The sequence below is a fragment of the Hordeum vulgare genome, chromosome 7H (assembly GCF_904849725.1).
Source record: "Hordeum vulgare subsp. vulgare chromosome 7H, MorexV3_pseudomolecules_assembly, whole genome shotgun sequence".
Taxonomy (NCBI): domain Eukaryota; kingdom Viridiplantae; phylum Streptophyta; class Magnoliopsida; order Poales; family Poaceae; genus Hordeum; species Hordeum vulgare.
In genome coordinates this window covers 210,965,416-211,109,594 of record NC_058524.1, presented here as the reverse complement: position 1 = coordinate 211,109,594, position 144,179 = coordinate 210,965,416, and positions in this window count along the sequence as shown.

Sequence of the window (144,179 nt, the reverse complement as noted above, 5' to 3'; positions counted from 1 at the left end):
TTAATTTCTATGAATTTTTGAAGTTTTAAACATTTCTGGAATTATTTCTATACTGGAAAATCCCTTTATTGCGTCAGCCTGACATCAGCAGTTCAACCGACCTGTTCAGGTCAAACCTGACAGGGGGGACCCACTGGTCAGCCTCTCAGGGGCTAATCCCGCGCCGACCAGCCCCTAACTGAGTTTGACTTGGCCTTGGGCCCACTATCAGCGAGAGATTAAGCATTTAAACTGCTGGATTAGGTTGGCCACGTCGGCCCTCGCCGGAGCCTGGCCAGCGGCGACCAGATCCGCGGCAGAACCTCGCCGGCGACACGCTAAAACGTGTTGTGGTGCTCAGAAAAGAAGGTTGAGAGCACTGGAGTGATCTGCATGCTCGACCACATCCATTGCTGGCCTCAGGGAGAGCTATAGGTGGCCGGAGTAAGCCGGCGACGAGCCGGGGCGGCTGCCGGGGTACGGGTTCGATGGTCCAGTGGCTAGGGGGCTCGGATCCGAGGGGAAAGAGAGGGGAAATGACCGCATGCTCACGGGGAGTGCAGAGCAGGGCTTAGACGGCTCGGGGAAGGGCTGTTGCCGACGTTTCACCGTCGATTTGCCGGCGACCGAAGGTTGAAGACGATGGCGTTGGGGGCGTTGCAGAGCTCGGGGAGACTTCGGCTTCTGCAGGGAGAACCAACTCGACGAGGCAAAGCTGCTGGACTACTCGGAGGGAGGTTCCTGTGGCTAGAGGCGCGGCGGCTCGAGCTCGAGCTCGTGGCAATGGCGGCAGAAGGAGGGAGGAGAGATCCGAGAGGAGGGGGAAACTGGAGCTGGGGAATGGATAGGGACGGCCTCGGGGGGATATCCCCGTTGTTGCGCTGTCCTGGGGGGCTCTGGAGCTCGCCACGGCAAAGCAGGAGGTGGAGGGGGCTGCCGTGGTCGATCTCCCGTGTGCCAGAAGGCAGAGGAAGAAGACGACCCTGCCCCTGGTGGGCTGGGCCTCCTCAGGCGACAGGTAAGTGTTTTCTCATTCTTTCTCTTTTGTTTTTTTTCTGATTTGTTTCTGTTTTGCTATTTCATTAACTTGCTATTTATTTCAGCTCCCAAATAGTTTGTAAAAGCTATTTTAAACACACCAGAATATTTGTTGGAATATATCCAACCATTCCCAAAGTTTTCAATATTTTTGGAAGTTTAAAGTTTCTAATTTCAAATTTAAAACTTGAAACCAGTAGCTTTTTGCATTTATTTCAAATGCTTAAAGTGTCAAGAAAAAGGTTTTCTTCATTGCTTATATACTTTCATGGTTTATGAGAAAGTTTGAACTTTTCTTGAGGCCATGTTAGGTTCATTGATTTTAACTAGTTTGAATTTTCCTTTATTTTGAGAAGAGGCTAGGGTTTTGAGTCTTCCTTCACCACTTACTTTATTCTTGTTGAGAATTTCCTAGATGCCATGCAAAGAAAACTTGAGCACAAAGCTAACTTGCTTAAAGTGTCAGGGATGTGACAACTCACCCCCAATCAAAAGAATCTCGTCCCGAGATTTAGAAGTCGTCGGGAATAACGCAGGATACTCAAGTCGGAGGCGATCCTCTCTTTCCCAAGTTGCCTCCTTTTCAAAATGATTTGACCATTGAACTTTAAGAAACTTAAGGTTTCGACGTCGAGTGGTACGCTCATCTTGATCAAGAATACGCACGGGGTATTCTCGGTATGAAAGGTTATCTTGGAGATCAAGCGTTTCGTGGTCCACTTCACGGATAGGATCCGAAAAGCAACGCCTGAGTTGCGAGACGTGGAAGACATCATGAACCTTGGAAAGATGCGGAGGAAGTTCCAACTAGTAGGCAACTTCTCCTCGTTTGGCAAGAATGCGAAAAGGACCAATGTAACGAGGAGCCAACTTGCCCTTGATACCGAATCGATGGGTACCCTTCAAAGGTGTAACCCGAAGGTAAGCCGTCTCGTCAACTTCAAAGGTCACAGCCTTACGATGACGATCATATTGGCTCTTTTGACGAGACTGGGCTGTTTTCAACTTTTCATGAATAATGCGAACCTGCTCGTCTGCATCCTGGATCATATCCAGGCCAAAGAGTTGCCTCTCTCTGGTTTCTGACCAATTAAGAGGTGTTCGACATCTTCGTCCACAGAGAACTTCAAAAACAGCTTTGCCCAAGCTTGATTGATAACTATTGTTATAAGCGAATTCAGCGAATGGAAGGCACTTCTCCCAATTCATACCAAACGATATAACACAAGCTCGGAGCATATCTTCTAGGATTTGATTCACTCTTTCTACTTGACCACTTGATTGGGGATGGAAAGCAGTGCTAAAAGATAAGTGAGTCCCCATGGCATTCTGAAAACTTCCCCAGAAGCGAGAGGTAAAGATACTCCCATGGTCCGAGTTAATCTCCAGAGGAACACCATGAAGAGACACTATTCGAGAGACATATAACTCTGCTAGCTGGCTAGCTGTTATACTCTCACGAACGGGAAGAAAATGAGCCAATTTGGAAAGACGGTCAATGACCACAAAGATAACATTATTTCCTTTCTTGGTCTTGGGAAATCCGATAATAAAATCCATACTAACTTTATCCCATTTCCATTCAGGAATAGCTAGAGGTTGAAGGGTGCCAGCAGGCCTTTGATGTTCTGCCTTATCTCGACGACAAACGTCGCAGTTAGCAACGAACTCTGCAATTTCTCTCTTCATCCTAGTCCACCAGAACCTCTGGCGTAGGTCCTGATACATCTTAGTACTACCGGGATGAATGGTGAGAGGGGAATCATGGGCCTCCTTAAGGATTAACTGCCTTAGATGTGGGTTCTTGGGAACCACTAGACAATTCTGGAAGAACACAACACCTTGATCGTTCATGGAAAATTCTTTAGCGTTTCCGCTAAAAATATTCTCCTTGATCCGTGATATACCCTTGTCACACTTTTGGCCAGCTATAATTTGATCCTTAAGGGTAGGCTTCGCCACCAGGGTAGAAAGGAATCCTTGAGGAACAATATGAAGATTCAACTTCTGAAAGTCCTGACAGAGATGTGGTTGACCTTGTTGTAGCATCAAATTGTTACAATAAGATTTACGACTTAGTGCATCAACCATAACATTGGCCTTCCCCGGGGTGTATGTTATCCCTAAGTCGTAATCCGAGATGAACTCAACCCACCGTCTTTGCCTGAGATTCAAATCAGGCTAGGTGAAGATATATTTCAGACTTTGGTGATCAGTGAATATTTCGCAACGATTACCCAAAAGGTAATGTCGCCAGGTTTTTAGTGCATGGACCACGGCTACAAGCTCAAGGTCATGTGCGGGATAATTATCCTCATGTGGACGCAACTGTCGAGATACGTATGCGATCACATGACGATCTTGCATGAGAATGCAACCTAATCCTTGTCGCGAGGCGTTGCAATAGATAACAAAGTCCTTCGAAAAATCTGGTGGTAGCAACACAGGTGCGGAAGTCAGGCGTCTTTTCAGTTCCTGAAAACTATGCTCACACTGTGGTGCCCACTCAAACTTTTTATCCTTCTTGAGGAGTTCAGTTAGAGGCTTTGCAACCTTGGAGAAATTCTCGACAAAGCGGCAACAATAGCTTGCTAGACCAAGAAAACTCCTAACTTGCTTAACCGATTCAGGTTGAGTCCAAGCAAGGACAGCTTGAACTCTCTCGGGATTGACAGCAATACCCTTACCAGAGATTACGTGACCTAGATAGGTCACTTCTGGTAACCAAAATTCACATTTTGAAAACTTGGCATAAAGGCGATGCTCTCGAAGTTTCATCAATACCAGCCTTAGATGCTCGGCATGTTCTTGTTCGTTCTTCGAGTAGATGAGAATATCATCGAGGTATACCACAACGAATTTATCCAAATACTCCATGAAGATTGAATTCATTAGACGAGAGAAGGTGGCTGGGGCATTGGTTAAACTGAAGGACATGATGGTGTACTCGTATTGGCCATAACGAGTAACAAAAGCCGTTTTTGGAATGTCCCCGTTCTTGAACTTGATTTGATGGTATCCCAACCTCAAATCCATTTTGGAGAAGACTGAGAATCCAGCGAGCTGATCGTATAGGTCGTTGATCCTGGGGAGCGGATACTTGTTCTTTATGGTGAACAGATTAACTGGTCGGTAATCTACAACCATCCGATCCGTTCCGTCTTTCTTCTTGACGAAGAGGACGAGGCAAGCCCAAGGAGAAGAGCTAGGACGAATGAAAACTTTATTCAAGGCCTCATCTAGTTGCTTCTTAAGTTCGGCTAGCTCCAGGGGTGCCATCTTATATGGTCTTCTGGCTATTGGGACAGTTCCCGGAACAAGACCTATCACAAACTCTACATCTTTGTCAGGTGGAATTCCTGGCAGTTCCTCTAGAAAAACATCCGGAAAGTCACGGACTACCGGAATGTCTTCAAGTTCCGGAAGACGGTTGGCATTTAAGGAATAGAGTTGGCATTTGGCAAGTCGAGTAGAGACATATACTATCTCACCCGAGGGATGGGTAAGCTGGACATTCCTAGAATGGGTATCAATCTTGGCATAGTGAGCTGACATCCAGTCCATGCCCAAGATGATATTAATATCCGAAGATTTCAAGGCTATCAATGAGGCTAGAAAAACTAGCCTGTCTACTAGAATTTCATTGTCATAGGTTATCCTAGAGGTTTGCCATTTACTACCAGGAGTTTGGACAACCAATGGAATTGGCATATCACAAAAATACATGTTATGCAACTGTGCATTACTTTTTAAAATGAAGGAATGAGAAGACCCAGTGTCAAAGAGAACAGACGCTGGGCGATGATTAACAAGAAGCGTACCCAACATGACGTCGGGATCCTCTGCAGCTTCTTCTGCTGAGACATAGTTCACACGGCCACGTGCAGGAGTAGGCTTCACATAGTAAGCTTTGACCGACTTGCCTTGCCCGACGGACTTTTCGGGTTGCTTGGCACCCATATTTTGAGGACACTCACGGGAATAGTGCCCCGGTTCTCCACACTTGTAGCATATCACTTGGTTGGCACGTGGTGCAGCATTGCTAGCTGGACCACCATAGGTTTTTGCTGGAGGGTTGGCTTGATTCGTCTGAGGTGCCACGTAGGATGGCCTCGGAGTGTATCTTGGCGGCAGAGAACTGTTCGGAACCCACAGCCTGTGTTTTGGAAACGCGCAACCAGAAGACGAGCCAAAGTCACGGGAGTGCTTCCTTGTGGCTTCGAAGTCAGTATGACCAGTCTCGGCACTAATCTCCTTCTTGACCAGGGCTTGAAAGCTTGCACACTCGTGGAGGCGTAGATCATGACGAAGCTCACGGCTCAGACCCTTACGGAATCTTGCTTGCTTCTTGGCGTCAGTAGACACCTCCTCTGTTGCATAGCGGGTGAGGTTACCAAACTCGCGGCTATAGGCATCCACAGTCAACTTGCCCTGAGTGAAGGCACAGAACTCCTCTCTCTTTCTGTCCATCAGGCCCTCTGGAATATGGTGCAGACTTAAAGCTGCACTGAAGTCTGCCCATGTGGCTGCTGGTTCAGCGGGACGCATGGCTTCAAAGTTCTCCCACCACAGATTGGCGGGTCCTTCCAGGAAATACATCGCAAAGGTCACCTTATCGGCCTCAGAAACATTCGCAGAGCGAATCTTGCGTGAGATGCTGCACAGCCAGTCATCACCGTCGAGGGGATCGACAGAATGCTGAAACTTTGGAGGATTCAGCTTCACAAAGTCGTTGAGGGACACTGCAGCATTCCTAGGATGACGAGCCGTATTCTGCTCAATACGCTCTAACAGTCGGTTGGTCTCCCTTTTGTTTCTCTCTGCCTCAAGCATAACTTCCGCCAGAGAGGGCGGGTGAGGCGGGTCTTCCTGCGACGCTTGACTACCCTCGCCTTGCTCATGACCAGGGGCACGGTTCAACCTGGTGAACACCATCCTGACAACCAAACTCACAGCTTAGACCAATATCATATCAATACTAGCTATGGATTAAGAATGTACTGAACACACGTAATGCGGAAATGAATATCCGAACAACATGGTAACAAGCAACTGCTATATATACACCATGGTTCATACACACCCTTACATAGTTCAGTACAAACTTACTCGAAGAGCAAACTACTAAAATTATGAAACTACTCATCAGAGGCTTACAAGCTTCCTATACATTATTTATCTAGGCCTCCGGAATTCATTTCACATCACAGGCATACTTCACAAGTCACGCAGGACTGTGAATGTACGGCTACTACCATACTATCCTTCCGCTCACAGCTCAGGCATCCGCATAGAACATCTCATAGAGATTACCTCCATGACCTGGAAGCTCAACCTGCGGATCAGGAAACACTCTAGCCTGAGATCCGTGGGATCCATAAGGACACGGATGTGGCCTTGGTCCCCTGACTGGTGGTAAGAGAGGTGACTCCTCCTATAGCTGGCCAGTCAACGTGGGCCGGAAGATGGGTCCTAACAGGGTTCAGCATCTCCATATCTCCGTACCCTGTCTGGACTACCGGTGCCAGCTGCGTCAAAGCCGTCCACAGACGGGCACGAGTAGCATAAAGCTCCATGCGGAGAGCACGAGCATCCCTGTCTCTGTTCTCTAGCATCTCAACAGTGGACTGCAGTAGTGGATTCTCCATAGAAGAATCAAAATAGACTCCCCTGAGGTATCCCTCTTCACCAGGCTAAGAGGCCGGAACATAGCAGAACTCTGAATTCTGCAGCAGTGCATGTCTCGCTCTCATAATGGTCAACATTGAATAGGCAGCATCTTGTACTGCCATGTCAACAGTGACTCCCAACCCATAGGACCAATGGATTGGCTCCTCAGCTCCACGGTAGTCTGGAAATACCATAACAGTGCAGATATACTGGCTCTGGTTGAAGTCTCAGTACTGTTCCTCCATTGTGTACTCGGGGTACCAGCGGTAACCGCACACCGACATCACCCTGACTAGCATGGCTGTATGACCCGGTACATCAATGCACCTGGTCAGACGTACCACCTGACAAGAAGGACGGCTAGGCATCTGTAAATAGAGAGTAATGCAAAAGCATTAGAGCTCTGAATGCAAAATTGGGGAGCATAAGGGCTGTAAATGCTCAAAAACAAATTTTGAGACAACCCAAAAATGGAATAGCGTAACCACTCAACTATCAAGTTCAACTCTCTGATCATCTAACTTACTTCCTTTTTTCTAGGAATGAAAGAAACCCAAATATCTCTTGACCCGTAGTCCTATAATCTACCGATCAGAAACACGAGCCTAGAAGAAGATGAGTAACCTAGTCCTTAATTCCCGCAAAAAAGACGAGGATGACCAGCATAGAATAACTTGCGAAGAGAACAAGAGTCTTACGTTCCCTTCCACAAACAATTCCCTTATATATAACTAAAGCAATTCTAGACTCAACTTCGACCAGTTTGGCTTAGTAATCCTACAGTCAGTCAGGCTCTGATACCAACGCTGTCGGGACCCCGATCCTAAGTCATAGGAATCCAGACTGTAACACATCGCATCCCTTTGCGGTCTCACGCACGGTTAACTCCACGGCTGCAGCCTTACCTTAGCCGGGACCATTTACGTTTTTTGACTCAGGTATGCAATAGTGTCGCTAGCATTCCAATTTCAAAGAACCCGGATCAACAAGTCTGGTCACAAACCAAAGTGGCAGTACCGCACAAGGACAGGCATACATGACCCAACGAAGCAGGTGTCGATCACCAGCGAGTGTAGATGAGTCATAGCAAGCTACAAGGACTCTATTACATCGCGTGACATTTCCCCAAAGGGGACAGGCACAGCAGCTAAGAAGGACACATGCCGGTCAACCAATGTGTCCGGAGCAGTAGCGAACTACCAAGGCTCGTTGGATCACAAAGGGGCATTTCCTTGTAAGGAGTGCTACTAAAGCTCACGACTAGGTAATCGAACCCCATACATATCAAGTACGACACACGTACGCATGGCATACCGATATGTATAGATACATCGATGGCATCACAACATAACCATAAACATACAAGCTTTATTTAAGAGGCTCGGAAGAGCCACACACATAATATTACACATTAAGGGTCTCACGACCCATAATAGCAGTCATTCAGTTACAAGCCAGCGGAAGAGTTTAAAACTATCTAAGTACAGACAGGTGCAACTAGAAGGCACATGGCCTGACTATACTACAGACCCAACGTAGGGCCAGATCGTAGCTGGGACACCAGCTACTCGTCGTCGTCGATGTCTACGACGAACCCTCCATTAGGGTCATTAGCAACCTCTGCAACATTTATTAAGCAAACATGAGTACGGAGGTACTCAACAAGACTTTAGGATAACTATCTACTCATGCAAAGTATCAATAAGGTATTGTGGGGTTTCATGCGGAAAGCCAACATTTGACTCGTGGCTAGACAACTTGCATTTTTAAATAATTCTTGACAACTTGATTTGTCGCACACGAGTCCACTAACACCACAACAATACACCATTGTGGAATCATTCCGTCTCCATACGGAAATGCCGTCCACGACACTCACGCTTATCTTGACAATTTTATGAGTAGCCATTGAAGTTGTCTATGAACAACATATGTCTCCAAGTAGTCCATATCCGCGGACAAGGCTATTCAAATAGATCATAACCCTGCAGGGGTGTACTTCACCACACGCGCTCTCGCCACTTATCGCCATGTGCACGTCATGCACCTCGGCAACCTTCAAGCGGAAGCCTAGAGAGGGAGTCGGCCACGACCGTTAACCACACTAGTACCTAGTCCAGGTTTTTCGCCTATCTGAGGGTAACCCGCATGGAAGTCCGGCCGAGGTTTCCGCCACGGCCCCAAACGATGTGTGCAGGGTTCCCAAGCCCACCATCCGGGTGCCACTTGGTACACCGTGCCACTGCCTACCGCATCACAGCCCACCTCTCAGGTCAGCACCATGCACGGCCTCCAGCATGACTATAAACACCAGAGACTACTTGCAACTCCTGGACCGAGTACTAAGCGATTAATAAGTCGAGCGGGGTCATATTTCAGGGCCCAGCATGTGGTAGTATCTCATCTTGGATAACATACACGGAACTCAGTTCCTAAGGATGGTTCCAATGAAACAACCCGCCATGTAGTCTTACACAGCCTTTCACCGGTAACTTTACCAAATCAGGTTCAACACACAACCTTTGCTTACCGAACACATTCTCACAATTCTGTTCATCTCCAAGATGACAGACCATACACAACTCTAAGCATAGCATGCATAGCAGGATAAGGCACATCATGGCTCAAGCAACTACCAGGTATGCTAGGTTGCAAGGTTCGGCTATTTACTGTGACAAGGCTAGGTCATGCAAAGGAAGTGGGTTCAACTAACGTGACAAAAGCAGTTGAAGCATTTGATCCTAATGCAATAAGTAAGTGCAGGAGCAAGAACATGGGATTTATCGGGATGATCAAAATGGTTGCTTGCCTTGTTGCTTAGAGGAGTGACAATATCCGTCAGACGGATGTTCGGTGGAATCCGGGGGAGCGGAGCCTACCGAATGGAATGACAACAATCAATAACAAACATATGGAATCAAGATGATGCATGAGCATGGCATGAGAATGCAAGGTGATATACTATTATAACTAACATGTATTAGGTTTGAAGTTGATTTGAATCACATTCAAATATCACTTCAAACGAGGTATTCTCGGATACCGTTTTAATTGATTCGACCTGATGCTCAGGTCAACTTGATGTTAACATGCATGGGATGACATGTTAAGTTGCTGGTTTGTAATTAGAACAGTGTTTGATCATGTCATTCACAAAGAAATTTAAATATTTTCCATATTTCATTTATAAAGTATTTATAAGAATTGACTTATTCATTAATCTACATGTTTGGGTTCTGTAACTTTTTCAAACATGATTGAAAATAGCATATTCAGATTACTTGAATTTTTCTGATACTTTTCCATATATAAATTATTTTCATTGGAGTTACAGATTAATTTCTATGAATTTTTGAAGTTTTAAACATTTCTCAAATTATTTCTATACTGGAAAATCCCTTTATTGCGTCAGCCTGACATCAGCAGGTCAACCGACCTGTTCAGGTCAAACCTGACAGGGGGGACCCACTGGTCAGCCTCTCAGGGGCTAATCCCGCGCCGACCAGCCCCTAACTGAGTTTGACTTGGCCTTGGGCCCACTGTCAGCGAGAGATTAAGCATTTAAACTGCTGGATTAGGTTGGCCACGTCGGCCCTCGCCGGAGCCTGGCCCGCGGCGACCAGATCCGCGGCAGAACCTCGCCGGCGACACGCTAAAACGTGTTGTGGTGCTCGGAAAAGAAGGCTGAGAGCACTGGAGTGATCTCCAGGCTCGACCACATCCATTGCTGGCCTTAGGGAGAGCTATAGGTGGCCGGAGTAAGCCGGCGACGAGACGGGGCGGCTGCCGGGGTACGGGTTCGATGGTCCAGTGGCTAGGGGGCTCGGATCCGAGGGGAAAGAGAGGGGAAATGATGTTGGAATTATGCCCTAGAGGCAATAATAAATATAGTTATTATTATAATTCCTGTATCAAGATAATCGTTTATTATCCATGCTATAATTGTATTGAATGAAGACTCCTTTACATGTGTGGATACATAGACAAAACACCGTCCCTAGCAAGCTTCTACTTGGCTAGCCAGTTGACCAAAGATAGTCAGTGTCTTCTGATTATGAACAAGGTGTTGTTGCTTGATAACTGGATCACGTCATTAGGAGAATCACGTGATGGACTAGACCCAAACTAATAGGCGTAGCATGTTGATCGTGTCATTTTGTTGCTACTGTTTTCTGCGTGTCAAGTATTTATTCCTATGACCATGAGATCATATAACTCACTGACATCGGAGGAATGCTTTGTGTGTATCAAACGTCGCAACGTAACTGGGTGACTATAAAGATGCTCTACAAGTATCTCCGAAGGTGTTAGTTGAGTTAGTATGGATCAAGACTGGGATTTGTCACTCCGTGTGACGGAGAGGTATCTCGGGGCCCACTCGGTAATACAACATCACACACAAGCCTTGCAAGCAATGTGACTTAGTGTAAGTTACGGGATCTTGAATTATAGAACGAGTAAAGAGACTTGCCGGTAAACGAGATTGAAATAGGTATGCGGATACTGACGATCGAATATCGGGCAAGTAACGTACCGAAGGACAAAGGGAATGACATACGGGATTATATGAATCCTTGGCACTGAGGTTCAAACGATAAGATCTTCGTAGAATATGTAGGATCCAATATGGGCATCCTGGTCCCGCTATTGGATATTGACCGAGGAGTCTCTCGGGTCATGTCTACATAGTTCTCGAACCCGTAGGGTCTGCACACTTAAGGTTCGACGTTGTTTTATGCGTATTTGAGTTATATGGTTGGTTACCGAATGTTGTTTGGAGTCCCGGATGAGATCACGGACGTCACGAGGGTTTCCGGAATGGTCCGGAAACGAAGATTGATATATAGGATGACCTCATTTGATTACCGGAAGGTTTTCGGAGTTACCGGGAATGTACCGGGAATGACGAATGGGTTCCGGGAGTTCACCGGGGAGGGGGGGGGGCAACCCACCCCGGGGAAGCCCATAGGCCTTGAGGGTGGCACACCAGCCCTTAGTGGGCTGGTGGGACAGCCCAAAAGGGCCCTATGCGCCTAGGAAAGAAAATCAAAGAGAAAAAAAAGGGGAGGTGGAAGGGAAGGAAGGACTCCCACCCACCAAACGAAGTCCAACTCGGTTTGGGGGGGGGAGCCTTCCCCCTTGGACTCGGCCGACCCCCTTGGGGCTCCTTGAGCCCCAAGGAAAGGTCCGCTCCCTCCCACCTATATATACGAAGGTTTTAGGGCTGATTTGAGACGACTTTTCCAAGGCAGCTCGACGACATACCTTCACGGTTTTTCCTCTAGATCGCGTTTCTGCGGAGCTCGGGCGGAGCCCTGCTGAGACAAGGTCATCACCAACCTCCGGAGCACCGTCACGCTGCCGGAGAACTCTTCTACCTCTCCGTCTCTCTTGCTGGATCAAGAAGGCCGAGATCATCGTCGAGCTGTACATGTGTTGAACGCGAAGGTGCCGTCCGTTCGGTACTAGATCGTGGGACTGATCGCGGGATTGTTCGCGGGGCGGATCGAGGGACGTGAGGACGTTCCACTACATCAACCGCGTTCACTAACACTTTTGTTGTACGGTCTACAAGGGTACGTAGATCACTCATCCCCTCTCGTAGATGGACATCACCATGATAGGTCTTCGTGCGCGTAGGAAATTTTTTGTTTCCCATGCGACGTTCCCCAACAGTGGCATCATGAGCTAGGTTCATGCCTAGATGTCTTCTCGAGTAGAACACAAAAGTTTTTGTGGGCGGTGATGTGCGTTTTGCTGCCCTCCTTAGTCTTTTCTTGATTCCGCGGTATTGTTGGATTGAAGCGGCTTGGACCGACATTACTCGTACGCTTACGAGAGACTGGTTTCATCGCTACGAGTAACCCCGTTGCTCAAAGATGACTGGCAAGTGTCGGTTTCTCCAAATTTAGTTGAATCGGATTTGACCGAGGAGGTCCTTGGATGAGGTTAAATAGCAACTCATATATCTCCGTTGTGGTGTTTGCGTAAGTAAGATGCGATCCTACTAGATACCCATGGTCACCACGTAAAACATGCAACAACAAAATTAGAGGACGTCTAACTTGTTTTTGCAGGGTATGCTTGTGATGTGATATGGCCAACGATGTGATGTGATATATTGGATGTATGACATGATCATGTTGTAATAGAAAATATCGACTTGCACGTCGATGGTACAGCAACCGGCAGGAGCCATAGGGTTGTCTTTATACTAACGTTTGTGCTTGCAGATGCGTTTACTATTTTGCTAGGATGTAGCTTTAGTAGTAATAGCATGAGTAGCACAAAAACCCCAATGGCAACGCGTTGATGGAGATCATGGTGTGGCGTCGGTGACTAGAAGGTCGTGCCGGTGCTTTGGTGATGGAGATCAAGAAGCACGTGATGATGGTCATATCATGTCACTTATGAATTGCATGTGATGTTAATCCTTTTATGCACCTTATTTTGCTTAGAACGATGGTAGCATTATGAGGTGATCTCTCACTAAAATTTCAAGACGAAATTGTGTTCTCCCCGACTGTGCGCCATTGCTACAGTTCATCGTTTCGAGACACCACGTGATGATCGGGTGTGATAGACTCAACGTTCACATACAACGGGTGCAAAACAGTTGCGCACGCAGAACACTCAGGTTAAGCTTGACGAGCCTAGCATGTGCGGACATGGCCTCGGAACACATGAGACCGAAAGGTCGATCATGAATCATATAGATGATATGATTAGCATAGGGATACTTACCACTGAAACTATACTCAACTCACGTGATGATCGGACTTGAGCTAGTGTAAGTGGATCATGAACCACTCAAATGACTAGAGAGATGAACCTTTTGAGTGGGAGTTTAGCGAATAATTTGATTAAGTTAAACTCTAATTATCTTGAACATAGTCTAAGTCCGCTTTGAATATATTTGTGTTGTAGATCATGGCTCACGCGACAGTCACCCTGAATTTTAATACGTTCCTAGAGAAAGCTAAGTTGAAATATGATGGAAGCAACTTTGTAGACTGGGCTCGTAATCTTAAGCTAATCTTACAAGCTGGGAAGAAGGATTATGTCCTTAATGCTGCGCTAGGAGATGAACCACCCGCTACGGCTGATCAGGATGTTAAGAACGCTTGGTTAGCACGTAAGGAGGACTACTAAGTAGTTCAATGTGCAGTCTTGTATGGCTTAGAACCGGGACTTCAACGTCGCTTTGAGCGTCATGGAGCATTTGAGATGTTCCAGGAGTTGAAGTTTATCTTTCAGAAGAACGCCCGGATCGAGAGGTATGAGACCTCCGATAAATTCTATGCTTGCAAGATGGAGGAGAACTCGTCTGTCAGTGAACATGTGCTCAAAATGTCTGGGTACTCAAACCGTCTAGCTGAGCTGGGGATTGAACTCCCGCAAGAGGCTATCACTGACAGAATCCTTCAATCACTGCCGCTAAGCTATAAAGGCTTTGTGTTGAACTACAACATGCAAGGGATGAACAAGTCACCCGGCGAGTTGTTTGCGATGCTGAAAGTCGTAGAGTCTGAACTCCGTTAAGAACATCAAGTGTTGATGGTGAATAAGACCACTAGTTTCAAGAGAAACGGCAAAGGCAAGAAGGGTAATTCAAAGAAGAGCGGCAAGCCTGTTGCCAATCCGACAAAGAAACCCAAAGCTGGACCTAAGCCTGAAACGGAGTGTTACTATTGCAAGGGTATGGGTCATTGGAAGCGCAATTGCCCCAAGTATCTGGCAGATAAGAAGGCGGCCAAAGAAAAATCAGGTATATTTGATATACATGTTATTGATGTGTACTTAACCGGCTCTCGTAGTAGTGCCTGGGTATTCGATACCGGTTCTGTTGCTCATATTTGCAACTCGAAACAGGAACTGCGGAATAGACGAAGGCTGGCGAAAGATGAAGTGACGATGCGCGTAGGAAATGGTTCCAAGGTTGATGCAATCGCCGTCGGCACAGTTTCACTTCAGTTACCATCGGGATTAGTGATGAACTTAAATCATTGTTATTTAGTGCCTGTGTTGAGCATGAACATTATATTTGGATCTTGTTTATTGTGAGACGGTTACTCTTTTAAGTCAGAGAATAATGGTTGTTCTATTTCTATGAGTAACATCTTTTATGGTCAAGCACCTAATGTGAGAGGATTGTTCATATTGAATCTTGATAGCGATACACATATACATAACATTGAGACCAAAAGAGTTAGAATTAACAATGATAGCGCCATATTTTTGTGGCACTGCCGCTTAGGTCAAATTGGTGTAAAGCGCATGAAGAAACTCCATGCTGATGGACTTTTGGAGTCACTTGACTTTGATTCACTTGACACGTGCGAACCATGCCTCATGGGCAAGATGACCAAGACTCCGTTCTCCGGAACAATGGAGCGTGCAAGTGACTTGTTGGAAATCATACATACCGATGTGTGTGGTCCGATGAGCGTGGAGGCACGCGACAGATGTCGTTATTTTCTCACCTTCACTGACGATTTGAGTAGATATGGTTATGTCTACTTGATGAAGCACAAGTCTGAAACATTCAAAAAGTTCAAGCAATTTCAGAGTGAAGTTGAAAATCATCGTAACAAGAAGATCAAGTTCCTACGGTCTGATCGTGGGGGTGAATATCTGAGTTTCGAGTTTGGTGCTCACTTAAGACAATGTGGAATTGTTTCACAGTTGACACCGCCTGGAACACCACAGCGTAATGGTGTGTCCGAACGTCGTAATCATACTTTATTAGAGATGGTGCGATCTATGATGTCTCTTACCGATTTGCCGTTATCGTTTTGGGTTAATGCATTAGAAACAGCTGCATTCGCTTTAAATAGGGCACCATCAAAATCTGTTGAGACGACATCATACGAACTGTGGTATGGTAAAAGGCCAAAGTTGTTGTTTCTTAATGTTTGGGGATGTGATGCTTATGTCAAAAAGCTTCAGCCTGAAAAGATGGAACCCAAAGCGGAAAAGTGCGTCTTCATAGGTTACCCAAAAGAGACAGTTGGGTACACCTTCTATCTCAAATCCGAGGGCAAAGTGTTTGTTGCTAAAAACGGAGCTTTTCTCGAGAAGGAGTTTCTCTCGAGAGAATTGAGTGGGAGGAAGATAGAACTTGACGAGGTTGTCGAACCTCTCATCCCTCTGGATGGTGGCGCAGGGCAAGGGGAAACCTCTGTCGTTGCGACGCCAGTTGAGGAGGAAGTTAATGATGATGATCATGAAACTCCGGTTCAAGTTTCTGTCAAACCACGCAGGTCGACGAGACCACGTGCTGCTCCAGAGTGGTACGGTAATCCCGTCTTGTCAATCATGTTGTTAGACAACAATGAACTTGCAAATTATGAAGAAGCAATGGTGGGCCCAGATTCCAACAAATGGCTAGAAGCCATGAAGTCCGAGATAGGATCCATGTATGAGAACAAAGTGTGGACTTTGGAGGTACTACCTGAAGGCCGCAAGGCTATTCAGAACAAATGGATCTTTAAGAGGAAGACGGACGCTGACGGCAATGTGACCGTTTATAAAGCTCGACTTGTGGCAAAGGGTTTTTCACAAGTTCAAGGAGTTGACTACGATGAGACTTTCTCACCCGTAGCAATGCTTAAGTCCGTCAGAATCATGTTAGCAATAGCTGCGTTTTTCGATTATGAAATCCGGCAGATCGATGTCAAAACGGCGTTCCTTAACGGTTTCCTTAAGGAAGAATTGTATATGTTGCAACCCGAAGGTTTTGTCAATCCTAAGAATGCTAACAAAGTGTGCAAGCTCCAGCGGTCCATTTATGGACTGGTGCAAGCATCTCGGAGTTGGAACAAACGCTTTGATGAAGTTATCAAAGCATTTGGGTTTATACAAGTGGTTGGCGAATCTTGTATTTGCAAGAAAGTGAGTGGCAGCTCTGTGGCGTTTCTAATATTATATGTGGATGACATATTGCTGATTGGAAACAACGTAGAGTTTTTGGATAGCATAAAGGATTACTTGAATAAAAGTTTCTCTATGAAGGACCTAGGAGAAGCTGCTTACATTCTAGGCATTAAGATCTATAGGGATAGATCAAAACGCCTGATAGGACTTTCACAAAGCACATACCTTGATAAAGTTTTGAAGAGGTTCAAAATGGAACAGTCCAAGAAAGGGTTCTTGCCAGTTTTACAAGGTACGAGATTGAGTAAGACTCAGTTGCCAGCAACTCATGAAGATAGAGAGCATATGCGCTCCGTCCCCTATGCTTCAGCCATAGGTTCTATCATGCATGCGATGTTGTGCACTAGACCGGATGTTAGCCTGGCCATAAGTATGGCAGGTAGGGTCCAGAGTAATCCAGGAGTGGATCACTGGACAGCGGTCAAGAATATCCTAAAGTACCTGAAAAGGACTAAGGAGATGTTTCTCGTGTATGGAGGTGACGAAGAGCTCGCTGTAAAAGGTTACGTCGATGCAAGCTTTGACACAGATCCGGACGACTCTAAGTCAAAAACCGGATACGTATTTATTCTTAATGGGGGTGCGGTAAGCTGGTGCAGTTCCAAGCAAAGCGTCGTAGCAGATTCTACATGTGAAGCGGAGTACATGGCTGCCTCGGAGGCGGCTAAGAAGGGTGTCTGGATGAAGCAGTTAATGACGGATCTTGGAGTGGTGCCAAGCGCACTGAATCCAATAACCTTGTTCTGTGACAACACGGGTGCCATTGCCTTAGCAAAGGAATCACGGTTTCACAAGAAGACCAGACACATTAAACGACGCTTCAACCTCATCCGCGACTACGTCGAGGGAGAGGACGTAAATATATGCAAAGTGCACACGGATCAGAATGTAGCAGACCCGCTGACTAAACCTCTTCCACGGCCAAAGCATGATCAACACCAGAACTGTATGGGTGTTAGATTTATTACAATGTAATTCGCATGATGATGTGAGGGCTAGATTATTGACTCTAGTGCAAGTGGGAGACTGTTGGAATTATGCCCTAGAGGCAATAATAAATATAGTTATTATTATAATTCCTGTATCAAGATAATCGTTTATTATCCATGCTATAATTGTATTGAATGAAGACTCATTTAACTGTGTGGATACATAGACAAAACACCGTCCCTAGCAAGCCTCTAGTTGGCTAGCTAGTTGATCACAGATAGTCAGTGTCTTCTGATTATGAACAAGGTGTTGTTGCTTGATAACTGGATCACGTCATTAGGAGAATCATGTGATGGACTAGACCCAAACTAATAGACGTAGCCTGTTGATCGTGCCATTTTGTTGCTACTGTTTTCTGCGTGTCAAGTATTTATTCCTATGACCATGAGATCATATAACTCACTGACACCGGAGGAATGCTTTGTGTGTATCAAACGTCGCAACGTAACTGGGTGACTATAAAGATGCTCTACAGGTATCTCCGAAGGTGTTAGTTGAGTTAGTATGTATCAAGACTGGGATTTGTCACTCCGTGTGACGGAGAGGTATCTCGGGGCCCACTCGGTAATACAACATCACACACAAGCCTTGCAAGCAATGTGACTTAGTGTAAGTTACAGGATCTTGTATTACAGAACGAGTAAAGAGACTTGCCGGTAAACGAGATTGAAATAGGTATGCGGATACTGACGATCGAATCTCGGGCAAGTAACATACCGAAGGACAAAGGGAATGCCATACGGGATTATATGAATCCCTGGCACTGAGGTTCAAACGATAAGATCTTCGTAGAATATGTAGGATCCAATATGGGCATCCAGGTCCCGCTATTGGATATTGACCTAGGAGTCTCTCGGGTCATGTCTACATAGTTCTCGAACCCGCAGGGTCTGCACACTTAAGGTTCGACGTTGTTTTATGCGTATTTGAGTTATATGGTTGGTTACCGAATGTTGTTCGGAGTCTCGGATGAGATCACGAACGTCACGAGGGTTTCCGGAATGGTCCGGAAACGAAGATTGATATATAGCATGACCTCATTTGATTACCGGAAGGTTTTCGGAGTTACCGGTAATGTACCGGGAATGACGAATGGGTTCCGGGAGTTCACCGGGGGGGCAACCCACCCCGGGGAAGCCCATAGGCCTTGAGGGTGGCAAACCAGCCCTTACTGGGCTGGTGGGACAGCCCAAAAGGGCCCTATGCACCTAGGAAAGAAAATCAAAGAGAAAAGAAAAAAAGGGGAGGTGGAAGGGAAGGAAGGACTCCCACCCACCAAACCAAGTCCAACTCGGTTTGGGGGGGGGAGCCTTCCCCCTTGGACTCGGCCGACCCCCTTGGGGCTCCTTGAGCCCCAAGGCAAGGTCCCCTCCCTCCCACCTATATATACGGAGGTTTTAGGGATGATTTGAGACGACTTTTCCACGGCAGCCCGACCACATACCTCCACGGTTTTTCCTCTAGATCGCGTTTCTGCGGAGCTCGGGCGGAGCCCTGCTGAGACAAGGTCATCACCAACCTCCGGAGCGCCGTCACGCTGCCGAAGAACTCTTCTACCTCTCCGTCTCTCTTGCTGGATCAAGAAGGCCGAGATCATCGTCGAGGTGTACGTGTGCTGAACGCGGAGGTGCCGTCCGTTCGGTACTAGATCGTGGGACTAATCACGAGATTGTTCGCGGGGTGGATCGAGGGACGTGAGGACGTTCCACTACATCAACCTCGTTCACTAACGGTTCTCCTCTACGGTCTACAAGGGTACGTAGATCACTCATCCCCTCTAGTAGATGGACATCACCATGATAGGTCTTCGTGCGCGTAGGAAATTTTTTGTTTCCCATGCGACGTAACCCAACAAATGACCGCATGCTCACGGGGAGTGCAGAGCAGGGCTTAGACGGCTCGGGGAAGGGCTGTTGCCAGCGTTTCACCGTCGATTTGCCGGCGACCAAAGGTTGAAGACGATGGCGTTGGGGGCGTTGCAGAGCCCGGCGAGACTTCGGCTTCTACAGGGAGAACCAGCTCGACGAGGCGAAGCTGCTGGACTACTCGGAGGGAGGTTCTTGTGGCTAGAGGCGCGGCGGCTCGAGCTCGAGCTCGTGGCAATGGCGGCAGAAGGAGGGAGGAGAGATCCAAGAGGAGGGGGAAACTGGAGCTGGGGAATGGATAGGGACGGCCTCGGGGGGGGGGGGGGGGGTATCCCCGTTGTCGCGTTGTCCTGGGGGGCTCTGGAGCTCACCACGGCGAAGCAGGAGGTGGAGGGGGCCACCGTGGTCGATCTCCCCTCTGCCAAAAGGCAGAGGAAGAAGACGACCCTGCCCCTGGTGGGCTAGGCCTCCTCAGGCGACAGGTAAGGGTTTTCTCATTCTTTTTCTTTTATTTTTTTTCTGATTTGTTTCTGTTTTGCTATTTCATTAACTTGCTATTTATTTCATCTCCCAAATAGTTTGTAAAAGCTATTTTAAATAGACCAGAATATTTGTTGGAATATATCCAGCCATTCCCAAAGTTTTCAATATTTTTAGAAGTTTAAAGTTTCTGATTTCAAATTTAAAACTTGAAACCAGTAGCTTTTTGCATTTATTTAAAATGCTTAAAGTGTCAAGAAAAAGGTTTTCTTCATTGCTTATATACTTTCATAATTTATCAGAAAGTTTGAACTTTTCTTGAGGCCATGTTGGGTTCATTGATTTTAACTAGTTTGAATTTTCCTTTATTTTGAGAAGTGGCTAGGGTTTTGAATTTTCCTTCACCACTTACTTTATTCTTGTTGAGATTTTCCTAGATGCAATGCAAAGAAAACATGAGCACAAAGCTAACTTGCTTAAAGTGTCACATATGTGACAGGATAATACGTTGTCCACTCACTCTCCCGGAGATCAAGGCGTGCCTGTCGAGATCCTATCCTGAGATAATGCCTCGTCCACGGTCAATCGATTTCGCCATCGAGGTTAGTTGTACGGACTCAGAAAACTTTCATCCATTTAATTGTGTGTATGGCCATCGATCATTACAGTGGTATCGAGGAATGGTGTTGCAGGATGCTCTTCAGAAAGAGAGAGCGGCAAACCAGGCTGCTCTTGAGAAAGAGAGTGTGGCAAACCAGGATGCTCTTCAGGCTTCTCTTGAGGAGAGGGACCGGACCACGGCTCGGTTGTTGGAGGAGGGGAGGGCCCGGAATGAGGCGGGTCACCTGGCCATGTACGAGCTTATGGTGGTAAGTTACTTTTTAAAATTAGCCAAATCATGCGTGTAATGTCTCTTTCATTACTAATTAATACGATCGACTATTCAAAACCAAATGTGCAGCTTATGTGCGAGAAGACCGGCAAGCCCCCTCCGGCGATGCCTGTCTTTTCTACGATTGGCACGGTGAGTTTCATTTCAATGGTCATTATAAACTAGTATGAAAATTTGAGTGTCATCATGCTAACGAGACATTGCAAAATATATTTTGTGCAGAATAACTCTCGAGCGGCATCGCACGACCCTTCCCCACGGCAACCGTTTCCAAACGCAACCGGCCCGAGCAACCCTGGTGCTTCTCCTAGATGACCACGACGGTAAGCTTTCTCTAGTTCATTTATGACATAATTAGCTAATTTAGCTCCAAAATGACGTAATTAGCTAATTTCTCCTCTTTATTCTCCTCTTTGTTCTTATCCTTAGCTAATTTCCCCAACAAAGACATTATCCTCCAAAATGACATAATTAGCTAATTTACCTCCAAAATGACATAATTAGCTACATTAGGTCCAAAATGACATAATTAGATTAGTTAGGTAAAAACATCACAAGAACCTTGTTTAGCTCATAACTTAGCGTATCTTCCTCCTAAATGATATAATAAGCTCAAAATAAGAAAAGTATTGTAATCACCCTCTTCATCTTCTCCTTCTTCTTCTTCTTCTTCTTCTTCTCCTCATCCTCCTTCTTCTCCTTCTTCTTCTTGTCCTTCTTATTCTCCTTCTCCTTCTTCTTCTTCTTCTTCTTCTTCTTCTTCTTCTCCTTCTTCTTCTTCTTCTTCTTCTTCTCCTTCTACTCTTTATTCTCCTCTTTCTTTTTCTCCTTTGCTTATTTTCCCAAGAAAGACATACTCAGCTAATTATCCTCCAAAATGACATAATTTTCTAATTTAGCTCCAAAATGACATCATTAACTACTTTAGCTCCAAAATGGCATAATTAGCTTAGATATGTAAAAAACATCACAAAAACCTTGGTTAGCTCATAACTTAGCGTATCTTCATCCTAATTGACATAATAAGCTCAAAATGGCATAAGAACCTTGGTAAGCTCATAAATGTTAGCTTTTTTCCCTCTAAACTAACATAATTAGCTTAGTTAGGTAAAAAATGGCATAAGAACATTTGTTACATCATAAATGTCTGATAGTTAGCTTATTTTCATCCAGAATGACATAATTAGCTTAGTTAGGTCAAAAATGGCATAGTACCCTTGGTTAGCTCAAAAAGGTCATATACTTTGCTTATTTTCCTCCAAAATGACATAATAAGCTCAAAAATGTCATATATTGTTCTTCTTCTTCTAACTTTCTTATTCCCATTTTGCAGATTAGATTTACTACATGGAAGCTGGCATTGATGGAGTGCTTTAGTTTTTGTTTTCATTTGAGTTGATGAACAATGTGGAACTATATGTATGTATATATGGATGAAGAGTGTAAAACTTTGTATGTTGGTTCTTTCGATGTATGTGCTATGATGGATGAACAAATGTCATTGATGAACTTTAAATGTATATCATATATGTGATGTGAACTATATATATGTGATGTGATGTATATATAATATATGAGCTGTGAAATATATGTATATCATACAAGTGTTGTGAAGTAACATATAAACAAAACAGTGACAATATGGGCTCTTTGTCGTCTGCCAGCTGATGGAAAAGGCCTTTGCCATCAGCTCGCAGACGACAAAGGAGCCACATGGCAGATAGCTGTGCAAACTGGGCAACCGGCGGCTGTCCCATATGGGTACTTTGTCGTCTGCTGCCCCGGAAAGCAGATGACAAAGGGTTTCGCAAAGGAGGCGTCAAAGGTTTTAAAGAGGCAGATGGAAGATAGATGTGCAAACTGGGTAGCACGCGGCTGGCCCATATGTGTACTTTGCTGTCTGCTACCCTGGAAAGCAGATGACAAAGGTTTTAACAAAGCAGACAACAAAGAGCTAAAGAATGCACACGACCAATGCTCCGTTAGACACTTAACAAATTAGTTGCCTGTCGGCTGCCGTCTACACACCTTTGCCATCTGCTTGCGCCTCTCACTGACGGCAAACCCCTTTGCCGTTTGCTTTGCCCACACAGACGACAAAGAAGGACATTTACCGATAATAGTAGTCGTTGAAGTTTTGCCAACAGGAGGCTGACGACAAAGGCCTTTGTCGACAGTTGAAAACCCCTTTGCCATCTACTTTGGCAAACGACAAAGAAGCTGGTTCCTGTAGTGTATGATATGAGTCTTTACTTTTTAGTTTGCCACAATCGTCCTTGATGCACACATCTTTTGAGAGAGGCATGCTGAACCATGAATTTATTAGAATAGTCAATGTGCTTCACTTATATATTTTAGAGCACGTCGGTATTTTATTTTATAGAAATTATTGAACTCTTGTACCTCATGTATATTATTTTGAGAGTCTTTTAAACAGCATGGTAATTGGTGTAGGTTACGAATTTACTCCTAATATAATGGGCAGCCAAGAGGGATATAATAAAAACTTTCATATTAAGTGCATTGAATATGATGAGATGTTTGATTCCTTGCATATAGTTTTGAGATATGAAGATGGTAATATGAGAGTCATACTAGTAAGTAATTGTGAATTGGAAGAAATACCTATGTTAAAGTTTGTGATTCCCGTAGCATGCACGTATGGTGAACCGTTATGTGATGAAGTCGGAGCATGATTTGTTTAATGATTGTCAATCTTTGTGTGGAGGTCGGGAATGCGCGATGGCTAACTCTTACCAACCCTTCCCCTAGGAGCATGCATCTAATACTTTGCTTAGATAACTAATAGGCATTTGCAATAAGTATGTGAGTTATTTATGAGTAATGTTGAGTTCAAGGATTATACGCACTCTCACCCTTCCACCTTTGCTAGCCTCTCTAGTACCGCACAACTTTGTCGGTACATTAAACCCACCTTCGTCAAAACAGCCACCATATACTTTCCTCAAAATAACCACCATATCTACGTATTGTGGCATTTTCATAGCCATTCCGAGATATATTGCCATGCAACACCACCGTCCCATTTTTCATGACATGCACCATCACTTCCATATTGCTTATAGAGTTATATTTTGTTCTAGATATCGAGTTCTAATCTTTGAGTTGTAAGTAAATAAAAGTGTGATTATTTGCATTATTAGAGCATTGTCCCGTGTGAGAAAAGGATGATGGAAGCTATGATTCCATCACAAGTTGGGACGAGTCTCTGGACTTTACAAAAAAAAGAGGCCAGCGAAGACCAAAAATGTAAAACAGGCCAAAGATGCCCACCAAAAAAAGGAAAAAAAATCAGAGAAAGAGAGAAGGGACATGTTGACACACGAACACGTCACATGTACCCTCGACGCCGGGGGTGATGCACCGCAACTCACGTCGAAGGAGACCCGACCGACAGCGTGATACACAAGAGAGCCGGGGGTGCTTTTCAAGACCTGAAACCCCACATGCCCGAGAGGGACCCTGTTAGGGAGCGTGGCGGCTATGGGCTACCCTAGATACATTCGCTCGCCCCTAGGGCCTCGGGATTCGCAGCTCTCAAACTTGAGGAATAGCGAAGAACGAGAGATAAAATACGAGGGAGAGATAAAACGTAGATGAAAAATTTAGTATATTGATGTTTCAATTGTGTGTTGTTCAATCAGCCGTCACCCCAACATATATAATAGGTGGCTAGACTTCCCGTATAAGCAAATGATTCATCTAGGCTTTTCTTACAACAAAACTAAAACAAATCACGTCTTAGAGTCCTACTTGTAGTCTAACTTGGATTGAGCCCAAATTTGGCCCAATCTTCTGTCTTGTTCCTTGTGTGGGCTATGAAATCTGCATAGGATCTCTGATTGAGATGATATATATATCAACATCGACCGTCTTGACGATACTAACAACTCTCATGTTGATCACTTTTCCAAATAAGGTCATATGGAATACTCCACGAAGTCATCTTCAACTTTGAATCAGCCTCGGTCATATAGCGGACTGGATCGTCCGAGTGTTGTAGCATCCATGCAGGCCGTGTCATACCTCAGATAATAATGACCTTAACAGCAAAGTCAACCATTTCAACGTTACAAACAACTTTCATGCTAAACACTTTTCCATCTGAGGCCATCTAGATGACCATACAGGCCAATCTCTACCATCTGATTGAATCACTTGGATTCAGAGGCGTTTTAGTCGGTTGAGTGATTTTCACTCGGTCAGCAATTTTCACTCGGAATCCATGACTCTTTGACCGAAATTCCACTAGTATTTGGAAAATTTTCACTTGGTCAACAAGCCTTCACTCCGATAGCTATACTTTCACTCGGAATTCATGTATATCACCCATGTTCCACTCATGTTTAGAAACTTTTCACTCGGATGGCGAATTCCACTCGGATGGAAAACTCCACTCGGATGGCAAACTTTCCACTCGGATGGCAAATTCCAGTCGGATGCGAACTCCACTCGGATGGCAAACTTTTCACTCGGATCCCTGAGTGAAACTTCAGCTTGATCTTTTCTTGTCCCTTCAGGTCGCACACGAACCCGGATTGAGACAAAATATATATCAATATCGATCGTCTCGACAAGGCGAACACAATTACTGTGAATATTTTTCCATGTGAGGCTGTCTTGTTTGCTTATTAGGCCGAACAGTACTCTGTGTATGAAATCTCAGCACTTCGAACACAGTTTCGGACTTCGGTATCATATTGAACAGCGATGGCCCAAAATCCAAAAATATTCATGTCAACACCACAAAACTCTTTCATGTGGAGCACTTCTTCCTTTTAATCCATCTAAATAAGATTTTCTTCTATGCTAAAATCTGGTGTCAACACATGCCCCCCTGTTTTTCGGCAAAGCTTGTGTGCCGAAAAATAACTTGCACACACCTGTTCTCAGGATGATGTCAACACTCCATCGACCAAATATATTTCCCAGGTTGATAATTATGTATCGGCCATATTTATGCTAAGGGCGATAATCATATATCGGCCATTGCCTACTCAAGCTTCTTGCCATACACTCGAATGATATTTTTTCAGATATTTACCATTAAGGGCTCGAGGTAGCATTGTCCCTTGAATTGATTCCGCCATATATGAATTTCTAGGAACTATTCTCGCGATCCTATACGTGCCTTTCCAGTTTGGAGACCACTTCCCAAACTTTCTATCTCTTGAACCAATCGGTAGGATCACTTTCCACACGAGATCGCCAACTTGGAAATTCTTTAGTTTGACCCTTTTATTATAAGCTTGACCCTTTTAGTTTGACCCTTTAATGAAACCAAATGTTTATCGGCCACTTCATCAATATTGTCCATCATTAAATTAACAAAGTCTACGACCAATAAATCATTTTGTTTGGCTATCCGCAAAGCACTCAGATTTACTTCAACCGGTAAAATAGCCTCTTGACCATATACTAGCTCATAAGGGGTTACCTTTTTAGCACCGTGCTTTCATATTCGCTGTGCCCATAAAGCCTCAGATAGCAACTCATACCATCTCCTTGGATTATCCTCAATTTTCTTTTTGATGAGCTTGATCAATGTTTTATTGCTAGACTCAGCTTGTCCATTAGCTTGGGCATAATACAGAGATGAATTGAGCAACTTTATGTTGTATGATTCGGCAAATTCCTTAACTTGATGTGACATGAACGATGAACCTTGATCTGTAGTTAATGTCTGAGAATGCCGAATCTATGAATAATGTGCTCCGTTATGAATTGAATTACTTCCGTCTGCGTCATGTTCTTGAGAGGTACCACTTCAGACCATTTGGTGAAATAATTAGTTGCCACCAACGCGAACCGATGCCCCTTTGAAGAAGATGGATGGATTTTTCCAATGAAGTCCAAACCCCATCCTCTAAAAGGCTACGGTTTGATAATAGGATGTAACATAGCAGCAGGAGACAAGCTTTACATCCTTCATAATACCTGAAGCAATCATTAATTATCGTCGGCCAATAAAACCCAGCACGCCGCAACAACCACTTCATCTTGGGAGCCGACTGATGAGTTGCACAAATACCTTCATGTACCTCTCCCATAGCAACTCTAGCTTGGTCTTCGCCTAAGCACTTCAAAAGAATATCATCAAACATTTGGCAATAAAGTTCATTCTCCCGCATCACATATTTGAAAGCTATACGCCGAACAGCCATGTCCACCCTTTCACTCAGATCACACAAGTAATCAATAATGGGCTTCCTCCAGTCTATATTTTCACTTGTACTAGATTCTTTGTTAGTGGCCGAAGTTGTATGTCCCGGTTCAGCCTCTCTCATGCTGGCAAAGCTATACATCAGCTTTTTAGAAATATGAATGAGGCCATGATCAACATGATAGCCGGATGCTTGTTGTGCCAAATCATTCGCTCTCCAATTGTCATGTCTAGATATATGAGCAATGCTAAAATAATTCAAAGCATAAATTATATCTAAACATTTGTCAACGTAAATATTAAGTGATTCGTCAATACACTGAAAAACTCTGGATATTTGTTGTACCACTTATAACGAATCACCAAAGCCTCAATACGTGTAGCGCCTATAGCTATGAACATCTCTAGGCCGAATATGAGTGCTTCATATTCGTCTTGATTATTTGTGCCAAAATATTCCAATCGACACGAGGCTTCAAAAACAGCACCTTAGGGATATATATAAACAATACCAACACCTTGGCCATTTCTACAAACTGAACCATCAAAATACAATCTCCATGGTACTACCGAGACCATGTTCGTATCAACATCGTGCTTGTCATTTATCCGATGCTCAACAATGAAATCAGCAACTATTTGACCTTTCATGGATTTCAAATATTCGTAGGCCAGATCATATTCAATCAAAGCATAAGCCCACTTGCCAATTCTACCACTGAGAATTGGCCTATGCAACATTTACTTAATGACATCGGTTTGACAAGCTATTATGCAAGCACTCGACACTTAGTAATGTCTCAGTTTGGTGCAAGTGTAATATAGACAAAGACATATTTTTTCAATAAATGTGTACCTTGTCTCGGCTGCCAACAATCGTCGACTCAAATATGTAATAGCATGCTCTTTTCCTTCGGTCTCTTGGGTCAAAAGAGCACCAATAACACCTTCCTCCACTGCAATGTAAAGTTCGAATGGCTCCCCATTTCTTGGTGCTTTCATCACCGGAGGAGTGCACAAATATTCCTTGATCATATCAAATGCTTCTTGCTGTTTCGCCCCCCAAGTAAAATTAGCATCATTCTTTAACCGAAGGATGTGAGTGAATGCGTCGACCTTGCCTAACAAGTTGGCTACGAATCTCCTTAAATATTTGACCTTGCCAAGGAATTTTTGCATCTCTCTCTTGCATGTTGGAGCTTCTACTTTCTGTATAGCCTCTATTTTCTTAGGATCAATCTCCACACCATTTTCATGAATGATGAACCCCAAAAACTTCCCAGCTGACACACCGAATGCACATTTCAAAGGATTCATCTTCAGTCCATATTTCTTCATTCTTTCAAAGGCTAAAGGCAAATCGGCTAGATGAGATTCAAAAGCATCTGATTTGACAACAATGTCATCGATATACACCTCAAGTATAACAACGAGTAAATCATGAAAAATCTAATTCATAGCCCTCTGATACATGCCACCAGCATTCTTTAATCCAAAGGTCATCACTGTCCATTTGAATAAACCAAGAAAACTAAGGTAACGGAAAGCCGTTTTGGACATGTCCTCTTCGGCCATAAAAATCTGATTATATCCCGCATTACCATTAAGAAAACTAATGACCTTATGTCCAGAAGCATCATTAATAACCATATCAGCTATGGGCATGGGATACTCATCTTTGGGTGTAGCTCTATTCAAATCTCTAAAATCAATGCACACCCTCAACTTACCGGACCCCTTTTTCTCTACCGGTACAATTTTAGAAATCAACTCGGCATACCTGCAAGGTCTAATAAAATTAGCTTTCAGCAATCGACCGATCTCCTCCTTGATTCGGTCGTATGTTTTTGGATTAAAATTTCTAGCCGATTGTTTGGAAGGTCTAAAACCGGCTTTTATAGGTAACCGATGCTCCACCACCTCTCGGCTTAAACCTGGCATCTCATGATATTCCCATGCAAAACAACAAACATATTCTTTCAACAAATCGATTAACTTTACTTTATGATTGGCTCTTAAATTTCTGTTTACAAATGTCGGCCTAGGAATTAAACCATCTCCTATACCTACCTCCTCCAATGGGTCTGCTGACGTGAAACCCTATCCAAGTTTATCCATGTCACCTAACTCTTCTATAGATTCATACATATCGTTCTCATTAGACCGATATTTTGCAAGACGTTTCTGCAACCACTCGAAATTAGAATCCATTTAACATATCATACATTGGAGCCGATTGCCTCCAACCGGCTTTAAAGAAACTGGCACAAAACCACTCTTTGTAGCCCTTACAAAATCAAACTCTGATAGGTCATGCCCTGTTAAGCAAGTAGCGCTGGGATGTTGCCAATCCATGATGCATCGGCCAAAGCGCCACAAGCCGAATTATCCGCATGAATGACTTCCACTTCATCGTCAACCAACTGAATTAAGAACTGGTGCGTAGTATAAGGCACACACTGGTTTGTATGAACCCAAACGTGGCCTAAAATCACGTTGTAATTACCTTGCACCTCGACGACAAAGAATGCAGTAGCCAAAGTTTTGCTTCCGACTGTAAGCTCCACGTACATCACACCTTTAGCTTCAGTTTTCTCTTTGCCTTCAAACCCATTGAGCACCATATTGGTCTTGATTAATTCATCATCGGGCAAACCCAATTTCCTGAAGACCGAATAGGGCATGAGATTCACCACAACACCACCATAAAAAAGCATCTGAGTGAGTGGTGATCCATTGATATGACCTCTAAGGTACAATGGTTTCAAGTGCGTCACTTGATCTTTTGGCTTCTCGAATATTGCATTTTTAGGGCCAAAATCTAGTTGAGCCATCTCCCCTTCTTCATCCACAACACGAAACTCAGCAGGTAGATAGTAACAATATTAATATCCATACCTTCCTGAACCAGCGCAGGCTCATAGTCCAAAACATCATCTCCATCCTCAAGCATGTCCACTGACTGTGAAATATCTCCAAGTGAAGAAGTAGTAAAAGGTGAAGTGGATGATGTAGCAGCGGCTGCATCTTTCTCCGTCTGTGGTGTAGGTGTTGCTGTGAAAGGTGTAGAAGGCATTGTATCTTGCATTGGTTTAGGCTTTCATACTTGTTTTGTAGGTACCATGGGCCGAGTGTTATTGAACAATTCATTTCGTTGTTTCTCGGCCTCTCGTTCTGCCATCTCTTGATTCCTTAACCTCTGTAGTTTCCTCTTTTGTGTTTTCGTTAGCCCTGGAGGACACCACTTTGGTTGAGTGTACGTGGGATCTCGTGCCTTGGCTTGGCTAGTACTTGCCTCATGATCATTAGCCGAATGCTTTGGCGCGATGGCGAGTATCGGCTTGGTCGGATTGTTGTGCACAGTCGACTTGTGTATGGTGAATGTTTAGTCTCCCAAGATGAGTGAGTCGGTACTGACTTTTTCCTTGGCTTTTCTTGACTCCACTGCTGCAGCACTTGGCAACTTGACACGCCACTCTTATTGAATTTTCTAGCCTATGAAATTTTCACTCGGGCGCACCCTTTTATTTGGATGAAATCCACTCAGGCGTTCAACTGTGTAGAATCCACTCGGTCGTATTCTTTCATTGAAATAATTTCAACCCGGGTGCATTCTTACACTCGGGTACTTTCCACTCGGTGGCATATTTTGACCAACCGAGTGATGAACACCAATATTCAGTCGGTTTTCATATGAGCATCCAAGTCGATCCCAAACAGTTTGTCGCTGCTCTTGTGAAAATGGTACCCTCGATCCAGTCGGTTTTGCATACTGACTGAACATATCAGCTGATGGTGACCTTGGTCGCTATAGGTATGTTGACCTATTAGAGCTAGAACCGGGTGACTGATTGGCATATTTGGACAGCAACATGTCAAAAGTTGGCTTGATCTACTTACAATGTACGGTGCCTTCATTCATCTTCTACCTTCCAACTTCTGGACTTTTGGGCTTTAAAAACATGACATGAGTGTTCCCTTGCATTTGTGGTTGCCCCCCGAGTGTAGGATTATTGATGGTGATCTTAATTATCTCCTTGCCACCGGGCTATTTGTCAAGCATAACTTGCCTCCTCAAGACCTTGTCGTCCTCCTTGCTTTTCCTGGGCTCCCTTATGACAATATTGGACTTATTAGCAGATTCGGCTACCTCTGGACGAATGAGCAGCTTCTTCCCCTCCAAATCTATGGTGTTCATAGGAAAAGATTGTTTATCAACTTGCATCTCAGAAAAGTTCAATCGTCCGTCATTAATGGTTGTTTGTATGTGTCGTCGAAAAACATTTTAATCGTTAGTAGCATGAGAAAAAGAATTATGATACTTGCAATAAGCACACCATTTCAGCTCTTCAAACGACGGTAAAGTATGAGATATTTTTATAATCTTAGCCTGTAGCAAAGCATCAAATATTTTTTCACACTTAGCAATGTTAAAGGTGAAATTCATCTCTTCATCACGATTCTTATGAATCGGTTTCAGATCATTCCAAGTAAATGCTTTGGTTTTCGATGGCCAAACAATTTCGGTAGCATAGATGTCACCCTCATCGTCCGAGTGATCACTATCATATTCAACCATATTTACCTTCAGACGATCAATTTTATATCTATGCACTTGTTTGAGATCTTTACTTCAGCTTTCCTGAGCCAAAGCCTTTTGCAAGACTTGGTTGATACATAAAAACACATAGCCTTCTAGCTTTTCTCTTATGTGAGTTTTCAAACCATTAAGCACAAGATCTGCCAAGTCTCTCTCAGTTATCATCAAACTATAACATCGTTTTTTGTATCTCTGAATCTGTTGACGTAATCGGAGACCGATTCATTATGCTTTTGTTTAACTGATGTAAGATGCGATAACTTAAGTTCATTGTCGCCACTATAAAAATGATCATGAAATTTCTGCTCTAGCTGCAACCACACACGGATAGAGCCATGTGGTAAAGAAGAAAACCATGAAAATGTAGTGGCAGTTAAGGACAAAGGAAACAAACGCACTTTCAACTCATTCAGTGAACTTTTGTCGGTATTTACTCACAACATAAGCCATGGGTAGGCTAAAGATGGTGGGAACCAAAGTGACACCAGAGGGCGCTGGGGACGAGAATGGTACAAGCACGAAACACACGATGTACCCAGGTTCAGGGCTCTCCGTAGAGATAACACCCGTAATCCTGCCGGAGTGTATAATGTATCAATGAGGCTACAATGTGCTCCTTGAGCTGTTCTGTGGAGGAGGAAGAAGGATCAGCTTGCTCGCATCTACCTCTCATGTATGGTGTGTGTGTGTGTGTGTGTGGAGTTGACCGACCCTCTGCATGGAGGGGTGGGGGGTTTTATAGACAAACCCATCAACCTACAATAAGGATAAAAGTACATAAGTGGGACCCGGCTGGCCAGGGGGCCGACGGGGGTCTGGTCTTGTCGCTGGAGGGACCCGCCGGCTGCGAGGTCCCGTCTTGCTGTGGGACCCACCGGCTAGCCAGTGAGGCTCTCACGTAAGGTTGACACAGGACACGTGTACTACGTCCGGCGTCGTCTTGCGAGATTCGTCATGGGCCGCCAGTACGGCCGTCTCCACTGTTCCCATGCCGAGTGCAGTAATGGAGTGGGAGTTTGACAGGCCGACACTGTGCAGGATGATGGATCGGAGCCGGAGGAGGTCAGCGGCATGGCCGCCGACGCTGTACCTGCCGTGTACCCCAATCCAGTACATTGGCTGACGAGTAGCCACCTTTAACCGTAGGGTGTCGTCATGGGCTATGGTCTGATGTGACTTCAGCTCCCTAGCCGGCTAGTCGCTTGATTAGCCGGCCTGGTACGGCCGCCTCGCCTCTAGCCACCCGGTTGGGCCTAGATGACCAGAGGGAGGTAGCCGTCTCGCCTCTAGCCGGCAGGAGCTTCCTGGCCGGCCGGAGAGAGTTGGCCGTCTTGCCCCTAGCCGGCAGGTGCTTCCTAGCCGGCCAGGGGGACTTGGGCTTTGTAGAATGATTCATGATGTTCCTTCATGGTAGAAGGCAAAGGAGGAGGCTCAATGAACCTACCCGGGGTTATCCCCCCGACAGTAGTCCCCGAATTAGGGAAGGCCCGTCGCCTTGGAGTGGGTGGCCTTGCCGGCTTGAGTTGTTTGCTGTTGAATTCCTGCCGCCGTCTGTGGAGGTGACGTCGGCTCGGCAGCCAGCCGACTTCCAAGAGACGCCTCGGCTTCGTCGTAAGTTGCGTAGATAGCGCCACGTGCCAGCCCCCGGCCTGACGTGATGATGAATTTCTTAGATGACGAGACTGGGCCTGAGCCCTGGGTCCCGCCACGACGCCCCCTCGGCCCCCGCGCGGAGGATCCTCTATGGATTTACTCCGCGATGGTTGGGTTTCGGGAAACGTAATGTCCCCGTAATAATCGGGGGAGGTGGGCCCTGGGCGCACCGGATCCCCTCCCCATGATCCATCGTGGGGTTTAAATGGGGTGCGGGTGTACCGAGGAGGCCATTCACCCCCTTCTCGCCCCGCACTTGCGCCCTCTCCTTCCCTGTACCCAGAGAAAGAGAGAGCTTCGCTTCGTCTTCGCCGTCGCGCAGCTCATCGCCGCCAACCACCAAGCCTCCGTCCCACTCCGTCATGTGGAGCGACGCCCCCAAGAAGGGTCAGCACAACGGTGCGTGGCTTGGCAGCGACATTGGCGACGGCCATATCGAGGCGATCTGCCATCGTCGCCTGCTTCCTCCCGCATCGGTTCTAATAGCCCCGGTGCCAGGAGCCAAGAACTCCCCAAGGCTGAGGGCGGGGGAGGTAGTCGTCTTCGATGAACACTTCTACCGCGGCTTAGGGCTCCCAGCGAGCAATTTCTTCTCCAACTTCCTTGTCTTCTTCGGCTTGCAGCCGCAACACCTGGTGCCTAACGTCATTCTCCAGCTTGCCCCCTATGTCGTCCTATGCGAGGGCTGTCTGGGCATCGAGGCCCCCCTCGATCTTTGGCAGAAACTCTTCTTCTTCAAGCAGCAGTCCATAAAGATGGACAAGGCCGTGGCGGAGAAACTCACGGGCCCCCGTCCGATGACCCCATGCGGCGCGGCACTGGTGCATCACCGCACGACGTGCAGCTTTCTCCAGATGCCGCTCCAGGACTCCATCAAGCTGTGGCAGAGGGGGTTCTTCTACGTGAAGAATGTCGACCCCTCCCGCAACAGCTTCAACCTGCCACCCTTCATCATCAATCCTCCTACAGCGAGGAGGAAATGGCAAGCTAAATACCCAAAGCCGATAGCCGAGGTGGCGCAGATATGCGCCTACCTCGAGTCCATGAAGACTCGCGGCCTCCCGGGCCGTGACTTGCTCACCACCATGGTGATCCGCTGGGTCCTGCCTCTGTAGAGGCGGCCCCATCTGATCTGTCAGATGGGTGGCCGGCAAGATCCTTGCCGGGTCTCCACCAAGAACTTCCAAACCAGCGCGGTGGCCCGAAACGTGAACCTGATCTCCTCCGCCAACATGGACGAAGGTCGAGATTGGGAGTGAGGAATGCGCCCTTACAACCGAGCCCATCCAGCCCCAGTGGTAAGCGGCTTCCCGAACCTTGTCTTGTTTATTTTTGAACATGTTGTTCTTTCTTCTAAGCCGGCTACCGACTCCCTTGCCGAGCTGTTCGAGAGCCTGCAAGAGCTAAACCCACCTGCCGCCAACGTGGAGACATCGGACCCCTCGGAAATCGAGGATGCGGGGATGATAGAACCGCGAGCCGCCACCTCCGATGGTTCACGGGAAGCGCTCGAGTCGGAGGGCTTCGAGCCGCCTGGTGAGCACCTAAAGCCCTCCATTCTTGACAGGACAGATGATGACGAGATATCGTCTGCTTCATCTGATGTAGTCCTTGAAGAGTATCCAGAGGATCTAGAGGAAGTCACTAGCCCTCCCCTAACGCGGGGCCGTCACAGGGCTGGCGAGGTGGTTGCGCCTGGCGAAACGGCCAGGGATAAGTGCAAGGGGTCGGCTACATCCGAGCCGGCGCCCAAGCGTGCCGCAACGGGGCCTCTAGCCGGAGCCGCGGAGGCGGCACGAGGAAGCACCGCGTCGGCGCCGGCAGGAAGCGAGTACCCGTCGTGGTGGGGTAAGAGTCCTTAGTTATCCATTTTTGTTTTGTTTGTTTGGGGATAGGCTCCTCATATAATTCCTGACAGGGAGGCAGAAGACGTGGAGGATGAAACCGCCTCCGCTGCTGACGCTGCCAAGAAGGTGCTGGAGGACGAATCTGCCCTTCGGTGGGAAGCAGCGGCGAACAAGACGGCCGTGGGCCAACCCAAGCCTAGCCGGGCTGAGAAGCCCAAGGAGAAGCGCTCGAAGGCCAAGCATGATTCCTCCAAGCGAACGCCCATGGAGGAGCCAGCTTGCGAGGCGGCTCTGAGGCGTGCCCAGGGAGCCGAGGCGGCCAAGTCTCCCGAGCCGGCCGCCTCCACACCTGCAGATCTCGAGGTGATCCCCGACACGCCAGAAGCTGAAGTAGACGGCGCGTCAGAGGTGAATGTGGAGGCACCGGAGGTGACCATGGATGCGCCGGAGACGGCCGATCCACCCCCAGTTGCAGAGACGGCGTCGGCCAAAACGTCCATGGAGCCGGCCACCAACCAATCGCCTCGAGACGGCACCATCGTCGTGGCCGACCGCGTCCCAGCCTCTCCAGGAGCCGGCTCCATCGCCGGGAGCTGGCCCATGCAGACTTGGCGCATGGCCAATGCTGAGCGCATAACGCTTCCCCAGGCACCAAGATCTGCGGTGTCCTAGAACTGGTGGCGTTGTTCACCCGTAGCCAGGACAAGGTGAAGCAGGCGGCCCAGGTGGCCAACAGCAATCTGGAGCGCCTGGAGGAACGCGCCAAGGTGAGTCCTTCATATTTTGTGTCCTCATTGCCCTGGTTTTGGCCTTTTCTTTTTCTGCTCTTGCATCTGTGAGGGCGCGCCAGCAAACCCACTGGTTGTAGCCCCCGAGAATCGGGCCGGCCAAGCATTGGTCGGGCCTAATCTCCTTGTGCTATGCTTTGTCTTTGTTTTTTTAGTGGGGGCGCGCTAGCGCACCCACTGGGTGTAGCCCCTGAGAATCGGGCCGACTATGAGTTAGCCGGGCCGAATCTTACTTCTTGCTTTCTTTGCTTTGCTCGTAGGAGCTTCATGACACCCAAGTGCAAGCGTACAACACGCTGCGGGCCTAGACCCAGGAGGATGATGGCCAAGTTGTTGATCTTCAGGGCCGACTCGGCGCTGTCGTCTCAGAGCGAGACGCCTTGTGTGAGCCGGACCAGCAGCTCCTGCAGCAGCTTAGTCTTCTCCACACGGAGAAGAAGGATCGCGAGGTGGCCCTTCAGGCCGAACTAGGGCAGCTGTGTGCCACCCAAAGTTGTCCGAGTCGCGGCTCCAATCTTAGAATCGTACGACTTTATGATCCAAACTACCCCCTCCGATTCTACAATTTTGCGCATAGAATCTATGTTTCTACGACCCTGGTAGTTATGATTCTAGGATTCACGATCGTACCAACGGAACTCCGATCCAATTCAGAATCGCGATTCTGACAACCTTGGTGCCACCCTTCAGGAGAAGGACACCTCCTACGCTGCCGACAAGGAGCGCCTTGAGACGGCCCATCTCGAGGAGATGAAGCTCAAGGACGCCACCCTGAAGGAGAAGGAGGAGGCCCTGGTCCAGAAGCAGCCTCAGCTGGCCAAGGCGATGGAGGCGGGCGCATCCCTCCAAGAAGAGCTCTCCCGCGCGACTCAAGCAAGCAATGTGTGGGAGCGCGAGGCCCTGGAGGAGGCCCGCAAGACCGATATCCATTTCAACCGTAAGCCTATCTTTTACTTTGTCTTGATATTTTCTTCTTTGTTGATCGCCCCTCTTATTCTTCTTCGCACCCCTTCCCATACCGCAGGAATCTTCCCTGGGACATGGGAAGCGGCAGAAATGGCTGTGGAGACCAACTATGAGGAGCGTCGTGCTGCTGGTGGGGAGGTGGATGCCGACGCCGGATGGACTGTGGAGGAGTTTTCCGTGGGCATCAGAGCTCGCCTGCTTGTCCTGGCCGACTCCCTAGAGCGGCTCTAGAGCGTCGGTGCATCGATGATAAGGGTTGTGTGGCCCGAGGCCGTGGAGCCAGCTTCCATGAGCCGGATGTCCCGCTGGCTTGCAGCCGGTGGCGATCGCCTCGACGCCTGGCGAGCCTCCGCTGTGAGTCCTGGTGCGTACATGGCGCTACGATTGGCCAAGTCCTGGTATCGTAACCTGGACTTGGGCAAGCTCGTTGCACAACGCGATGGCTCGGAGGGGGAGGTGCAGGCCATGGAGGACCACCTGCAAATTAGGGACAGTGACATCGCCTCTTATTTCGCCAGGGACGAGCTCAAATTGGAGCGGGGTGAAGATGGCAACGTGGTCCCTGAGGACTTGCACCATCTTCAGCCGTATGACGCCGATGACAGCTCCGATGAGGCAGCCCATGAGGAGGAAGTTGCCGACTCCAGCAGCGAGGCTTATGCGGACTCAGTCGCGAGGGACGGAGCCGAAGGCTCTCATGGTGGAGACGGTGCATCCGCCTCAGGAGTAGCTGGCGACAGTGAAGCCACCACTTCAGGAGCCGCAGCCGGGGCAACAGACGGAGCCGCCGCCCCTTAGCTGGTTCTTTTGTTTTTTCATTGTCTGCAATGTACCGTCAGTCCAATAGTTCCACCCATTAGGGGTGTTTATTGTAATGAACTTCGGCTTGGGCCTTTTGAATACTTTTGAATGTAATATATTCTGTATTGAATTTGTAAACACCAGGCTTGCTGCCTTGTATGTTCATCTTTTGATTCCTGTTTGGCTCCTTTTCTCCAACACCTTTATTCCCTCTAACATCCACCTCGCCAGCCCGACAGCCGGGAGCCGATCTGTGACTGGGACGAGGCTTCTGCCTTTGAGAATATTGTACTTAGATTTTTTGAAGCCATCAAGACTTAAAGACTCAAACACAAGCCAGCAGAGGCTGTATAGAATAATAAGATCGAAAGATAATCAAACCAACCCAAGCCGGCAACCCTTTTTGTAGCTGAACTTTTCATGCAACCAGCCTTCCGTGCCACCGCCTCGCTATCCGGACAGCCAGGAGCCGGTCTGTAGCTGTTACGAGACAGTAAGGGTTTGACCCGGTGTACACTATACGCTCATCTACAACTAAGGAAATCGTTCGGGCCGGCTAGCGAGCCCCTGAGCCCGTGGAGCCGGACCAAGGGACTCACAAACAAGTGAATACTCTGGTCATGAATCCAAAAGAGGCGTGTCCCAAGCCTCGGCTTGAAATACCCATTGCATTCATTTGGAAATCCCGAAGAGAGAGGAAGATATATACGTACATGCTATTTTCATTTTTCTTACTTGCATTCTAGCAATAGAACAGGCGAAGCAATGCCACGCTCCATGGACGCGTCGTCTCCTGGCCGGAGTCGTCTCTCTTGCGCTTCCTTGGCTTCTGGGTATCTATCAGGTAGTATGCATTGTTATGCAGTGCCCGGCTGATGATGAAGAGCCCCTCCCATGGGGACGAGAGCTTGTGCTGGCCGGCTGTTTGCTGGATTCTTCTGAGCACCAAGTCCCCCTCCCTGAAGGAGAGAGGCTTGATCTTCTTGCTGTGGTAGTACCTCAGGTTCTATTGGTATATGGCCATCCGGCTCATGGCTAGATCCCGTGCCACCTCGAGCAGATCGAGCCGTCTTCTCTTGCCTCCTTCGCTTCTATCTTTGTGTATAAGGTGACCCGAGGCGAGTCGAACTCGACATCCGTGGGCATGATTGCCTCGGACCCGTATACCAGAAAGAATGGTGTAAAGCCGGTTGACTGGTTCGGCATGGTGCGGAGGCTCCACAACACAGCCGGCAGCTCTTCGATCCAGCAACCGGCTGACCTGACAAGTGGCGCCACCAACCTTGGCTTGATGCCGGCCAGGATGAGGCCGTTGGCCCTCTGTACCTGGTCATTGGATTGCGGGTGCATCATCGAAGCCAAGTCGAGTGGGATGCCTTCCTTGGAGCAGTAGAGTGCCAAAGCACCCTTGGCAAAATTGGTGTCTTTGTCGGTGATGATGGTGTGGGGGACGCTATAGCAAACATCAATGTCCTTGATGAACCCGATGGCCATGGGGCCGTCAAGCTTCTTGATGGGCCTAGCCTCGATTCACTTGGTAAACTTGTCGACGACCACCAAGAGATGCGTCATGCCGCCTCGAGCGATCTTGAATGGCCCCACCATATCCAACCCCCAGATGGCAAACGACCATGATAGGGGATCGTTTTGAGGGCTGAAGCCAGCATGTGGCTCTGCGCGCCAAAGCGTTGGCAGCCTTTGCATTTGTTGACCATGTCCACGGCCTCCTCGAGGGCCGTGGGCCAGTAGAATCCGTGGCGGAACGCCTTGGCCACAAGGGTTGTAGAGGCGGCATGATGCCCACATTCACCCTGGTGTATGTATCTCAGGAACACGCCAGTTAAGCTACACCGAACCAGCTTGCTATTAATGATGGCGTAGGCTGCTGATCTGCGCTGAATCTGCCTTGCCTTCGCCTCATCCTGAGGAAGCTCACCGTGAAGAAGGAAGGCCAAGATGGGTTGATCCCACGACGGAGCCGACACAAGGGCTGGCTCCGTCTCAGCTGAGTATCAGGGGCTTCTGCAACCCCCGTGCTTGATGAAGCAGTCGCACGCTAGAGACTTTCTGTCTTTGATGCCGTCGTGGCAGCCGCCTCGTTGTCTACCTCCATGACGTCCACCCACTGGTGTCTAGACGACATGATTTTAGGCTTGGAGAAGCCGGATTTGTTGTTGTAGCCGGCTAAGGAGTCATAGCCGGCGAAGTAGTTGTAGCCCGCACAACAATTGGAGTCGACAGAGCCAGTGTAGCCGGCACAAGAGCTGTAGCCGGCACAGTTGGCATAGCCGATGGCGCTGGTACTGAGGGATCTCCGGGCACAAAAATTGACGCCGACTCCGGAGACGGCTTGATGGATGGCTTGTGCAGCTGTTTGATGGAGACGCCGGCTGTAATTGCTTGTCTTGTAGAGCCGATCTTGGCCAATGTATGAGTCGCCTCGTTGTCCGCCCTGGGGACGTGATGAAACTCACAACCCTCGAAAGGGCCGCTGAGCTGTTGGATGAGGAAGCGATAGCTCGCCATGTTGGCGTCCCTGGCGTCCCATTCGCTAGAGACTTGCTGCACCACGAGATCCAAGTCGTCGAAGCAAAGGAGCCGCCGGATGCCAATCTCCTTGGCAAGCCGGAGGTCATGAGCAAGTGCTTCGTACTCGGCGACGTTGTTGGAGGCGGCGAAGTGTATCTAGAGAGCGTACTTGAGCTGGTCTCCTTTCGGAGACGTCAAGACAATGCCGGCTCCCAGACCAGTTCGCATCTTCGAGCCATCGAAGTGCATCCGCCAATGAGTGGAGTCTGGAGGCGGCGGCTCGAACTGGGTTTCAGCCCAATCGACAAGGAAGTCGGCCACCACCTGGGACTTGATGGCAGTGCATGGCTCGTAGCGGGTGTCGTGGTCGGCCAAGGAGATGGACCACTTGGCAATCCGTCCAGTTGCATCACGGTTTCCCATGATTTCTCAAAGTGGATCGGTGCTCACCACAGTGACGGCACGCTCTTGGAAGTATTGCTTCAACTTCTTTGCAGCAAGGTAAACACCATAACTCATTTTCTAGTAGTGGGGGTAGTTTTGCTTGGAGGCGGACAAGACCTCACAGAGGTAATAGATAGGGCATTGCACTAACAGTACCTTGCCCTCCTCCTTGCGCTCTACTACCAACACTACACTAACCACGTGAGTGGTCGCTACAATGTATATGAGAATGGGTTCCCTTTCAGCCGGTGCTGCCAAGATTGGCAGGCTTGAAATGACCCGCTTGAGATCGCGGAAGGCTTCGTCCGCCTGGTCACTCCACTCGAACTTGGTTTTTTTTCTTCATGAGTTGGTAGAGTGGAAGCGCCTTTTCGCCGAGCCGGCTGACGAACCGGCTAAGGGATGCCAGGCAGCCGACGAACTTCTGGTCATCGAGGATTCGAGGCAGCTTCACCATCCTCTCGATGGTGCGTATCTTCTCAAGATTCGCTTCCATGCCACGGGCGGACATGAAGAACCCCAAGAGCTTGCCGCTTGGAACCCCGAAGACGCATTTCTCCGGGTTGAGCCGAATCTTGTACTCGCGCAGGTTGGCAAACGTCTCTCGCAAGTCGTCAACTAAAATGAAGTGATGCTTGGTCTTGACAATGATGTCATCCACATAGACGTGGATGTTTTCTGCCAATTTGTGGCAGGAGGCACTTCTGCATGCAGCGTTGGAATGTCGCACCAGCGTTCTTCAGACCGAACGTCATGGTGGTGTAGCAGTAGGCCCCGAAGAGAGTGATGAAGGAGGTCTTCCAGCGATCAGCTGGATCCAGCTTGAATTGATGGTGGCCTGAATAAGCGTCCAAAAACTACATCAGTTCGCAGCCGGCTGTGGAATCGATCACTTGATCTATCTTGGGCAAGGTGAAAGGGTCTTTCACGCACACCTTATTTAGGCTCGTGCAGTGCTACCTCTTGAGCTTGCGTTGGTTTTTACCTTGAAGAGGAAAGGGTGATGCAGCACATTAGCAGTAAGTTTTTTTCCCTCAGTTTGAGAACCAAGGTATCAATCCAGTAGGAGTATCATGCCAAGTCTCCAAAGTACCTGCGCAAATGCAAACAAACTTGCACCCAACGCTATAAATGGGTTGTCAATCCCTTCACGATTGATTGCAAGGTGAGATCTGAAGGGGGAAACTGCAACAAAGTGAAAGTGTAGGGCTGAAAATATGATGTGAAGTAGACCCGGGGCCATAGTGTTCGCTACAGGATTCTCTCATGATCGCAAGTATTACGGTGAGTGAACGAATAACTGTCGAGCAATTGATAGAACCGCGTAAAATCATGATGATATCTAAGGCAATGACCATACATATAGGCATCACGTCCGAGACAAGTAGACCGATATTGTCTGCATCTACTACTATTACTCCGCACATCGACCGCTATCCAGCATGCATCTAGTGTATTGAGTTCATAACAAATAGAATAACGCCTTAAGAAAGATGACATGACGTAGAGGGATAAATTCATGCAATAGATGTAAACCCCATATTTTTACCCTTGATGGCAACAACATGATGCATGCCTCGCTACCCCTTCTATCACTGGGTGAGGACACCGCACGGTATGAACCCAAAACCAAGCACTTCTCCCATTGCAAGAATTATAGAACAAGTTGGCCAAACGAAACCCACAACTCGTAGAGAATTACAAGGATATGAAATCATGCATATAATAGATCAGAGGAGACTCAAATAATATTCATAGATAATCCGATCATAAATCCACAATTCATTGGGTCTCGACAAACACACCGCAAAAGAAGATTACATCGGATAGATCTCCATGACGATCATGGAGAACTTTGTGTTGAAGATCCAAGAGAGAGAAGGAGCCATCTAGCTACTAGCTATGGACCCAAAGGTCTGTGGTAAACTACTCACGCATCATTGGAGAGGCAATGGTGTTGATGAAGAAGCCCTCCGTGTCCGAATCCCCCCTCTGGCAGGGCACATGAACGTGCCCCAGATGGGATCTTGCGGAGACAGAAGCTTGCGGCGACGGAAAAGTATTTTCGTGGCTCTAGCTCGTGGTTTCATATTTTTAGGGTATTTATAGGCAGAAGAAGTAGGGAAAAAGAGCCACGGGGGGCCCACAAGCCTGCTAGGCGCCCCCCAGGCGGCGCCTAGGGGGCTTGTGGCCTCCCCCAGGGTCCTTTGCCTTGGTTCTCAAGTTCCCAGCGTATCTTCTTTTACGGAAAAAATCATTCCGAAGATTTTATTCCGTTTGGACTCCATTTAATATTCTTCTCTGAAAAGGGTCAAAAACACGGAAAAACAGGAACTGGCACTTGGCACTGAGTTAATAGGTTAGTCCTAAAAAAGATATAAAATGCATACAAAACATACAAAGTTGACAAGATAATAGCATGGAACCATGAAAAATTATAGATACGTTGGAGACGTATCAAGCATCCCCAAGCTTAACTCCTGCTCGTCCTCGAGTAGGCAAGTGATAAAGATTGAATTTTTGATGTGGAATTCTACCTAACATATTTGTCCTTTGCAAGTTCTTTCATGTGACATGAATGTTCAGATCCGTAAGATTCAAAACAATAGTTTGCTATTGACATGAAAACTATAATACTTCAAGCAAACTAGCAAGGTAATCATGAACTTTCGAAATAACAAGGCCAAAGAAAGCTATCCCTACAAAATCATATAGTCTGGCTATGCTCCATCGTCCCCACACAACGAATTTAAAAATTGCACAACCACGGTATTGGCCAAGTAATTGTTTTCGCACTCTTACTTTCTCAAACCTTTTTCAACTCTCACACAATATATGAGCGTGAGCCACGGATATAGCACTATAGGTGAAAATAAAGTGTGGCCGAGGTTGTGAGGCAAAAAGGAGGAGATGGTCACATCGACTCGGCGTATCAAAGGACTACGGAGATGCCGGTCAATAGATATCAATGTGAATGAGTAGGGATTTCCATGCGACGGATGCACTTAGAGCTATAAGTGTGTGAAAGCTCAAAAGGAGAACTAGTGGGTGTGCACCCAACTTGCTTGCTCATGAAGACCTAGGGCAATTTTGAGGAAGCCCATTATTGGAATATACAAGCCAAGTTATATCATGAAAATTCCCACTAGTATATGGAAGTGTCAAAACAAGAGACTCTCTATCATGAAGAACATGGTGCTATTATGAAGCACAAGTGTGGAAAAAGATAGTAGTATTGTCCCTTCTCTCGTTCTCTCTCATTTTTCTGGTTGGGCTCTTTGGCCTCTTTTCAACTTTTTTGGTGGGAAACTTTGGCCTCTTTTCATTTTTCCTTACATGGGACAATTCTCTAATAATGATGATCATCACACTTTTATTTACTCACAACTCAACACTTAGAGCAATGATGACTCTATAGGAAATGCCTTCGATAGTGTACCGGGATGTGCAACGATGTAGCTTAGCGTATGATGTTGAAACATCTCGCTAGCTATCTTACGATCATGCAATGGAAATATGAAAGTGACGGCACAAGTCATGAGACGGAACGGTGGGAGTTGCATGGCAATATATCTCGGAATGGCTATGAAAATGCCATAATAGGTAGGTATGGTGGCTGTTTTGAGGAAGGTATATGGTGGTTTTGTGCACTTGCGAAAGTTGCACGACACTAGAGAGGCTAGCAGTGGTGGCAGGTGAAAGTGCATCTATACCATGGACTCACATTAGTCATGAAGAACTCATATACTTATTGCGGAAGTTTTATTAGTGATCGAAACAAAGTGCTAAACGCATACTCCTAGGGGAAGGGTTGGTAGGTGTTAACCATCGAGCGATCCCGACCGCCACACAGAGGATGACAATCAATAAATCAATTGTGCTTTTGCTTCCTAACATAGCGGTTCACCATACGTGCATGCTACTGGAATCACTAACTTCAACACAAGTATTTCTAGATTCACGACACCCTACTAACATAACTCTAATATTACCAAATCCATGTCTCAAAACTAATTGAGAGGAATCGAACTTCTCTTTATAATCTATTCACATGAATATGGAAGTTTTATTATATCCTCTTTGGATGCCTATCATCTTTAGAACTACTTTCATAGCACAAGCCAATTACCAAGTTACTCAGAGAGAGCACTCTCAAAAAGATATAAGTGAAGATCGAGAGTTCTTATTTCTCCAAAATATGACACCGCCGTGCTCTAAAAAGATCTAAGTGAAGCACTAGAGCAAAGTTATCTAGGTCAAAAGATATAAGTGACGCACATGCGAGCTAAATTGCCTAACTCAAAAGATATAAGCGAAGCTCAATGGGTATTCCAACAAATTCACGATGAGTGCATGTCTCTCTCAAAAAGGTGTGCAACAAGGATGGTTGTGACACAACAAAAATAAAATAATACTATAATACACGACGCTCCAAGCAAAACACATATCATGTGGTGAATAAAAATATAGCTCCAAGTAACGTTACCGATGGATTGAAGACGAAAGAGGGGATGCCTTCCCGGGGCATCCCCAAGCTTAGGCTTTTTGGCGTCCTTGAATTTGGCTTGGGATGCCTTGGGCATCCCCAAGCTTGATCTCTTTCCACTCTTTATCCCATTGTCCATGAGAACATCACCCAAAACTTGAAAACTTCACAACACAAAACATAAACAGAAACTCGTGATATCATTAGCATAAGAAAACAAACCACCACCTCTTTAGGTACTCTAGCAAACTTGATTTCTATTTATATTGGCGTTATATTACTGTATTCTCACTTTTCCATGGCTAGTACCCCCCGATACTATCCATAGTTTCATCAAAATAAGCAATCAACACAACAAAAACAGAATATGTCAAAAACAGACCAGTATGTAGCAATCTGTATACTTTGTATACTTTTTTTATCTCACAAATTCTGAAAAATTATGACAATTACGGAAATTGGCATATCAACCAGCATCAAAACAAATCGACTCAAATTCTCTTTCTGGATAGGAATTAAAAATAATTTCGTGAGCGCAAAGTTTCTGTCTTTTCCAGCAAGATCAAACAACCATCACCAAAACTAGTCATAAAGGTTTTACTTGGCACAAACACAAAAAGAAACACAAAGAACAAAATCATAACAGATTTATGATGGTGTGGACACAACAAAATAGAAAGCAAAAAGCAAATATAAATTCATTGGGTTGCCTCCCAACAAGCGCTATTGTTTAACGCCCTTAGCTAGGCATAAGGCGATAGAATAAAGTATCGTCGTCTTTGGTGCTCAAACCATAAGTAGCCCACATCATGGATTCACAAGGCAATCTTATTTTATTTCTAGTAAAATGTTCCATGCCCTTCTTTAGTGGAAATTGAAATCTAATATTCCCTTCCTTCATATCGATGACAACACCAATAGTCCTTAGGAAAGGTCTACCAAGAATGATAGGACATGTCGGATTGCAATCAATATCAAGCACAATGAAATCTACGGGTACATAGTTCCTATTCGCACAAATAAGAACATCATTGATCCTTCCCATAGGTTTCTTAACAGTAGAATCCGCAAGATGCAAATTAAGAGAGCACTCATCAATCTCATTGAAGCCTAGAACATCACATAAAGACTTTGGAATAGTGGAAACACTAGCACCCAAATCACACAAAGCATTGAATTCATAGTTTTTGATCTTGATTTTGATGGTAGGTTCCCACTCATCATGAAGTTTTCTAGGAATAGAAACTTCCAACTCAAGTTTCTCTTCAAGAGATTTCATCATAGCATCGACGATATGATCGGTAAAGGCCTTGTTTTGGCTATAAGCGTGTGGAGAGTTTAGCATGGATTGCATCAAGGAAATACATTCAATCAAAGAGCAACTATCATAATAGAATTCCTTGAAATCCAAAGTAGTAATTTCATTACTACTCAAAGTTTTGATATCCTCTACTCCATTTTCAATGCTTTTAGCATCAAGATAGATAGAATCCGAATCATTGGGGCGTTTCTCAACCAAAGTGGATTCATATCCAGCCCCATCATCATTAGGTTTGACATTATAAAATAAGGATTCAATGGGAGTACCACCAAGCACTTTAAGACCTTTGTGATTGTCATCACGAGAACACGCCTTTTTAAGCCATTTATGTCTAGCACGAATTTGGGTGGCTCTTTCTTTACTCTCATTCATGGAAACACGCATAGCTTTTAAAGTTTCATCCCTACTGATCTTGGGAGGAGCACATCTCAATTTCAAAGCATCAATATCAAGAGACATTCTATCAACGGTCCTAGCCAAGTCATCAATTTTGAGCAGTTTTTCTTCTATGGACGCATTGAAAATCTTTTGCGAGTTGATAAACTCTTTAATATTACTCTCAAGATCACAGGGTAATTTATTGTAATTTCCATGAGCATTGTTATAGGAATTGCCAAAGTTATTAGAGGGATTACTAGGAAAAGGCCTAGGAATAAAGTTTCCTCTAGAAGCATTGTTGTTGCCAAAATTATTCCTACCAACAAAATTAACATCCAAGCTGTCATTGCTACTCTCAATCAAGGAAGACAAGGGCGTACCATTTGGCTCTAAAGGAGCACCTTTACTAGCAAACAATTTCATTAACTCATCCATCTTAACACTCAATGAGTTAATTTCTTCTATAGCATGCACTTTTTTACTAGTAGGTGACCTTTCAGTGTGCCATTGAGAATAGTTTGTCATGATATTGTCTAGGTGTTTTGTGGCTTATCCTAATGTGATTTCCATGAAAGTTCCACCGGAGGCGGAATGAAAGATATTTCGAGAAGCAAAATTCAAACCAGCATAGAAGATTTGTATAATCATCCAAAGACTCAAGCCATGAGCGGGACAATTTCTAATCATCAATTTCATTCTCTCCCAAGATTGTGCAACATTTTCATGATCTAGTTGCTTAAAATTCATGATATCATTACGGAGAGAGATAATCTTAGCCGGTGGAAAATACTTGGATATATAAGCGTCTTTACACTTGTTCCAAGAATCAATGCTATTTTTGGGTAAAGATGAAAACCAAGTTTTTGCTCAATCTCGCAATGAGAACGGAAATAGCTTCAATTTAATCACATCATTATCCACATCTTTCTTCTTTTGCATATCGCATAACTCAATGAAGGTATTAAGATGGGATGCGGCATCTTCACTAGGAAGGCCGGAAAATTGCTCTTTCATAACAAGATTCAGTAAAGCAGCATTGATTTCACAAGATTCCGCACTAGTGGCGGGAGCAATCGGAGTACTAATAAAATCATTATTATTTGTATTCGGGAAGTCACAAAGTTTGGTGTTTTCAGTCATGGTGACTTCAGCAAGTAGAGAAGCACACAAGCGGACAGAAAGCAAGCGAAAGAAAAGGGCGAACAAAAAAGGCAAATATTTTTGTAAATTTTTGTATTTCAGAAGTGGGGGAGAGGAAAACGAGAGGCAAAGAAGTAAAAGCAAGAGATGAGTTTGCGACAGTTACTTGGATAAGCTTCACTTAGAATAGTCCCCGGTGCTAGAAATTGACACATTGAAGGAGGACTATTCTTGACTTGATACTCCCCGAAAACGGTGCCAGAAATTCTTCTTGCTACCTCTTGAGCTTGCGTTGGTTTTTCCCTTGAAGAGGAAAGGGTGATGTAGCACAGTAGCAGTAAGTATTTCCCTCAGTTTGAGAACCAAGGTATCAATCCAGTAGGAGTATCAAGGGAAGTCTCCAAAGTACCTGCGCAAAAACAAACAAACTTGCACTAAACGCTATAAAGGGGTTGTCAATCCCTTCACGATTGATTGCAAGGTGAGATCTAAAGGCGGAAAGTGCAACAATGTGAAAGTGTAGAGCTGAAAATATGATGTGAAGTAGACCCGGGGGCCATAGTGTTCACTAGAGGCTTCTCTCATGATAGCAAGTATTACGGTGGGTGAACGAATTACTGTCGAGCAATTGATAGAACCGCGCAAAGTCATAATGATATATAAGGCAATGATCGTACATATAGGCATCACGTCCGAGACAAGTAGATCGATACTGTCTGCATGTACTACTATTACTCCACACATCGACCGCTATCATCATGCATCTAGTGTATTGAGTTCAGAACAAACAGAGTAACGCCTTAAGCAAGATGACATGATGTAGAGGGATAAATTCAGGCAATAGATATAAACCCCATCTTTTTACCCTTGATGGCAACAACACGATGCGTGCCTCGCTACCCTTTCTGTCATTGGGTGAGAACACTGCATGGTATGAACCCAAAACTAAGCACTTCTCCCATTGGAAGAATTATAGATCAAGTTGGCCAAACGAAACCCACAACTCGAAGAGATTTACAAGGATATGAAATCATGCATATAAGAGATCAGAGGAGACTCAAATAATATTCATAGATAATCTGATCATAAATCCACAATTCATCGTATCTCGACAAACACACCGCAAAAGAAGGTTACATCGGATAGATCTCCATGAAGATCAGGGAGAACTTTGTATTGAAGATCCAAGAGAAGTAAGAAGCCATCTAGCTACTAGCTATGGACCCGAAGGTCTATGGTGAACTACTCACACATCATCGAAGAGGCAATGGAGTTGATGAAGATGCCCTCCGTGTCCGAATCCCCCCTCCGACAGGGCACGAGTACGTGCCCCAGATGGGATCTTACGGAGACACAAGCTTGCGGCGGCGGAAAAGTATTTTCGTGGCTCTCTCTCGTGGTGTCAGATTTTTAGGGAATTTATAGGCGGAAGAAGTAGGGCAAAGGAGCCACGGGGAGCCCACAAGCCTGCTATGCACCCCCAGGTCAGGCCTAGGGGGCTTGTGACCTCCCCCGGGGTCCTTTGCCTTGGTTCTCTAGTCCCCCGCGTATCTTCTGTTATGGAAAAAATCATTCCGAAGATTTTATTCCGTTTGGACTCCGTTTAATATTCTTCTCTGAAAAGGGTCAAAAACACGGAAAAAACAGGAAGTGGCACTTGGCACTGAGTTAATAGGTTAGTCCCAAAAAAGATATAAAATGCATACGAAACCTCCAAAGTTGACAAGACAATAGCATGGAACCATCAATAATTATAGATACCTTGGAGACGTATCATGTAGTCGATACCCATTCACCATGTGTTGTTCTTCTTCACCACGAGGACTAGATTGGCCAACCAGTCCGGGTGGAAAACTTCCATGATGAAGCCTGCTGCGAGAAGCCGAGCTATCTTTTCTCCAATTGTGCACCGCTTCCCCTCGGCGAAGCGGTGCAAAGGTTGTTTCACCGGCTTTGCATCCGGCCGCACGTGAAGTTTGTGCTCAGCGTACTTCCTCGGGACCCCTGGAATGTCTTTTGGAGACGATGCAAAGATGTCCCGATTCTTACGGAGGAAGTCGATGAGCTCGCCTTCCTTTTGGGGCTGAGGTTACCCCCGATGGTGACACACTGCTTGGGGTTCGCAGGGTCGAGTGGCACCTGCTTGGTTTCTTTGGCAGGCTTTAATGAGACTTCGCCGGCCGACTGGGATGGTGGTGTAGGGATCGTCGGCTGCTCGGTAGCCTGAGTAACGAGCCGGTCGATCTGCCTTTTCTCCTCAGCAATCACCATCGCGTCGGCCCGACGGCTGCTGTCGTGTGCAGATTCGAGCGACTTCTTGTAGTCACCAGCAATGTTGACGATGCCCTTTGGACCTGGCATCTTCATCTTGAGGTAGGCGTAGTGGGGGATGGCCATGAATTTGGCCAGAGCCGGCCTGCCCAACAACGTGTGATACGGGCTGCTCAGATCCACCACCTCGAACCATATGGACTCACGACGGAAGTGCGTCTTGTCACTGAAAAGGACGTCCAGCTGGATTTTGCTGATCGGCGAGTGATACGTCTCCAAGGTATCTATAATTTTTTTTTGGTTTCATGCTATTATCTTGTCAAACTTTGGATGTTTTGTATGCCTTTTATATCTTTTTTGGACTAACTTATTAAATCAGTGCCAAGTGCCAGTTCCTGTTTTTTCCATGTTTTTGACCCCTTTCAGAGGAGGATTTTAAACGGAGTCCAAACGGAACGAAACTTCCAAAAAGATTTTTTCCAAAACAGAAGAAGATCGGGAAGCCTGCGAATCAGGGCAGGGGGCCAGTAGGGACCCCACAAGCCCCCTAGCCATGTCCACGGGGGCCCGCGCCTCCCAGGCTTGTGGGCTCCCTGGGCCACCTCTGCCCTAGGTCTTCCGCCTATATATTCCCTAAAATCCCAGAAAAAATCAGGAGATCATCGAAAGTACTTTACCGCTGCCGCAAGCTTGTGTCTCCGCAAGATCCCATCTGGGGCACGTTTTGGTGCCCTGCCGAAGGGGGATTTGGATACGGGGGCTTCTTCATCAACACCATGACTTCTCTGATGATGCGTGAGTAGTTCACTAAAGACCTACGGGTCCATAGCTAGTAGCTAGATAGCTTCTTCTCTCTCTTGGATCTTCAATACAAAGTTCTCCATGATCTTCATGGAGATCTATCCGATGTAATCTTCTTTTGCGGTGTGTTTGTCGAGATCCGATAAATTGTGGATTTATGATCTGATTATCTATGAATCTTATTTGAGTTTCTTCTGATCTCTCTTATGCATGATTTCATATCCTTGTAATTCTCTTCGAGTTGTGGGTTTTGTTTGGCCAACTAGATCTATGATTCTTGCAATGGGAGAAGTGCTTGGTTTTGGGTTCATACCGTGCGGTGATCTCACCCAGTAACAGAAGGGGTAGTGAGGCATGCATTGTGTTGTTGCCATCAAGGGTAAAAATATGGGGTTTTCATCATTGGTTTGAGTTTATCCCTCTACATCATGTCATCTTACTTAAGGCGTTACTCTTTTCGTCATGAACTCAATACACTAAGTGCATGCTGGATAGTGGTTGATGTGTGGAGTAATAGTAGTAGATGAAGAAAGTATCGGTCTACTTGTCTCGGACATGATGCCTATATGTATGATCATTGCCTTAGATATCGTCATGACTTTGCGTGGTTCTATCAATTGCTCGCTAGTAATTTGTTCACCCATCGTGATATTTGCTATTTTAAGAGAAGCCTCTAGTGAACACTATGGCCCCCGGGTCTACTTCACATCATATTTTCAGCCTTACACTTTTACTTTGTTGGACATTCTGCCTTCAGATCTCACTTTGCAATCAATCTTGAAGGGATTGACAACCCCTTTATAGAGTTGGGTGCAAGCTCTTTTGTGTTTGTGCAGGTACTCTGGACTTTACGAGATTCTCCTACTGGATTGATACCTTGGTTCTCAAACTGAGGGAAATACTTATTGCTCCTCTGCTGCATCGCCCTTTCCTCTTCAAGGGAAAAACCAATGCAAGCTCAAGAGACGACAGAAGATCTCTGTCGCCGTAGCAGAAGAATTTCTGGCGCCGTTGTCGGGGAGGATCAAGTCAAGAACTCAACCAAGTAAGTGTTGCAAACTCATCTCTTGCATTTACTTTTTTTTCCTGTCGTTTTCCTCTCCCCCACTTCTGAAAAACAAAAAATTACAAAAATATTTTCCTTTTTCGTTTGCCTTTTCTTTGCTTGTGTGCTATGTGCCTTCAATATGCTTGCATCTTCGCTTGCTGAAATCTATTGATATGTATCCTCATCCACTTGCTAATCTCTTTAAGAGTTCCAATTATGTTGATCCAATTGCTAGTGATTTGAGTGCACTTGACTTTCTCTATGGAGTTTTGCTTGAGATGCGTGAATCTGAAAATCATGATGAAGAAATTTATGAATTGATTCACGAGGGCTCCTTGAATGAAAAGCATGATTGCAATGGTTTCACTATAAATCCTATTAGTGCCAATCATGCTAAAAATATACAAAACCCTAAGCTTGGGGATGCTAGTTTTGCTATGTCCACTACTTGTTCCAATGATCATGATTAGGGTAATGATTTTTCTTATGATCTTGAAAATTTGTTTAAACCTCATGACGAATATGATATTTGCAATAATATTGAAAGTGGGATTGGAGAAGTCATGACTTTAGTTGATGATAATCCCACTATTTTTGAGGAGCGTCAACTTTGCATGCATGTGGATCATGAAAATAATATCCTTTGTGATAGCTATATTGTTGAATTTGAATATGATCCCACATGTAATTGTTATGAGCGAGCAAAATATTGTGCTAGAAACTTTCATATCACTAAATCACCTCTCATTATGTGGAGATTGCTATTGTCTCTTTCTTCTTCCTTGCATATGGTAACTATTGGTTGTCTTGACAATCTGTTTTCCTATAAAATGCCTATGCACAGGAAGTATGTTAGACTTAGATGTGATTTTCACATGTTTCATGATGCTCTCTTCGTGTCCGATTGCTATCTTTTATGTGAGCATCATCGAATTATCAATGCCTAGCTAAGGGCGTTAAACAATAGCGCTTGTTGGGAGGCAACCCAATGAATTTATCTTTTTATTTCTATTTTGTTGTGTCCACACCATCATAATTCTGTTATGATTGTGTTTTTTGTGTTTGTTTTTGTGTTTGAGCCAAGCAAAACCTTTATGACTAGTCTTGGTGATGGTTATTTGATCTTGCTGGAGAAAGACAGAAACTTGTCCCTCACGAGATTATTTGTCATTTTTATTCAGAAATAGATTTTGAGTTGATTGTTTTTGCTGCTGGTTGATATGCCTCTTGCCCAGTCAGTCGTAATTGTTCCGAATTTATGAGGTACCAGAAGTATACGAAGTATACAGATTGCTACAGACTGGTCTGTTTTTGACATATTCTGTTTTTTGTTGAGTTGGTTGCTTGTTTTGATGAAACTATGGATAGTATCGGGGGTACTAGCCATGGAAAAGTGAGAATACAGTAACCTAACACCAATATAAATAGAAATCAAGATTTCTACAGTACCTAAAGATGTGGTAGTTTGTTTTCTTGTGCTAATGTTATCACGAATTTCTGTTTAAGTTTTGTGTTGTGAAGTTTTCAAGTTTTGGGTGATGTTCTCATGGACAAAGAGATAAGGAGTGGAAAGATCTCAAGATTGGGATGCCCAAGGCATCCCAAGCCAAATTCAAGGAGAGCAAAAAGGCTAAGCTTGGGGATGCCCCGAGAAGGCATCCCCTCTTTCGTCTTCAATCCATCGGTAACTACTTGGAGCTATATTTTTATTCACCACATGATATGTGTTTTGCTTGGAGCATCTTGTATCGTAGGAGTCTTTTCTTTTTGCTGTGTCACAATCATCCTTGCTGCACACATTTAGAGAGAGACATGCACTCATCGTGATTTTGCTAGAATGCTCATAGTGCTTCACTTATATCTTTTTGAGCTAGATAATTTTGCTCTATGTGCTTCACTTAGATCTTTTAGAGCACGACGGCGCGTGACTTGGTAGTTGACTTATGCTATGAAAGTAGTCCCAAAGGTGATAGGTACCCAAAGAAGATACAAAAACCTCCATCTTCATGTGCATTGAGTAGAAAGAGAAGTCTTGATTCCTCTCAATTAGTTTTGAGACGTGGATTTGGTAATATTAAGAGTTATGTTAGTAAGGTGTTTTGAATCTAGAAATACTTGTGTTGAAGTTAGTGATTCCCGTAGCATGCACGTATGGTGAACCGCTATGTTAGGAAGTCGGAGCATTATTGATCTATTGATTGTCATCCTTTGTGTTGAGGTCGGGATCGCGCGATGGTTAACACCTACCAACCCTTCCCCTAGGAGTATGCATTTAGCACTTTGTTTTGATTACTAATAAAAACTTCCGCAACAAGTATGTGAGTTCTTCATGACTAATGTGAGTCCATGGTATAGATGCACTTTCACCTTCCACCATTTCTAGCATCTCTAGTGCCACGCAATTCTCGCCGGTACACAAACCCACCATATGCCTTCCTCAAAACAGCCACCATACCTACCTACTATGGCATTTTCATAGCCATTCCGAGATATATTGCCATGCAACTCCCACCGTTCCGTCTCATGACTTGTGTCGTCACTCTCATATTGCCATTGCATGATCATAAGATAGCTAGCGAGATGTTTCAACATCATACGCCAAGCTAGATCGTTGCACATCCTGGTACACTGTCGTAGGCATTTCCTATAGAGTCATCATCGTTCTAAGCTTTGAGCTGTGAGTAAATAAAAGTGTGATGATCATCATTAGAGCACTGTCCCATGTGAGGAAAAAAAAAGAGGCCAAAGAGCCCAAATAAAAAAATAAAAAAAAGAGGCCCAAGAGCCCATAAAAAATAAAAAAGAGAGAAGGGACAATGCTACTATCTTTTTCCACACTTGTGCTTCATAATAGCACCATATTCTTCATGATTGAGAGCCTCTCGTTTCGTCACCACCATATGCTAGTGGGAATATTCATTATATAACTTGGCTTGTATATTCCAATGATGGGCTTCCTCAAAATTGCCCTACATCTTCGTGAGCAAGCAAGTTGGATGCACACCCATTAGTTCTCCTTTTGAGCTTTCCCATACTTATAGCTCGAGTGCATCCTTTGTATGGAAATCCCTACTCATTCACATTGATATCTATTAATGGGCATCTCCATAGCCCTTTGATATGCCTAGTCAATGTGACCATCTCCTCCTTTTTTGTCTCACAACCACCACCACACTCTATTCCACCTATAGTGCTATATGCATGGCTCACGCTCATGTATTGCATGATAGTTATAAAAAGTTTGAGAAAGTAAGACTGCGAAAAGAATTACTTGGCCAATACCGGGGTTGTGCATGATTTACATTAGTTGGAGGATGATGGGGCATAGCCAGACTATATGATTTTGTAGTGATAACTTTCTTTGTCCTTGTTATTTTGAAAGTTCATGATTACCTTGCTAGTTTGCTTGAAGTATTATTGTTTTGATGTCAATAGCAAACTATTGTTTTGAATCTTACGGATCTGAACATTCATGTCACATGAAAGAAGTTGCAAAGGACAACTATGCAAGGTAGCATTCGACATCAAAAATTCATTCTTTATCACTTCCCTACTCGAGGACGAGCAGGAGTTAAGCTTGGGGGTGCTTGATATGTCTCCAACGTATCTATAATTTTTTATGGTTTCATGCTATTATCTTGTCAAATTTTGGATGATTTGTATGACTTTTATATCTTTTTTGGGACTAACTTATTAACTCAGTGCCAAGTGCCAGTTCCTGTTTTTTCCATGTTTTTGACCCCTTTCAGAGGAGGATTTTAAACAGAGTCCAAACGACACGAAACTTCCAAAAAGATTTTTTCCGAAACAGAAGATGATCGGGAAGCCTGAGTATTAGGGCAGGGGGCCAGCAGGGACCCCACAAGCCCCCTAGCCGAGCCAGGGGGGCCCGCGCCTCCTAGGCTTGTGGGCTCCCTTGGCCACCTCTGCCCTAGGTTTTCTACCAAGATATTCCCTAAAATCCCAAAAAAATCAGGAGATCATCGAAAGTACTTTGACGCCGCCGCAAGCTTTTGTCACCGCAAGATCCCATTTGGGGCACGTTCTGGTGCCCTGCCGGAGGGGAGATTCGGATACAGAGGGCTTTTTCATCAACACCATGACCTCTCCGATGATGCGTGAGTAGTTCAGCACAGACCTACGAGTCCATAGCTAGTAGCTAGATGGCTTCTTCTCTCTCTTGGATCTTCAGTACAAAGTTCTCCATGATCTTCATGGAGATCTATCTGATGTAATCTTCTTTTGCGGTGTGTTTGTCGAGATCTGATGAATTGTGGATTTATGATCAGATTATCTATGTATCTTATTTGAGTTTCTTCTGATCTCTCTTATGCATGATTTCATATCCTTGTAATTCTCTTCGAGTTGTGGGTTCTGTTTGGCCAACTAGATCTATGATTCTTGCAATGGGAGAAGTGCTTGGTTTTGGGTTCATACCATGCGGTGACCTCACCCAGTGACATAAGGTGTAGCGAGGCACACATCGTGTTGTTGCCATCAAGGGTAAAAAGATGGGGTTTTCGTCATTGGTTTGAGTTTATCCCTCTACATCATGTCATCTTGCTTAAGGCGTTACTCTGTTCGTCATGAACTCAATACACTAGATGCATGCTCGACAGCGGTCGATGTGTGGAGTAATAATAGTAGATGCAGAAAGTATTGGTCTACTTGTCTCGGACGTGATGCCTATATGTATGATCATTTCCTTAGATATCGTCATGACTTTGCGCGGTTCTATCAACTGCTCGACAGTAATTTGTTCACCCCCCGTGATATTTGCTATTTTGAGAGAAGCCTCTAGTGAACACTATGGCCCCCTGGTCTACTTCACATCATATTTTCAGCCTTACACTTTTACTTCGTTGCACTTTCCGCCTTCAGATCTCACTTTGCAATCAATCTTGAAGGGATTGACAACCCCTTTATAGCGTTGGGTGCAAGCTCTTTTGTGTTTGTGCAGGTACACTGGACTTGATGAGATTCTCCTACTGGATTGATACCTTGGTTCTCAAACTGAGGGAAATACTTACTGCTCCTGTGCTGCCTCGCCCTTTCCACATCAAGGGAAAAACCAACCCAAGCTCAAGGGACGATAGAAGATCTCTGTCGCCGTAGCAGTGAGCAGGACTGTCCCGGCACAATGCCGTGGAAGCCAGTGCTGGTCGGATGGAGGTCCTTCTCGTTGATCCCAAGCTTGAGCAAGCTGCCGAGTTCGAGGATGTTCATGCTGCTGCCGCCGTCGACAAGCACCTAGGAGAACCGGCAGGTGAGTCTCTCAGAGGCGAAAGTGGGGTCGAGGACGAGCGCGTAAGAGCCAGGATTTGGCATCACCGCAGGATGGTTAATCCGACTCCATGTAATTGGCTTTTCAGTTCAATGCATGTATTGGGGAACCGGGGGGATCATGGCGTTAACCTCACACCGGCGTTGTCGCTGGTTGTGCTTTTCATCACCCTCACTGGTGAAGACAATGAAGGCTCTGTCTTGATGGGGGTAGTCATCGTGGAGACGGCCGTCGTTGTGAGGCGGCGGTGGTGGAGCCGGAGCCGGACCAGGAGCCAGAGCATGAGGCGCTGCAGCTGCACCTGGGTGAGCCGGCAGGTCCTCTCCTTGCGATAGTCGTCGTGCAAAGCTGCACTGTCAAAGGGTATGGGTAGCGAGCTTCGCCGAGTGTGCATCTTGTAGGGAGCATCAAGCATTTTCTCGAAGGAGAGCTTGGGCTGCCAGTCGTTTTTGCTGGTCCGCCTCCGCTGAGAGCCGGCTTGAGTAGCCGACATATCACCCTCCATGTTGGCCACCAACTTGTTGTTGGAGCGCGAATCAAGTTGATCCGCCTTGTGCATGTTGTTGTTCTGGCCGCCTCGATTGTCACCAGCCGTCTTGGGAGTAGTAGGCGTGGGGACAACTTTGTCCGAGGCGGTCACATTGACCCGCATCGCGGAGTCGGCCGTGGCGTACTTGTCCGCCTTGGCCATGAGTACCGCCAGAGAGGTGGGCTCGGAGCACATGAGCTTGTGCTTGAGGAGAGTGTCGTCTCGGCAGCCGTCAATAAAGTACTGGATGGCATGTACCTCATGCACTCCCTCGCAGGAGTTGCGTAGCTCAGTCCAACACATGACGTAGTCGCGAAGGGGTTCGTCACGCCTCTGGACGCACATGGCCAGCTCGCGAGACCGGCCAGGGCGCTTGTAGGTGCCAGTGAAGTTGCGGACAAAGGCCTCCTCGAAGTCAACCCAGGAGTTGTCGCTGCCGGATGGAAGGCTGTTAAGCCATGTTCTAGCCGAGCCGGCCAGCATGAGTGGCACGTAGCGGACTGCTACGCGCTTGTTGCCCCGAGCAATGCCAACAAAAGTGGTGTAGTCGATCAGCCACTCTTCTGGCTTGGTAGTGCCGTTGTAGTTGGGGGTGTCCCGAGGGAGAGTGAAGCCTTGGGGAAATGGCTCCCCTCGGATACGGGGGCCGAAGCACGCCGGACCGATGGGGCCGTCCTTTTCCAGGAGAGCCGACTACGCCAGGGCGTTGAGGCGTCTGCGAGCATCATTGTCGCTGTGTGGGACGCGAGGGCCGATCCGAGCTGAGATCGGAAGTGTGTCCTGTCAGTCGATAGCATGGGCCCCCCCGGACGAGCAACCTCCTATAGTGAATCATCTCTGCACCACCGGCTTGAAGTCGGCTCACTCTGGCGCTGAGAACACCTGTCTTGGGTGCCCTCGCCCTTCCGGACGGAAGTGTGATGCGAGGAAGATCCCTCGGCTTGATGACGACGACTAGGGTTACAGCGTGCTCCGGGATTGGGTCTCGGAGACTCCGACTGTGGCTGACCAGGGTCAAGTTGTGTGTGCTGCTCATTGGCGGCATCAAGGAGGTCCTTGACCCGCTTCTCCTGAAGGACGCGCTCCTCGCCCTCCAAGTCTTGCATTTCTGTCATGGCCGCCTGGGCAGCCCATAAGTTGGCCACAGGGGTCTCGTAGATGGGCTACTTGCCACCTAGGATTTCGGCAATGACCCGGCCGCGGCCGTGGACCGTGTCGAGCCGGCTAGGACCGTCAGAAACCGGAGTGAGGCCATAAGCGGACTTATACTCGCACTGTGGGGCCTCCATCCGACGTTTAGCCGCGGTGATGGGAATGCCCTCCTCCAAGATCTGCATGCGAGCCTCCTCTAGCGAGGCCCGCACGTCGGTGGGGTTTGTGGACGTGGCGATGGGCGTCTTCAAGCCGGCAAGGACGGCATGAAGCGTGTCGGCTGACACAGCAGTAGGATCACCAGCGTCAGTTGACGCCTTGCCGTGAGCCTTGCTGGTTCCAGCACTAATGACCATCACCTCCATGACGTTGGAGACGACGGCGACGTGATACCGGTAAGGCACCCCGCGATTGGCGGTGGACCGTCAAAGACGAGCACGTCACTGGGGTACACGTCGAATGCAGGCGTCTCCATGAGGGAGAGCCTACTGAAGCTGGCGCACAACGCGTCGACGTCGATGTCCTCGCCAGCGTAGCAAGGGCCATCGTCGAGGCGCAAGTCGCTGAAGAGAAAGCTGAGGTTCACAACAGCAGCGATGAAAATGCTGGGGAGTTACTCATCGTCAGACTCCCCATCAGAATCCGCATGACGAACTAGGACGTCGATAAACATCAGAGAAGCCTCCTCAAGAGCAGGCTCCACGGGCATGCTGATCGGTCCGGACACGATGCATCCGGTGGTGTAAGCGCAGGGCCATGCCCAGCGTGTAAACCTAGTTGATGCCGGGTTCGGCCCCAAGGTGGGCACCAAATGTCGGTGTTTACTCACAACATAAGCCATGGGTAGGATAAAGATGATGGGAAGCAAAGGACAACAGAGGGCGCTGGGGACGAGGATGGTACAAGCATGGAACACACGATGTACCCAGGTTCAGGGCTCTCCGTAGAGATAACACCCTTAATCCTGCGGGAGTGTATAATGTATTAATGAGGCTACCATGTGCTCCTTGAGCTGTTCCGCGGAGGAGGAAGAAGGAACAGCCGGCTCGCATCTAGCTCTCCTATATGGTGTGTGTGTGTGTGTGTGTGGAGTTGACCGACCCTCTGCATGGAGGGGGGCCGGGGGGTTTTATAGATCAACCCATCGACCTACAATAAGGATAGAAGTACAAAAGTGGGACCCGGCTGGCAGCCTCGCTGGCTAGCCAGGGGGCCCACGGGGGTCTTGCCTTGTTGCTGGAGGGGCCCGCCGGCTGCAAGGTCCCGTCTGGCTGTGGGACCCGCCGGCTAGCCAGTGAGGCTCTCGTGTAAGGTTGATGCAGGACATGTATAGTACGTCCGGCGTCGTCTCGTGAGATTCGTCATGGGCCAGCAGTACGGCAGTCTCCACTGTTCCCACGCCGAGTTCAGTAATGGAGTGGGAGTTTGACGTGCTGACACTGTGTAGGATAATGGATCGGAGCTGGAGGAGGTCAGCGGCATGGCCGCCGACACTGTACCTGCCGTGCACCCCAATCCAGTACCTTGGTTGACGCGTAGCCACCTTTAACCATAGGGTCTCGTCATGAGCTACGATTTGATGTGACTTGAGCTCCCTAGCCAGCTAGTCGCTTGACTAGCTGGCCTGGGTACGGCCACCTCACCTCTAGCCATCCGACTGGGCCTAGACGACCAAAGGGAGGTAGCCGTCTCGCCTCTTGTCGGCAGGAGCTTCCTGGCCGGCCAGAGAGAGTTAGTCGTCTTGCCCCCAGCCGACATGTGCTTCCTACCCGGCCAGGGGGGGACTTGGGCTTTGTAGAATGATTCATGTTGTTCCTTCATGGTAGAATTCAAAGGAGTAATCTCAATGAGCCTATCCCAGGGTTATCCCCCCGACAACCTCCTTCACCTAACTGGGTTAAGTACTGACTAACATGCTCCAATGTGGTTTTTGTGCCCTCTCCATTAAATTTAACAAAATATGGGATTTTATATCCTAGATGGGACTGTATTGCATCGAAGTACTCGGAATACGGTTTTTGATAAATCCGATTCCTAGGTAGTTCAACACCAAAGTTTTCTCAAAGCATTTTAGCCATCTCCTCTCTTAAATTATCTAGATCACCGTCCATAGTGGACGATGAAGGTTGCTGTTGTGGTATTGGAGGAGTAGGATTACTAGCGGTAGGTAGGAACTATGGCATATTTGTCGAACCATAATTCAACAATGGTCTAGCAACGCTTGCACCTATAGGTAACGCTTGGTTCAGTGTTACCACCGAACTTGGTATGCTTATGATAGGACTAATTGGTGCAGCCACAATCTGGTTTGTTTGAGCAGGATGATAATTCATTGGTATGGTAGGTGCCGATGCAATAGGTAAAGACAGATTAAGTTTTTCTGCACTACTCAGCATGCCAAAATTATGAGCAGATGATTGAGGCATATTCTTCTGAGCAGCGGTATTTTCCAAGAAAGTTTGATAAACCAGATTGTTACCATCGGCAATATGACTCTCAATCTCAGCCCATTGCTCCGGAGAAAAGGTAGTACTTAGAGGGGGTTTAACCTGCTCGGCCTGAACAGGAGGGAACTTGATTTCTCCAATTGGAGTGATATTGCCTTAGCGATCCTTCTTGAAGTTTGCGAGGAACTCTTGCAGCTCCTTCTCCTCACGTGCCTTCTTGTACTCCTCATAAGCTTGGCGATGATCGGCCGATAATTCATCAAGTTTGGGCTTAATGATGCTATCGATGTTTACCTCAGATGGGTTAGGAATATCAGACATGATGGTTGATGATGATGGTTGATTTCTTGTCCCCAGCGGAGTCACCAAAAAGTGTGTTGCCACAGGAACACGTCATGTGTACCCTCGACGCAGAGGGTGATGCACCGCAACTCACGTCGAAGGAGACCCGACTGACAACACGATACAAAACACAGCCGACGGGTGTTTTTGAGGACCCAAAACATCACATGCCCGGGAGGGACCCCGTCAGGGAGTGCGGTGGCTATGGGCTGCCCTAGGTTGATTCGCTCACAACTAGGGCCTCGGGATTCGCAACTTTAAAACTTGAGGAACAACGAAGAACGAGAGATGAAATACGAGGGAGAGATAAAACGTAGATGAAAAAGTAGTATGTTGATATTTCGATTGTGTGTTGTTCAATCGGCCGTCACCCCCAACATATATAAGAGGCGGCTGGACTTCCCGTATAAGCAAAGGATTCATCTAGGTTTTCCTTACAAGAAAACTACAGCAAATCATGTCTTAGAGTCCTACTTCTAGTCTAACTCGGATTCAGCCCAAATCTGGCCCAATCTTCTGTCTTGTTCCTTGCGTGGGCTGTGAAATCCGCATAAGATCTCCTATTGAGACGATTTATATATCAAAATTGACCGTCTTGACGATACGAAGAACTCTCATGTTGATCTATATTCCAAATAAGGTCATCTTGAATAATGCACGAAGTCATCTTCAACTTTGAATCGGCCTCGGTCATATAGTGGACTGGACCGTCCGAGTGTTGTAGCATCCCTGCAGGCCGTCTCATACCTCAGATGATGATAACCTTAAAAGCAAACTCGACCATTTCGATGTTACAAACAACTTTCATGTTGAACACTTCTCCATCCGAGGCCATCTAGATGACCATACAAGCCAATCTCTACCTTCTGGTTGAATCACTCGGATTCGGAGCCCCTTTCACTCGGTCAGCAATTTTCACTCAGGATCCATGACTCCTTGACCGAAATTCCACTGGTATTTGGAAACTTTTCACTTGGTCATGAAGCCTTCACTCGGATAGCTATACTTTCACTCAGAATTCATGTGTCTCACCCAAGTTCCACTCGTGTTTAGAAACTTTTCACTCGGATGGCAAATTCCACTCGGATGGCGAACTCCACTCGGATGGCAAGGTTTCCACTCGGATGGAAAATTCCACTCGAATGGCAAACTCCACTCGGATGGCAAACTTTCCACTCGGATCCTTCAGTGAAACTTCAGCCTGATCTTGTTTTATCCCTTCAGGTCGCACACGTACCCGGATTGAGACAAAATATATATCAAAATCGATCGACTCGACGAGGCGAACACAAGTACTGTTGAACATTTTTTCATGTGAGACTGCCTTGTTGGCTTAATAGGCCGAATAGTACTCTGAATATGAAATCTCAGCACTTCGAACACAGTTTCGGCCTTGAATATCAGATTGGATAACGATGGCCCAAACTCCAAAAATATTCATGTCAACACCACAAAACTCTTTCATGTGGAGCACTTCTTTCTTTGAATCCATCTTAATAAGATTTTCTTCTGTGCCAAAATCTGGTGTCAACAGGACAATGCTACTATCTTTTTCCACATTTATGCTTCAAAGTAGCACCATGTTCTTCATAGAGAGTCTCCTATTTTGTCACTTCCATATAACTAGTGAAATTTCATCTTTTCCACAACCACTTAGTTTTCTTTCTGAGCTTTCATACACTTATAGCTCTAGTGCATTTGTTGCATGGAAATCCCTACTCACTCACATTGATATGTATTCATGGGCATCTCCATAGCGTGTTGATATGCCCAGTTGATGTGAGACTATCTTCTCTTCTCTTTTTTGCAAACTCCACCATATTCTATTTCACCTATAGTGCTATATCCATGGCTCACGCTCATGTATTGCGTCAGAGTTGAATAGATTTGAGAACATAAAAAGTGTGAAACAATTTCTTGACTTTCATCGGGGTTGTGCATGACTTAGATACTATGTGTGGGAAAGATGGAGCATAGCCACGCCATATGATTTTGTAGGGATAAGTTTTTAAGGCCATGTCATTTCGAAAGGACACAATTGCCTTGTTAGTATTCTTGAAGTATTATTGTTTTTATGTCAATATTTGCCTTTGGTTTTGAATACTCATTCCACAATAAAGAATATTACATGGATAAATATGTTAGGTAGCATTCCACATCAAAAATTCTGTTTTTATCATTTACCTACCCGAGGACGAGCGGGAATTAAGCTTGGGGATGCTTGATACATCTCCAACTTATCTATAATTTTTGATTGTTCCACACTATTATATTATGTGTTTTGGATGTTTTATATGCATTAATATGCTACTTTATATTGTTTTTGGGACTAACCTATTAACCTAGAGCCTAGTGCCAGATTCTGTTTTTCCATGTTTTTGAGTATTGCAGATAAGGAATATTAAACGGAGTCCAATCAGAATGAAATCTCTGGAATGATTTTTCTTGGATCGGAAGAAACGTGCCAAACTTTGAGAAGGGGGCAGGAGACCTGCCGGGAGACGACAAGCCTACGGGGCGCGCCCTAGGGGGTGGCTTGTGTGGCCCCTGCAGGCCTCCTAACCCTAATCTTCGTCCTATAAATTCCCAAATATCCCTCCATTACTAGAACGAGAGCAAAAAAATAACTTTTCGCCGCCGGGAGCTTCTGTTCCCATGAGATCCAATCTGGGAACCTTTTCCGGTAATTTGCTGGAGGGGGACTCGATCATGGAGGGCATCTACATCAACTCCATTGCCCCTCCGATGATGCGTGAGTAGTTCACCACAAACCTACGGGTCTATAGCTAGTAGTTAGATGGCTTCTTCTTTATCTCTGTTCTTCAATACCATGTTCTTCATGGTCTTCATGGAGATCTATCTGATGTAAAACTCTTTTGCGGTGTGTTTGTTGAGATCCGATGAATTGTGGGTTTATGTTTAGATTATCTATGAATATTATTTGAATCTTCTCTGAATTCTTATATGCATGATTTCATATCTTAGCAAGTCTCTTCGATTTATTGCTTTGGTTTGGCCAACTGGATTGGTAATTCTTGCAATGGGAGAAGTGCTTAGTTTTTGGTTCAATCTTGCGGTGTCCTCACCCAGTGACAAATTAGGGGTAACGAGGCACGTATTGCACTGTTTCCATCGAGGATAAAAAGATGGGGTTTTCATCATATTGCTTGAGTTTATCCCTCTACATCATGTCATCTTACCTAATGCGTTACTCTGTTCTTCATGAACTTAATACTCTAGATGGAGGCAGGAGTTGGTCGATGTGTGGAGTAATAGTAGTAGATGCAGAATCGTTTCGGTCTACTTGACACGGGCGTGATGCCTATATGCATAATCATTGCCTTGGATATCTTCATAATTATTCGCTTTTCTATCAATTGCTCGATAGTAATTTGTTTACCCACTGTATTATTTTCCTTCAGGAGATAAGCCTCTGGTGAAACATATGGCCCTCGGGTCTATTTTCCATATTATACTTTCAGATATATAAACCAAAAATACCAAAAATATATTGCTTCCACTTATTTACTTCTGTTTTACTTTTAGGTCTAGCAATCTTTTATATCTATCTCTATCAGATCTCATGACAACCCCTTTTTAGCGTTGGGTGCAAGTGTTTGATTGTTTGTGTAGGTGCTAAGATTGGGGCCTTGCATGTTCCTCCTACTGGATTGATACTGATGTCCCACAAGCGTATGGGATCGCAGCAGTTTTCGAGGGTAGAGTATTCAACCCAAATTTATTGATTCGACTCAAGGGGAAGCGAAAGAATATTCTCAAGTGTTAGCAGCTGAGTTGTCAATTCAACCACACGTGAAATATTAGTGTCTGCAAGAAAAGTATCAGTAGCAAGGTAGTGTGACAACAACGGTGCCAGGAAAAGCCTTATTGACGAGATGTTAGCGCCAACAAAGTCTTGCAACAAGTAAGAACGGAGTAGTAAGGAACAGTAGTAGCAGCAACAACAAGGTAACAAGTAACAGCAGTAGTGACAGCAGCAGCAAAGTGGCCCAATCCCTTTGGTAGCAAGGGACAAGCTTAGGCAAAGTAACGTAGCGAGGACCAGTAGTAAAAGACTCGTAGGCAGTGGATCGGTGATGGATGAGTATGACGGATGTGATTCATCATGTAACAACTATAACACGGAGAAGTATGTAACTAGCTCCCGTTCATCAATCTAATGAAGGCATGTATTCCGTATGTAGTCATACGTACTTAGGGAAAAGAACTTGCATGACATCTATTGTCCATCCCTCCTGTCGCAGCGGGGTCCTAATGGAAATTATGGGATACTAAGGTTCTCCTTTTAATAAAGAACCGGACCAACGCATTAACACGCAGTGAATACATGAACTCCTCATACTATGGTCATCTCCGGGAGTGGTTCCGGCTATTGTCACTCCGGGGTTGCCGGGTCATAACACATAGTAGGTGACTACAACTTGCAAGATAGAATCTAAAACACACATATATTGGCGACAACATAATAGGTTCAGATATGAAATCATGGCAATCGGGCCCTAGTGACAAGCATTAAGCATAGCCAAGTAGTAGCAACATCAATCTAGAACATAGTGGATACTAGGGATCAATCCCCGTCAAGAACTAACTCGATTACATGATAGATCTCATCCAACTCATCACCGTCCAACAAGCCTACGATGGGATTACTCACGAACGATGAAGAGCATCATGGATATGTCGATGGAGAAAGGTTGATGATGACGATGGCGACGATTTCCCCTCTCCGGAGCCCGAAACGGACTCCAGATCTGCCCTCGAGATGAAGAACAGGATGTGGGGGCTCCTCCGTATCGCAAAACGCGATGAAACCTTCTCTCTGATTTTTTTTCCAGGAGAAACGGAAGATATAGAGCTGAGATTGGGGGCGGTGGTGCCAAGTGGGCCCCACAAGCCTGCATGGCGCGGCCATAGGGGGTGGCCGCGGCCTGTGGGCTTGTGGCCCACTGGCATGCCCCCTCAGGTGGATCTTTGCGTAGGTATTTTTCTTTTATTCCATAAAAAATCCCCGTAAATTATCAGGACGTTCCGAGAACTTTTATTTCTGCACAAAAACAACACCATGGCAATTCTGATGAAAACATGGTCAGTCCGGGTTAGTTCCATTCAAATCATGCAAATTAGAGTCCAAAACAAGGGCAAAAGAGTTCCGAAAAGTAGATACAACGAAGATGTATCAACTCCCCCAAGCTTAAAGCCTTGCTTGTCCTCAAGCAATTTAGTTGACAAACCGAAAGAGACAAAAGAAAAACTTTTTGTTGCAACTATGTCTAACTCATAACCAGAATTTCAGCAAGATCACAAGCAAATCACATAAGCATATGACATCTAGGTCTCACGATAAACTCATATCAATGGCATAATCAACTAGCGAGCAAATAATAATAAGCCTCAAATGTGAACACTTCAATCAAAACAACATGAAGCAGTACGAATAGATGGTATCTCGCTAGCTCTTTCTCAGACCGCAAAACATAAATGCAGAGCACCTTCAAAGACCAAGGGCTGACTAAACATTGTAATTCATGGCAATGAAGATCCAGTCATAGTCATACTCAACACAGTTAAAAGCAAAGCATAAAAATGACACAGGTTCTCTGTAATTGGTGCTTTTGTAAGAGGAGGATGACTCCACAGGAACATAAATAGACAGGCCCTTCGCAGAGGGAAGCATTGATTTGCAGAGGTGTCAGAGCTGAAGCTTTGAAAACAGAGATAATAATTTTGGGTGGCATGCTTTCATTGTCAACGCAATGACTAAGAGTTCTCAACATCTTCCATGCTACACGTGCTATAGGCGGTTCCCAAACAGAAAAGTAAAGTTTTGACACCCCACCACCAATCAATCACACTCCACGGCTAGCCGAATCCTCGGGTACCGTCCATACCAACAACAATCCTGGGGGAGTTTTGTTTGCAATTATATTTCGAGTTGAGCATGGAAATGGGAATTCCAATTATCGGCCCCTTTGTCGTGAATGATAGTGAATAAACACATATCGAGGATAACATGCCTAGCTTGGAAGATACCAATAGCCCCCTGTCACCACATGAGCGGTTCGGGGATGCAAAATAGATTATTTCTTGAAGGTTTAGAGAGTGGGACATGCAAATTTACTTGGAACGGCAGGTAGATACCGCACATAGGTAGGTATGGTGGACTCATATGGCACAACTCTAGGTTTATGGAAGTGGATGCACAAGCAGTATTCCCGCTTAGTACAAGTGAAGGCTAGCAAAAGATTGGGAAGCGACCAACTAGAGAGCGACAACAGTCATCAAAATGCATTGAGAGTAACTAACATTGAGTGCAAGCATGAGTAGGACACAAATCACCAAGAACATGAATATCATAGAGGCTTTGTTGATTTTGTGTCAACTACATGCGTGAACATGCGCCAAGTCAAGCCACTTCAATCATTCAAAGGAGGATACCATCCTATCATACTACATCATAGTCATCTAAACATTCATGTGGGCATCCAGGACAAACCATTATAACCTCCTAGCTAAGTAAGCATTGCATAAGCAACTATGATCTCTAAGTTGTCATTACAAACATGTTTCTCTCACAACAAAGCTAAATCAGGCATGATGAGCTAGTCATATTTACAAAAACAAAATTGATCGAGTTCATACAAGCTTTTCCAGGCTCAGTCACTTCATCATATATCGTCATTACTGCCTTTGACTTGCATGACCAAACTATGTGAACAATAATAAGAGTGCTCGTGCATTGGACTAAAGCTGGAATCTGCAGGCAAACACAAAGGAGAAGACAAAGTAATATGGCTCTTTGAAAGCTAAACAGGTATGCATGCAAGAGCCACTAAACATTGTAACCAATATCTTCTACCTTCACCCAAAGAAAAAGAAAACTATCTACATGGGAAACCTCCCAACAAGCAAAAGAAGAAAAGAAAATCTTTTTTGTTTTTCTCAACCTAGACAGACACACAAAAAGAAAACAAGAAAAACAAAATAAACTAGCATGGATGATAGAGTGGCAAAGTGTGAACACCAACGAACAAAATGAAAGCAATAGCAAGAATTTAAAGTCGGTGAGAACACGTACTCCCCCAAGCTTAGGCTTTTGGCCTAACTTGGTCGACTCCCAAGGATGGACATAACCAGCTCCGGGGTACTCCGGAGTGGACTGAAGATACCACTGTTCTGTGAGCTCCTCTAGCTCCCACTGATAAACCGGCGTCTGGTACTCGACTGGCGGCTCGGGCGCGGGCACCTGTGGTTGGGCCAAGCCCCAATATGCGTAGATGTCTGAGGGCATAATAGTGTACCTGCCTGCATGAAGATTGAACAAAGAAGGAGCAGGCAAAGTAATAGTCTCACGAGTACCCTGACTAAATACCAGGTTATAAATCATCCTTCCACTTATATCTCTATCAAGAAAGTCATGGCGAACCATGTTATCGTAATCTATATATCTCTCGGGAAGAAGAATCTCTTCTTCCTCCTCTAGTCTAATAGGTATCTCAAAGTGTCTCGCAAGACGAGTAGCATAGATACCTCCATAGACAACACCCTTAGAACGGTTCAGGTTCAACCGTTGAGCTACTATAGCGCCCAAGCTATAAGTTTTATCATTATAAAGGGCTTCGCGCAAGACCGCAAGGTCTGGGGAACTAAGTGACCCAGCTTTCCCACGGCCAATCAAACACTTTCCCACAAATAATGAGAAGTACCGAAGCACGGGAAAATGAATGCTAGCAGCTCTAGCGCAAGGCACTCCTCTCTCCTCTCCTACATCAATTGTACCGATGAAAGCTTCCAGGTCCCATGGACGAGGTTCATGAATATCCCCAACGTAAGGTAATTTGCAAACATTGCAAAAATCCCGGAGTGACATGCGTTGGGGGATATCATAAAGTTTAAACTCAACCGTAGGAGGATTCTTCCTCGGATAAAAGTGAAAGCTTTGTACGAAGATATTAGTGAGGAGGAGGTATTGCGGACACTTATCTTCAACGAAGGCGGTAAGGCATGCGTTCTCCACCAAGTGATAAAAGTCCTCATAAATTCCAGTGGCGCGCAAGAACACGTCACTTGGCCACTCGCACGCTCAAACTTCTACGACTCGAGGGACCAAATTCTTGGGCTTCTTGTCACTCCCATCATCCTTGGGGTCACGGATTGACGAGCCTCTTAAGAACCTCCTCATCTTTTCCCTTTTCTATCTCTGAAAATTTCTGAAATTTTTAGTCATTCTAAGGGCAGGTGAATAAGGCTCAAAGAAACTTGTAGCCACTACTCCAACAAGAGCCTAGGGACCATATTATGCATCAAAACTACTTGGGACTAGCTAGAATCAGCATACAAAGCTCAAGAACATGGTCACCAAGGCAGGAAAAATACGCGGAGTATAAGGCACTAGAGCAAAAACTAATTGGACCAATGGAGGAGTCACTTACCAAGGAGTAATTTCCCCAAAACAATTCGGAGAATGGTGATTTGAGAAAAGAGATCCAAAATCCCAGCAAGAGGAGCAAGAACACAGGTTTGAGCAGCGAAACAATTTTTTCTGGAGGTAGGAGAACTGGATGGGAGCAAGAATGAGTGGAGGGGTTGCCTGCGGGCCCCACAAGCCTGGGTGGCGTGGCCAGGTGGGGTGCCCGCGCACCTAGGGCTTGTGGCCCACTCGTGTGGCCCCCCAGACAGACTCTTTGTCCTAGTATTTTTCAAAAAATCCAGAAAAAATCATACTTGATTTTCACAGCGTTCGGAGAACTTTTATTTTCGGGGTACTTTTCTACCGGATGCTAAAACAGAAAACAGGGAAAAATAAACTAAATCTATCATTTTGCTTCTAAGCAACAGAAGGTGTAATCTTGGAACAGAGGTTTGTGACTCCTAGATTCATCCATCTCATAGTCATCGAAAGAAATCCGTTAATGGGGTTGATCAAATGCCCCCGACTAAACTTTCTCGAATCGCAAAAGAAGACACGAGGAATAGGGCATTCAAAGCTACCAATAAGAATCGATGAAGTCTTTTCGATAGCATTGAAGCAATGTACTCGATATTGTTTCTTCGGAAAGTGCACCGTATGCTCATTACCGTTGACATGGAAAGTGACATTGCCTTTGTTGCAATCTATAATAGCCCCTGCAGTGTTTAAAAAGGGTCTTCCGAGGATGACAACCATGGCATCGTCCTCAGGAATATCCAAGATAACAAAGTCTGTTAAGATAGTGGTGTTAGCAACCACAACAGGCACATCCTCGCAAATGCTGATAGGGAAAGCAGTTGATTTGTTAGCCATTTGCAGAGAGATATCAGTGGGTGTCAACTTATCCAGTTCAAGTCTACGATAAAGAGAGAGAGGCATAACACTAACACCTGCTCCAAGGTCGCACAACGCAGTTCTAACGTAGTTGCCTTTAATGGAGCAAGGTATAGTGGGCACACCGGGATCACCTAGTTTCTTCGGAGTTCCACCCTTGAAGGTATAATTAGCAAGCATGGCGGAGATCTCAAGATCAGGTATCCTCCTCTTATTAGTCACAATATCTTTCATGTACTTAGCATACGGAGACATCTTGAGCATATCAATCAAACGCATCTGCAGAAAGACAGGTCTGATCATTTCAACGAATCGCTCAAAATACTCATCATCCTTTTTCTTGGATGGTTTGGGAGGAAAGGGCATAGGTTTTTGAACCCTCCCTTTCTTTACCGTGCTTCCTAGCAGTGAAGTCATTCTTATCGTATCTTCTAGTCTTAGGCTGTGGGTTATCAAGATCAACACTAGGTTCAATCTCCACATCCTTATCATTGCTAGGTTGAGCATCTTCATGAACATCACTATTGATATCATCATTAGGCTCATGTTCATCACTAGATTGTGTTTCAGCATCAGAGATAGAGGCATCGTTTGGACTCTCAGGTGTAGCAGCAACAGGGTTGCTAGCGTGCAAGTTCCCATCATCTTTCTTCTTCTTTCTAGGATGACTAGGTGCATTAGTGCTAACTCCTTGAGAATCTTGTTCAATTCTCTTCGGATGACCCTCGGGATATAGATGCTCCTGGGTCATTCTACCGCCTCTAGTAACAACTAGACGGAATTGTCATTCAACTCATTGAGCAAGTCATTGTGAGCTTTAAGTACTTGTTCTACCTGAGTAGTAAACATAGAGGCATGTTTACTCAAAAATTTAAGATCATTGACGTTTCTGTCCACACAAGCACTAAGCATACAAGCATTCTTTTCCAATTGTATGCTAACATAATCATTGAAACTCTGTTGTTTGGAAACGAAGTTATCAAATTCATCCATGCATAAGCTAGCAGGTTTATCAAAAGGAATATCACTCTCATCAAATCTACGCAGAGAATTTACTTCTACTACCTGTATCGGGTTATCGAGACCATGGATCTCTTTGATAGGTGGTAGATTTTTGACATCTTCAGATTTAATGCCTTTCTCTAGCATAGATTTCTTGGATTCTTGCATATCTTAAGGACTGAGGAATAGAATACCTCTTTTCTCCGGAGTTGGCTTAGGAGGTGGTTCGGGAATAGTCCAAGCATTCTCATTGCACAAGATGTTGTTCAATAGAATCTCAGCTTGTTCAACGGTTCGTTCCCTAAAAACACTACCGGCACAACTATCTAGGTGGTCTTTGGAAGCATCGGTAAGTCATTTATAGCATTTAGTAGCTAGATAAGCCTCCCCCAAGCTTGTGGGAGACTGTCTTCTTCAGCTTGATCAAAGTTGTATATTTCCTGCAAGGCAGCTTGCTTCTTATGGACAGGGAAATATTTTTCAGAGAAGTAGTAGACCATATCCTGGGGGCTATGCACACAACTAGGAGCAAGAGAAGTGAACGAGGTCTTAGCATCATCCTTTAGCAAGAAAGGAAACAACTTGAGCATATAGTAGTGGCGGATCTTTTCCTCACTAGTGAATAAGGTGGCTATATCGTGCAGTTTGGTAAGATGGACTACAACCGTTTCAGACTCGTAACCGTGAAAGGGATCAGATTCGATCAGAGTGATTAACTCAGGGTCGACAGAGAATTCATTATCCTTATCGGTCACAAAGATAGGTGAAGTGGCAAATTTCGGGTCTTCATCCAAGCGTTAAGATATTTTCCTTTCCACTTGCGCAGTAAATTCTCAACATCATAGCTATCCTTACACACAAGAAAATCCTCAGCTATCTCTCCCTCCATAACATAGCGCGTATCAGGCATAACAGGCAATTCAGGCATAGTAGCAGGTTCTACTTCAATAGCATCACAGTTTCAGAAGTATCATCACATCTAGCAGCAACTCTAGCAATATGTGCATCAAGGGCACCAAGTGGCAAAGCAGTATCAAGCATAGCATCATCAGGCATAGTATCAAGCATAGCATCATCAGGCATAGTATCAAGCATAGCATCATCAAGGATAGTATCAAGCATAGCATCATCAGGCATAGTATCGAGCATAGCATCATGGGCAGCAGAAGTAGCATCATCAAGCACAGGCAACATACCAAGATTTCTAGCAAGTGGTGAAGTCGCAAACTTACTCATAACTGAAGGTGAATCAAGTGCAGAGCTAGATGGCAGTTCGTTACCTCTCCTCATAGTGGAAGGTAGAATTTTAGTTCTGGGATCTTTCGGATTCCTCATAGTGACCAGCAGACGTAAATCCCAAGTGACTCAGAGAATATAGTCGTGCTTCCTCGGCAACGGTGCCAGAAAAAGCCTTGATGTCCCACAAGCGTATGGGATCGCAACAGTTTTCGAATGTAGAGTATTCAACCCAAATTTATTAATTCGACTCAAGGGGAAGCAAAATAATATTCTCAAGTGTTAGCAGCTGAGTTGTCAATTCAACCACACCTGAAAGATTAGCGTCTGTAAGCAAAGTATCAGTAGCAAGGTAGTCTGACAGCAACGGTGCCAGGAAAAGCATTGTTGACAGGATGTTAGCGCCAACAAAGTCTTGCAACAAGTAACATCGGAGTAGTAAGGAACAATAGTAGCAGCAGCAGCAAGGTAACAAGTAACAGAAGTAGTGGCAGCATCAGCAAAGTGGCCCAATCCCTTTGGTAGCAAGGGACAAGCTTAGGCAAAGTAACGTAGCGAGGACCAGTAGTAAAAGACTCATAGGCAGTGGATCAGTGATGGATGAGTATGACAGATGTGATTCATCATGCAACAGCTATAACACGGAGAGATATATAACTAGCTCCCGTTCATCAATCTAATGTAGGCATGTATTCCGTATGTAGTCATCGTGCTTAGGGAAAAGAACTTGCATGACATATATTGTCCATCCCTCCCGTGGCAGCGGGGTCCTAATGGAAACTACGGGATATTAAGGTTCTCCTGTTAAAAGAGAACCGGACCAATGCATTAACACGCGGTGAATACATGAACTCCTCATACTATGGTCATCTCCGGGAGTGGTTCCGGCTATTGTCACTCCGGGGTTGCCGGGTCATAACACATAGTAGGTGACTACAACTTACAAGATAGGATCTAAAACACACATATATTGGCGACAACATAATAGGTTCAGATCTGAAATCGTGGAACTCGGGCCCTAGTGACAAGCATTAAGCATAGCCAAGTAGTAGCAACTTCAATCTAGAACATAGTGGATACTAGGGATTAATCCCCGTCAAGAACTAACTCGATTACGTGATAGATCTCATCCAACTCATCACCGTCCAACAAGCCTACGATGATATTACTCACGAACGATGAAGAACATCATGGAATTGTCGATGGAGAAAGGTTGATGATGACGATGGCAACGATTAACGGACTCCAGATCTGCCCTCCATATGAAGAACAGGATGTGGCGGCGCCTCCGTATCGCAAAAACGCGATGAAACCTTCTCGCTGTTTTTTTTCCAGGCAAAACAGAAGATATAGAGCTGAGATTGGGGACGGTGGTGCCACGTGGGCCCCACAAGCCTGCACGACATGGCCCACTAGCACGCCCCCTCGGGTGGATCTTTGCGCAGGTATTTTTCTTTTATTCCACAAAAAAACTCCGTAAATTTTCAGGACGTTCCGAGAACTTTTATTTGTGCACAAAAACAACACCATGGCAATTCTGCTAAAAACAGCGCCACTCCGGGTTAGTTCCATTAAAATCATGCAAATTAGAGTCCAAAACAAGGGCAAAATAGTTCGGAAAAGTAGATACGACGGAGACGTATCAGATACCTTGGTTCTTGATAACCCACAAATGTAGGGGATCACAACAATTTTCGAGGGTAGAGTATTCAACCCAAATTTGTTGGTTCGCCAAAGGGGAAGCGAAAGAATATTGTCAAGTATTAGTAGCTGAGTTTGTCAGATTCAACCACACTTGAAAGATTAGTGTCTGCAAGCAAATTATCAGTAGCAAAGTAGTGTGATAGCAACGGTGTCAGAAACGATCTGTTAACGGCAGAGTATTCCTTACTGTTGTATCAATGGCGCCAGTAAGTTGCACGTGGGCGAGTAAATATTTTCCCCGACAATAGTGTCGCGAAAGATCTTGCAACAAGTAACAACAAAGTAGCAAAGAACAGCAGTAGCAACAGCAAGTAACGGCAGTAGCAACAGTAGTAGCAAAGTGGCCCAATCCATTTTGTAGCAAGGGAGAAGCCTAGACAAAGTAACGTAGCGAGGACCAGTAGTAAAAGACTCGTAGGCAGTGGATCGGTGATGGATGAGTATGACGGATGTGATTCAACATGTAATAGCTATAACACGGAGAGATATGTAACTAGCTCCCGTTCGTCAATATAACGTAGGCATGTATTCCGTATGTGGTCATACGTGCTTAGGGAAAAGAACTTGCATGACATCTATTGTCCATCCCTCCCGTGGCAGCGGGGTCCTAATGGAAACTACGTGATATTAAGGTTCTCCTTTTAATAAAGAAGCGGACCAACGCATTAACACGCGGTGAATACATGAACTCCTCATACTATGGTCATCTCCGGGAGTGGTTCCGGCTATTGTCACTCCAGGGTTGTCGGGTCATAACTCACAGTACGTGACTACAACTTGCAAGATAGGATCTAAAACACACATATATTGGCGACAACATAATAGGTTCAGATCTGAAATCATGGCACTCGGGCCCTAGTGACAAGCATTAAGCATAGCCAAGTAGTAGCAACATCAACCTAGAACATAGTGGATACTAGGGATCAATCCCCATGAAAAACTAACTCGATTACATGATAGATCTCATCCAACTCATCACCGTCCAGCAAGCCTACGATGAAATTACTCACGAACGATGAAGAGCATCATGGAATTGTCGATGGAGGAAGGTTGATGATGACGATTTCCCCTCTCCGGAGCCCCGAACGGACTCCAGATCTGCCCTCCAGATGAAGAACAGGAGGTGGCGGTGCCTTCCTATCGTAAAACACGGTGAAACCTTCTCTCTGTTTTTTTGGGCGAGACAGAAGATATAGAGCTGAGTTTGGGGGCGGTGGTGCCACGTGGGCCCCACAAGCCCTCACGGCGCGGCCTAGGGGGGGTGGCCGCGGCCTGTGGGCTTGTGGCCCACTGGCACGCCCCCTCCGGTGGATCTTTGCGCAGGTATTTTTCTTTTATTCCAGAAAAATTCTCCATAATTTTTCAGGACATTCCGAGAACTTTTATTTCTGCACAAAAACAACACCATGGCAATTCTGCTGAAAACAACGTCAATCCGGGTTAGTTCCATTCAAATCATGCAAATTAGAGTCCAAAATAAGGGCAAAAGAGTTTGGAAAAGTAGATACCATGGAGACATATCAATTCCCCCAAGCTTAAAGCCTTGCTTGTCCTCAAGCAATTCAGTTGACAAACTGAACGAGACAAAAGAAAAACTTTGACGAACTCTGTTTGATCTTGTTGTTGCAACTATGTCTAACTCATATCCAGAATTTCAACAAGATCACAAGCAAACCACATAAGCAAATGACATCTAGGTCTCACGGTAAACTCATATCAATGGCATAATCAACTAGCGAGCAAATAATAATAAGCCTCAAATCTCAACACTTCAATCAAAGCAACATGAAGCAGTTCGAATAGATGCTATCTCACTAGCTCTTTCCGAGACCGCAAAACATAAATGCAGAGCGCCTTCAAAGACCAAGGGCTGACTAAACATTGTAATTCATGAAAATGAAGATCCAGTCACAGTCATACTCAACACAGTTAAAAGCAAAGCATAAAAATGACAGAGGTGCTCTCTAATTGGTGCTTTTGTAAGAGGAGGATGACTCAACAGGAACGTAAATAGACATGCCCTTCGTAGAGGGAAGCATTGGTTTGCAGAGGTGCCAGAGCTCGAGCTTTGAAAACAGAGATAATAATTTTGGGTGGCATGCTTTCATTGTCAACGCAATGACTAAGAGTTCTCAACATCTTCCACGCTACACCTGCTATAGGCGGTTCCCAAACAGAAAAGTAAAGTTTTAACTCCCCCACCACCAATCAATCACACTCCACGGCTAGCCGAATCCTCGGGTACCGTCCATACCAACATCAATCCTGGGGGTGTTTTGTTTGCAATTATCTTTTCGATTTGAGCATGGAACTGGGAATTCCAATTACCGGCCCCTTTCTCGTGAATGATAGTGAATAAACACATATCGAGGATAACACGCCTAGCATGGAAGATACCAATAGCCCCCTGTCACAACATGAGCGGTTTGGGCATGCAAAACAGATTATTAATTGAAGGTTTGAAGAATGGCACATGCAAATTTACTTGGAACGGCAGGTAGATACCGCACATAGGTAGGTATGGTGGACTCATATGGCACAACTTTGGGTTTATGGAAGTGGATGCACAAGCAGTATTCCCGCTTAGTACATGTGAAGGCTAGGAAAAGATTGGGAAGCGACCAACTAGAGAGCGACAACAATCATCAAAATGCATTGAGATTAACTAACATTGAGTGCAAGCATGAGTAGGACATAAATCACCATGAACATGAATATCATAGAGGCTATGTTTATTTTGTTTCAATTACATGCGTAAACATGCGCCAAGTCAAGCCACTTGAATCATTCAAAGGAGGATACCATCCTATCATACTACATCATAGTCATCTCAACATTCATGTGGCAACCAAGGCAAACCATTATAAGATCCTAGCTAAGTAAGCATGGCATAAGCAACTATGATCTCTAAGTTGTCATTGCAAACATGTTTCTCTCACAACAAAGCTGAACTAGGAACAGTGAGCTAGTCATATTTACAAAAACAAAATAGATCGAGTTCATACCAGCTTTTCCAGGCTCAGTCACTTCATCATATATTGTCATTATTGCCTTTCAGTTGCACGACCGAACGATGTGAACAATAATAAGAGTGCTCATGCATTGGACTAAAGCTGGAATCTGCAGGCAAACACAAAGGAGAAGACAAAGTAATATGGCTCTTTGAAAGCTAAACAGGTATGCATGCAAGAGCCACTAAACATTGTAACCAATATCTTCTACCTTGACCCAAAGAAAAAGAAAACTATTTACACGGGAAAGCTCCCAACAAGAAAAAGAAGAAAAATAAAATCTTTTTGGGTTTTCTCAAACTAGACAGACACACGAAAAGAAAACGAGAAAAAGATATAAACTAGCATGGATGATACAGTGGCAAAGTGTGAACATCGGCTAACAAAGTGAAAGCATAAGCAAGAATATAAAGTCGGTGAGAACACGTACTCCCCCAATCTTAGGCTTTTGGCATAAGTTGGTTTACTCCCATGGATGGTCCTGGCGAAACCCAAAATCATAATGGGGGTTATACGGGAGCGTTGCAGCCGCTGCCTGAGTAGCTGCCTCATGGAGACGAGCAACCTTTGACTCCCTCTCATACTCGTGTGCCTCTCCTATGGTTATGTAATATCTTCGTTTTACCTGAAACTCAAAGAAAGCAGGAGCAGGAAGGGTAATATGGAAAACACGCTCCCGGTTAAATATCAAACGGTATAGGAGGGATTCATCATCCCTCTCAAGGAACTGGTAGCGTGTCAAAGCGACGCGGTCAAGGAAAGCTATATGGAGTGAGGGATCTCCTTCGCGGATGGGTACTCCAAGAAAATTTGCTATGCGAGTGGCATAGATCCCACCAAAGAAATCTCCTTCAATAGCATTCTTATTCAGCCTCCTTCCTATAATACCTCCCATGTAGAAGCTTTTGTCACATGTCACTTCGCTCTTAAGGATACTAAGGTCGGGTGCGCAAAGGTGTCAATGCTCAATCTTGCCATTAATGCATCTGCCTATGAAGAGGGCAAAGTAATGCAAGGCAGGAAAATTAATACTCCCCATGGTAGCTTGCGTAATGTCTCTAGTTTCTCCAACAGTGATACGAGAGACAAAATCTCTAACCGAAGATTTAGGAGGATCATTTAGGCTACCCCAAAAAGGTATTTTGCAAATTCTATTGAAATTCTCTAAATCCATGGTATAAGATTTATCATAGAGATCAAACTGTACCGATGGCTCAGTTTGTACCGATGGCTCACGGCCAACTGAAAATTTGAATCTATGAACAAAAGAGGCAGTGAGAGCAACATACAGTTCACATTTATCAGAGATGAATTCTTCGAGTCCGACGTTGTGAACAAGTGGATCAAACTCATCTTTGAAACCTGCCCCAATCATAAATTCATCAGAAGGCCATTCACATGGTTGTACCTGTGCGTCCCTAGGTTGGTAAGGATCAGGCTCCCGAATCGCAAGACGGGGTCCTCTCTTGCTTGAGGAACCAACATGAAAGTTTCTCCTGAACATCTTCCTTTTCTGCAATTTTCAGTGACCCAAAGGAAAAGTGAACAGGGCTCAACTAAACTCGTAGCAACTACTCCAACAAGTGCCTAGAGACCATATTACACATCAAAACTACTTGGGATCAGCTAGAATTAGCATGCAAAGCTCAAGAACATGGCCAGCAAGGCAGCAAAAATACGCGGAGTATAAGGCACTAGAGCAAAAACTAATTGGACCAATGGAGGAGTCACTTACCAAGGAGTAATTTCCCGAAAATAGTTCGAAGAACGGTGATTTGAGCAAAGAGATCGAAAATCCGAGCAAGAGGAGCAAGAACACGGGTTTGAGCTGTGAAACGATTTTTTTCTGGAAGTAGGAGAACCAGATGAGAGCAAGAATGAGTGGAGGGACTGCCTGTGGGCCCCACAAGCCTCTGTGGTGCGGCCAAGGGGGTGCCCGCGCCCCAAGGGCTTGTGGCCCACTGGTACAGCCCCGAGACAAGCTCTTTGTCTCAGAATTTTTCAAAAATACCACAAAAAATCATACTTGATTTTCACGGCGTTCGGAGAACTTTTATTTTTGGGGTACTTTTCTATCGGACGCTAAAATAGAAAACAGGGGAAACTAAACTAAATCTATCATTTTTCTTCTAAGCAACCTAAAGTGAAAGCTTGGAATAGAGGTTTGTGACTCCTCGATTCATCTATCTCATGGTCATCGAAAGAAATCCGTCAATGGGGTTGATCAAATCCCCTTGACAAAACTTCTCGAATCGCAAAAGAGAACGGAGAATTTTCAAATAGTCACTAGGTCACCTCAATGGGGATGTGTATCTCCCCAACAAGCAAATCATACTTCATCTTGACATGAGGAATAGGGCATTCAAAGCTCCTAATAAGAATCGATGAAGTTTTTTCCATAGCATTGATGCAATGTACTCGATATTATTTCTTCGAAAAGTGCACCGTATGCTCATTACCGTTGACATGGAAAGTGACATTGCCTTTGTTGCAATCTATAACAGCCCCTGCGGTGTTTAAAAAGGGTCTTCCACTACTCGAAAACATTTTTTTGCCATCAGCCTAGTCTTTGCCGTCTGCAAGCTGATGGCAAAGAGTGTCTTTGCCGTCAGCTTCAGAAAAACAGACGGCAAAGCACAGGCTGATGGCATAGAGTGTTTTTGCCATCAGTCACATCTTTGTCGTCTGCTAGCGGACGACAAAGAGTCCGGAGGCAGACGGCAAAGATGTAGATGGGCCCACCTGACCGTGGGGTGGTTAGGTCAAACTGGAGTCCCTTCTTTGCCGTCTGCTAGCGGACGACAAAGAGTCCGAAGGTAGACGGCAAAGAGTCTAGACTCTTTGCCGTCCGCCGGCAGACGGCAAGCGCTAACTCCGTTAACGGCTCCTTCCCCCACACCCCGCCCATCTCTCTCTCTGTAACGGCTCACCCCGCGCGCCCCTCTCTCTCCCAATCCCCGACGCCCACCGGCCGCCGCCACCATCGTCACGTCGCCGCCCCCGTCGTGCCGCCGCCCCTGTCGCGCCGCCGCCCATGTCGCCCCCGCCGCCGCCCCTGTCGCTCCCACCGCCGCCCCTGTCGCACCCGCCGCCACCGTCGCACCACCACCACCGTCCCGCCGCTGCCCCCACCTCGCCCCCGCTGCCGCTGCCCCACCACCGTCGCGCCGCCGCCCCTGGCACCCCTGGCGCCGCCCCGCCACCCCCAACACCTCGGGCCCTCCACAGACGCCCCTCCCGGTGGGCCCCCACACCCCCAACCCCCCCCCCCCCACCCACATTATTTTTAGTAGTTTTAGTAGTTGTTATTGTTAGTAGTTTTAGTGGTAGATTTAGTTAGGTTAGTAGTTTTAGTTAGGTTAGTTAGTTAGCTTGGTTAGTTAGGTGGAGGAGGAGAAGAGGAGAAGAGGAGGAGGAGGAGGACGATAAGAGGAGAAGAAGAAGAGGAGTAGGAGGAGGAGGAGGAGAAGAAAAAGAAGAAGAAGAAGAAGAAGAAGAAGAAGAAGAAGAAGAAGAAGAAAAAGAAGAAGAAGAAGAAGAAGAAGAAGAAGAAGAAGAAGAAGAAGAAGAAGAAGAAGAGAAGAAAAAAATAAGAAGGAGGAGGAGAAGAAGAAGAAGAAGAAGAAGAAGAAGAAGAAGAGAAAAAGTAAGAAGGAGAAGAAGTAAAGAAGAAGAGAAGAAGAGAATAAGAAAAAAATAAGAAGGAGAAGAAGAGAAAAAAGAAGAAGAAGTTGATTTTTCATTGTTTGGTATTTAGTGGTAGCCAGATTATTTTTTAGTTACTTCGTGGTAGATTCTGTTTTTGTTATTTTTTTTGCTGTTTAGTGCTATCTAGGTTTAGCGATAGGTTTAGTTAGCTTGGTTAGTTAGGTTAGTTAGTTAGTTAGCTTAATAGAAAGAATAGGAAGAAGAAGAAGAGGATGAGGAGGAGAAGAGGAGAAGAGGAGGAGGAGGAGGAGGAGGAGAAGAAGAAGAAGAAGAAGAAGAAGAGGAGGAGGAGGAGGAGAAGACAAAAATAAGAAGGAGAAGAAGAAAAGAAGAAGAGAAGAAGAGAAGAAGAATACCTTCTGCTCCTCCTTCTCCTCCTTCTTCTCCTCCTCCTTCTCCTTCTTCTTGATTTCTTCTTCTTCTTCTCCTCCTCCTCTTTCTTCTCCTCTATCTTATTGTCCTTACCTTATTTTCCCGAACAATGAGATAATTAGCCCATTTAGCTACAAAATGGCATTAAAACCTTGGTTAGCTCATGAATATTATATTCTTAACTTGTTTTCCTCTAAAATGACATAATTAGAATATTTGTGTTGATCGGGTGGATTTACATGTGATAGTTTTCTCGTCGCTGTGAGGTCTGCTGTGCGAAGACCTGCCCGTGCATTGTACGAGCTCCGCCCCTGCATTCGTGGGTCAGTAAAAATTTCATCTCCTCCCCGCCCCTTCATTTACTGTGGCTCGGTTTCCGAATGAAACTTTCTAGATTTAGGTAATTAAATTAATTTATCAGTATGCGTGACCAGTATGTGTCTCCCGTTCGAAAGGGCGACATCTATAAATATGCATGTCTTTGCATATTTATAACCGCCATCCTTTCGAATTGTCCAACATTATCCATGGACAGCCCGAGTATGTGTAGATTGGGTTCGTTTTCCTGTATGTTGTGCTCTGGATCCGATGCGGAATTTCGTCAGTGCCTCCCTGTTGTTCTCCGGATGCACATCCTCTCTGTTTATTGCGGAGACGTGTATCAAGAGAACAGTGGGGAGGTGTTGCCGAAATTTTGCGTTGGATCCGGAGCAGAGCATGGGAAAACGAACCCAATCTACACATACTCAGGTGGGAATAGGACCTATCTTTACCTATTAGCGTGTAGGTTGCGTGGACGTAATAAAAATGGCGAACCTGATTAACCGATGAATATAAATGCTAAATTATATATAAATATATTCCTTCTGTCTTTAGTAGCTAGGCAAGATGAGTGATCGTGCGTGGGTATACCGGTCACCCTAGTCAGAAAGAGATGACGAAAGAATGGTTTGTAAAAACAAAGGAATTTGTGAAAGCCGCATTCGCAAATGGCCAGGAAAGAAACTATTGCCCCAGTCCTTGATGCGACAACTACAAAAAGATGACAGAGGCTGTAATGATTAAACACCTGCAGAGGAGGGGTATTAAGGCTAATTATACGGTGTGGACATATCATGGTGAGTCTATACAACGCACAAGAGCTGAGGTGGTCCTTCGTCGCACGGACGAGCATGGTACCGGGATCGAAGACATGGTGCAAGACTTTGATGATGCTCGGGATTTGGAAGATGAGATGGAGGAATCTGCAAAGGCCTTTTATGAAATGTTGGAGTCTTCAAAACGTCCTCTCCATGAGCACACTGAGCTCTGTCAGCTGGATGCAATTGCACAAGTAATGGCTTTGAAGGCTCAGTTCAACTTGGGAAGAGAATGCTACGACGCGATGATGACAGTATTTGGACGCTTCCTACCCAAAGGCCATGTCATGCCTGCAAACCTGTACCAGTCGGAAAAAATACTTCGTGTACTTAAGATGCCCTATGAGAAGATAGATGCATGTGAGAAAGGATGTGTCTTATTTAGGAAGGAGTATGCACACTTGGACTATTGTCCGAATTGCGAGTCTTGCAGGTATCTTGTGGTAGACAACGGTATGGGTGAGAAGAGGCAGACCAAAATCACAGTTAGTGTTCTTCGGTATATGGCAATCATACCAAGACTTCAACGTCTTTTCATGGTCGAAGAGACATCCAGACAGATGACATGGCACAAATTGGGCAAAAGAACCAAACTAGATGCGGATGGGAATAAGATGGTGGTACACACATCGGATGGGGAAGCATGGAAACATTTCGATGGATTGCATCAGGATAAAGCGGCAGATCCAAGGAATCCTCGAGTCTGCGCGCCACGGATGGTTTTAATCCCTTCAGCATGACGGCAACCCAATACAGTTGTTGGCCTGTATTTTTCATTCCACTCAATCTCCCCCGGGGCAGATTATGCAAAGAAAGAACATATTTCTGACATTGATAATTCCAGGGCCCAATTATGCGGGGAAGAATATGAATGTGTACCTGCAACCGCTTAAGGATGAATTGGAAGAACCTTGGGATAATGGGCTCAAGACATACGATGCTGGTAGAAAAGAAAACTACAAAATGCATGTGTGGTACATGTACTCTATGCATGACTTGCCATACTGCCTCGTACAAGAAGGCGAAGGCATTCTGTGAGTCTGACCTGGATGATCCCAATGACTTCACCAACATATCATCCCACCAGAAGCTCGTGGCATACAGGGACGCGGGGAAGGCTATGAAAGGGGATGACTTTAACCCTAGCCAGGAACCTTTGGATCCAGAGCTGTTGATGATATCTGGTGGCGGGAGGCCCCGTGGTTCGATAGCCATTGGAGATGGGATAATACATTGTCCACTCACTCTCCCGGAGATTGGCACGGTGAGTTTCATTATAAACTAGTATTAATAATTGAGTGTCATCATGCTAACCGAGACATTGCAAAATATCTATTGTGCAGAATAACTCCCGGGCGGCATCGCACGACCCTTCTCCAGGTGTTTCTCCTCCTTGATGACCACTACGGTAAGTTCCTCTTCTCCTCTTTCATATTCTCCTTGCCTTAATTTCCCCAACAATGACATAATTAGCCCATTTAGCTCCAAAAAGACATAGTTAGCTAATTTAGCTCCAAGAAGAGGAGAAGAGGAGAAGAAATAGGACCTTGAAAAGAAAGAAGAAGAAGAAGAAGAAGAGAAGAAGAAGGAGGAGGAGGAGGAGAAGGAGTAGAAGGCCAAGGACCTTCTAGTCCTTCTCCTCCTCCTCCTCCTCCTTCTCCTCCTTCTTTATTTCTTCTTCTTCTCCTCCTCCTCCTCTTTCTTCTCCCGTTTCATATTCTCCTTGCCTTAATTTCCCCAACAATGACATAATTAGCCCATTTAGCTCCAAAATGCCATAATAACCTCAAAATGGCATAAGAACCTTGGTTAGCTCATTAATATTATATACTTAGCTTGTTTTCCTCTGAAATGGGAAATTAGCCCATTTATCTATAAAAGTCATAGTTAGCTAATTTAGCTCCAAGAAGAGGAGAAGAGGAGAAGAAATAGGAAAAATGAAAAGAAAGAAGAAGAACAAGAGGAGGAGGAGGAGGAGGAGGAGGAGAAGGAGAAGGCCAAGGACGTTCTAGTCCTTCTCCTCCTCCTCCTCCTTCTCCTCCTTCTTCTTTATTTTTTTGTCTTCTCCTCCTCCTCTTTCTTCTCCTCTTTCGTATTCTCCTTGCCTTAATTTCCCCAACAATGACATAATTAGCCAATTTAGCTCCTAAAAGACATTATAAGCTCAAAATGGCATAAGAACCTTGGTTAGCTCATTAATATTATATACTTAGCTTGTTTTCCTCTATAATGACATAATTAGCCCATTTAGCTCCAAAAAGACATAGTTAGCTAATTTAGCTCCAAGAAGAGGAGAAGAGGAGAAATGAAAAGAAGGAAGAAGAAGAAGAAGAAGAGAAGAAGAAGAGAAGGAGAAGGAGAAGGAGAAGAAGAAGAACGAGGAGGAGAAGAAGAACGAGGAGGAGAAGAAGAGAAGAAGAAGGAGAAGGAGGAGAAGAAGGAGAAGGAGCCCTCCTTCTTCTCGTTCTTCTTCTCTCCTCCTTCTTCTCCTCCTTCTTCTCCTTCTTCTTCTCTTCTTGTTTTTTCTTCTTCTCCTCCTCCTTCTCCTTCTCCTTCCCCTCCTCCTCCTCCTCCTCCTTCTTGTTTTTATTCTCCTTATTCTCTTCTTGATTCTTCTCTTTCTTCTTCAATTTAGCTTATTTGTCATATATATGTTGTTTTTATTCTTCTTCTGACTTTCTTATTCCCATATTGCAGATTGGATGTACTACATGCATGGAAGCTGGCATTGGAGTGCTTTAGTTTCCGTTTTTATTTGAGTTGATGAACAATGTGGAACTATATGTATATGTATATATGTATGAACAATATATGTGCAACTATATGTATGTATATATGGATGAAACTTTGTATGTGTTGGTTCTTTTGATATATGGGATGTACGTTGATGAACAAATGGCATTGATGAGCTTTATATGTATATCATATATGTGTTGTGACCTATTTATCATATATGTGCTATGAATTATATGTATATGTGCTGTGAAATAGAAAAAATAAACATAAATGTGACAATATAGGCTCTTTGCCATCTGCCAGCTGATGGCAAAGGCCTTTGCCATCAGCTGACCGACGGCAAAGGGGCCACATGGCGCCCAGCTGTGCAACCTGGGCAGTAGCAGCTGGCCATATAGTATCTTTGTCGTCTGCTTCCATGGGGGCAGACAGCAAAGAAGAGGGCACAGAAGAGGGGGAGGAGGTGGAGGCTGACATTAAAGAAGATGGGGAGGCAGACAACACAGAAGAGGGGGGGAGGCAGACGACAAAGAAGTGGGGGGGGGGAGGCAGACGACACAGAGGAGGGGGAGGCAGACGGCAAAGAAGAGGGGCAGGCAGACGGCAAAGCCTCCGTTAGCCCCTAACGGAGGCAATGCGTGTCGGCTGCCGTCTCGACAACTTTGCCGACTACTCCTATGAAAAGCTGACGGCAAAGCTCTTTGTCGTCCGCTTTGGGGAGACAGACGGCAAAGAAGCTACAATGCCGTCGTAGGCTGACGCAGAAATTTTGTCGGCCGTGAGATTCTTTGCCGTCTGTGATATTCTCTTTGCCGTCCGGGATTTACTCTTTGCCGTCTGTGATGGCAGACGGCAAAGAAGCTAATTCCTGTAGTGTTCCGAGGATGACAGCCATGGCATCGTCCTCGAGAATATCCAAGATAACAAAGTTTGTTAAGATAGTGGTGTTAGCAACCACAACAGGCACATCCTCGCAAATGCCGATAGGGAAAGCAGTTGATTTGTCGGCCATTTGCATAGAGATTTCAGTGGGTACAACTTATCCAGTTCAAGCCTACGATAAAGAGAGAGAGGCATAACACTAACACCGGCTCCAAGGTCGCATAACACAGTTCTAACGTAGTTGCCTTTAATGGAGCAAGGTATAGTGGGCACACCGGGATCACCTAGTTTCTTAGGAGTTCCACCCTTGAAGGTATAATTAGTGAGCATGGTGGAGATCTCAAGATCAGGTATCCACCCTTGAAGGTCACAATATCTTTCATGTACTTAGTATACATATACATTTTGAGCATACCCGTCAAACGCATTTGCAGAAAGACAAGGCTGATCATTTCAACGAATCGCTCAAAATCCTCATCCTTTTTCTTGGATGGTTTGGGAGGAAAGGGCATGGGTTTCTGAACCCATGGTTCCCTTTCTTTACCATGCTTCCTGGCAGCGAAGTCATTCTTATCGTATCTCCTAGTCTTAGGCTGTGGGTTATCAAGATCAGGTTCAATCTCCACATCCTTATCATTGCTAGGTTGAGCATCTTCATGAACATCACTATTGATATTATCATTAGGCTGATGTTCATCACGAGATTGCGTTTCAACATCAGAGACAGAGGCATCGTTTGGACTCTCAGGTGTAGCGGCAACAGGGTTGCTAGCGTGTAGGTTCCTATCATCTTTCTTCTTCTTTCTAGGATGACTAGGTGCATCAGTGCTAACTCCTTGAGAATCTTGCTCAATTCTCTTCGGATGACCCTCAGGATACAGAGGTTCCTGGGTCATTCTACCGCCTCTAGTAACGACTCTGACGGAATTGTCATTCAACTCATTGAGAAAGTCATTTTGAGCTTTAAGTACTTGTTCTACTTTAGTGGTAACCATGGAGGCATGTTTACTCAGAAGTTTAAGATCATTGACATTTCTGTCCACACAAGCACTTAAATGACTAAGCATACGAGCATTTGGTTTCAATTGTCTGCTAACATAATCATTGAAACTCTGTTGCTTGGCAAAGAAGTAATCAAATTCATCCATGCATAAGCTAGCAGGTTTATCAAAAGGAATATCACTCTCATCAAACCTACGTAGAGAATTTACTTCTACTACCTGTATCGGGTTATCAAGACAATGGATCTCTTCGATAGGTGGTAGGTTTTTGACATCTTCAGATTTAATGCCTTTCTCTCGCATAGATTTCTTGGCTTCTTGCATATCTTCAGGACTGAGGAATAGAATACCTCTTTTCTTCAGAGTTGGCTTAGGAGGTGGTTCGGGAATAGTCCAAGCATTCTCATTGCACAAGATATTATTCTGTAGAATCTCAGCTAGTTCTACAGTTCGTTCCCTAAAAACACTACGGGCACAACTATCTAAGTGGCTTTGGAAGCATCGGTAAGTCCATTACAGAAGATATCCAGTATTTCATTCTTCTCAAGAGGGTGATCAGGCAAAGCATTCAGTAGCTGGATGAGCCTCCCCCAAACTTGTGGGAGACTTTCTTCCTCAACTTGAGCAAAGTTGTATATTTCCTGCAAGGCAACTTGCTTCTTATGGGCAGGGAAATATTTCTCAGAGAAGTAGTAGACCATATCCTGGGGGCTACGCACACATCCAGGAGCAATAGAAGTGAACCAAGTCTTAGCATCATCCTTTAGCGAGAAAGGAAACAACTTGAGGATATAGTAGTGGCGAATCTTTTCCTAACTAGTGAATATGGTGGCTATATCGTGCAGTTTGGTAAGTGGACGACAACCGTTTCAGACTCATAACCGTGAAAAAGATAAGATTCGACCAGAGTGATTAACTCAGGGTCGACAGAGAATTCATAATCCTTATCGGTCACAAAGATAGGCGAAGTAGCAAACTTCGGATCGTATTTCATCCTAGCGTTCAGAGATTTTTCTTTCCACTTGCGCAGTAATTTCTCAACATCATAGCTATCTTTGACGCAAGGAAATCCTCATCTATCTCTCCCTCAATAACATAGTGCGTATCAGGCATAACAGGCAATTCAGGCATAGGAAACCTAGTTCTAGCAGGCAAAATAGCAGGTTCTACTTCAATGGCATCAGCAGTTTCACAAGTATCATCACATCTAGCAACAACTCTAGCAATACGTGCATCAAGGAATGCACCTAGGGGCAAGGTAGTATCAAGCATAGCATCATCAGGCATCGTATCAAGCATAGGATCATCAGACATAGTATCAAGCATAGCATCATAAGCATCATAGGCAGCAGAAGTAGCATCATCAAGCACAGGCGACATATCGAGATTTCTAGCACGAGGTGATGTCGCAAACTTACTCAAAACTGAAGCTGAATCAAGTGCAGAGCTAGATGGCAATTCCTTACCTCTCCTTGTAGTGGAAGGCAAAATTTTATATCTTGGCTCTTTCGGATTTCTCATAGTGATCAGCAGACAAAAATCCCAAGTGACTCAGAGAATATAGCTGTGCTTCCCCGGCAACGGCGCCAGAAAAAGATCTTGATAACCCACAAGTGTAGGGGATCGCAACAGTTTTCGAGGGTAGAGTATTCAACCCAAATTTGTTGGTTTGCCAAAGGGGAAGCGAAAGAATATTCTAAAGCATTAGCAGCTGAGTTTGACTGATTCAACCACACTTGAAAGATTGGTGTCTGCAAGCAAAGTATCAGTACCAAAGTAGTGTGATAGCAACGGTGTCAGAAATGATCTGTTGACGGCAGACTATTCCTAACTATTGTATCAATGGCGCCAGTAAGTTGCACGTGGGCGAGTAACTATTCTTCCCCGACAACAGTGTCGGAAAAGATCTTGCAACAAGTAACAGCGAAGTAGCAAGGAACACCAGTAGAAGCAGCAAGTAAAAGCAATAGCAATAGTAGTAGCAAAGTGGCCAAATCCCTTTTGTAGCAAGGGACAAGCCTAGACAAAGTAACATGGAGAGGACCAGTAGTAAAAGACTCGTAGGCAGTAGACCGGTGATGGATGAGTATCACGGACGTGATTCACCATGTAACAGCTATAACACGGAGAGATATGTAACTAGCTCCCGTTCGTCAATCTAATGTAGGCATGTACTCCGTATGTAGTGATATGTGCTTAGGGAAAAGAACTTGCATGACATCTATTATCCATCCCTCCCGTGGCAGCGGGGTCATAATGGAAACTAAGGGATAGTAAGGTTCTCCTTTTAATAAAGAACCGGACCAACGCATTAACACGCGGTGAATACATGAACTCCTCATACTATGGTCATCTCCGGGAGTGGTTCCAGCTGTTGTCGCTCCGGGGTTGCCGGGTCATAACACATTGTAGGTGACTACAACTTGCAAGATAGGATCTAAAACACACATATATTGCGACAACAAAATAGGTTCAGATCTGAAATCATGGCACTCGGGCCCTAGTGACAAGCATTAAACATAGCCAAGTACTAGCAACATCAATCTAGAACATAGTGGATACTAGGGATCAATCCCCGTCAAAAACTAACTCGATTACATGATAGATCTCATCCAACTCATCACCGTCCAGCAAGCCTACGATGAGATTACTCACAAACGATCAAGAGCATCATGGAATTGTCGATGGAGGAAGGTTGATGATGACGATGGCGACGATTTCCCCTCTCCGGAGCCCCAAACGGACTCGAGATCTATCCCTCTAGATGAAGAACAGGAGGTGGTGGCGCCTTTGTATTGTAAAACGCGATGAAACCTTCTCTCTGATTTTTTTCTAGGCGAGACGGAAGATATAGAGCTGAGTTTGGAGGTGGTGGTGCCACGTGATTCCCACAAGCCCTCACGGCGCGACCTAGGGGTTCGCCGCGGCCTGTGGGCTTGTGGCCCACAGGCACGCCCCCTCTGGTTGATCTTTTCGCAGGTATTTTTCTTTTATTCCAGAAAAAATCTCCGTAAATTTTCATGACATTCCGAGAACTTTTATTTCTGAACAAAAACAACACCATGGCAATTCTGCTGAAAACAGCGTCAGTCCGTGTTAGTTCCATTTAAATCATGCAAATTAGAGTCCAAAACAACGGCAAAAGAGTTCGGAAAAGTAGATACGATGGAGACGTATCAGTTCTCAACAAACTGAGGGCAATACTTCTCTACTTTGCTGCATCATCCTTTCCTCTTCAAGGGAAAACGAACGCAAGCTAAATAAGTAGCACTCGTCCTAGTTCCCCCACCCACTCTATATTGGGCCACCTTCTATATGGTGATAACACTCATCACTTAGCACATATTATCGCCCGCCACATGCACCTAAACCAAAACAAGGGCAACGTTCATGGTGGTATTTATGCCACTAGCTTAGCAAGTCACTTTAATATTGACACATAAGATAAGTCACTTTATTGCCTAAGATTTATCTTGATCACTAGTCCATGACAGAGCATCGCTTTAGTGACGAAGCTAAACCCTTGCATCAAATTCGTTATAACTTAGTATACACAGAGAATACTCACGATGTTATTGTGTTGCCTGCACCCTCTTTGTTTAACTAGCATGCCAGGAACCGATTCACCATCATACAAGCACGCATAATCTCTTATCGGAATGAGCTAGCTCAGGTGGAAGTCGCCGCTCACGCATGAGATAATTAGGTGACATAGCCTTACTACTTTCCCGGACGACATGGCTGTTACGGATGGTGATTACCAAGCTAGGCAAATGCCTAAGCTAAGGGGACTATGTATTTCCCACCGAAATTACATTCACGTTCACACACTTCATATAAATTGTGAGTGTTCATCCTACTTCATTGTATAGCCATGTAAGCTTTATTTGTCTGCTTTCTTCTTATGTGTACCAAAAACTTTGAAAAAACCACAAATATTTCCTTTACTTGTTAGGAGCTTTCCCATGTAAATAGTTTTTATCATTTTTGTTTTCCCTTGTTTGTTAGTTTTATTCGAAAAAATAAAAGCTCTTAAAACATATTTGAGTGTGTTTCTCTGAATATATTTTCTTTTCTTTGAGGCATTGAAAGGAGAAGACCATGATGAAAATGTTGAGTGGATCTCATATGCATAAGTGTTGATCTAACAAAAGAGCAAATATTACCTTGTCTTCTCCTTTATATAAACTGTTTCTCGGATTCTAGCTTAGTCCATGGCTCACTTGCACCATTATCATTTTCACATCATTCGATCATGCAAGTGAAAGGTAATAATGACGATATTTGATGAATTTCTCGTGGTAAAGGAGGATGGTTTGCACTCTCCTTGTTTTTTGTTTTTTTAAATATGATTAGCTCATTTGATCTTCATTTGGTATATCATGAGTGAACATGTTTATGATGACAATTAGATATTATAGCTTCTCATGCCTTTCTTAAATAGCTAGTAGTGGATAATGATTTATCTTATGTGTCAACATGCATTAAAATGGGTATGATGTGATATGGTGGTATGATATTTCCCTCTAAGTAATTCAACCAGTTTGATTTGGCCTATGTGCAAACATGTAGTTGATTCGAAACCAAAGCAACCTTCATGATGTTGAAATTCGAAGTGTCAATATCCTACTCGTGCTAATTTCCAATGTTAATTATTCGCAATGGATGATCATGACCATTTTCGCTCTATAGGTGCTAATTTTCAATGTTAATTATTGCTAGCCTTTACCTGTACTAAGAAGGAATGCTTCTTGTGCATCCAAACTCCTAAACCCAATTTATGCCAAATGAGTCCACCATACCTACCTATATGCGGTATTGTCCTACCATTCCAAGTAAATTTGCATGTGCCACCTCTAAATATTCAAGTAAACATCTGTTTTATGTGCTTGTACCACTAATGGAATAACCGAGCGGTCTGTATCTTCCATGCTAAGTGAGTTATTCTCAAGATAGGTGTTTATTTCCCCATCATTGCACGAGAGAGACTCGTAAAAATGATGACGAGTCCTGCATAATCAAAATTAAATTAAGCAAAGCTCGTGAGATAGTTGTTATGTAGGCATGTAGTCGTGGATTCGTTTATCCACGGTTTGTGTATGGATGGTGGAAAAGGATTAAACTTTATATTTCCGCTCGAGAACCGCCAATAATGAGTTTAGCATGGAAGATATTAAAAACTCTACTATGACGTTGGCAGGAAAAGCACACCACCCAAAATTGCAATTCATCTATGTTTTGAAAACGTTGAACTCTCGCACGTCTGCAAATCAATGCTTCCCTCTACAAAGGGCACGTCCATTTTCTTTAATTGTTATTCTTGAGGTATCACCTTTTTAATAAAGCACAAAATCTGAGAGCATTACTGTCATTCTGATGCACTGAGTCTAGTTAATATTGAGGTAAGCATGAGTAGATCTCTTGTACCCTGGATTATAATGTTCAGTCGTTGCTTGAAACTCACAGGTGCTGTGCATTTATGTTTTCGGTCTCAGAAAGGGCTTGCGAAATACCATGTCATCATACTATATCATGATTGTTTTGACAAACTGTTGGCATGTGAGATACGTTATTATTGCTTGATAGTTGGTTATGTATCGCCATGAGTAAATATGATGTTTGATTTTTATCATGGATATGGTTATTTATGATTTATGCTGAAAACGTAAACACTAGCTAAGCACGCGTATAACAACGAGAACAAACGTGTTTGGAAAAGTTTTCTTTTATCACTTTCAATTTATCAAGTGAATTGCTTGAGGACAAGCAACTAGTTAAGCTTGGGGGAGCTGATACATCTCAAATGTATCTACTTTCCCAAACACTTTTTCTCTAGTTTTGCGATCTAATTTGCATTATTTGAATGAAACTACCCGGACTGATGCTGTTTTGAGTAGAGCTGTCGTGGTGTTATTTTTGTGCAGAAATAAAAGTTCGTTGAATCGGATAAAAAAATTGTGAATTATTTGTGGAATATATGAGGAATTATGGAGAGAATATAGAAGAGAAGATTTCATTGTATTTTACGAGATAGAGCCGCCACCACCTCATGTTCTTCCTTCGGAAGGCTGATCTGGAGTTTGTTTTGGGCTCTGAAGGGAGCGATTCGTCGTCGTTGTCATCGCCAACCCTTGTCCATCAACAATTCCGTGATGCTCACCACTAGTAGTGAGTAATTACTTTGTAGGCTCACTGGATGGTTATGGGTTTGGGGTGAGATTTATTATGTAATCGAGTTAAATTGATAGCGCTTGATGCCTAGTATCCCTTATGTTCTGAGATTGATATTGTTATGACTTTGCTATGCTTAATTCTTGTCACCAGGGTCCGAGTGCCACGATTTCAGGCCTAAACATATTATGTTCTCTCTCAATATGGAAGTGTTTAGATCCTATCTTGCGAGGTGTATGCACATATTACGTGTTATGATCTGCATCCCCCAAGGTGACAATAATTGGGATTCTTTCATGTGATTGTCGTCATATGAGGAATTCTTGTATTCACTATGTGTTAATGCTTTATTCTGGTTCTTTATTAAGAGGAGGCCTAAATATCCCCTAGTTTGGGACAAAAGATGTCATGTAAATTCTTCTCGCAAACATGTATGACTAAATACAAAATACATGCCTACATTATATTGATGAATTGTGATAGTTCTGTGTCACTCTAGTGTGTAACTATTGCATGATGAATGTCATCCATATCTATCCATTGCTGATCCATGTGCCTATGCTTTACATGTACGGAATCTTGCTACGTTACTACTGTTGATGCTACCGTCACAACTACTATAAAATTATTGCTATCACTGTTACTTTTACTACTATTACTTGTCGTGCTACTAAAATCTTTGATGCAGACAGATATCCCACATGTAGTTGAACTGACGACTAATCTGCTAAGGCCGATAAATATCCATTGGATTCCGTTGTGTCAAATAAATAAGTCAGGGAATAAGACTACCCACAACGACTGTCGTGGTCCCATACACTTGTGGGTTATCATCGGCCTACCAAGACCTAACCCAGCCAACCCACCCTTGTCATCCTCTCTCTCCCTTGCACTGAGGCGCTGATGAGCTGGGCCTACATGTTAGGTTCATCACCCACCTCCTATTCCAACCGCTTCCCATGATTCGAAGGAAGATCGTGTGCATGTCCACACGAACGGTGCATCTTTAGCCACGTATAGCCCTAGGACATTGTCCAATATATGCCCTCCCCCTCTCTATCTTGTTTGCCCCCATCTAATTGACCATGAGAATCACTAGGCAGCTCCGTCGAACCTTCACCTCGCCACCTCTGACCTGGACGTCAGCGACATGATTCCAGACAACACCAAGTTCCTCCCGACAAACCACGACTACCACCAGCCTTGCTATGCCTCTGAGAATCCCCTCGACAACCCCGACGAGCCAAAGGACCCCTTGAAACCCGAGTGTGATGGAGGCCGAACCCGTCCGCCATTGGGAGCTTGCCTCTGGCGACCACCAGAGGTGTCTGGCCCCGCCATCATGTCCTTTGCATTTCCGGTGTTCCAGAGCAACCCTTTTACCTCTCTTGTTGCAAAGGAGAGCCTCACATTGTTGCCTACTTTTGCACCCGAGGAGCTCTGCATCACTGCCATCCTCGGCAAGCCCTCGACGTCCTCTATGTCATCCCCAAAGACCAACACGTGCACTAGAAGAACCGCGATGCCAAGGAGAACCCAAAAATAACCTCCATGACTCCTGGAGCCCCCTTCATTGCAGGCAATGACCACACCATAGCGCAGCAACGTCGTCCCGCGTTTTTTGGCGACCGCTCTTGTGACCTAGCTCGAGTGAGAAACCCTAGAACTAATCTCACCCATTGATTTTAGATCCAAAGCATCATGTGCACACACTTAATCGAAATGGTATCAGCCAACTAGAATATGCCACGTTATCAACCTTATCTGAAACATTATCCAAATCATTTCTGTGAATTAACTGGCAATTTTGTACAAAAGCCCCTCATCTTAAAACACTCACGACTTTTTATCTACAAGTCCAAATAAAGTGAATCTTGTTTTAAAAATGATTTGTTTGCAATATGCAATCACCTGGAAAAGAAAAAATTTGGATTTTAATATTTTAAATTTCTAATTCAATCATAACGAGTTTGAATCTGAATATGGCATAACATGTAAATTATAAATCCAAATAACTTGATTCTTCTTGCAAACTCAACCTAGTGAAATATTCTTTCATATTAGCTTATTTATGTAATTTTTAAATAAATAAAATTAGGGATTTAATATAGTTTAAATAGAATTTTAATTCAAATAAAAATTGAAACCAAATCTGAATTGAATTTGTAATAATGATGCTTATTAAATACTTTTTGTTGCAACTAGTTTTAAAAACTAAAAAATGACTTTAGTAAGTATTTTGTATTATTATCGGACTTCAGGAAATTCAACAAACATTTTAACTAATTCAAACATAGTTTGATTATAACTCTAAAACCCTAGGTTTAATTTGAATAAAACTATTTAAATATTGTTTAATAAACTAAAATAAGCCTAGTAGTTGTTTTGGAGTTAATAATTCACTTTCAGGAAAGATGAACTCAAGTCAAATACTGTTAAACTCAAATAAAGTTTGAAAACTATTTGAACCTTAGTAAATGATCTTGTATTGATATTTGACTTTAGTTAAAATCAAATAATTTGAAACTTTATTTGAAACTTGCATGTGAACCTCATGCCACTTGTATTCCAATTAACAACCACTATGTTGTTTTCCACACTTTTGAGTTAACTGATATGTCTCCAACGTGTCTATAATTTTTGATTGTTCCATGCTATTATATTATCATTCTAGGAAACTTTTTGATTAATATTTTACCAATTTATGTTATTTTTTAGCACTAACCTATTAACCTAGTGCCCAATGACAGTTGTTGTTTTCTACGTGTTTTTTACTTTTCTGGTTTACTATACCAAACAAAGTCCAATTGCCCCAAATCTTTTTTAATATTTTTCTATACCAAAAGAAGACTTGGAAGCATCGAGAGAAGATGAGAGGCCATACGAGGGAGGCACAAGACAACAGGGTGCGACCAAGGGAGTCAGTGCGCACTGATGGCTTATCGCTCCTTGGCGGCCCCTCTACTTCTATTCTTTGTCCTATAAATTCACATATATTCTAAAAACCCTAAGGAAGATCACGAAACACTTTATCTACCACCGCAAGTCTCTGTTCCATGGTGATCCCATCTGTAGCATCGTTCCGGCACCCTGCCGAAGGGGGATCAACCACGAAGGGCCTCTCCATCAACCTTGCTTCCCTCATAATGATGTTTGAGTAGTTCACCATAGACCTACGGTTATGTAGTTAGTACCTAGATGGCTATATCTCTCTCTTGATCTGAAATACAATGGTCATCACATGTTTGATTTGATCTATCCGGTGTAATTCTTTTGTATGGTGCATTTGTTGGGATCCGATGTATTGTGGGTTTATTTTCACATTATTCACGAAAATTATTTGAGTCTTCTCTAAAATTATTCTTATTCTTAATTGCGTGATTGTCATAGCTTCGTAATTCTCTCCAATCTATTGAATTGCTTTGGCCAAGTAGTTTGATATTTCTTCAGTGAGAGTGGTGTGTTGTAGTGCGTTAAACCTGATGGGTTTCTATATCCCAGTGACAAAAGGGGACAAGATATGTCTTTGTGTTGTTTCTACTGAAGATAAAAGGTGGGGTTTATTCATTTTGATTGAGTTTAATTTGTCTACATCATGTCATCGTTCTCCAAGCATTACACCGTTTGTCATGAACTTAATACGTTGTGAGGCAAGCATAGAAGCGCTCTTGAAGTGGAGTAATAGTAGTAGGTGGAGGAAGGAGTCAGCCTATTTTCTTATGGACATGATGCCTATATACACATGATCATTGCCGTGAAGATCGCATAATTATCCTCTTTTTTGTCAATTGCCCAATAGTAATTTCTTTACCCACCATATGTTGCTCTGATGAGAGATGCCACTAGAGAACACCATGGCCCCTGGGTCTATTATCTTATATATCCACAAAACTTATCTTTACCTTGCTGTTCTTGTATCTCTTTTATTTTATTTTGCAATTTAGAATTGTCTACAATTATCTACACACCTCATTCAATTGCAAATAACGAGATCAAGGGGATTGACAACCCTCTTTCCCGCGTTGGGTGCAAGTTGTTTGCCCTTTTGTGTGCATCTGCTGAAGACGGTTGATGATTGATATTCCTATTGGTTCGATAAACCTTGGTTTCTTATCTGAGGGGAATACTTTGTTGGAAATATGACCTAGAGGGAATAATAAAATAGTTATTATTATATTTCTTGTTTCAAGAAAATCGTTTGTTATCCATGCTAGAATTGTATTGAATGGAAAAACAAATACATGTGTGGATACATAGACAAAACACTGTCCCTAGTAAGCCTCTAGTTGACTAGCTCGTTGATCAAACATGGTTAAGATTTCCAAGCCATAGACAAGTGTTGTCACTTGATAATGGGATCACATCATTAGGAGAATGATGTGATGGACAAGACCCAAACTATGAACATAGCATGTGGTCGTGTTATTTTATTGCTACTATTTTCTGCATGTCAAGTATACATTCCAAGGACCATGAGATCATGTAACTCTCTGACATCGGAGGAATGCCTTGTGTGTATCTTCGAAGGTATCCATTCAATTAGCATGGATGAAGACTGGGATTTGTCACTCCGTGTGATGGAGAGGTATCTCGGGGCCCACTCGATAATACAACATCACAAACAAGCCTTGCAAGAAATGTGACCAAAGATTTAGCCACGAGATTTTGTATTACGGAACGAGTAAAGAGATTTGCCGGTAACGAGATTGAAATAGGTATAGAGATACCGACGATCGAATCTCGGGCAAGTAGCATACCGGAGCACAAAGGGAATGTTATACGGGCTTAACTGAATCCGTGACATAGAGGTTCAACCGGTAAAGTTCTTCATAGAATATGTAGGAGCTAATATGGGCATCCAGGACCATCTATTGGTTATTGACCGGAGAGTGCCTCAGGTCATGTCTACATAGTTCTCGAACCCGCAGGGTGTGCACCCTTAAGGTTAAGTGACGTTTCAGTATTATTGAGTAATGTATGTTGGTGACCGAAAGTTGTTCGGAGTGCCAGATGAGATCCCGGAAGTCACGAGGAGCTCCGGAATGGTCCGTAGGTAAAGATTGATATATAGGAAAGTTGCATTAGGCATCCGGATAGTTTTCGAGCATTAGTAGTAAAGTACCGGGAATGACGAATGGGTTCCGGGGTTTTACCGGGAGGGGCCACCCACCCAGGAGGGAACCTAATAGGCCTAAAGGTCAAGATGGTCAATTTCGGCCAAGTGCAGAAGGAAAGGAAAAGAAAAAAAGATAAGGAAGGAGGTGGCCAAGTAGGAAGGGAATCCTCCACCAAACTAAATTGGAGGAGGACTCTCCTCCCTTGGTTTGGCCGAAGCCTCCTTCTTGGAGTAGGAGGCAAGGGAGCCCTCCCACCTATTCTTCCTATATATAGTGGAGGCTTTGAGGGCAATTCACACGAGAAAAAGCCACGTGCTGCCCTCTCCTCCATAGATCGTCTCCCTTGTCAAGATTAGTCCGGCATAGCTTGGCGAAACCCTGCTGGATTAGTTCTCCACGACCACCACGTCGTTGTGCTGCCGAAGAACTCATCTACCTCTCCGCCCCTCTTTCTAGATCAAGAAGGCACAGATCATCATCAAGCTATACGTGTGCTGAACGTGGAGGTGCCGTCCGTTCGGCGCTAGATCGGGATAGAGTTCGTGGGACGGCTTGCAATTTTGATCGCAAAGACGTTCGACTACATCAACGGTGTTTCTTAATGCTTCGATCTACAAGGGTATGTTGATCCGAACTCCTCTCTCGTAGCTGATCATCACCATGGATAGGTCTTACGTGTGCGTAGGAAATATTTTGTTTCCCATGCAACGTTCCCCAATAGTGGCATCATGAGCCAGGTCTATGCGTAGATGATATCTCAAGTAGATTACAGAAGAGGTTGTGGGCGTTGATGTTCATTTGCTTCCCTCCTTAGTCTTTTCTTGATTCGACGGTATTGTTGGATGAAGCGGCCCGGGCAAACGTTAATCGTACGCTTGCGACAGACCGGTTTCATCGAATAACATGCAACTTGTTGCATAAAGATGACTTGCGGGTGTCATTTTCTCCAACTTTAGTTGAATCGTATTTGACCGAGGCGGTCCTTGGAGAAGGTTAAATAGGAACTTGCATATCACCGTTGTGGTTTTGCGTAACTAAGATGCAATCATACTAGATGCCCATAGCAGCCACGTAAAACAAGCAACAAGAAATTAGAGGACGTCTAACTTGTTTCTGCAGGGTATGTATATGATGTGATATGGACAAAGACATGATATGATATATTGGATGTATGAGATGATCATGTTATAATAGTCAAATATCGACTTGCATGTCGATGCTACGGTAACCTGCAGGATCCATAGGGTTATCTTTAATTATTTTTGCTCTTGGTGACGCTTTGCTTTATCACTCGTCAGTAGCTTTATTAGTAACAACATAGTTGGTGCAACACCCTCGATGGCAGCACAATGATGGAGATCATGGTGTGGCGCCGGTGATGATGGAGATCATGTCGGTGCTTTGATGATGGAGATCAAGAAGCACAAGTTCATGGCCATATCATGTCACTTACGATTTGCATGTGATGTTTATCATTTTACGCACCTTATTTTCCTTAGGACAACGGTAGCATTATAAGGTGACCCCTCACTAAAATTTCAAGATAAAATAGTGTTCTCCCCGAGTGTGCATAGTTGCAACAGTTCATCATTTCGATACACCACGTGATGATCGGATGTGATAGACTCTACGTTCACATACAATGGGTGCAAAACTGTTGCACATGCGGAACACTCGGGTTAAACTTGACGATCCTAGGATGTACAGACATGGGCCCGAGACACAAGACATAAAGGTCGAGCATGAATCATATAGTGGATATGATCAACATGGAGATGTTCACCATTGAAGCTAACTCAACTCACGTGATGATCGGACTTGAGTTAGTGAATTGGGACCATGCGACACTTGATGACTAGAGGGATGTCAATTTGAGTGGGAGTTTATTAGTAATATGATTAGATAAACTCAATTATATTTAACATAGCCTAAATAATCTTTGCAAAATTCTATGTTGTAGATCAATGGCGAGATCAGTAGCAACCTTGAAATTTAATGTGTTCCTAGAGAAAGCTAAGCTGAAAGATGATGGAAGCAACTTTGTTGACTGGGCCCGTAATCTGAGGCTTATCCTCACGGCTGCCCAAAAAAATATGTCCTTGATGCACCGCTAGATGATGCACCACCCCAACCGGTGTTGCGAGAAGTTATGAATGTCTGGAACACACGCAAGGATGACTACTCATTAGTTCAATGTGCAATTTTGTATGTCTTAGAACTGGGATTTCAAAGACGTTTTGAACGTCATGGACCATGTGAGATGTTCGAGGAGTTGAAGTTTATCTTTGAGAAGAATGCCCAGATCGCGAGCTATGAGACCTCCGATAAGTTTTATGCTTGCAAAATGGAGGAGAATGGGTCTGTCAGTGAACATGTGCTCAGAATGTTTGGGTACTCTAACCGTCTCGTCGAGCTGAGAATTGCTCTCCCGCCAGAGGCTATCACTGACACAGTTCTTCAATCACTGCCACCTAGCTACAAAGGCTTTGTGTTGAACTATAACATGCAAGGGATGAATAAATCACTTGCCGAGCTGTTTGCGATGCTGAAAGTTGTTGAGTCAGAAATGCAGAAAGAACATCAAGTGTTGATGGTTAATAAGACCACCAGTTTCAAGAAATCCGACAAAGGCAAGAAGGATAACTCTAAGAAGAGTGGCAAAGCTGTTGCCCCTCTGAGGAAGAAACCCAAGTCCGGATCCAAGTTGGAGACTGAGTGTTATCACTTCAAGGGGTCTGGTCACTGGAAGCGGAACTGCCCCAAATATCTCGCCGATAAGAAGGCGGCCAATGCCAAACAAGGTATATTTTATATAAATTTTATTGATGTGTACCTCACCAGCTCTCGTGGTAGTGCGTGGGTATTTGATACCGGTTCTGTTGCCTGCATTTGCAACTTGAAACGGGAACTATGGAATAAACGAAGGCTGGTGAAGGACGAAGTGATGATGTGCGTGGGAAATGGTTCCAAGGTTGATGCGATCACCGTCGGCACACTCTCACTTCAATTACTGTCGGGACTTGTGATGAACTTAAATAAATGTTATTTAATGCCTGTATTGAGCATGAATATTATATATGGATCTTGTTTAATGCGAGACGATGACTCTTTCAAGTCAGAGAATAATGGTTGTTCTATTTATATGAGTAATATCTTTTATGGTCATGCACCCAATATGAGGGGTTTTTCATGTTGAATCTCGATAGTGATAACACTCATATCCATAACATTGATGCCAAATGATGTAGTGTTAATAATGATAGCGACACTTTCTTGTGGAACGGTCGCTTCGATCATAGTGGTATAAAGCGCATGAACAAACTTCATGCTGATGGACTTTTGGAGTCACTTGATTTTGAATCACTTGACACATGTCAACCATGACTCATGGGCAAGATCACTAAGACTCCGTTCTATGGAACAATGGATCGTGCAAGTGGCTTGTTGGAGATCATACATATTGATGTGTGCGGACCAATGAGCATAGAGGCGCGCGGTGGATGTCGTTATTTTCTCACTTTCACTGATGATTGGAGTAGATATGGTTATATTTAGTTGATGAAGAACAAGTCCGAAACGTTTGAAAAGTTCAAGCAATTTCAGAGAGAAGTTGAAATTCATCATAACAAGAAGATCAAATTCCTACAATCTGATTGAGGAGGTGAGTATCAGAGTTACGAGTTTGGTGCTCACTTAAGACAATGTGGAATTGTTTCAGAGTTGACACCGCCTGGAACACCAGAGAGTAATGGTGTGTCCGAACGTCGTAATAATACTTTATTAGATATGGTGCACTCTATGATGTCTCTTACTGATTTGTCATTATCATTTTGGGCCTATGCATTGGAGACAACTACATTCAGTTTAAATAGGGCACCATCAAAATCCGTTGAGACGACAGCACATGAACTGTGGTATGGCAACAAACCAAAGTTGTCGTTTCTTAAAGTTTGGGGATGTGATGCTTTTGTCAAAAAGCTTCATCTTGAAAAGATGGAACCCGAAGCGGGAAAGTGCTTCTTCATAGGATACCCAAAAGAGACAGTTGGGTACACCTTCTATCTCAGATCAGAAGGCAAAGTGTTTGTCAGTAAAAATGGAGCATTTCTTGAGAAAGTGTTTCTCTCAAAAGAATTGAGTGGGAGGAAGATAGATCTTGATGAGGTTGTAGAACCTTTGCTTCAACTAGATGGTGGCGCATGACGTAAAGAAATTTATGTCGAAGCTAGACGAGTTGAAGAGGAAGTTAATGATTATGATCATGAAACTTGAGATCAAGTTGCTATCGGACCTCGTAGGTCGACAAGGGCACGTACTACTCCTGAGTGGTACGGTAATCATGTCTTATCAATCATGTTGTTAGACAACAATGAATCTACGAGCTATGGAGAAGCAATGGTGGGCCCAGATTCCAACAAATAGTTAGAGACCATGAAATCCGAGATAGGATCTATGTATGAAAACAAAGTATGGACTTTGGAAGTATTACTTGAAGGGCAAAATACGATCGTGGATGGTAATTTAACCGTCTATAAAGTTCGACTTCTGGCAAAGGGTTTTTTCACAAGTTCAAGGAGTTGACTACTATGAGACATTCTCACCGGTAGTGATGCTTAAGTCTGTCGGAATCATGTTAGCAATAGCTGCATTTTTCGATTTTGAAATTTGGCAGATGGATGTCAAAACAACGTTCCTTAACGAGTTTCTCAAGGAAGAGTTGTATATGATGCACCCAAAAGGTTTTGTCAATCCATAGAATGCTGACAAAGTATGAAAACTCAAGTGATGCATTTACGGACTGGTGCAAGCATCTCAGAGTTGGAATCAATGCTTTGATGAGGCGATCAAAGCGTTTGGGTTTATACAAGTTTCTGGAGAAGCTTGTATTTCCAAGAAAGTGAGTGGGAGCTCTATAGCGTTTCTAATATTATATGTGGATGCCATATTGCTGATTGGAAACAATATAACACTTTTGGGAAGCTTAAAGGATTACTTGAATAAAAGTTTTTCAATGAAGGACCTCGGAGAAGTTGCTTACATATGAGGCATCAAGATTTATAGAGATAGATCAAGGCATCTGATAGGACTTTCACAGAACACTTACCTTGATAAGATTTTGAAGAAGTTCAAAATGGAACAATCCAAAAAAGGGTTCTTGCCTGTGTTACAAGGTATAAAGTTGAGTAAGACTCAATGCCCAGTAAATGCAGATGGTAGAGAAACGATGAGTGTCGTCCCCTATGATTCAACCCTAGGGTCTATCATGTATGCAATGTTGTGCACAAACCTGATGTTAGCCTTGCCATAAGTATGGCGGGAAGGTTTCAAAGTAATCCAGGAATGGAGCATTGGACAGTGGTCAAGAATATTCTGAAGTACCTGAAAAGGACTAAGGAAATGTTTCTCGTTTATGGAGGTGACGAAAAGCTCGTCGTAAAGGGTTACGTCGATGCAAGCTCCGACACTGATCCGGATGACTCTAAGTCTCAAACCGGATACATATTTATTCTCAATGGGGGTGCAGTAAGTTGATGCAGTTCCAAGCTGAGCGTTGTAGCTAATTCTACATGCGAAGTGGAGTACATAACTGCCTCGGAGGCGGCCACAGAGGGTGTCTGGATGAAGCAGTTTATGACAGATATTGAGTTTGTGCCAAGTGCAACGGATCCAATAAATCTATTATGTGACAACACTAGTGTCGTTGCTCTAGCCAAGGAACCAAGGTTTCACAAGACGACCAGACACATAAAACAACGCTTCAATGCCATCTGCGATTACATCAAGGAGGACATAAATATTTGGAAATTGCACATGGATCTGAATGTTGCAGACCCACTAACAAAGCCTCTCTCATGAGTGAAACATGATCAACACCAGAAATGTATGGGTGTTAGGTTCATTACATTGTAAATCACATAGAGATGGGAAGCTAGATTATTGACTCTAGTGCAAGTGGGAGACTGTTGGAAATATGCCCTAGAGGCAATAATAAAATTGTTATTATTATATTTCCTATTTCAAGATAATTGTTTATTACCCATGCTAGAATTGTATTGAATGGAAACACAAATACATGTGCGGATACATAGACAAACACTGTCCCTAGTAAGCCTCTAGTATAGTATCTCATTGATCAAAGATGGTTAAGGTTTCCTAGCCATAGACAAGTGTTGTCACTTGATAACGGGATCACATAATTAGGAGAATGATCTGATGGACAAGACCCAAACTATGAATGTAGCATGTAATCGTGTTATTTTATTGCTACTGTTTTCTGCATGTCAAGTATACATTCCTATGACTATGAGATCATGTAACTCACTGACAACGGAGGAATGCCTTGTGTGTATCAAACGTCGCAATGTAACTGGGTGACTAGAAAGTTGCTCTATAGGTATCTCCGAAGGTATCCGTTGAGTTAATATGGATCAAGACTGGGATTTGTCACTCGATGTGATGGAGAGGACGGAGACGTATCTCGGGGCCTACTCGGTAATACAACATCACAGACAAGCCTTGCAAGCAATGTGACTAAAGAGTTAGCCACGGGATTTTGTATTAAGGAACGAGTAAAGAGACTTGCTGATAATGAGATTGAAATAGGTATCGAGATACCGACGATCGAATCTCGGGCAAGTAACATATCGGAGGACAAATGGAATGTTATACGGGATTAACTGAATCCTGGACATAGGGGTTCAACCGCTAAAGATCTTTGTAGAACCCTGGACATAGGGGTTCAACTGAATCCAGCACATAGGGGTCCTGCTATTGGTTATTGACTAGAGAGTGTCTCAGGTCATGTATACATAGTTCTCGAACCCGCAGGGTCTACACACTTAAGGCTCGGTGACGTTTCGGTATTACAGAGTTATGTATGTTGGTGACCAAAAGTTGTTCGGATTCCCGGATGAGATCCCGGATGTCATGAGGAGCTCCGTGTCACATCCCTGGATTCCCTGTTAAGTTTAACAACTTGTGCTCATATCTTCTTTCGCTGCATCTAAGAAATGGTAATGAACACAAAGGAAGTGGTGAAATCCAAAGCAAAACCCTAGCCACGTCTTATTCAAAAGAAATCCAACCATTGCAAAATCAATGAATCCAAAATGGCCTTCATAAAAGTCCAATATTTCTGATAAACGTTGAAATCAAAATATCAGAAATGAAACTTATTTTCAAACTACTTTTGGTATTTTAAATTTAAGTTAAAAGCTACTGAAATCAATTATATATTTGATTTCAAATAATTCAAAGTTTCCAAAAATGTTGAGAACTTTATGAGTGGTTGGAAATATTCCAACTAACACTCCAGTATTTTTCAAACTATTTTAGGAATAGTTTGGAGCCAAAAATAAAACAAAACAAATGTCAGAAAGAATAAAAAGAAAATAGAAAAGCTCTATCTAGCGCTTACCTGGCCCAGGCCCAGCTGCTCCCCGTCGTCTTCCTTGCCAGCGAGCAGCAGGAGGTGGCCGCCGCTCGATCCGGCGCGGCCACGCACGTGTGTGTGTGCCTGGCCGCCGCGTCGCGCAGAAGCGAACGGGGATAAGCTCCCCGAGGCCTCCCCGAGCTCATCCCCTCGCCATTCGCACCTGTTCTCTCTCTCTCTCTCAGCTGCCATGACCGCAAGCTTGAGCTCGAGCTCGCCGTCGCTCCTGCACCTCTCCCTCTCACTTGAGCCGCGCAACAGCTTCGTCGTCATCCCCTGAAGCTCTCTAGCTAGTCGCTCGACACCGAGAAGCTTTGAAACGCCGTGACGCCATCGTCTTCCTCCTCGGGTCACCGGAGCTCGCCGCCGTCATTCTCCCTCCTTAGGCCATCCCCGAGCCCACTCTCGACGCCTCTGCATTCCCCGTGAGCTCAGGGTTCTTTCCCCCATGTTTTCCCTCTCGATCCCTTCCTCTAGGCCCCGATTCCACCGGAGACCGACGAGATCCGCCGCGGGACCTCGTCGCCGATAGCTCTCCGGTGATCGGCTGGTCATTCTGAGGCCACCACTAGCTTTAGTATGTAGCGTAGATGTTGTAGGAGCCCAACCCCGTGCGTGATGCGCTTTGTTTCGATGACCCCGATGATGCCCGAGCTTCGGCCGCCACCAAGCTCGTCGCCGGCGTCATCTCCGGCCATCTTAGCCTTGGGTCTTTGCAGAAATGCAACTGCGGCTGTGCGCTGGTTCGTTTGGTGCCCTCCGCCGTGCATTTGGTCGTCGGGGATGCATTTCCGAGCCCCTCCGCCGTTCTGGTGGTCACCGGAGGTTCACCGCCGGCGAGATCGACCTCGCCGCCGGTGGAACTGACCCCCCTGAGCCTATGACAGGTGGGGCCAGCCCTTGGCTAATTAAGTTTAGTAAAAATAAAAATAATTTATTTAATTAACTTAAACAGACACTGACAGGTGGGTCCTACTGTGTTAATTAACTAATTAAGTTAAATCTAAATTAAAACTGGCCAAAGTCACTGACGAGTGGGTCCCACTGGTCAGGTTTGACTTTCAACGGCCAGTTGGACCTGTTGATGTTATGCTGATGCAATAAATACTTTTCTGTTTAAAAATAATTCCAGAATAAGTTCAAAATTTGGAAATTCATAGAAAATTGAATATAACTCCAAATTTGACAAATAATATATGTAAATGGATCACAAAAATCCAAGGAATTCAATGGTGCTATTTTCATGCATGAAAAACAAAGTTATGAAAGAGCATCAGGTCAAATCAATTAAAAGAATTTGATAAATTATAATTCAAATGATATTTGAATTATGATTTCAAATCAAGATCACCCCAAAGAGTTCTGCTAGTCATATCAAACCATGCTACATTGCATTTCATGCATCATTTTGTTGCATATGTTTGATATTGATTGATTGTTGTTATTCCGGTAGGCTCCGTCCCTCCGGATACGTCTGATTATCCGACTGACGGATATCACCCCTCTGCTGAGCAACAAGGCAAGCAACCATTTTGATCATCCCGATAAATCCCATGTTCTCGCTCCTTCTATTATTTATTGCATTAATTCAAAATGCTCTCAATGATTTTAACACATTAGTTGAACCCACTTCCTTTGCATGACCCGTCCTTGTCACAGTAAATAGCTGAACCTTGCAACCTAGCATACCTGATAGATGCTTGAGCCATGATGTGCATTATCCTGCTATGCATGCTATGCTTAGAGTTGTGTATGGTCTGTCATCTGGTGATGAACAAAATTGTGAGAATGTGTTCAGTGAGTAAAGGTGGTGTGTTGAACCTGATTTGGTAAAGGTACCGGTGAAAGGCTATGTAGGAGTACATGGCGGGTTGTTTCATTGGAACCGTCCTTAGGAACTGAGTTCCGTGTATGTAATCCAATAAAAGATACTACCACACGTTGGGCCCTTAAATATGACCCCACTCAACTTATTTACCACTTAGTACTTGGTCCAGGAGTTGCAAGTAGTTTCTGGTGTTTATAGTCATGCTAGAGGTCGTGCGTAGAGCTGACCTTAGTGGTGGGCTATGATGAGGTAGGCAGTGGCACGGTGTACCAAGTGGCACCTGGATCGTGGGCTTGGGAACCCTACGCACATCGTTTGGGTCCGTAGCGGAAACCTCGGCAGGACTTCCGTGCGGGTTACCCTCAGATAGCCGATAGACCTGGACTAAGCATTAGCATGGTTAACGTTCGTGACCGACTCCCTCGCTGGGCTTCCGCTTGAAGGTTCCCGAGGTGCATGACGTGCACATGGCGATAAGTGGCGAGAGCATGTGTGAAGAAGTACACCCCTGCAGGGTTATGATCTATTCGAATAGCCGCGTCTGCGGATATGGACTACTTGGAAACATATGTTGTTCATAGATAACTATAATGGTTACTCATAAAATTGTCAAGATAAGCGTGAGTGTCGTGGACGACATTTCCGTAGGGATACGGAATGATTCCACAATGGAGTATTGTTGTGGTGTTAGTTGACTCGTGTGCGAGAAACATAGTTGTCAAAACTATTTAAAAATGCAAGTTGTCTAGCCAAGAGTCAAATGCTGGCTTTCTGCATGAAACCCCACAACTCCTTGTTGATACACTGCATGAGTAGATAGATTTCCTAAAGTCTTGCTGAGTACTTTCGTACTCACATTTTCTTAATAAATTGTTGCAGAGGTTGTTAATGACCCTAATGGAGGGTTCTATCTAGACATCGACGACGACGAGTAGCTGGTATCCCAGCTACGATCTGGCCCTAGGATGGGTCTATAGATAGTCAGGCCATGTGTCTTTGTCTTTCCATCTGTGTGTACTTAGATAGTTTTACTCTTCCACTGGCTTGTAAGACTTGTGTGTATGAATTATGATGATGGGTCGTGAGGCCCCTATCTGTGTAATATTATGTGTGAGCTCTTCCGAGCCTTATAAATAAAGTTTGTATGTTTATGGTTATGTTGTGATGCCATCGATGTATCTATACATATCGGTATGCCATGCGTACGTGTGTTGTACTTGATATGTATGGGGTTCGAATACCTAGTTGTATGCCTTAGTAGCACTCCTTACGGGGAAATGCCCCTTTGTGATTCCATCGAGCCATGGTAGTTCGCTACTACTCCGGACACATTGGTTGACCGGCATGTGTCCTTCTTAGCTGTTGTGTCTGTCCCTTATGGAAATGTCACGCGTATGTAATGGAGCCCTTGTAGCTTGCTATGACTCGTCTACATTCGTTGATGACCGACACCTGCTTTGCTGGGTCATGTATGCCTGTCCCTGTACGGAACTGCCACTTTAGTTTACGACTAGACATGCCGATTCAGATTCTTTGACATTGGATTGCTAGCGACACAATCGCATACGCGAGTCAAAAGGCGCAAATGGTACCGGCTAAGGTAAGGCTATAGTCGTGGGGATAACCGTGCGTGAGACCGCTAAGAGATGCGATGTGTTACACGCTGGATTCCTATGGCTTAGGATCGGGGTCCCAACAACGTTGGTATCAGAGCCTAACTGACTGTAGGATTACTAAGCCAAACTGGTCGAAGTTGAGTTTAGAATTGCTTTAGTTATACATAAGTGAATTATTTCTGGAAGGGAACGTAAGACTCTTGCTTCTCTTCTCAATTTATTCTATTCTGGTCATCCTCGTCTTTTCTGCAGGGATTAAGGACTAGGTTACTTATCTTTCTCTTAGGCTCGTGTTTCTAATCGGTAGATTATAGGACAATGAGTCGAGAGTTACTTCGGGTTTCGTTTATTCCAAGGAAAAGGAAGTAAGTTTTGATGACCATGGAATTGAACTTGATAGTTGAGTTGTTATGCTATCCTATTTTTATGGGTTGTCTCAAAAATTGTTTTGAGCATTTACAACCGTTATGCTGCCCAATTTTGTCTTCAGAGCTCTAATGCATTTTGCATTACTCTCTATTTTCAGATGCCTGGCCGCCCTTCTCGTCACGTGGTCCGTCTGACTAGGTGCATTGATGTGCCGGGTCACACGGCCATGCAAGTCAGGATGATGTCAGTATCTGGTTACCGCTGGTACCCAGAGTACATAGTGGAGGTGCAGTACCGGGATTTTAATCAGAGTCACTACCTCTGCACTGTTAGGGTATTCCTAGATTACCCTGGAGCTGAGGAGCCGATCCATTGGTCTTATGGATTGGGGGTCACTGTTGACATGGCAGTACAAGATGCTGCCTATTCAATGCTGACCATCATGAGGGGCAGACATGCACTGTTGCAGAATTCAGAGTTCTCCTATGTTCGTGCCTCTCAGCCAGGAGAAGAAGGATACCTCAGTGGGGTCTACTTTGATTCCTCTATGGAGGATCCGCTGATGCAGTCCACCGCTGAGATGTTAGAGAATAGAGACAGGGATGCTCGTGCCCTTCGTATGGAGCTCCATGCTACACGTGCCCGTGTGTGGACGGCTTTGACACAGTTGGCACCTGTAGTCCAGACAGGGTATGGAGATATGGAGATGCTGAACCCTGTTAGGAGCCATCTTCCGGCTCATGTTGACTGGCCTGCTATTGGAGGAGTCACCCCTCTTCGGGGACCTCTACTACCACCAGTCAGGGGACCAAGGCCACACCCGTGTCCTTACGGTTCCCAGGGGTCTCAGGCTGGAGTATTTCCTGATCCGCAGGTTGCGCTTCGAGGCCATGGAGGCAATCTCTGTGAGATGTTCTATGCGGATGCCTGAACCCGTGAGTGGAAGGGTAGTATGGTAGTAGTTATACTTCCACAATCCTATGTGACTTGTGGAGCATGCTTGTGTCGTGAGATGAATTCCGGAGGCATAGATAAATAATGTATAGGAAGCTTGGAAGCCTCTGATGAGTAGTTTCATGTTTTCAGTAGTTTGCTCTTCAGTTAAGGTTGTACTGAACTATGTAATGGTGTGTATGAACCATGGTGTATATATAGCCGTTGCTTGTTACCATGTTGGTCGGATGTTCATTTCCGGATTCCATGCGTTCAGTGCATTCTTAATCCATAGTTAGTGTTGATGATGATATTGGTCTAAGCTATGAGTTTGTTTGTCAGGATGGTGTTCACCAGGTTGAACCGTGCCCCTGCTCATGAGAAAGGATAGGTAGTAAAGCATCACAGGAGGAACTGCCTCACCCGCCCTCTCTGGCGGAATTTATGCTTGAGGCAGAGAGAAACAAAAGGGAGACCAACCGTCTGTTGGAGCGTATTGAGCAAAATGTTGCTCGTGAGCCTAGGAATGATGCAGTGTCCGTCAATGACTTTGTGAAGCTGAATCCTCCAAAGTTCCATCACTCCGTCGATCCCCTTAACGCTGATGATTGGTTGTGCAGTATTTCACGCAAGATTCCCTCTGCAAATGTTTCTGAGGCCGACAAGGTGACCTTTGCGGCGTACTTTCTGAAAGGACCCGCCAATCTGTGGTGGGAGAACTTTGAAGCTATGCGTCCTGCTGAACCAGTAACCCCATGGGCAAACTTTAGCGCAGCCTTCCGTCTGCACCATATTCCAGAGGGCCTGATGGACAGAAAGAGAGAGGAGTTCTGTGCATTCACCCAAGGAAAATTGACCGTGGATGCCTATAGCCGCGAGTTCGGGAACCTCGCCCGCTATGCAACTGAAGAGGTGTCAACTCACGCCAAGAAGCAAGCAAGATTCCGTAAGGGTCTGAGCCCTGAGCTTCATCATGATTTGCGCCTCCACGAATGTACAAGCTTTCAATCTCTTATCAACAACGTGATCAGTGCCAAGACTGGTCATACCGACTATGAAGCCACAAAGAAGCACTCCCGTGACTCTGGCTCGTCATCTGATTCTGCGTTCCCAAAACGTAGACTGTGGGTTCCGAATAGATCTCTGCCGCCAAGATACACTCCAAGGCCATCCTATGGGGCACCTCAGACGAATCAGACCAACCCTCCAGCAAAAACCTATGGTGGTCCAGCTAGCAATGTTGCACCACATGCCAATCAGGTGATATGTTACAAGTGTGGAGAACCAGGGCACTATTCCCGAGAGTGTCCTCAGAATATGGGTCCTAAGCAACCCGGAAAGTCCGTTGGGCAAGGCAAGTCGGGCAAAGCTTACTATGTGAAGCGAACTCCTGCACGTGGCCGTGTGAACTATGTTTCAGCAGAAGAAGCTACAGAGGACCCCGACGTCATTTTGGGTCCGCTCCTTGTTAATCATCACGCAGCATCTGTTCTTTTTGACATTGGGTCATCTCATTCCTTCATTTTAGAAAGTTATGCATAGTTGCATAACATGTCTTTCTGTGATATGCCAATCCCATTGGTTGTCCAAACCCGTGGTAGTAAGTGGCAAACCTCCAGGATAACCTATGACAATGAAATTCTAGTAGACAGACTAGTTTTTCTAGCATCCTTGATAGCCCTGAAATCTTTGGATATCAATATCATCTTGGGTATGGACTGGATGTCAGCTCATTATGCCAAGATTGATACTCATTCTAGAAATGTTCAGCTTACCCATCCCTCGGGTGAGATAGTCAATGTCCCTACTCGAGTTGCCAAGTGCCAACTCTATTCCCTCAATGCCAACCCTCTTCCGAAACTTGAAGACATTCCGGTAGTCCGTGACTTCCCGGATGTTTTCCAGAGGAACTGCCAGGAATTCCACCTGACAAAGATGTAGAGTTTGTGATAGACCTTGTTCCGGGAACTGTCCCAATAGCCAGAAGACCTTATAAGATGGCACCCCTGGAGCTAGCTGAACTTAAGAAGCAATTAGATGAGGCCTTGAATAAAGGTTTCATTCGTCCTAGCTCTTCCCCTTCGGCTTGTCCCGTCCTCTTTGTCAAGAAGAAGACAGAACGGAGATTATCGACCAGTTAATCTGGTCACCATAAAGAACAAGTATCCGCTCCCCAGGATCAACGACCTGTATGATCAGCTCGCTCGATTCTCAGTCTTCTCCAAAGTGGATTTTAGGTTAGGTTACCATCAAATTAAGATCAAGAACGGGGACATTCCAAAAATGGCTTTTGTTACTCGTTCTGGCCAATACGAGTGCACCGGCATGTCCTTCGGTTTAACCAATGCCCCAGCCACCTTCTATCGCTTGATGAATTCAATCTTCATGGAGTATTTGGATAAATTCGTCGTAGTATACCTCGATGATATTCTCATCTACTCGAAAATCGAACAAGAACATGCCGAGCATCTAAGGCTGGTATTGATGAAACTTCGAGAGCATCGCCTTTATGCCAAGTTTTCAAAATGTGAATTTTCGTTAGCAAAAGTGACCTATCTAGGTCACGTAATCTCTCGTAAGGGTATTGCTGTCAATCCCGAGAGAGTTCAAGCTGTCCTCGATTGGACTCAACCTGAATCGGTTAAGCAAGTTAGGAGTTTTATTGGTCTTGCGAGCTACTATCGCCGCTTTGTCGAGAATTTCTCCAAGGTTCTAAAGCCTCTAACTGAACTCCTCAAGATAGATAAAAAGTTCGAGTGGACACCACAGTGTGAGCATAGTTTTCAGGAACTGAAAATACGTTGACTTCCGCACATGTGTTGTTACCACCAGATTTCTCTAAGGACTTTGTTATCTACTGCGACACCTCGCGACAAGGATTAGGTTGCATTCTCATGCAGGATCGTCATGTGATTGCATACGCATCTCGACAGTTGCATCCACATGAGGATAATTATCCCACACATCATCTTGAGCTTGCAGCAGTAGTCCATGCACTTAAAACCTGGCGACATTACCTTCTTGGTAATCGTTGAGAAATATTAACTCATCACCAAAGTCTAAAATATATCTTCACCCAGCCGGATTTGAATCTCACGCAAAGACGATGGGTTGAGTTGATCACGGATTACGACTTAGGGATAACTTACACCGCGGGGAAGGCCAATGTTATGGCTGATGCACTAAGTCATAAGTCTTATTGTAACAACCTGATGCTACAACGAGGTCAACCACATCTCTATGAGGAATTTCGGAAGTTAAATCTTCACATTGTTCATCAAGGATTCCTTTCTACCCTGGTGGTGAAGCCTACTCTTAAGGATCAAATCATAGCTGGCCAGAAGCGTGATAAGGGTATATCACGGATCAAGGGGGATATTATTAGCGGAAACGCTAAGGAATTCTCCATAAATGATCAAGATGTTTTGTTCTTCGAGAATCGTCTAGTGGTTCCTAAGAATCCACATCTAAGGCAGTTAATCCTTAAGGAGGCTCATGATTCTCCTCTCACCATACATCCTGGTAGTACTAAGATGTATCAGGACCTACGCTAGAGGTTTTGGTGGACTAGGATGAAATGAGAAATTGCTGAGTTCGTTGCTAACTGTGACGTTTGTCGTCGAGTTAAGGCAGAACATCAAAGGCCTGGTGGCACCCTTCAACCTTTAGCTATTCCCGAATGGAAATGGGAAAAAGTCAGTATGGATTTCATCACCAGATTTCCCAAGACCAAGAAAGGGAATAATGCTATCTTTGTGGTCATTGACCGACTTTACAAAGTAGCTTATTTTCTTCCACTTCGTGAGAGTATAACAGCTAGCCAGCTAGCAGAGTTATATATCTCTCGAATAGTATCTCTTCATGGTGTTCCTCTGGAGATTAACTCAGACCATGGAAGTATCTTTACTTCTTGCTTCTGGAAGAGTTTTTAGAATGCCATGGGGACTCACTTATCTTTTAGCACTGCTTTCCATCCTCAATCAAGTGGTGAAGTAGAAAGAGTGAATCAAGTCCTAGAAGATATGCTCCGAACTTGTGTTATATCGTTCGGTATGAATTGGGAGAAGTGCCTTCCATTCGTCGAATTTGCTTATAACAATAGTTTTCAATCAAGCTTGGGCAAAGCTCCTTTTGAAGTTCTCTATGGACGAAGATGTCGAACACCTCTTAATTGGTCAGTAACCGGAGAGAGGCAACTCTTTGGCCCGGATATGATCCAGGATGCAGAAGAGCAAGTTTGCATTATTCGTGAAAAGTTGAAAACAGCCCAGTCTCGTCAAAAGAGCCAATATGATCGTCATCATAAGGCTGTGACCTTTGAAGTTGACGAGAAGGCTTACCTTCGGGTTACACCTTTGAAGGGAACCCGTCGTTTCGGTATCAAGGGCAAGTTGGATCCTCGCTACATTGGTCCTTTTCGCATTCTTGCCAAACGAGGAGAAGTTGCCTACCAGTAGGAACTTCCTCCGCATCTTTCCAAGGTTCATGATGTATTCCACGTCTCACAACTCAGGCGTTTCTTTTTGGATCCTATCTGCGAGGTGGACCACGAAACGCTTGATCTCCAAGATAACCTTTCGTACCGAGAATACCCTGTGTGTATTCTTGATCAAGCTGAAAAGGAGGCAACATGGGAAAGAGAGGATCATCTCCGACTTGAGTATCTCACGCTATTCCCGACGACTTCCAAATCTCGGGACGAGATTCTTTTGAGTGGGGGTGAGTTGTCACATCCCTGGATTCCTTGTTAGAGTTTAACAACTTGTGCTCATATCTTATTTCATTGCATCTAAGAAATGGTAATGAACACAAAGGAAGTGGTGAAATCCAAAGCAAAACCCTAGCCACTTCTTATTCAAAAGAAATCCAACCATTGCAAAATCAATAAATCCAAAATGGCCTTCATAAAAGTCCAATATTTCTGATAAATGTTGAAAACAAAATATCAGAGATGAAACTTATTTTCAAACTACTCTTGGTATTTTAAATTTAAGTTAAAAGCTACTGAAATCAATTATATATTTGATTTCAAATAATTCAAAGTTTCCAAAAATGTTGAAAACTTTATGAGTGGTTGGAAAACTTCCAACTAACACTCTAGTATTTTTCAAACTATTTTAGGAATAGTTTGGAGCCAAAAATAAAACAAACCAAATGTCACAAAGCAAAGAAAATAGAAAAGCTCTTTCTAGCGCTTACATGGCCCAGGCCCAGCTGCTCCCCGTCATCTTCCTTGCCAGAGAGCAGCAGGAGGTGGCCGCCGCTCGATCCAGCGCGGCCACGCACCTGTGCGTCTGCCTGGCCGCCGCGTCGCGCTGGCGCGAATGGGGATAATCTCCCCGAGGCCTCCCCGAGCTCATCCCCTCGCCATTCGCCCCTGTTCTCTCTCTCTATCTATCGGCCGCCATGACAGCAAGCTTGAGCTCGAGCTCGCCATCGCTCCTGCCCCTCTCCCTCTCACCTGAGCCGCACAACAGCTTCGTCGCGATCCCCTGAAGCTCTCTAGCTAGTCGCTCGACGCCGAGAAGCTTTGAAACGCCGTGACGCCGTCGTCTTCCTCCTCGGGTCACCGGAGCTCGCCGCTGTCATTCTCCCTCCTCAGGTCATCCCCGAGCCCAATCTCGACGCCTCTGCACTCTCCGTGAGCTCAGGGTTCTTTGCCCCAAGTTTTCCCTCTCGATCCTTTCCTCTAGGCCCCGATTCCACCGGAGCCCGACGAGATCCGCCGCGGGACCTCGTCGCCGATAGCTCTGCGGTGATCGGGTGGTTATTCTGAGGCCACCACTTGCTTCAGTACGTCGCGTAGATGCTGTAGGAGCACAACACCGGGCGTGATGCCCTCTGTTTCGATGACCCTGATGATGCACGAACTTCGGCCGCCGCCAAGCTCGTCGCCAGCGTCATCTCCGGCCATGTTAGCCTCGGGTCTTTGCAGAAATGGAACTGCGGCTGTGCTCTGGTTCGTTTGGTGCCCTCCGCCGTGCATTTGGTCACCGGAGATGCAGTTCCGAGCCCCTTCGCCGTTCTGGTGGTCGCCGGAGGTTCACCGCCGGCGAGATCGACCTCGCCGCTGGTGGAACTGACCCCCCTGAGCCTATGGCAGGTGGGGCCAGCCCCTGGCTAATTAAGTTTAGTAAAAATAAAAATAATTTATTTAATTAACTTAAACAGACAGGTGGGTCCTACTGTGTTAATTAACTAATTAAGTTAAATCTAAATTAAAACTGGCTAGAGTCACTAACGAGTGGGTCCCACTGGTCAGGTTTGACTTTCAACGGCTAGTTGGACCTGCTGATGTCATGCTGATGCAATAAATACTTTTCTGTTTAAATATAATTCCAGAATAAGTTCAATACTTTGGAAATTCATAGAAAATTGAATATAACCCCAAATTTGACAAATAATATATGTAAATGGATCAGAAAAATCCAAGGAATCCAATGGTGCTATTTTCATGGATGAAAAACAAAGTTATGAAATTTCCTCAGGTCAAATCAATTAAAAGAATTTGATAAATTATAATTCAAATTATATTTGAATTATGATTTCAAATCAAGATCACCCCAAAGGGTTATGCTAGTCATCTCAAACCATGCTACATTGCATTTCATGCATCATTTTGTTGCATATGTTTGATATTGATTGATTGTTGTTATTCCGGTAGGCTCCGCCCCTCCGGATACGTCTGATTATCCGACTGACGGATATCACTCCTCTGCTGAGCAACAAAGCAAGCAACCATTTTGATCATCCTAATAAATCCCATGTTCTAGCTCCTGCTCTTATTTATTGCATTAGGTGAAAATGCTTTCAATTCTTTTACCACGTTAGTTGAACCCACTTCCTTTGCATGACCTGTCCTAGTCACAGTAAATAACTGAACCTTGCAACCTAGCATACCTGATAGATCCTTGAGCCATGATGTGCCTTATCCTGCTATGCATGCTATGCTTAGAGTTGTGTATGGTCCGTCATCTGGGTGATGAGCAGAATTGTGAGAATGTGTTCAGTGAGTAAAGGTGGTGTGGTGAACCTGATTTGGTAAAGGTACCGGTGAAAGGCTATGTAGGAGTACATGGCGGGTTGTTTCATTGGAACCGTCCTTAGGAACTGAGTTCCGTGTATGTAATCCAAGACAAGATACTACCACATGCTGGGCCCTGAAATATGAACCCGCTCGCCTTATTAACCACTTAGTACTCGGTCTAGGAGTTGCAAGTAGTTTCTGGTGTTTATAGTCATGCTGGAGGCCGTGCGTAGCGCTGACCTTAGAGGTGGGCTATGATGCGGTAGGCAGTGGCACGGTGTACCAAGTGGCACCCGGATGGTGGGCTTGGGAACCCTGCGCACATCGTTTGGGGCAGTAGCGGAAAACTCGGCCGGACTTCCGTGCGGGTTACCCTCAGATAGGCGATAGACCTGGGCTAAGCATTAGCGTGGTTAAAGGTCGTTGCCGACTCCCTCGCTGGGCTTCCGCTTGAAGGTTGCCGAGGTGCATGACGTGCACATGGCGATAAGTGGCGAGAGCGTATTGTGAAGAAGTACACCCCTGCAGGGTTATGATCTATTCGAATAGCCGCGTTTGCGGATATGGACTACTTGGAAACATATGTTGTTCATACATAACTATAATGGTTACTCATAAAATTGTCAAGATAAGCGTGAGTGTCGTGGATGACATTTCTATAGGGAGATAGAATGATTCCACGATGGAGTATTGTTGTCATAACTATTTAAATATGCAAGTTGTCTAGCCAAGAGTCAAATGCTGGCTTTCCGCATGAAACCCCACAACTCCTTGTTGATACACTGCATGAGTAGATAGATTTCCTAAAGTCTTGCTGAGTACTTTCGTATTCACGTTTTCTTAATAAATTGTTGCAGAGGTTGTTAATGACCCTAATGGAGGGTTCTATCTAGACATCGACGACGACGAGTAGCTGGTATCCCAGCTACGATCTGGCCCTAGGATGGGTTTGTAGATAGTTAGGCCATGTGCCTTTGTCTTTCCATCTGTCTCTACTCAGATAGTTTTACTCTTCCACTGGCTTGTAAGACTTGTGTGTATGAATTATGATGATGGGTCGTGAGGCCCCTATCTATGTAATATTATGTGTGAGGCTCTTCCTAGCCTTCTAAATAAAGTTTGTATGTTTATGGTTATGTTGTGATGCCATCGATGTATCTATACATATCGGTATGCCATGCGTACGTGTGTTGTACTTGATATGTATGGGGTTCGAATACCTAGTCGTATGCCTTAGTAGCACTCCTTACGGGGAAATGCCCCGTTGTGATTCCATCGAGCCATGGTAGTTCGCTACTGCTCCGGACACATTGGTTGACCGGCATGTGTCCTTCTTAGCTGCTGTGTCTGTCCCTTTGGGAAATGTCACGCGTATGTAATGGAGCCCTTGTAGCTTGCTATGACTCATCTATATTCGTTGATGACCGACACCTGCTTTGCTAGGTCATGTATGCATGTCCCTGTACGGAACTGCCACTTTAGTTTACGACTAGACATGTCGATCCGGGTTCTTTGACATTGGATTGCTAGCGACACAATCGCATACGCGAGTCAAAAGGCGCAAACGGTCCCGGCTAAGGTAAGGCTGCAGCCATGGGGATAACCGTGCGTGAGACCGCAAAGAGATGCGATGTGTTATAGGCTGGATTCCTATGGCTTAGGATCGGGGTCCCAACACTCTGGAATAGTCCGGAGGTAAAGATTAATATATAGGAAAGTTGCATTTTGCTTCCGGAAAGTTTTCGGGCATTACTGGTAAAGTACCGAGAATGATGAATGGGTTCCACGGTTTTAGCGGGAGGGGCACCCACCCGGGAGAGAACCTAATACGCCTAAAGGTGGTGCACCATCCCTTTGTGGGCTGGTGCAGCCAGCCGAAGAGGGCCAATTTCGGCTAGGTGCAAAAGGAATGGAAAAGGAAAAAAAGAGTAGGAAGGAGGTGGCCAAGTAGGAAGGGAGTCCTCCACCAAACCGAATTGGAGGAGGACTCTCCTCCCTTGGCTCGGCCGAAGCCTCCTCCTTGGAGTAGGAGGCAAGGAAGCCATCCCTCCTATTCCTCCTATATATGGTGGAGGTTTTGAGGGCAATTAACACCAGAAAAAGCCATGTGCTTCCCTCTCCTCCATAGATCGCCTCCCTCGTCTAGATTAGTCCAGCATCGCTTGGCGAAGCCGTGCTGGATTAGTTCACCACTAGCACCACCACGATGCCGCCGTGCTACCAGAGAACGCATCTACCTCTCCACCCCTCTTGCTGGATCAAGAAGGCGGATGTTGTCATCTAGCTGTACATGTGCTGAACGCAGAGGTGCCGTCCGTTCAGTGCTAGATCGGGACGGAGTTCGTGGGAATGCTTGTGATTTGGATCGCGAATACATTCGACTACATCAACTGGGTTTCTTAATGCTTCCCGCTTAGCGATGTACAAGGGTATGTGGATCCGATCTCCCCTCTCATAGATGATCATCACCATGGATAGGTCTTGCGTGTGCGTAGGAAATTTTTTGTTTCCCATGCAACGTTCCCCTACGTACTTACCCGTATTATGCTGCAATTACCCGTTCCTCTTCACAGAAAACCCAACACAGATCACAAGTATGTGGAAGGATTTCTGGCACCGTTGTCGGGAAATATCATCACCAAGTATGAAGTAACTTCACACAAACTATCATTCACTTGTTCTTATTTTTATTTGCTGTTATATTTTGATTGCTTAAAAAATCAAAAAATCAAAAATATTTACCTTTCCTTGTCACTAGTTCACTTACTTGTTCGCTAGTTTAGTTGTCATGCTTGTTACTATGGCTAGTTCGTCCCCTCTTTTTCTCACTTAAAAAAATGAAGTGTTCAATTTAAGAAAAGGGGAGGAGAAGGTTTGAATTATACTTGGTATAGGTTTTGAAATGCTTAAAATATATCAACTCATAGTCAATCCACAACTACCTTGATTCGCATTTTTATGCGGGTCTCACAACTTGGTATAGGTTTGTCGTTGATACCATCACCGGTAGTAATTTCTTAATGTGTCACACTTTTAGGTGCCTATAACGCTATTGAAAATATTATAGGATCACCTCCTACTATTTTTAATGGAACTTTATTAACTTTGGAATATGGGATTCATCGTCTTTGTGCTATTGAACATAAGATTACTACTAATGAACAAATTGAGGAGTTATACAAAAATCTTCATAATCATATCACTCAATTTGGGTCACCTGTAGGAATGACTTTGAAAACTTTGAAGGAGAGGGATACTATTATTTTTGAGAGGGTAGAACAAAGCCTGAATATGATTTATAAAATGGAGGAAGTCATTGGTAAAGTAGATTCCTCTTTCACGCCCTCCAAAACTAATGCTAGTACCTCTCGAAGTAAAAGTCCCAAATTCATATATATCCCTAAGAGCATTAGTACCCCTCCAACCAAAAGGAATGAGGATCGAAAAGTGGCTAGTGTGCATCCCAACTTTGTAAACTTGATAAAGGATCCTATTGTCAAGTTTCCTATTGTTATTGAGGATCTTGATGTAAAGGATGAAAACACTTGATCATATGCATTATGCCTAGTTAAGGGCATAAAACTCAAGCTCTTGTTGGGAGGCAACCAATAGTTATCTTAATTTTTGTTTTTTACTTTGTTTTTTTGTGTGATGGCATGATTATTGCCTCTGTAATGCTTGTGATTTTATGTTTAAATTAGTTTTTGTGCCTAGTAAATCCTTTGGGATGGCTTGTATGATAAGTAGAATTGATACGTGCAAAAACATAAACATTGACGTCCGATGCAGAATATCTGTCATTTACTGGAATGTCTTTTTAAGCTGAATTTTTTACACATCATTGCTGTAAAAATTACCCAGGACTTCCTAATTTTCATAATTTTTGGAGTTACAGAAGTATGGGTTCTTTATAGATCAATACAAACTGTTTTGTTTGAGACAGATTCTGTTTTTTTTCTTGCATAGTTTTCTTGTTTTTATGATTCTGTGGAATCTATCGAGGGATATAAGCCATGGAGAATTTAAAATACAGTAACTTTTATGAAAATATGAAATGTGAATCAATTTATATCAGTCCCTCAAATATTTGATCTGTTCTTTATACTAACGGATCTCATGACTTTGTGCAACTAGAGTTTTCAAGTTATGAGTGTTACCGCGATGGACAAAGGAATAAGGAGTGGCAAGATCCCAAGCTTGGGGATCCCCAAGGCTGCACAAGGTAATACTTTAGGAATTATCAAGTGCCTAAGCTTGGGGATGCCCCGGAAGGCACTCCCTCTTTTGTCTCAGTCCATCAATATATCACTTGGAGCTACATTTCTATTCGTCACATGATATGCATTTTGCTTGGAGCGTCGTTTTCTTTTATTTTTAGTTTGGCACAATCATAATTTTTTGGACACACCAAGTTGATAGAGACATACAATTATCATGATTTGTTAGAATACTCTATGTGCTTCACTTATATCTTTTGAGCTTAGTAGTTGCTCAAGTACTTCACTTATACCTTTTGGAGCACGGTGGCATATATATATTATAGAAATATTTGCACTCTCATACTTCACTTATACTTGTTTGAGAGTTAATTAATAGTAATGGTAATTTTCATGGGTCATACGGCTAGTTGAAAAATGATAAGTATTCAATGAGTGATACTGAAAACCATCATGTAGCACACAAAGAGAAATTGTGAGTAAATGATATTGATGTGGCAATATGAAAAAAGTGTGAGTGCATCATTGTTTATTTGTATAAGTACCTGTATTAATAGGTTTTAACTTCTTGTTTATCTGAATATTAAAAAGACATGGCAGGGATGTGTGAGCATTTCTATTCCTCGTTAAAATCCTAATGTTGTTTCGGGTCGGAGGCGCGCGATGGTTAACTCCGCGCAATTATCTCCCTTCGGGCTTGCGAGTAGTGCTTTGATTTGTGATAAAACTAATAAAACTTTGTAATAAGTACATGAGCTCTTCATGACTAATGTGAAACCATGGACATACGCAATCTCACCTCCTCATATTTTGCTAACCTCTTCGGTACCATGCATTTCCCATTCTCACCTCAAGGATCGATGCAAACTTCACCGGTGCAACCAAACCTCGTGGCATGATATGCTCTGTCACACATAAGCCTTCCTATATTCCATAGCCATTCCAAGATATATTGCCATGCAAATTCCACTGTTACATCATATGACTAGTTCGTTCGTCATCATATTGCCTTGCATAATCATATAGAGCTGACATATCATTTGTGGCAAAGCAACAATTCATTATATTTCTGATACATGTCTTGCTAGATTATTGCGCATCCTGGTACGCCACCAGAGGCCTTCATATTGAGTCATATTGTTTCACAGCTCTTCATATCAAGTTCTCATTGAGTTGTGAGTCAATAAAACTATGATGATCATCGTTGTTAGAGCATTTTCCTGATGAGGAAATAAAAATGTGGGAGGTCAAATGAGGCAACAATACTAAAAAAATGACGAGAACATGAAAAAATTAATGAAATACAAAGAGAGAAGGGACTTTGCTACTATCCTTTACATCACTTGTGCCTCAAAGTGGCACCTTGTTCCTCATACAGAGAGTCTCATGATATGTCATTTTTATATTCTAGTGGAAATCACTTCTTCATTATTACGAACTTGGTTTGCACGTTCCGATGACGGGCTTTCTCAAATGCCCGAGGTCTTCATGAGCAAGCAAGTTGGATGCACACCCCACTTAACTTTAATTGAGCTTTCATACACTTATAACTCTAGTGCATCATTTGCATGGCAATGCCTACTCCTTGCATTGACATCTACCGATGGGCATCTCCATATCCCATCGGTACGCCTAGTTGATGCGAGAGTATCTTCTCCACCTTTTATCCCTTTGATACCTACCACCATATTCTATTCCACCTTTATGCTATGTCCATGGTTCACGCTCATGTATTCTGTGAAGAATAAAAAGATTCACTTTGAAAAAGTACGATCCAATTGCGTGACTTTTGACACTATGCTTCTTGACATTTGTATTAATGTGGTGAAGACGGAGCCATGCCTTGCTAACATGATAAGATGAATAGGGGTAAACATTCTTTTAGGATCGTATACTTTAAAAGATTGAAGATTTTTTTGCTTGTTCTTACAAATATTACTATGTTGATGTTTATTAATTCATCATTTCTCAATGAGCATACATGAAAAATATTACATATTGGATAGCATGTCACGTCAAAAATTCTGTTTTTATCATTTACCTACTCGAGGACGAGCATAAATTAAGCTTGGGGATGCTTGATACGTCTCCAACGTATCTATAATTTTTTATTGTTACACGCTATTATATTGCCATTCTAGGATACGTTTTGAGTTATAATTCACCATTTATTATTATTTTTGTGCACTAAACTATTGACCCATTGCCCAATGCTAGTTGTTGTTTTCTACGTGTTTTTTACTTTTCAGGTCTACTATACCAAAGGAAGTCCAATTGTCCCAAAAAAAATTTATGGTTTTTCCTAGACCAAAGGAAGACCTGGAAGCCTCGGGACAAGACCAAAGGCCACACGAGGGACGCACAAGCCAACAAGGTGGGGCCAGGGGGGTCGGTGTGTCCTGATGGCTTGTCCCTCCCTGGTGGCCCCTCTACCTCTGTTCTCTAGCCTATAAATTCAGATATATTCCAAAAACCCTAAGGACGATCGCAAAACACTATTTTTGCCACCACAAGTCTCTGTTCCACGGTGTTCCTATCTGTAGCACCGTTCAGGCACCCTGTCGGAGGGGGGATCGATCACGGAGGGCCTCTTCATCAACCTTGCAGCCCTCGTGATGATGTACGAGTAGTTCATCACATCCTATGGGTCCATAGTTAGTAACTAGATGGTTATCTGTTTCTGTCTTGATCTTTAATACATTGGTCATCACATCTTCACTTTTATCTATCTGATGTAATTCTTTTGTATGGTGCGCTTGTTGGGATCCAATGAACTATGGGTTTATTTCAGATTATTCATGAAAAGTATTTGAGTCTTCTCTAAAATTATTATGATTATTAATTGCATGATCATCATAGCTTCGTAATTCTCTCCGATCTAATGAATTGGTTTGGCCAAGTAGTTTGATATTTCTTCAGTGAGAGAGGTGTGTTGAAGTGGGTTTAACGTGACGGGTTTCTATATCCTAGTGACACAAGGGGACAAGATACATCTTTGTGTTTTTGCTACTAAGGACAAAATGGTGGGGGTTTATATATGTTGATTGAGTTTACTTTGTCTGCATAATGTCATCATTCTCCAAGCATTACTCTGTTTGTCATGATTTTAATATGTGGAGAGGCAAGAACAAAAGTGCTCTTGAAGTGGAGTAATAGTAGTAGGTGTAGGCAGGAGTCGGCCTATTTGCTTATGGACGTGATGCCTATGTACACATGATTATTGCCATGAAAATCGCATAACTATCCGCTTTTTTTCTCAACTACCCAACGGTAATTTTTTTACCATCGTATGTTGCTTTCGTGAGAGATGCCACTAGTGAAGACAATGGCCCCCGGGTCAGCCTATTTTCTTATGGACGTGATGCCTATATACACATGATTATTGCCGTGAAAATCGCATAACTATCCGCTTTTTTGTCAACTACCCAACTATAATTGGTTTACCCATCGTATGTTGCCTTCATGAGAGATGCCACTAGAGAACACTATGCCCCCCGGGTCTATTCGCTTATATATTCACAAATCTTATATTTACCTTTCTATTCTTATTTGTCTTCTATTTTAGTTTGAAATTTACAATTGTCCACAATTATCTACACACCTCATTCGCTTACAAATAATGAGATCAAGGGGTTGACAACCCTCTTGCCCGTGTTGGGTGCAAATTGTTTGCTCTTTTGTGTGGAGCCGCTGAAGACGGTTGAGGATTGATATTCCTATTGGTTTGATAAACCTTGGTTTCTTAACCGAGGGAAATACTTACCTGTACTGTGCTGCAATTACCTATTCTTCTACATGGAAAACCCAACACAGATCACAAGTATCATTAACCCTGGTAGGTGATCTCACAACACAATGACACTGACACCATGCACAACAAGTGTTGTTTCTTTGCTTGTATTGTATGGTTCTTCATGATTAATCTTTACTTACGATAGATTGTTATGGAGAGAGATGAGTAACTTCATAAAGATTGTGAGATTGAAGAATCGTTAATACCACTCAAGTTCCACCTGATCATATAACATGTATTTTTATTGCATTGTAATTTTGCCATGATATGGCTATGAGTTAGGATGCTAAATTATGTACAGTCTAGTAGTTGACAACTGTCAGTGCACTAAAGACTGGGGTCTCCAGTGCCAAGGACAAGTGTTCGGACACTGGCAGCCCCTCCGCAGCGGCAAGGCGCGTCGCTAGAGCTTAGGGCGGAAGCAAGACTCGGAAGCCGCCAGGTGCAGATTGCGAGCCCCCGGCAAGCACTCGCTTGTTGGGAAAGAAGAAGGGACCTCGGCAAGAGCTCCCTGGCGGGGAGATAGACAATGCCACGGCGAGACCCGCCCGCCACGGAGGAAGGACTGTGCCCCGGCAAGCCATCCTTGCCGGGAAGAATTACAAGGCCTCGGCAGGCCATCACCTCCCTGCCAAGACGAACAAGAAGAGCCCCCGGCAAGGTAACCCTGCCGGGAGGAAGAGAAGGCATGAGGAGAGGCGCAGGCCCAGGGCGCCCTTGCGACCTGTGAACGCCTCCACCGACGGACATGCGACCGCCGATGCATGGACCACGCGTCCACCCGCACGCCAGCGCAACTCCCCGAAGTTGCCACATGTGGGTACATTTTCAAACCCCCCTGACAAGGTCAGGGAAGTGTGTTGAAGCATTTAATGCACCGCAGTAACACTATAACGGTCAGTCGGCGCTGTTCCACTCGTGAACCCACCGCTCACCCACTGATCCACTGGGTGAACCCTTCACCTATAAAAGGAGGCCCGGGGCTCAGTAGTAAGGGATTTTATGCTTTTTACCAATCGAAAGGCTGTAAAAGGGACAAATCTACAATAACCTAAAAGGAATAACTAAACACATGCAGGAGTAGGGTTTTACGCACCACGCGGCCCGTACCTGGGTAAAAAAGACCTTGCCAGGGCCTGACTGTTGGTTCTGCTCTTGCCGTGACCTCTGTCCTCGCCAAACCAGCAAAAGGGGACCGCTGAGGCCCCCATAGGTGTCGATCTTTTCACCGACTTCTTTGGCGTGCCAGGTAGGGAGATCGCCGGAAGTACGCCGGCGTCAGCGCCACCCTGATCCGACGAGCCACTCGACGGCTCCACGGATTTAGTTCGCCGCAGCATCTTCCTTGAGTGGGAGGAGGCAGTGGCTGCTCTGCCTGCGCGGGAGCTCGTAGCGCCTCCAAAGGTGTTATACGAGCGCGGGTGGAAGGAGCGGAAGCCCCGAGCTATACATCGCACGGCTAACACACCTCCTTGGAACGTCGCTCTGCTGTCAAGGGCGTGACAGGGGTCTTTAGCCAGGCCTCCGACGCTTACTCCGACCGTCGCACATCTCTGTAGTGTTGCATGGTCGTCGAGGACGCGTCCGAGGCCCCGAACCGCCCCTTTACGCACCGTCCGGGTCGCATTTCTCCTTGGAGCGATGTGGCCCCAGAAAGACGCGCTCGGGGGCTCTGCCAGCAAATCTCTTGCAAAAGAGATGAGAAAGTGATACGGCCCGACGTGCCTCTTTTCTTCAGAGTGGCCGAGGGCCACCGGCAAGAACCTCATCAGCCAGGAGGCCGCTGGAGGCAACATCAGCTTGCCGGGGGTACAGATATTCCTTCCCGGCAGCACCTTCAAACGCTGAGGCTAGAAATGCCACGACGCACCAGATATGTATAGAGGCAAACTTCTTGTCAGACTCTTGGTAGATTAGTTGTATCCTTTTGAAGCATCGACTTTTGTATGAGAATCCCGCGTGCAGATGGACCATTTTAGGACCAGTGGACTCCGACTTCGTTTCGAGCCTGTTCAACAACTTGAGCGGCCAAAGAGCGCCCTCATCTCGTTTCGAACTCGTTCAACGTTTCGGACGGCTACGTAGCACCTTATTTCGCCTCGAGCCGCGCTCGACGATTTAGATGGTTGCATTGAGTGCGACAAGGAGTCTTGCCAGTGAAGACCTCCTCTTCCGATTTTCTGAGGATCCGCTCCTCTAAGTACTCGCTGCATGATAAGTCATGCCGGCAAGCATCCGGAAATTGCAAAGGAATAATCATACAAAATGAGAGTCGAATAAAGGATGCATCTATTCATTCATTTGTCTAGATACATTTGATACCACTTACAATGCATTGTTATCCTAACCTAAAGACTTTGACTTTTGACGAGGAACGACCTATGCAGAGGAGTGAAGTTCAAGAAGATAAAAAAAGTGGCAGGGCCCGCTGCGCAACCTAGGCCGGTTCCTCCTGGACCAGCATTGCGCAGAGGAGAACGGGGCCAGGAGGGAAGACGGAGCCGAACTCCGGCAGCTGCCAAGAAGACGAGGCAGCGTCGGTTCTTCCGGCAAGCAGGTCTCGGATCAGAACGAGGTGGGCCGCGGGCTGACAGTGATGGTGCGACCGGCGGTCAGTCCGAGGTCAGATCCTCATACGCAGGCTTAACCCACCGAGGATCTGACCCGTCCCCGATGTCGCTGCTGTCCAACCCTTCCTTATCACCCCTAGACGAGGAAGGGCTATCAGTCCCGCTCGAGCTCTCTTCGCAGCAGCCGAGACGCGTACCTGAGCTCCCATATAGCTCGACGGAGAGCAGGTTGTCCGCCGTCATCTTGAAGCGGAGAATGTGCCCATCCCAGAGATTGTGGGCACGAGCGAAGCTCTTCCACCCACAGCCAAGGAATAGGAGCTGGGGCCCGGGATGCTCTACGGCCACCGGTACGGCACCATTGTCGCAACCGTGTACCTGTAGCCATAGCATCGGGGGCTTCTCTTCCTCCATCGCCTTGGCAAAGGCGCGGGGGAGCTGTAGCCGGGTCCTGATGCGTCCTCGCAATTGGACAAGGAACTACAATGGGGTCCTTTCAATGTGAGTTCCCGCCGGAACAAACCCAGGGGAAGGCGGAGACGCTGAAGTATTACTCTGCCTCCCTCGGCCACTTCCCGAGCGTCCTCGACCCCTCGAACTTCTCCCGCCACAGTCGACGGGGCTGCCGCTGGCTGTGGCCCCTAAAGTTGTGCCATGATCCGAGCGGGATCCCCTTGCCGCCATGGAGGCCGACGGAGGCCAGCCCCGTCCCCTAAGCATGGTTAGGGGCGGGTGCCACCGGTAAGGCTAAAAGAAACAATAGAAGACAGGGCGATAGGCGTGGAAGGCTTCGGGAGTGAGATGGGTGGGAAAAACCTCCGCGCAAACTCCCTTATTTATAGGGCAAACCTCAGAGGCCACCCCTCCACGCTCCAGAAGCCACCGCCCCTCCCACCCAGTCGCCCTCAAGTCACGAGCGGAACATGGAACCGCCCTGATCTGCCAATGCAAAAAGGGGCGGGTCCATCCACGCCCGCGGCTTTTGAGGCCACGATCGCCACTTCCCCGACCACCAATGCGCATGTTCTACATGTGGTAGAGGTGTTTTCAGGGAAAAAAGGGACCATCGTGCGCACCCCGGCACCCTCCCTCTTCACGCGTTCAATGCGTGACGTGGGGAAAGAAAGCCTGTAATGGCTCGATTCCGATAAGCCCGGCGCGTGTGACCCCGCGCACCGCTTTGGACCTGGCCCAACAACACCTCTCATGCGTGTGTGGCCCAGGCCCGGGGGCTCCTGTTAGTGCACTAAAGACTGGGGTCTCTAGTGCCCCGGACTACTGCGCAGACATCGGCAGCCCCTCCGCAGAGGCAAGTCGCGTCGCTGGAGCTTAGGGCGGAGGCAAGACCCGGAAGCCGCCAGGCGCAGATTGCGAGCCCCCGGCACGCACTCACTTGCTGGAAAATAAGAAGAGACCCCGGCAGGAGCTCCCTACCGGGAGATAGAGAATGCCACGGCGAGACCCTCCCACCAAGGAAGAAGGACTTTGCCCCGGCAAGCCATCCTTGCCGAGAAGAATCACAAGGCCTCGGCAGGCCATCACCTCCCTGTCAAGAGAAACAAGAAGAGCCCAAGGCAAGCTAACCCTGCCGGGAAGGAAGGGAAGGCCCGAGGAGAGGCGCGGGCCCAGGACAGCCTCGTGACCCGTGAATGCCTCCGCCGACGAACACGCCTCCGCAGATGCATGGACCACTCGTCCACCCGCACGCCAACGCAACACCCCGAAGTTGCCACGTGTGGGTACGTGTCCAAACTCCCATGACGAGGTCAGGGAAGTCTGTCGAAGCATTTAGTGCACCGCGGTAACACTGTAACGGTCGATCGGCGTTGTTCCACTCGTGAACCCATCGTTCACCCACAGAGCCACTGTGGTGACCCCTTCGCCTATAAAAGGAGGCCCGAGGCTCAATAGTAAGGGCTTTTTGGCTTTTTGACCAATCGAAAGGTTGTAAACGGGACAGATCTGTCGTAAGCTAAAAGGAATAACTAAACACACGCATGAGTAGGTTTTTACACACCACGCGGCCCGAACCTGGGTAAAAAAGACATTGTCGGGCCGTGACTGTTGGTTCTTCTCTTGCTGCGACCCCTCTCCCCGCCAAACCAGCAAAAGGGCACCGTTGAGGCTCCCATAGGTGTCGATCTTTTCACCGACAACAACTTATGTCCAAACATACCCTAACCTTGTAAATATCGAGTAGTTGCTTACCTACTATGACATGGATTGGGAAACATCAGTTATTATTCCACCATACAACCATATGGTTGACTACTTAACTACTAATAAATTAATGAATTGATCTGGGTGGACTGGCTTTGAATTGGTCATCAGAGTGTAGCCATTGGCGAGGAATACCACCCACGAATTAAAGAGATTGTACGAGTTCAACGGTTGATGTCACAACCTGTGTTTTTCCTCTCCTCACTAAGTCAAGATGGCTCAAAAATTAGGACCAATTAAAACTTTTGTTTGTGCTTGTGATGCTTGACTTGATTGTGATTGCTTGCTTATTTGATTGTGTCTAAAATCACAAACTTCCTCCTACTCTTTAGACTCGTCTCCTTGACCCAGACCTTTGCCCAATGGTCATGTCATGTGTATAGGACCAGAAACCATTTTTATAAAATATTTTTTGACCAAAAATAATTTATTCGACTTAGCTTTCCCAAAACCCCTCAATTGAGGTTTGTACTACAAGCCCTGAAATTAGGCAAGTTTCTTTCCCCCAAATACTTTATTTAAATCCTATTATCAAAGTTACTTCACAAAACCAAAAAATTATTATTTTAAAAGGTAATTTCCTATTTTATATGAATACCTTTTTCTTAGGCCAGAAATGGTTTTTATGAAGAAAAAATATTTTATTGCTTCCTAAATATTTGAGAAAAATTAGGGTAACGAGTGGACATATCCTGTCCATATATAAGAGTTTCAACACATGGTTTGTTCAAAATATTGGACAAACCCTTCGAAAACCCTTTCTGCCTAATTTAAGCTTGTGATATATTTCTGTAGGAAATATTCATAAAAAATTCTAGTACAATTGTAACATGTCATAAATGATATATGTGATGATCTTGCGAAGTTTCATCTTAATCCAACTTGATTCGATTCACCAAAATATTCCAAAACACTCTATGTCTAGAACCAAATTTGCACAACTCTACATTGCCAAGTTTCTCCTTTTGTGCTCAATTATTTTGTACATGTTGCAATACTCTAATAATGCATCCACATGAAGTAGTGCATCATGGGGAACAAATGAACCTGTCCAAAGCCCCTCAAAACCAATTATGCTTACCTCTAGAAGTGGGAAACTTTACATTGTCAAGTTTGTCCAGTTGAAACAAAACTTTCTGGGCATGATCTAATCCTCAAATAATTCCACCACACCAAATGGTGCATTAGGGGGAATTAATTTGCATGGATTTATCTAAGAAAGACAATTTCTGCCCATTTCTAGGGTTTAGCATGTTTACATTGTCAACTTTCACCATAGAATCTCAAAATTGGTGATCAGGGCCAAATGGTCTTACCATTTACCCTGTTAAGTCTCAAGGCAATTGGATACTCTTAGATGTATGTGGACAACATCAAAAACTTGCAGCCATTAACTAGAAGACAAGCAATGTTGACCCAAAAAGATTCCCCTTGCCTCCAATTTTCTACCAAATTATTTTCTGACCCTTTACTAGCTCCACTCACCTTAATATGGCCCCAGATCAATTATCGGGCAGTAACTCCCTCACTTTCCCTCTCCTTTTCACCATGGCAACACCCCTTTTATCCTCTCCCATTATTGTATGCATGCAAATGCTTCCAAACTCTCCCACGACCTCTCTTGCATGCTGATGCATTAATCCATGCCCAAATATGACATGCTGATGTGGAAAATATGAGGAAACCATGAAAACCAAAGATTTGGAAGCAAATGTGGCCTTGAAATAGAAGTGTTGGCTACACTCCTCTTCCTGAGCTGAAACTTTGTGGTAATGTAGACCTTGCATAGCTAGGTACACTAGACAAGGTTTCTTTCCAAGTTCGAACTAGTAAAGCCCCTTTTGCTAGCCCCCAAGATTGCTTCTACAAACTTATCCTTAGTGAAAACCACCGCCGCCCAGCTCCATATGGATCCAAACTCCACCATCACCCTCTGGCATGCATGCCTTGCCCCCAGACAACTTGGGCTGACCAGAATACTTATCTTGACACGGGTTGGCATGGTGACCACAGCCCTAGCCTGTAGAAATGGTGCTCTACCTAGCAACCTTGTATTGTAGCTCGTAGTAGGATGTGGCAAGATGCCCACGCATGCATTAGAACCTCCCTCGACCTCCCACGCACCTCCCCGATGCCAAGATGCCCCCTAGACGACTCTGGGATGCGTCCTCCCCATGCTAGAGCGCATCCTAGGCCACCCGAGCTCCACTTAGCCGACACTCCATTTTACCTTGCCCCCAAGCCCCAGCTCGACCTCTCTTACTCCTCCTACTCCTAGAAAACCCCCCTGGACCGAGCCATCGGAGCCTCAAGCTCTGCTCCTCTCCCCACGGCCGCCATGGCTCTGCCTCGACCTCGTTCGAAATTGAGCTTCCCTAGAACCCCTCCTATCCTTCGGACCTCACCCGAGCACCCCCAACAGCGCATTAGCCCTCTCGCTGCGACCCTTTTATTTTCCCATCTGCCGGAGCACCGCCCCCGCATCTACTGTCGTCAGCCTCCGCCAGGTCCAATACCTCGCGTCCCCCGACGCCCCCCGTCGGTAGCAAACTATCTAGGAGAGTGCGCGCCGTCGCCCTGCACATGTCGGTGGTCGGATCACCGCAGGAGACGTGTGGTGCCATCGGGGCAAGCGCCTGCGTCGGCCGGCTCTGCCTCCCCTTCTCCTTTCTTGCTCGAGCGGGAGGAGGGAGACATGCATGCGGGCAAGGCCCCCTGTTAGTGAGCTAAGGGTCCGGCTCACGTTTAAGTGAAGGCGCCTACGTTCAAACCGCCTCCCTGCGAGAGAAGCGAATCCCGGGAAATGTGCCTCCTGCATGGTCCTGTGCGTAGACGTGGTTGCGACGCTGGGCCGACCCAATAGGCATGCTGCTATCCCACACCGAGGGTGTGGCTTAGCCCATTTAGTAATTACCTTTCCTTTTCTTTTTCTAGAGAAGATAATCAATTCATATGAACACCAAATTCATTGACTCAAATTCGTACAGATTTCTAAAAGCATGGCCTATCCAAATATGTGCTTTGGACATTTTTCTAAATAACTTTTCTGTAGTATAAATAATCAAATTCAAATTTGAATATTTCAAGCCTCCACTTTGCAAATTCCTACAACATCCAAATCAACTCCAAATGGAGTGATTCCAACTCCTACGTGTCTATAAAATCTTCCTCTACTTTTCTAGCCTAAGTGAACATTTTTATCATACATTGTTTCTCCTAGGCCAAATAAATAGTTGCTTTTCCATTTATTCCATCTTATTAAATCTCTAGGGAATTCATACCAACTCCAAATCTAGTGAAAAAACTTCCAAAATTCTTCTACTATCATTCCCTAATTGATAGGCACATCCACTCATTTTTATAAAAAAGTTTTCTGTAGACTTCTTATAGGATCATAAATTCCTCCATTTCCACTGTCCAAAAATCTACTGTTATCCAAATCCATTAGAACAACTTTAGGCATTCTTCTTCTGACCAGAGATGTCCAAGAAAAATAGAACTCCTATTTTTAGAGCAATTTGTTTTTCTGCTTGTTGTGTGGCTCATCGTTGTTATTTCCGAAAATAGTTGACGAAGTAGACAAAGTGCTCGGAGTTGGATGAGAAGCGTGAGAATACCTCGAAGACTTTGCTTAACCAGGCAACCAGCCCATTGACCATGACAATGAAACCCTTTTATGCATGTCATATGGCACCTTAATTGTTTTTGCATCTGATGCATGTTGAGTCGGTGACCACCTTGGTCAGTTGTCTCTAATGTTTCCTCGTTGATACTTGCACTGATCATGACCCTACCTTCCTATGAGGGTTGTGCGGGTGGGAAGGAGATAGGTTGATAAGTAGTTGCTACGCAAATGGGATGGGGATATGCGTGTTGCCGGAAACGCAAATGATTTCAAAGACTTTCTCGAAAACCCCATTGGGTTCCACTAATGCCCGAGGGAGATGGTGTTGAGCTACGTGACCACTTCAGAAAGAAGTGGTGTACCGAGGGAAGTTGTCTGTGTGGTTTTCGAAAATGGATTCAATTTAAGATTTGCTGACCATCCCAACCTAACATGTGCGACCATGATACCCCTTTATGGGACGGAGCTTTGTTTATTACCTTGGCGGATGCTAGCAGAGAGGCTGCATTACTAGTGGCATGAGGGACAAAGTTACCCTCTCGAGACGGGTTTGTGCTAGGTAGGGCGACCATGGGCTATTTTTACAAACACCGGGCTCACCTTTGGTCCCTTCGTGGATGGTACGATCTACAGCGAGGCTCGTATGATGTACATCATGAGGGTTGCGTACCAATCGAGTGGACTCTCTGTTTTGTGTCGCCAGGGAAAGGCATTGTTCGCGTACTTACCTCGGGTATGTTATATACCGTGAGTCGTGGAAGACAAGGAAGTTCCCCGAGTCTCGTGGGTAGAACACGCAAACCTCAGCAAAGTGTAAAACTATCCGAATAGGCATGCCCATGGTCAAGGACAATTGGGTGGACCTGCTTAGACTATGTCTAGATGTTTTCACATAAACCATGTGTGTGTGTGAAAGATGGTTGTGTGAGAAAGATGATACTTGAGCTAGTCAGACGACTTGACATGATGAATGAACATGAGATGTTCAACCCCCTGGTTATGATGATATGTATAACTTGTTCGTATAGATATTTTCAACCTATTGATGCATGCTTTTACAAGTTGATTGATCATGACATTACAGTCAAAATTAGCTTTCTACAAATTACCTACTTAGCACTATATCATGCATTGTTATTGCCTTGTTTCAAACATGACTTGCTTGCGAGTACATTCAAAGTACTCATTGGCTTGCCACTAGTTATTTTATTGACCAGGCATGAGAGAACAGGATGTGATGAAGATTACTGTGGTGACGTACGAGCGAGCTAGGAAGCTTCCCAGCCAAAATGCCTGTAAGGTTAAGGCAGATGGCATGGGTTCATGCTATTGATGAAGATTTTCCGTTGCAATATATACGAAATATTGGCCTTGAAGGTCATATTCAAGTAGAACTGTATGTAATAGATGTAAGACTCTTGTTATTCAGGTTTTGGGTGTTCAGTGAGCATTGGTCTCTGGGATCACTCTGCATGTACATTCGGTGATCGCGACTTATGAGTCAGGGTCCCCACAGTGCTGGTATCAGAGCCATCCTGACTGTAGGAAGCCCTTAGTTAGCACGTACGCTAGTTAGTACAAAGCTTTTTTCCAGAACTTCTAAACCATTTAAAAACCTATATATTCCTGAGATCTTCTAAATTTACAAAGGAAGCGAAGGTTTTTTCCTTAGAACTCACACGCTTACTCTCCTGACTCTCCTCATGTGCTTTTACAAAACTTGCACACGGTCACTAGCACCCTTATGCCCCTGACCACTAGATTACATGAAATCCTCGTGGGAAACTTGAAAGGAAGCAACCTTGGCCTACCAAGGACATAAGATATGCAAGATCATGATAAGAATCGCTAATAGATCAACTCTGTCCTTACCGTTGTTGGGTCGACAACTGCTCGTGGATCGGAACTTCGGCATTTGGTCCGGTCACCATAGTCAGCAGGAAAACAGTTCTCTTCATCCCCCGCTCTTGGTGTTGATATTTTCATCAACATAACTGACAAGTCACAACTCTATCACGCCTTGTCGATGTCATTTCATAAAGGACCATCCACTTGGAACTCTCGACGCCTTGGAAGACAAGGATACATTGACGAGATTACGAAGACAATAGAAGACCATGTCGATGACAGCCAAGAAGAATCACGCAAGTCGTAAACTCACCAGACGCAAAGTTGTCAAGGAATCTCCACGCATAACCTAGATCATTTCAACGAACGACAACAAGAGACATAACGACACCCGAAGAAGACACAGAAGACTTAGCCAACTCCTCTCCAAGGCACGAAGCAATCACGACTATTGAGTCCAAGGACCCGTAGGGTAGCATAAGTTGTGTATCCCTTATGCGAAGTAGAGTCCGTGTGATGGTTTGAATGGAACCATGTTGTGTGCTGCTTGTTTTTGCTTGTTTGTGCTTTGATATAAGTTGCCCTTTTTCCCTAGGCAACAAGTACGTGACTATATCACCTGCCTCATCTTGATGTTTGTGTTTGGCCATCCCACACTTTTTTGAATGCACTTCCACTATAACACCCCCTTAGGAACTCCTCTCTATGCTGCCTTTCTCTCTCACCTTCCTCAAACAACTGAAGACCAGCAAGACCGGATGCACCAAGGATCCACCTCGACAGACCACTAGCACTAAAGACTTTAATTACAACATACTCAACTAGACGCAAGCCCGTAGAGTTATAACTTTTTCCTAAAAGATGGGAACCGTCCCTAGACCAACCTAGACCTCACAAGCTTCACCAGCTCAAAGATGTGATCATGTGTTTAATACACAAAATTGCCAAAGCACCCGTTGAGCTTCAATAACCCCCGCTTAGCACGAGCTTATTATGGAACAAGTGATCAAAGTGAACAAGTATCCTTAATTCTTAAGCTAGCACCTGAACCTTGATGACATAGGAAGGAGCGTTATAAGGAAATATGATTAATAGACAATGATATGATGTGACTATAATAGCTGTCTTGAGGATGTAGCTAACCCCTTTGGTGGATCATAAGACTCTTGTGTTAGTAGAGGAACTTGGTGGAACAATTTGATAAACTAGCATAACCTGCATATCCCTCGGGAAAATTTCGATTTTGTAGGACAATTATGATCCGGAGCTAAAACTCTTGGTGGTACAATAATTTGACTATGTCAAGTAATATTCGTGAATTAGTAATGTTACAATAATGACTTGGAGTAGCAAATTGGAATTCCCGTCGGACATGAGATTTGGAATTAAATAGGTAATCCTAATAGAGTGTCAATGAGAAATTAGACCACATGGTTTAGAGTAAATTGAATTGAGTCAAATTATGTTGATCATGATAGCATGTATCTCGGTGGATGACAAAGTAGAAGTAATTAGATGATGTTAGGGACAATTTAAGATTCTATATAAGCTGCACCTTGGAGTTTAGTGCTGATGATATTGGGAGATTGGTGGATATATTATGGTAATAGTCCCTTCAATGATAATTGGATTTTATGAACTCTAGGGAGCTGCGTATAACTCCATTGATAATTGGATTTGTAGGAGTAATGGATCATGTAATGATCGATGGAATTTAAGGACCACTTGACTGGATTCATAGGAACAAGACATTGGAATGATATACTACATGTTTCCTTAGCATATAAATGCACTACCTTAGACCTTGGATAACTTAGTTGGGCACTTGGATTTGTAGTGTCTTACTCAAGCTTAGCGGCTTGTATGCTTTCCCGAGTATTTTTACATAGGGATACATATATAAGTTAGCTATAGTATACTTATAAAGTTTTGGTTTAGTCCTTCTCTCTCAGCTTGGAGTTCATTCATATGATGTGGTACCTTTTTATGATAATGGATGATTATGTTTGGAGGATTAGGTAGGAATATTGGCATCTAAGAAGGTGTGCTCAAGGATAATGTGATGGATGTTCACTTACATCCTAAGTTCCTTGAAACCCCAAAACTTTACCGAACCATAAAATGGCCGGATTGTGAACATAGGCCTTGGCTCTAAGTCATTAGACTATAGCCAATACCCCGCCTCGATCACCACCAATCATGTACATGGGAAAGGTGGACACAAATAACTAAGTTATGTTGGACCATGGTGAAACCCCTGTCAAAGGTGGTTTACCCCGCTAGCGAGCCTTAGACCATAGGGATTGGATGACTCTTCTATACCTTTAGGTAGCGGGCTCACTTAGGACTCCCCTCAGAACCTGCCTAGGTGGTAGGACTTGTTTTAAAACACCATGTCTCTGAGCTTAGTCTTACGGACGCGACCCAACCTAGACATTTTCGCTAGTAGCCTCGGAGAACCTAGAAGACCAAGCACAGAAGACACGACGGGAACGTGCATATGTAATGACGAAGACAAATGGGTGAGACTAGTGAAGGACATACCTGGGAAATAAACTCAAGAAGAAGATCTCGACGAGAATCCTACGTTGGCACAGTTCAACACTCTCAAGGAAGAAGACCACCTGCGACTAAAGATCACCTGCTTCAAGGAAGACAAGAACTTCCCCCTTCAGCGGGAAGCTACACCAAAACCTTGACACATACATTCTAACACAAGACATCTAGATGCCACTAACCAATGTGAGAAACCCCTCAACCATCCCATAGACACACTACCTTACCACATATTCCGACTTTGGAGTACACCTACAAGCCTCACCCTTGCCAGAACTTACTTCACCAAGACCTTGGCCTTTAGTCCAGCCTAATATATCGTAAGAACCTTGTTCACTCTCAATATGAAGCCAAGAGAAACATTCAGAGACGTATCATCAAGCACTTCAAGATCCACTCGAGCAATCACATCAAAGAAGGAGCAACATTGGAACATGAAGAATACATTAGGCTCAAATTTCCGCATCTCTTTAACGCCTAGCCTAACTATCTCGGGGACGAGATTCTTGTACGGGGGGTAGGTCTGTCACACCTTGTGTTTTGTCTCTCCTAACTAAGTCAACATAGCTCAAAAATTAGGACCACTTATAACTTTTGTTTGTGCTTGTGATGCTTGACTTGATTGTGACAGCTTGCTTGTTTGATTGTGTTTAAAATCACAAACTTGCTCCTACTCTCTAGACTCATCTCCTTGACCCCAAACCTTTTCCCAATGGTCATGCCATGTCCATAGGACCAAAAACTATTTTCATAAAATAACTTATTAATCAAAAAGCATTTATTTGATTTATCTTTCCAAAAACCAATGAATTGAGCTGTGTACTACAAGTCCACAAATTAGGGAAGTTTCTTTGCCCCAAATATATTATGTAAATCCTATCATCAAAATGACTTCACAAAACCACAAAATTATTATTTTAAATATATTTTCCTTTTTTATTTTAATATATTTTCAAAGGCGGGAAGTGGTCTTTTTTGAAGAAAAATTATTTTCTTGCTTCCAAAATATTTGAGAAAATTTAGGGTAACCTAGTGGACATATATTGTCCATATATAAGAATTTCAACACATGGTCATGTTCAAAATACTTGACAAACCCTTCAAAACCATTTCTTCCTATTTTAAGCTTTTGAAATATTTCTATAAGAAATATTCTCAAATAATTCTATTAAAATTCTATCATGGCACAAATGATATATGTGATGATCTTGCCAAGTTTCATCTCAATCCAACTTGATTTGATTCACCAACATATTCCAAAACCCTCTCTGTCCAGAACCAATTTTGCGCCACTCTACATTGCCAAGTTTATCCTTTCATGCTCAAATTTTGTTGACATATTATAATACTCTAATAATGCATCCACATAAGGTGGTGCATCAAGGATAATAGATGAATATATCCAAAGCCCCTCAAAACCACTTCTGTTGATCGCTAGAATTGGGAAGGTTTACATTGTAAAGTTTCTCGAATTGATCCCAAGCTTTGTAGGTATGATTTAATCCTCAAATAATGCCACCACACAAAGGGGTGCACTAGGGGGAATTAATTTGCATGGATTTATCTAAGATAAACCATTTCTTCTTGTTTATAGGGTTTAACAAGTTTACATTGTGAACTTTCACCATATAATCTCAAAATGGGCAATCAGGGCCAAATGGTCTTACCATTTACCCTTCGTAAGTTTAAAGGCCATTGGATACACCTAGATGCCTCTGGACAGCATCAAACACTTTTAGCCATGAACTAGAAAACAAGCAATGTTGACCAAAAAGATTCCCCTTGCCTCTAATTTCTACCACAGTATTTTCTGACCCTCTTCTACCACCAGTCACCTTGATATGGCCCCTGATTAATTATTGGAGGGTAACTCCCTCACTTTCTCTCTCTTGTTCGCCATGATAATATCCCTTTTCCCACTCTCCCACTATTGTATGCATGCAAATGACTCCAAACTCTCCCAAGGCCTCTCTTGCATGTTGATGCATCAATCCAAGCCCAAAGATGGCATGCTCATGTGGAAAAATGAGCAAACCATCAAAACGAAAGATTTGGTAGCAAATGTGGACCTGAACTACAAGTGTTGGCTACACTCCTCTCACTTAGCTGAAACTTGGTGGTAGTGTCATACTAGCATAACTAGGGCCACTAGACAACATTTCATACCAAGTTCCCACCAATAAAAACCATTTTATAGCCCTCAAGATTGGTGCTACAAACTTAACCTTAGTGAAAAGCACCTCCAGCTAGCTCCATATGGATCCAAAATCCACCATCACACTCTGCCAAGCTTGCCTTGCACCCCAGACAACTTGGGCTGACCATAATACATCTCTGTACACGGGTTGGCATGGTGACTACACCCCTGGCTTGTAGAAATGGTGCTCTGCCTTGCAACCTTGTCTTGTAGCTCGTGACAGGTTGTGGCAAGATGCCCACGCGCGCTAGAGAACCTCATACGATCTCCCACGCTCATCCTCAACGACAATATGCCGCCAAGACGACTCTGGTATCCGAGGCCACTCGAGCCCCCCTTGGTCACCCCCTTCATTTTACCTCGCCCCCAAGCCCCCACACGACCTCTCCCACTCCTCCTACTCCCAGCAAACCCCCCAGTGGAGCCATCGGAGCTTCAAGCTCTTCTCTTCTCCCCACGACCGCCATGGCTGTCACTCCGAGGCATACGGAGGACACCATGCTTGTGACAGAACTGCTCACAAGGTACTACAATCTTGTTTTCATTGGCCTACTCTTTTCAAAGATGCTTGTAAGTATGCTCTTTCTTGTGTTGAGTTTCAAAGAATTGATAACATTGGTAGACGCCAGCAAATGCCTATGAACTATTCACTTGCTATTGAACCATTTGATATGTGGGGTTTTGACTTTATGGGACCTTTTACTTCCTCTAATGGTTATATTCATATTTTAGTTGATGTTGATTACGGTACTAAGTGGGTAGAAACTATTCCAACTAGTAGTGATGATCATAACACTTCTATTAATATGCTTAAATACATTATCTCTCCAATGTTAGATGTCCCTAGATATTTAATGACTGATGATGGTTCAAATTTTATTCATGGTGCTTTCTGTAAACTTTTAGCTAAATATGATGTTAACCATAAAATTGCATCACCTTATCACCCTCAATCTAGTGGTCAAGTTGAATTGAGCAATCGTGAAATAAAATTAATCTTGTAGAAGATTATCAATAGGTCCCGAAAGAATTGGTCTAAGAAACTTCATGATGCATTGTGGGTTTATAGGACTACTTATAAGAATCCCATGGGGATGTCCCCATGTAAAATGGTCCATGGAAAGGCTTTCCATTTACCTCCTTAGTTAGAACATAGAACTTATTGAGAAATTAAATAATTTAATTATGATTTTTAACTTCCCGTCAAAAAAGCTTTTTTGATATTAGCTCATTGGATGAATAGAGTAGACAAGATTATGGAAATGCTAAGTTATTTAAAGAAAAGGTTAAAAGACGGCATGACAAGAGAATTCAAAAACTAGAATTGAATGTAGGAAACCTAGTTCTTTTGTACAATTCTCATTTTAGATTTTTTGCAGGGAAACTCCTCTCCAAATGGGAAGGACCTTATGTCGTCGAGGAGGTTTATCGCTCCCGTGCTGTAAAAATTAATTACTCCAAGGAATAAAAGCCAAGCATGGTGAATGGCCAAAGAATCAAACATTACATTTCAGGTACACCTATTAATGAGGAAACAAATGTCATACAAGTCATAACACTTGAGGAGCACATACAGGAAGTCTTCCGGAACACTCCAGAAACCTAAAAATGGGGTAAGTACGTGGTTCGGTAAGAAAACCGACTCCAAAAATTCCCATTTTTTTTTCTTTTTTGGTATTTTAGAAAAATAAAACTATAAAACGGAGTCCTGGGACCCACGAGAGAGGCAGAAGCCAACATGGCACCACCCTAGGCCACACCCTGATGGCTTGTCACGCCCTCTTGCGCCTCCTGCACTCTGAATTCTGCGCGAGCAGGTATTATGACTTGGAAAAATTCATTATATATACTCCCATGTGTTCTGACCACCGCATTATGAGATTTTCCTCTATTCTTGTTTCGAGCTATTTTTCTGGCAGGCCTGAGAATATGTCGTCTCAAGATTCCGATGGAGAGTGCTTTGTCTCCCACTATATTTCGGACCCAAAGAACTTTGGAGATATCTATCCCTACCTTTAGTCCACGGACGAGGAGGAGGACAATGATTTGGAGGAAACAAATGAATCCAGTTCGGATGAAGATGAACTTCCACTACCCCAGCTTGGAGATATGCATGTGGAATTCAAGAAGTCAAGTCTCCCAAACGGGGTAAATAAATATAAGGATTAATTTACCCCGTCATGTTTTCTACAAGAAAGCAAGATGGAATTATGCAAAAATATATTGAAGATTGAGCAAGAAAATGATGACTTGAGGGAGGAGAATTTTATCCTCCAACGCAAGCTAGAGAAGAAGCATGTTGCTACATCACCACCACCATCACCCGAGGAGGACGCTTGAGTACATGGGTATGGGAACCACCCTTGGCTTGTCCTAAGCTTGGAGGAGGTACCCTGGTATCGTATCACCATCACTTCCATCATTACTATCTATACTATTTTGATCCTTAGTTGTTTCGTGATTTAGGGAAATAAATTCCATATTTGCTTTGCTTAGAAATTTTGTTTTGAGTTCCATCTATCCTTGTAATCGAGTATGCGAGTTATATAATAAAGATTAGTTGAGCTTTTGTGCTTTACCTCTGTACACTGATCATCATACCATGTCAATACAAACAAATATAAAAATCATATGCTCATCTCATGAGAACTAATGACTTCACACAAAAATAGTATAAGTGATAAAA